This window comes from Colius striatus, chromosome 1 (genome assembly GCF_028858725.1).
Source record: "Colius striatus isolate bColStr4 chromosome 1, bColStr4.1.hap1, whole genome shotgun sequence".
Classification (NCBI taxonomy): Eukaryota; Metazoa; Chordata; class Aves; order Coliiformes; family Coliidae; genus Colius; species Colius striatus.
The window spans coordinates 174,470,500-174,614,678 of NC_084759.1; the positions used below are offsets into that span (position 1 = coordinate 174,470,500).

The 144,179-nt window shown below is 39.0% G+C and overlaps 1 protein-coding gene across 1 annotated transcript; it reads left to right on the top strand.

The window, feature by feature from the left end:
- The first annotated feature begins 24,958 nt into the window (after positions 1-24,958).
- Positions 24,959-26,544, top strand: AMIGO2 (adhesion molecule with Ig like domain 2). Its single transcript, XM_010195344.2, has one exon. The coding sequence runs from the start codon at positions 24,978-24,980 to the stop codon at positions 26,541-26,543; it is 1,566 nt and encodes a 521-aa protein (XP_010193646.2). The 5' UTR covers positions 24,959-24,977; the 3' UTR covers position 26,544.
- The last annotated feature ends 117,635 nt before the right edge of the window (positions 26,545-144,179 follow it).

Genomic DNA, 144,179 nt, shown 5'->3' on the forward strand with positions numbered 1-144,179 from the left:
CCCCTTACAGAGCACATGCCAACAGATGAACACTACAAAACCCTGATGCATCTTGCAGAATGCATCAGTCTTGCGTTACTTAAAAAAAGTATGCCTGGCCCAAGTTGCTTGACCATTATTTTGTTAGACTCCTAACAAATATAAATTGTCAGTTTACTAACAGACTGTATCCACAAAATCACAGAACAGTAGTAGTTGGAAGGGACCTTTAGAGATCAGAGCCCAACACCCCTCCTGAAGCAGATCCAATGATCCTCTACTTTCTCTGTAATATTTTTAGTTTTAGTTTCTATTTCATAAGTATATTTAAAATTAATTTGAAATTATGAAGATATTTATTAAGATGCAATAACAACTAGAATTCATTAATTAATGAATAGCCATGTTTATAGCATCAAAGAGACTTTCCCTTTTTCCTGGATGGAGGGTGAATTTTGAACTTGGTGCAGAATCAGTGGCAAGATACCTTTAATCTTTTACGTCAACTCTAGCTTCATAGAAATTATACAGTTCCATGTAACTGACAAAGGAGTTGAATCACAGTAATGGACAGCACACTAATATTTTTTGTTTTTTCCAACCAACATTAATTTCCTTTTCTCTGCTTAACACGTTCACATTTGATTTCCAGTTTTTGTTTTTCAGTCTTCTGTTGTTCTTCAGAAGAGATTTCTATAGCACAGACTAATGACCAAAAAGATCCTTTATGGAGAATTCTGAAGCAGTTCCAGTGTAAATATGTTTAAAATAGTGAAATGACAAATGCAAATGCAAGAAAGATGCAATTACATCAGAAATACTATTCTTTTCAAAGTGATGGTTAGGAAACAATGTTGTCATAGGTCAATGAATCAAATCATTTGCTTACTATTCTTTGTTTGGAAGCACATTCCTAGCTTTACTCTCAGCTTTTATCATAAAACAAAGTACTAATTGAAAAAATAATTATCATGAATCTATCATTGTGTTGTTAATATGTATAATGGAAAGACTATTAATTGCATTATTTGGAAGATCCTCGCTAGCTATTCTTTATCACTGTTCTCATGTTGTATTTACTTTAGGTAACAAACTTTAGGTGATGACTGGATTCATTCTACTGAGAAAGCTGCTGAAATGTGAAAAGACCTCAAGAAAAATTTCACAAAAGGAACTGCCAAAGTTTGAAGTTATATAGAGGTAGCTCAAGAAAGTGCTTGTTATTATTCCAAATGTAAAACACTGTGACAACTTTAAAGCTTTCTAATAAGACAAATGTTTCTGAAAAATCTTTTGTGATGAAATTATAACCTATTGTTCTAAATATAAAGCACTAAATTAAAGGCCTAAGAGCAGAAGAAGAAACACTACTATGCCTCTAGGTATTACTCATCAGTCATGTCAGCCATAACAAACTTTTAGTCACTGAAGCGGTACAAGTTTGCAGGAATTATAAAGAAAGATGGCATATATTGGTTAATTTTCTAGAACAAAAACTGACTACAATGTTAAATCATTTTTTTAAGGACATTGGGTTTTTTTGCCTATGAATCAGATTATTTTGTTGAAAAATGAAAAGTCAAGATAGTGATAAATCTTGTATTCCTCTTCCAGTTCAAAAATAAAACTGAGATGGAGAGGATCTATTAATTTGAAATCTTTGAAAGGCTTGGTCATCTCCTGATTCAGTTAAACCATTAAGTACAGCCAATATTTCTTCTGTATGACAGGGCAATAGATGCACCTGATATTTTTATTGCTTTTATTAAAGAAGTGAAGAAGGGTTTCTAATTCAATAGAGAGGAAATCTGGTTTGCTTGTAAGTGGATTCGACTTTCCAATCGAATGCAGCTTGCCACAACTTCCAAGATGTATATTCATTGCTAATTAATTAAGAAATATATTGTTTACCTTTTTTTGTGCTGAAAATACTTAAAAAGAAATTATAAATACATGTAATATTGTAAAAGTTGTGAAGCTTAAAGAGATTTCTTCTTTTCTATGTCAAGGTGAGTCTTCAAGTGTAAAGGTTAAATTTACCTGAAAGTCAGGATTTAAATGAGTTATATTGCCATTATACAGAACCTTAACTGAAATATAAAAATGCAAAAAAGATTAAAAATTAATACATAACTGAAGTTTTCGTGATCACTGATAATTATTTATGGTCAGTTAAATAAATCACTTATATTAGATTAACAGGCACAGAGCAGACAAAGGATGAAGTGCATATTTTGATAACCAAGAATATCTACTAGGCCAGATTGGAAAGTGAAACAAGTAGACCTTTCACTGAGAATTCAAATGTTGAACTGCTGTTGTGTAAATATTAGACATGATCCTCACATCTTTGTACAAAAATATCGGGTTTCCAAAATAGTAATCAAATAAAGTAAATAATTAAGAAGCTGGTTTTTCCTTTACAGTTGCAATGTTATGATAACACCATGAAAAGACAAATTAATTATTCTTGCAATCATGGATTAGTTAAAACATACCCTACAATCTTCTGGGCTTCAATATGAATAGGTTATCAAATGCTTCAGTTTGTTGGAGATTAAACCACTGACATCAACCATAGTCTTTTTCTAATTACACAAAAAATGTAAGCAGTAAAGCCCTGGATTACACTACTTCCTATAAGTAAGCAATCTGCTGTTTTAATTCTGGCTTGCACTAAGCTTGAATTGAATTATAATGCACGGTGAAAATATCCAGGATAAACACACAGTTTCAGAACCAAGAGAATTTCTCACAATTGCGATTTCTGAGAAAGACTCTCTCTCAGGAATGTTTACTATTCTTAAGCAAAGCTAGAGTAATTTTTAATTAATCATAAAACAGAAAAAAAACATTTTTGGTTAATACATGTGTAAGGGCTTTTTATTCCTGCTCAAACATAACCTTGAAGCTAAATTCTTAACCAGAGAAGGCTTACTGGGTCATGTGTTGGCATGATGCAGCAGAAAAACATAATAATGAATTTTGACATAGGTTTTTGTCAGGGTCACGCTGAATTCTTAACATCTTGGAAGGCCTTCATCTTCCACACCTATCTGTACAATGCATATGTCAAAGTCATAAATGGAGCCGACGACTCAAGAAATCATACTAAATCAAGCTGAAAAGTGCAGCAGTTACTATGAGTAGGATGAGTAAATATTGAAACAAACCATCAAAGAAAGTGGTGGATATTCCATTTTTTTATTATTGAATAAATAGTGCCTGAATACATTGCTGGAAAATGCATCTTTGTAGTGCAAGTTAAGTGTAAGTGCAAATCTTACAAGTTAATTTTATTGTAGGGGTACCCATGTAAATCTCTCTCCCTGTTTGCATAGACAACACAAGGTATTTCAATCTCTTTTTTCTTTGAAGTGTATGGAGTAAAGAAATAGTTAAGTTCTGACTGTTACAAAAATGACCCCACCGCTGGTTCTGTCCCTTTTAAGTCAAATAGTTTTCATTTGTGTCAACATTTTTTATCAGGCATTATGTGCATGACTATGTTCTTGGAAATTTAGTATTGATTGATGATAATTTTGAAGATGGTAAATATTAGTCTTAAACTTGGAAAATTAACATTTGGTTAGCAGATATTTAAAAGGAAATCAAGTCTTTAAACGAAAATATTTACCTCGCATTAAACAGGAGGTCTGTTGTTTTCATTTCTGTGCAAATCTCATTTAAGACATTTAGTTAAACAGTCATTTCACTCCAGAACATAAACACCAAAGCAAAACATACTCAAGAAGGACATGGTACTAGGGGTTTTTTTCTGTATTCAGGCTTCATTTTCTGGAATCTTCAACTCTCAATACACAAAAAATGAATTAGATCACTTTACTAACCTTCAAGGAAAGAATTGACATTGAAACATAACATATCTGGTTCAAAAAGTCCTTTAGAAGTTACAGTTCTCACCTCAAAATACAAGCAACTATTACAGAAATCTGGGAGGGAGATGGTGAAAAAGACGTATATTCTTCCAACTTTTCCGTTAACCTGAGATCATTTAGAAGGTTTGTCATTATCTATCTCTGTTTCTCAAACTTTTAATCTGTGAAATTACAATAGTCATAGGATCCATTTTCATGAAGCTCTTGAAAATCCATGCATTGATATTGATATATGAGTTGAATATGATTATCATACTGCTCTTCAATGAACTCCTGGAAAGAACAGATGTTGAGTTATGCAAATCAAACAGTATTTAGGAAAAAATAAATAATAAATTCTTTTCTCATCCTTCCATCTCAAAATGTAAGAAAAGTTCCAAAACTACCCTGAATGGTCCCAAGGTGTCTGGCACAGAACAAAGTACTTGCAAAGCACTTTGTCCTCCCCAGTTGCCCATGAGAAAGTAATCCAAGTTTGTGACAAAAACAACTCCTTTACAGTACTTTCTTTATGAAAACTAAAAAGTTGAGGGTTCTTCCCCATGTTGTTTTCCTTTCTCAGGGGTCATTGGCTCCAAAAGTGGTATTATCTAAAAGTGTACCTTTTGACTGAAGAACACTCATGCCTGACTTGAACCTTACAGGACTCCAAAGGAACTTTCCCGGCTTCATATAACTCTTCTGAAGGTTGGTTGGAGAATCCTTAAAGCTAGAAGAAAAGGACTTGAAACATGAAACAAGACAATCTAACGCCACAACAATTGTAGAGGAAAAAGCTTTTTTACGTTGTAAATCCTTATAAAGCCTATAAATGTCACTACAAATGAAGTGTTTTGGAGCAAAAATTTACTGCCACACAGTGTGCTAAACAGTACAGTCTGGAATGAGTGTACTGATCTCAGGCCAAACACAAATTCCTTAAAAGCAGAACTACGCATTCACACAAACTCCACTAGAGCTTCAGATCAGAGTTCAGAACTGCAAGGACACTGATGGAATTGTATTTAACCATAGTGAGTACCTATTGTGGTTTAAGCCCATCTGTCGACAAAGCACCATGCAGCCACTTACTTACCCTAAACAGAGCCCCCCCACCTCTCATGATAGGATGGTGGAGGCTCCAGTGAAATGGGAGGAGAAAAAGATAACCAAGGGCCTTGTGAATGGAGACAAAGACAGGAAGGGCTCACTTATCAGTTATGGTTCTGGGCAAAACAAACTCAACGGTTCAACCCAAGGGATGATGAACAAGTTAACCAACTGCCAACTAGAAACAGAAGACAGAAAGCAAAACCAGAGCAGGATGGTGAGAAAAATAAAACCAGATCTGTAAGATCTCCTTCCCCCAACCTTTGACTCTTCCCAGGCTCAGCTACCTTGCTCCTGATATCTCTACCTCCTCATTCTCAGCAGTGCAGGGGTCAGGAAATGGGGGATGCAGTCAATCCATCACAAATAGTCTCTTCCTCTCCTTCCTCCTCAAAGGAGCATCCTCTCCTTCCTCCTTACATTCTTCTCCTGCTCCAACAATGGGTCCCTCCCACATGATACAGTCCCTAATAAACCTCTCCAGCATGACTCCTTCCCAAAGGCTGCAGCTGCTCACAAACTCCTCCAGCATGGGCCTCCTCCATAGCAGCAGAACTGCAGGCACATTCTGCTCCAACGCCACCTCCTCACAGAGTCATGGCCCCTCTGGGCACAGCAACTTCTTTTTTGAGCAGCTTCTTACAGGGGAACTACAGTTCCTCCGCCATTACTAGAAATGGTTCCACACAAACCCAACATAGTAGCTTACTATAAAACATTACCATGGTGTCAATTTGAGATATCACTTCTAAGTGACTAAGTATCAAGTATTTTCACAGAAAGAATTCCTGCAGCATTGTTTCTTATAGAATCATAGAATGGCAGGAGCTGGAAGGGAGATTATCTAGTCCAACTCTCCTGCTAAAGAAGGTTCATTTTGGTCAGGTCACACAGGAATGTGTCCAGGTGGGTTTTGAAAATCTCCAGAGAAGAAGACTCCACAACCTCCCTGGGCAGCCTGTCCCAGGGCTCCCTCACCCTCAACAGTAAAGAAGTTTTTTCTTATGTTTAAGTGGAACTTTTTGTATTCCAGCTTATGTCCATTACCCCTTGTCCTGTCAACAGAGACAACAGAAAAAGTGCCATTCCATTCTCTTGACATACACCTTTTAAATATTTGTGTTAAAATCCCGCTTAGTCTTCTCTAGGCTATGGATCTTGTAATGCTGTATTTCCTCCTATTGTATTAACTCCAGCTTCTTTCCTTGTGATAAGCATCCTTCTGCCACAGTGCTACCCATGTGCCCCCATAACTCCTCAAACCTAGTGCTCGAGCTGGTTCCCAGCTTTTCTCCACTGAATTGCTGAGCAGCATTCTTCTGGTGACCAGCCAGCAACAGGCCAAACAGAGCAGGCAAATTGTAGATTTTCTCCAAGGGACAGTTTCTCTTACCCAACTGCAATATACATTAAATTTTAGTAAATATCAAAAGGTCTGTTTATCTGAGAAAAATGGTTGGACAGTTGAGTAAAAGCTTGTTCTGATGGAACAGAGATAGGTACACAGTCATCATGGTTGCATGGCTGTTACTGGCTTAGACAATCTGCTTAAAGATTCTGTGTCAATGAAACCCATACAAGGAAATCTGTACTCATCACCTTACACTGTCAAAGAGAAACTTAGCAATAGTTTGTGGGTTTTTTTTCCTGATTTGCTTTTTGTCCGTTTATCCTGTATGTAGATGCATGGGAAAATAGGCAAAAGTCACAAATACAAATGAAGGTTGCTATTTTGCATAATATCTGACAAATGACTGTGCTGCTGGTCCTACACACCAGATGGTATACTGCCATAACCAAAATTGGATGCAAGACACATACACATTCTTTTTTATCTAGAATGCTTTGCCATGCAACTTTGAAACAAGCAAATACTGCTAATCAAAACATTGCTCTGTATTTTAAAACATTCTTAATTAGTTTGCATAACTGGGATAGGGACAACAGTACAAAACTAGCTTTTGGGTATTTGGGGATTTTTTTTCTTTTTCCAGTGTGGAGGGATATCTTTGATAATTTGCTGTGTTTTGTAATGTACTTGGATAAATGTGAGGATAAATTGTAAATCTGATTTCCCTGGGAACCTTGAGTTCTGCCAAATTAAATCCTTGGGCTGAGTGGGGTGGCTACTGGGAGCAGGTGGTGGCTCTTTTACCAGGGGGTGAACTGCAGAGCTGAATAAAAGCTTAGTTTCTAGTTAAGATCTCTTTCTTATTAGGTTACAAGCACATACACTGGGGGAAATAAGGAAAAATAAAGGAAAAATAAATTTCTGGCTGTGACAAAAATGAGAATAGAGCTCTGTAACTCCAGGTAGATGCTGTAAGCTACCTGTACACTTCATTTTACTCAAGTGACAGCCTCACTTGCATAAAACGCTGTCAGAAAACTCATGAAAAGCTGCCATCCACTATCTGTATCTACTCTGAAATTAACTATTTTATCCAGTGGTACTAAGCTGCATTGAGTGATTCAGAGGTTTTCTGCTCAGGAGAAAACTTGTCAGTCATATCTGCCTGGGAAAGGGGATCTAGGTTTTCTCAACTTGGACAAGGTGAAGCGGGACAATTAGGCAAGACCCCAGAAAAACCCAACCTGAATTCAAAGTTGGTTCTCCTATGAGCAGAGAGGGTGGACCAGATGACCTCTAAAAGTTTCTTTCTAACTAAAATATTTCATGATTACTAAAGTATTTCATGATTACCTGATTTTCTGATAAAAAATGTTTATAATAACCATGAGTTACATTGTTGCCTCCTACTTTTTTGATTGTCATTGTCACAACCCCCTCTAAGCACTCATTTTTTCTGCTGTCACAGAAGGATGTCCCATCTCCCAGCTGTTTTGGCCCCAGGGGTGGTCACTATAAAAACAGAAGAGATGGTCTTTCAGTTCAGATGACAAGTTAAAGACCCAGCACAATCCCTAGCTGTATTTTCCCCTTGCTGTATCCTAGATTACAGCATTCACTGTACAGGTAGAACCTTCAGGTTATTTGGTTGGAAAAAAGTATTTGGTCAAAAAGTAAATGGTCTGTTTGTCATTGTGGAAAACTTAATTATTCAAAGATTTCTAAATTGGCTACTTCCTCACAAATTCCTGCAAAACAAGGCGATGCTAGAGCACTTCCAAGAAAATCTCATCAGAAATGTTAACATAGGCAATACAAGTTATTCACTTTTCCTTTTTTTCTAGATGTATTTCAGAAGGTTTCAGAAATGTCTGACACTTCCTAATCAAATATCAGCTGAAGCAGACAGACAGTGTGGGATAGTTTTGCTCCAATTGTGAAATTTTCATGAGAATATAAGGACATAAAGTACTCAGTGACTGTTATCAGCCCTTCCAGAATTAATCCCTTGGTCACCACTTAAGAATTGATATGACAAACCAATAATCTAGAGTATAAGTTTATACGAGAACACACTTGATCACTAACATCAAGAACCCATCAGCCATGTACTATAAGCCCAAACTAAACTGAAAGGCAAGCCTGCTTAAGATAAAATTTTAATATGTCTTCATCTAAATAAATGCTCTGAATGGGAAAGTATGTATCTCATAAGCACTGGCTTGGTTCAGGTGATGTTAACTACTACAGGAGCTTTGCCAAACATATCATACATATTTTTGTCTAACACACCAAATTATTTTTCATTGAAAAGCAACAAAATCATTCCTCTATGCTTATGATAGTGTTCAGAAGAACGTAAGAGAATACATGACCACTGGAAACTCACCACCAGAAGTGAATAGGCAAGGTTTGAAAATAGAGTGAGTGCTAACTGTTTCTTCCCAGTTTCCCACCCAAAAGATCTGTAGAAATGCAAAGATGAAGTTATCCTGCAGCCACTGATGGCATTAGCTGAACTAAGGAATAAAGAATCCAGATGACCCAATAGACTCAGTAAAACTATTTATATGTACTACCTGAGGACATACTTTGATGTCTGGCTAGGTGCAAGCTGTGGGTGACATCATAAAACTTGTAAGCAACAAAAGGATAAATGAAAATGTGCTGGCATCAACTGTTCAAGATGAAAAAGGTAGCAATGGCCAAGAGGAAGAAGACAAAGCTGTTGCAATATAAAAACACAATTGACTTTCAAAATTCAGTTCTATGAGTTAGAAAAATTCCCTTCTGCTTTTCAACTGCCGAAAAGGGAACTACTATTAAAAACAGACTCAGATTCTTATTTGGATCTTAATCTTACTATTGTCTCCACTCACACCAGACTTCATGACATACTATTGAATACAAATATGAATATAGAAATCAGCAGTAACAAATCCAGAGAGGTATTAATGGATTTATACGTGGCCAAGAATAACCAGAGAAGATGCTCCAATTGTCATTTCCTTTCAGCTTCTCCCAATGTGTATGATCATTGTAACTGTAAAAATGCCAGAAAAAAACAGGGAGCTATATTTAAACTCCAAAAAAGGTATCTGGAGTTCAAAATGCTAATCTTATTTATGTGGAAAGGGAAGGAAACCTCATAATAACATACATATGAATTTTATTGGCTTATTTGTGTTCATTAAAAGCAGATGCTCTCTAGCCAAAATAACAGGAGCTTACAGCAAGAGAAAGCAGACTTGGCTGTTTAAAGCACAGCAGTTATTTTGCCTCACCATGTGTTGTGTTTCAAGCTTCTAGCAGTCAGATGTCTGCTGGAAAAACATGGTCATCTGTGAGAGCATTGGGAGTTGATCAAATAATAAAGGCTTTGTCTGATAAAACCACATATAGTTCTAGGCAAAACTCCTTCCATGGGTCAAAATGGCATTTTATTTCCACTGCTCAGAAGATAGGCTTCCTATTTAAAGTCTTACTTACTAATACAAATAGAACTTTGCATCTTTTTTTGTTTGTGTTTCCTTGAAGACTGTAGTTCATACAATAGTAAACTTCTAAAAAGTCATCTGAAGGCAGATCTGACATTCTTCCAACATCAAACTTCCCTGCTTTATAAATCTCTTCCCTTTGGTTACTTATTGACATGAATGATAGAGATGCGTGTGTCCTGGAGGGGAAAAAAAAGTAACCTAGATACCATCATGATCTTAGGAAGCCTCAGATTTTGCATTTGAAATCTGTGGTAAAACCAAAAAGCCTTATAGACAAAAATATAGTACAAGGAAGTAAAAAATATGATTAGTTCAGGGCACAGTGATAATGATGGAATGAGTTCACCTGAATGAATAATGGATGGAGGGACATCCATTCTACCCTGCGTTTTTAAAGCTTTTTGAATCGAGCAGGTTGAAAGACTCTAAAGTGTCACTTACTAGAATTATACAGCACTTTTAGCTCCTGAAATACCTACCAATGTAACTCTTCTTAGTCTCTTATCAATTATATCAGACATAAATGAGGCTATACTGGCTCCTAAGTGAGAGTATCTGCTAAAATCAGTTATACCATATGTACTGCTGACTACGGCCCTTCATGCTTAAAGGCACAAATGGCAGAGACAATGCACAGGGTCTCCCACTTTTCCTTCTTCAGGGACTGGGCACTGTAATCCGACACTCAGAAGTTCGGTTTCTGAGTGATGTCTCAAGTAAATGAGGCAGAGACAGGCTGTCTGTCTCTGTAGTTGCCTCCCCAGGGACTCCCCAGCCAAATTGACAGAGGGGTGGAGGTCTCAGACATAATGGTAGACCTACAAGCTTCATAAAAATAATCACCTTGGTAACTGAGATGTAACAAGGAAATGCTCTGACTGTAAGAAGAAGTACTGAGCAAGTGAACTTGAGCTTTTTAGCTTTACTAGAGATTCCATCTGAACAGGACACCTAGCAAATGCTCCAGTCATATGAAAATCTTCAATTGGAGCTTGTAATCAAGTATAAAACACAAAGATAATTAAAAAAAAAAAAAATCTTGTTTCAGGATTTGAAAGAACTAATTTATTTTTCCGGACATTGAAATGAGACTAGAAATGAAATAGGAGGCACAGAGGGTCAGCCTCTGCCATATGCTCTTCCACACTCCCAAATGTTTTTGCTTTACTTAATGTTACTGCAGGTGGTGACTAAAGGAAAGGAAGCTTCCAATTGCAGCAGGTTTGGGGTTTTGTTTTTGCACAAGATCAAAAGATGCTTCTCTCCTTTATCTGGTGGATAATCATTTTTCAAAATACTCTTTTCCTTCACTTTTAAATTGGTCTTAAATTCTAGACTTGTCAAGGGTTTTCCAGCTACTTTTGAAGTTCAAAGGAGTCGCTATTCTTAAATATTTTGAGATTATTCTGAATATTTTAACTTTTCTCAGTTTTCTAATGCACTCAGACTCCATCAGCCATCCAGATATATACTGGAAATGAATTATTGTTATTGTTGTTAATTATTACTATCATAACACCATAACCTCAATTGATGAGGATATATAATTGATAAGAATATATAATATATTCTTGAAATTTACTTTTAATAAAAATATATTCATTTCTATACAGACATTAACCACCATATTGAAACAGAGAGACTATCGAGTCTAAAGTTTAGTCTCATAACTCTTGCCATATTATATGTCTTGAAACATAGTCAAATGTTCAATGACATAGTCATATTTCAATGACTCTTGCCCTTTGTGCCAGTAACAGCACTTAAAAGGGATTTTCAGGCATTTCTTACAATGAAACTTAGCCCAGAAGAGATGCTAATACTGATTTTTAGATCAGTTCAAGACAGAAGCCAGTTGAAGAGAGCAAGACAGGGAAATCCAGTTTCTGAAAACAGAAATAAACTTCACAGTAAACTGTAGTGAACAATGTTGCAATGATTTCTGTCCTGAAATCTAAGGATCGGAATGAAGAAATAAAGGTTGTCTGCAAAACCTGCAAGGGGTCAGAGGCACGCTCAGTGTGAGACCAGCAGGCACTCTGGCAGGTGCTGCAAATGAGAAGGCAGTACATGGTCATTATGGAGATCTGTTGCTGTATTGGATCGTGCTGGTTTATGGCTACAACAGAACGAATGAGCAGCTTACTGAACATGATTCTGCATGTAAATGAAATTCTAGCTTTATGGGAACCCTTGTTGATTTCAAGATGTTTGGTTGTAACTAATGGGCAATGTGTCCTTTGATTTCCAGCTCATATATTACCAAAAGAAAAAGACAAGAAAGCTGCATTCATGTCCATGATCACAGTTTCAGTTCCCAACAGATTTTTTTCCCTATACCTCTTTTTTATCTTTTCCCCCAGATGTGACTAATGATAATGGATGGTTGTGCTCCTCCCTGTTATTTGTTGAAGTAAAATCAGAGCAGTTTCAGCCTGGATTAATATGGATCATACAAGCCTTTGTGAAGCAAGCGTTGTTCACCAAAGAAATATACAATTTTCTTTCTTCATATATAGTTTTCCTATGTTATTTGGCAACTGCTTGCTAAATGTTAGTGTAAAATATTTGCTTTAAAAAGGACACCAGCTCCAGTGAAGGTATCATAGCAATTGTTTCAGCTTGTTGTTTTATAAAAATATAATATTATTTCACATCTCCCAGAGTATTTCTAGTGGCTTGCATCCAGAATGCATTATTGTGAGGAATTATAAATCTGTAACCAAAAATTTGCAAACATTTGGGTGCAGAAAACTATCCTTTGCAGCTGTGTAACTAGAGCCACACCACCCCCACTCCCCCACCTCCCCCCATCCCAAAGCAAACTCCCTGCACTGCTGTGCCAGACCAAAAATCTTTGCATAAGACTTCCGGGTTCCTGAAGCACCATGCTCCAGGGTTCCACATGCTGGTCACAGAATGAGGACCCACGGCTGATGCCTTGAGTCATATGAGGAGAAAGAAGTGCAAAAGAAGGTTGCAGATGGGGACTGATCTTCTAGACAGGTTTTTTGTTACTTTCTTCTTTTCTGTACAATGCACCACCTCCTGTGCTCTCTCTCACTTCATGAGTGTGGGTATCAGGCGCACTCACCTAGCAGATCATGTTTAAGACTGACCATTCATGATATGCCATATCCAGCATGAGGGGTCTTGGAGTGCAACAGAAAATGTGCAGAAGCTCCCTGAAAAATTAGAGAAGAAGCGGAAGTTAAGAGACAATTAAATGAGTCACACACACAATATGAGACACCACACAGAATTTCCTCAATCTCTTATCAATGCTGCATACCCACAAAAGGGGTTTGCACTATACCTCCTGAGAAATATAGTCACTCTCACGATGAATCCATGAACTCAATAGGCTGAGATTGCCCATCTTCCTTTTCCTTATGCCTGATATTGCAAATCTAGAGATTATTCACAAATACTTCTTACATTGCCACAGGGTAATATTCAAGTTTAAATAGAAAATCTACTTGCATATTCTCTCTTTAGATGTTATTTCAGAGTTACTGCAGTAATTCACTACAGCCCATTATACTGCAACATGAATCCGGTGTTCTAAAAATCATTCCTGCTTTTATTTGGTCTATTTGAGAGACATATTGTGAGAGACATATTGTGTCTTAAAAAATAATTTATGCCAAACTGCATTCAAAATCACCTTTTTAAGTCTATCAGGGAGGTTTATTTGAATGAAAAACTGCATTTTAAAGGTTAGGTTACCTACCTGTTTTCATAGAAAAGCTATCGTATTGCTTCAAAAGAGACTGCTCAAGGCCATGACAAATTACTCTCCCAAATGTTCTTACTATTAAAGGCTAAATTCACTGAACCAATAACTTTCTGTTAATTTGTAACATTTTCTCAAGTGCTGCCTTTGGAATAGAAAATGAAAATAAATTATCCTCCAGTGCTTAACAATGCCTTCCTTGCATATAAATGTGCTCCAAAGACTTGAAGACTTCTCAACAATATCTCTGGCTGTATTTGAGATCTGTAGACTCTGACTTAAGGACCCTAAAAATCCACAAATTCACATAAGCCCTGACACCTGCCTCCATTGTTTCCAAAATGTTAGCTTTCAGCAGCTGATCTACATTAAAATAAGAATACATCTCAGAATGTTCATTTACTTTTCATAATGTATATGAAAAAGATCTGTGGATTGTGAATACCTTGGTTCAAGCTCTTTTAGAAATCACCCAGAACTGCATGTTCTGTAAGTTATACACAAACTTGATGGCACCAGCTCAAAGTAAGGGAGCCCTTAAAGTAAATCAATTTGATAAACAGAGACACTTAAGATGTATCTGTTGGTCTTTTTCCCATCTTTGGTCTTATGAAATCATTAAAATAGCAAAGGCATCAGAGAGGACTGCAAGAGACAGCAAATCTGACAAACTAAGGAATTGACATTTTGGATAATAAAGAAGCATTTGAATGGAGAAAGGGCAAGCATCAACAAATATAAGTAGTAAAAAGCTTTTATGTGGAAGTATACTCACCCCTAATAAGAACCTCAACTTAAACATTAACCACCCTGGCTCTCTATTCAATAGTACTTTCCAGTTGTTGGCAGTTCTGAGGACAGAATGAGAAAAGATGGTTCTGGCAGACTGGTGATATCCAGGTCTTTTTGAACATCCCCTCTTGACCCGCATACCTACAAAACTGAAAAGAAGGTGCAATAGAATATGCTTCAGTGACAGAGAGGACAAAAAGGCAGTTCTGAATGTCTAAGGACAGGGAACAAGGAACCACTCATCCAGGTAGAAAGTGAGTACAGCTCTCCCAGATCCCACACCCCACATATTGGGTTGAAGAGTCACTCTCTTATTTTCTTTACCCTTAGTCTAATGAACAGTATTCATTCCCATGTGAGGATGAAAAAGGAGTTTTTCAACAGGAAAGAAAAAAAAAACAAAAACAAAGAAGAAAATAATCTAAGCCCTCTGAGACAGAGCATCCTGCTGAGCACTGTCCTGGCAAAATGGAAGAGCTGTGCTCAGGCCCTGGCTTCAAACTAGTTGGAAAATAGGCCTGAAAAGAGCTCTGTTTTACAACTCTGAGGTGACAGGCCTGTTCATCATTTGATATACACCAAGAGATTTAAAACTCACGTCTACCATGACACCTCTGACAGACCTGGTTTGGTTTTCTTTATCCATAGCTTCTAGACAAGGTCCATGGACCCAGTGTTCTCTTCTAAGGAAATTGGCCCACTGGGTGTTGTCAAGCTGTTGGATGTAGACTTTATTAAAAATATAATGTCAGCTATCACTATCTCCTAAAACATGACTTGGGGAAGAGGAGATAACTCTTCCCTCCTGTTACTCACAAATCAAAGTTTAAGTCCTTAGGCGACTTTTTCCTTCTTCTAGGGGTTCAGAGTTTGTGCAGTTGAGAATGCAGCCCACGGCTCCCAACTCACTGAAGTACCCTAACCACCAGGCTGGGCTTACACTGAAACGGAATTAATTTAGCACCAAGAGAGAAATCATAGAAAGGAAGATGACCCTCTAACCCCTTTTACAGTGTGCTATCAAATGGCTATAATGCATATAACCAGGCCTTACAATGGTGACTGGAAATCTTTCCTTCTGCATGAGCACTGTGGCAGAAAACCCATCCCCTTGTTACAGGCAGAGTGTAAGAGAAGAGGTGGAAGATGTCTTATGCTTTCAGTACCCCGCTCCTAATCAGACCTTAACCCAACAGGCTCATTGTCCGTTGCTTGTTCATGAATGACTGTAAACTCCCTGAACACAAAGCCAGTAAGGATTCTGCTTTTGAAAAGAAGTCCTTTTAATGATCAATTTAATAATATAACTGTAATAAAATCAATGGTTTACTAAAAAGATTTCTTTTTTAAGATACTAGAGGTATTTCTGCATTTGTGTGAGATTTCAAGAGCACATGGGAAATACTGTTATTAAAAGCTCCATCAGTCTGTCTGACATGGCACAGGACATGAAAACAAGAATTACAAAGCTTTCACTGTAATAGATAGTTTGGTATAGGGGCAGGGAAACACAGGCAGAGTCCTGGTGGTTTTGGAAGAAGGAGACAGCTATCAGCAATTTTCTGCAATAAAAATCTCTACTGGTGATGCCAGAAACTTTACATTTGTACAGATTATCAAGAGAAAGGTTTCACATCCTAATTAATGTAACATCAGCTTCACACAGCTTGTGTTGTGTATGATCAGCAAAGATTTCTGGATGGATACTGCTTTCACATCAGTAGTACTTGGTAGAAGAAAGCTAATTACCAATTGTTCCCATCCAAATTAGATTTTAAAAAAACAATATCCCTTGTAATTTAGTATTTAACAAGTGACAAAAGCACCTTTATGTTCTGAATAGCACAAAGAATTAGATAGCATCGTGCCATGAGCAAACTTGTCAACGTTTAGTGGGAATAAAAAATTGCTGGGCTTACAAGCAGATTTACAAGAACCCTGTTGTTCTGACCTCCTTTCAGATCATTCAGTCCATCCCTTGATCATGATTTCTCTGCAAAGTCTGCTTATTGGTAGATGGCCTCTATCTTTAAGCTGAACAGCTCATATAAGGATCATCACAAGTCCCATAATTTTTTTTAGTATCTGGACTCTGAGATTTCCAACATAAAAAGCAAATCCCAGTTAGCATTCACAAGAAAAATAAAACTGAAAAACAAAATTAAGTGTTAGACACTTTCACTGTGATTTGGTCCTGCCTTCCCTGAAGTAATTAATTGCTATGTACAAATCTCATGCCTAGAATCTAAACAACTTGGCTACAAGCAGTACTGTCACTGTGCACCTATCAGTGCACTTAGCAAGGTCTGAACAAACTGCAATTAAAGTTGTTTATACTTTAGTTTAGTTGAAAGAAGGCATGTAAAATATTCACAAATGGACAGCTTCTCCATATGCTACTACTGGTAGAATTTTCATTCATATGTAAGTCTTTAAAAAAAATCAGGCTCAACGTGTTCAGATTTGATAGCAGGGGAACGAAACTAAAGAAGTTATTATTGTCTTCCTCAGAATGTATTGGCACTATGATCAACTTAAATTTCACCCAATATTTGAATACATAGAGGCAAGTAGAAAAATTTAATGGTTTGGTCTAAATGAAGACAACAAGTTTCTTTAAACAAATTAATATTCCAATGGAGAGTCTGAACTTGATCAACATTGAATCGACAACCTGGAGATTAAAATTACATCACTGTTGAATCATCCAAATGCACAGAAATGTAAAAATTCAACACAAAATAAGAATGATGAATAAAAAGTTGAATTTTACAATATGGTAGGGCTCAAAAAGCCTTTAAAATCAATAGCAGTATCACTCACAGATCTCCAGGCTTCACTCTGTATTGAAACACATCTTAGATACTTTGTACTATACTACAAAATTTCAGTTTGCCCATAGCATGAATTTTATGACAAGAAGGAACCCTTGAGCATTATACTTAGCTACGAATTCTCATATTAAAACCCACTTTGCTATGTGTCTTTTGAAGAAAAGTGTGATTTAGAGTAGCTTTAATACACAATCCCAGTTGCTGAGAATTTTTCCATAGACTGCATGCCTGAATGACAGTAAATCCACAATTTGCTAAACTATCCCGTTAGTTTCAGTCTCTAAATGCAGTGAGAAACTTTGCTGGGCTAGGTTAAAATCAGTGTGTGACAGATGAAAGGGTGTTTCTAGACTTTCAGCTGCAGCTTTGCCTCTTCCTGACTTGGTCATGCTTCCCCACTTGCAGCAGCTCTCCCACAGATACCACGGTCAATTCAAGGCAGATAGAGGGCAATTCATTTTAGATAATCCCTTGTGTCATTCGATTGATTATTTTGTTCTCATCTAAACTCATCTTCTTACGGAACCTTGGTGTGTTTTGAGCATTTAATTAGCTGAAGAATTATTTTCTAGACCTAACACAGTACCTTTGATGTTTATCTACCCCTTATGAACACCCTGCGTTTCGACCGCCGCGCACAGGGAGTTTTGGAGGCACTTAACGGGGACTGGAGGCTCTGCTCCACCTTTCCGAAACCGCTGCCTGCCCGGTGACGGTTGCAGAGAGCAGCCCGGCCGGTCTCGGGGCGCGTGTCAGCCCCTCTAGGCAGGAGAGCTTTTCCCTCCTCGGCGGGGAGCAGAGGAGCGGAGCCTGAGGGGAGCGGGGCGGAGCCGCGGCCCCCGGGGAGGCGAGGGGCGGAGCGGGGGCAGACGGTGCATTCCTCCCCCGGGACACCGACTACTCCGTCCCGCTGCCGCGGATGCCCCGTTGAGCGCCTCGAGGGGAGGAGGGGGAAAACGGCATTAGGTCCGGCTCTGCGCGGCAGGGCGGACCGGGAGGGCGGAGGCAGGAGGGAATAAAAACCCTCGGCGCTGCTGTGACCGGGAGTCTCCTGCCTTCGTTCCTCGCTCGGTCTTCGCTGCCTCCCGGGGACACAGGGCCAGCACTGCCTGCGCCCGCAGGGGAGCGCCGCGGAGCCGCTGCCGAGCTCCCGGCGGCCCCAACTTCGCTCGGCAGCGGAGCGGAGCGGAGCATGCGGGGCCGGGGTTGGCGGCGGCGGCGGAGCTGGCATCGCGCTGCCCGGACATGAAGCGGTCGCCGGGAGCTCCAGGTAACAGACGTTCCCCGCTCCGCCCACCCCGTAGCCGAGGTATGGCGGGCGGGCAGGGGCCGGAGGGGCAGGAGCCAGACGTGCCGGAGCCGAGGGAGAGCGCAGTCGGTGGGGATACCCGGTACTTACCTCCGCCGCAGAAGGAAGCGGCTGTGGCCGAGCCTGCCGAGGGAAGGAGGTCAGAGGCCGCTCGGAGGGATGGGTGGGCGAGGCAGAGGACAGCAAGGTGCCTGTGGTTGTCTCCGGACCGATGCCGGGTTAGTCCGCCCGCCCCTGGGCTCGCCGAAACTTTACCCTCCGCAGTCCCCACCCGTAGGAGCCCCGCGTAAGCAAGGGGGTTTCTCTGAAGTTTAGCCCGTCAGAGAAGCCTTTGGAGGCGGTGAGGATCCTACGCTGGGCAACTAAACTTTCGTAAGATGTGGCATTGCTTGGACACTGGTTACTGATACTGTAACAGGCACTGCCGCTTATCGTTGCATTTTTTCTTAATTATTTGCTGATCTCCTTAGCAACAGAAGTCATTTGCAAGATTTGAGCTAGAGTGCAGCTTAATTTACAAAGTAATGTGGCAAAAAGAATGTATTGTTTTTTTCACTGGTGCATATTTCCCATGTATTCTTTTAAGAGCTGCAAAGTATTGACTTCCATATAGCTAGTACTGCCATAGACAGACTGCTGATGATTAGTCCAACTCTGGCTCTGTGGTACGTCACCCACTTGCTGATCCGTGTCTCAGTTCTGTTTAAGCCAAATGAGTGATCATGGGTGCAAAATGGTAAAAAAAAAAAAAATCCATCTTTAGAGAAATTCAGTCTTTAGTGAGGAATGGATGGGAGAAGATACTTTTACCTGGCTAAGGTTACTAGAACAAATTCATCTCTAACTCAACACTATTGAGGTCTGGTCAGGTGAGAGAGAACACTCCATTTGCCAGAGCTTAGCCCAGTTCAGGGATTCAGTCCAGTGTACCAAGACATCACCCAGATGTAGCTCACCAATAGTCTCTGCTGTCTGATCTATCATGTTACTAAATCTCATGGATTGCGATGGCTGGATAACCTAGATCTGCTCGGTCAGAAATCCTGAGCACAGCTGTCAGGCGGGTTTGATGCAAAGAGTGCCTTTCCCACTCAGGAGTGGTAAAAGCAAGAGTAGAGGCTGGAGACTGGAGTGAAGTGGCTGCTGCAGGGATACTTCCTCTGAAAGCATCTCATATACACACAGAGGAGTGAAAGTTTATGCAGACCTTCCTCTTAAATGAAACATTTCAAACCATTAATTATGTAGGATGTCACTAGTCTGTCTGTAATTAATGACTATGTCGTGTACTCAAGCAAGATTCATAAAGTTAGGATTAAAAGCATGAAGAATTGTACAATATTGTTGTTATAAATTAATAAAACCCCATTTTTAACAGTCACATTTTTCCAAGTTCATGAGGAAAGCTTTGGCAAATGCCATGCTAACAAAAAAGTCCATGAGGAAACATTGTTAACACCTGAGCCATCACTGTTTCATTTAATGTGTTGTTATATTTATCTAATACAGCCCTGATTCATCTGGTAAAAGGGGGAGAAAATCATGGGGATGTTGGAAGTCAATGGGAAGGTGCAAAGGTATGTGAGTGACTTGTGGACTGGTTAGGCTGGGGGACAGAGGAGACAGTCGCAGAAGGCATGGCACAAGGGAAAGATCTAGGAGATGTAGAAATGATGTGGAGAGTGGACTGAGATCTTCAGTATTTTCTGGTGTGTGAGCTCTGCAGAGGTTCAACAGTATCCCTGTAGTAGTAGGAGTGGGGTTGTGGGCAAATATTTGCATTTCAACAGCACACGAAGTGGTAGCCAGATGTGGGACTATTTGCATCACCGATGCACAGGAAGATGCTGTTCCTACTGAAAAGCACTTCTCAGTCTGGTTTGGTTTATACTGAAAAGACTAATGGTAGTTTGAGAAAGCATTCGGGTGACTTGCCATCTTCAGTCTAATTCACTGTGTAAGTTAAATGTGCCATGTAGGATATTTTAGAAAGTCTCAAGATGAATTGGGAGAGGTAGCTTAGTGTACAGCTTTCCCTGGAAGAAACAACAATAAGCCTGAAGGTACCTACAGGAAAAGAGAAGGCTCATGTAGCGATCATCAATATAGCATTAATGGGATAGAGAACCTAGAGAAAGTGGAAATGAGTGTTTAGGACAGTAGGTGATCTTACAGTGAGAACTGATGGTGGAGATGTTTAAAGGTGCCTGGCATTCCCCTTTTCCATAAACAGCTCTAGATGCTCATTATTTAAAACCAAAACTCAACACATACATTAAAAAAATTAAAACCAAGAGCCAAATCCTCAACTTCTCTAGGAGTTATCTGTTGTAGTCAATTCAGCTGTTCCTGACAACAGAGTATATTCCCTATGATATGTGGATAAGTCATACATTTCTTCTCAAACAGCTAAGAAACATGTTCACCGGTACTGCACAGATGATTCATTTCAGGGAGTACAGTGTTTTTGGCAGCAAACTTAAAATATCACAATTTAACACCCCAAAGAAATAATTTCTTTGAAAAGAATTCAAGTACAAAACTCCCAACTGTGCCCTTCACTTTACTATAAATAAAAAAAAATATATTTACCCAGCTCATTCTGAAGTAATGGTGAAGTACTTAGCCAGAGTTGGTTGGTACATGTTAGTTTATAGTATTTAATAGCAATATGTCCCTTGAGAAAACACACAGTATTGAAGTTTGTAAAATAATGCATTTCTGAGACCTGAAGTAATGTTGTTAGGATAAAATAAAATGCCCCACTGTTTAAAATAAGGCTGATTTGTTCTTCCTTACCATCTAACATGTACACATTACAAACCCAGAGATGTTTATGCAGTCGTTTTGAAGAAGTTCAAATGATCACATAGGTTATACATTTGTGTGTTGAGCTTGCTTGGCTTTGCAGACCACTCTATGATTTATGCAGAAGCTTTGGGGAACACAGGTTGATGAGCAAGTTAAAACTCAGCAGTCCTGCTCTCAAAAGGCAAAGAAATGTAGGCACTGCATTGTGAGTTGGGCATGGCAAGGAAGATTTGTGCTTGTAGGGATATGCTCCAAGTACTCTTGTGTGTCCTGTGGTATGTTTATAATGTCTATAATTTGCAATTTCCTCACCAGGCAAGGCAAGTTATCTGAAACAGTTTTCATTTGGCAGCTTCATTGAGCTTTAAAAATGCACAATCCACTTTTTAGCCTTTGCAAAGTGTTTTTCCTGCTTGGAACCCAAAGGTATTATGCTGATTTCCACCAGCCACTCACCAGCCATTGGGTTTTGATTGAAAACTATCTGCAGAGTTTCTGGCAAGATAATTTTAGGTATGGACAGAAACAAACATGCAAGGCTATTTAGTGTATTTAACTTGATAATCCTTCCAAAACTAAGCATTGACTTAGTATGTCCCTTCTAGAGTATCTCTAGGATTGCAGTTATATTCAACATATTCACTTTGAAAGTGTTATTCATCCTTTTGCAACAGCAATTACATTAAAAATTAGACTGCATGGGTTACAGAACCAGGCATTCAAATATTAGTGGGAAAGGCAAGCTATGCAGCAGCAGTTGGTCTCCCATTTTGTGTATGCTTTATAATTCAGTCTTCCTGCACATGGTCTTACAGTATGTGGTTTTCAGATGCTTTGCCTCATGCAATATACTAACTAGATGAGCAATTATTAAATTGGCTTTTATCTCAATGTCTTTCTATTGTATTTTATGTACTGTATGCCACACAAATCCATACTGAGGTATAGAATTATTTCCTGATGCCACTTCTGCAACACTTCATGGGTTTCACCCCCTAGAAGAACGTGTATCTATGCATTGTTGTCATAAACTAGCTAGCTAGCAAAAACAGCAAGATTAGTTGATTAGGACTGGTTTTTAAAAAGTACTGCTGTAGATTCCTAACTTCCCACTGAAAACCTCATGCAGCTCAATGGCCATTAGTATCTAAAAGCCTAGAAAAGTTAATGAATTCAGTCAATCCATTTATTCTTACAATGTTTCTATAGTTAAGATCATGTTGCTATATGCCCTTAAGGTCATGAAGCCCTTCCTGTCAGACGTGCCCACTAGAGTCAGAGCATTTTGACTCTTATCTTGGCACTTGTTCAGATCAATCTTTGCCAAACTTAAGACACAGAGGTTCCTTATTTTTCTAAGTGTCAAGATAGTGACTGTAATATGTTCATTATTTTCTGACAGTCAGCAGTTCCCATAATTTGCCTGATCTCACAGGAATTCCATGTCTAGGATATGCTCCAGTTCTCAGGTTTGGCATTTACGGAGCTCTTGATTTTATCAGGCTTTCTTTTCCCTGTTGCTCCTCAGAAACCATGTACAATGTGAGGAAAGGTTTTGAGGAGGAAGAATTAAGCCATCATGTAACTAAGGACTGAATATAAAACCTAAAATGGCACAGAAAACCTTAATGCTGAGACTTTAATTTTTCAGCACTTAACAGTCTTGCTATTCTCTTAATACAAGTTTTGGGAATGCAAGCATTGAAAGCCAATATATATAAAAAATTTTGTGAAAGGTGAATTCTCCCATCCTGCCACCTTCATATTTCTTCTTTTAATGGGTCATTAGAAGATTCAGCTCTCTAAATTCATAGCCTATCCTCTGCCACTTGATTCAAGAGTCATTACGTCAGCAGAAAACAACAGCCTGCCAGACTGGCAGAAGGTTAGAGAAGAGGGAAATAAAGAAGTGAGAGGGAGTGAAAATTAGTGCATTTTGCATATATTAATTAATTGCATAGATAATCTTAGACTCATAAGTAGCAGATGCATTTTCTCCAGAGAAGTGTGTCCTGAGGTTCAACTCCTGAAAGTCTTGGTGTGCTTCTGCTTCAGCTTCTTAACCATTTACATTCTCCCCATCTCCTTTTTCGGTCTCGTATGCCTCAACTGACTTCCACATCTCTAAACTACCTTCTCCTTAGTGGCTTCATTAGCAATGGTGATGATGCTTGATCCTCCCCTGCTTTTGCTTTCTTTCCCTATGCATCTCTTCTCATTTTCCCTCTCATTCTTTAACTGCTTCTCTGCCCTGCTGCCCTCCACCCCTTAGGTCATCATTTTAATGATTTTTTTACTCAAAACCCATCCTTTCTTCATCCACCTTGCCTCATTGGAGAATACAACTTCTTTTATTCTGCTTCTTTCCATCTGAAGTTGCTTCTTTTTCCTCTTCCCCACTGCCCACAGGCAGTCCCCAGCTCCCTGCCGTAGCTGCTGTTGGCAGCACAGAGCAGATGTTTCAGGACTTGTGCCACTTCAGATACTGTACCAATGGGTGGGTCAGATTGGAGAAATTAAGTATGAGGTTAATATGTGGGAGCTGAATACTGCCTTTGAGCTGTGAAGGGGTGGGGATAATCAGTGCAGATGGATTCACCTGGGAATTTGCTGACAAACTCATGACAGGTATCCAGGGAGAACAAGAGTGAACAGAAATGTTCGTTACCCTGCTAAGGATGTGTATATTTTGTTAGAACATGGCAAAAAGTATATCCCTTGGCACAGATCACCAGCCTGCCAAATGTTATGTCTTCACTTCAAACAATAGTGACACTAAAGTGTTCTCAAAACCCAGAATATTTTGTAGGTTTTATTCTTACTATTTAAGTATGAGCATTTTTTTTTTCCTTTACTAAGTTTTGAGAAATGGCTGACTCATTCTTACTGAAAGTTCCCCAATCTTGTGCCTGAGGTAGGCACCAAGCATAGAAAATTTCCTCCTTAACTGCTTTTTTGGAAAAAAAAAAATTGGCAGAATATAAAATGTTCCAATTGGACCTTCTTGAATAACTTTAAAAATAGGTTGTTGTTACCTGAACTATCAGATACTAAATTTAAAAAAAAAAAAGAGAAGACATGTAAAGCTGAGTAGTCTAAGAAAATTCTGTGCTTGAAGTATGTGACATTTTCTGATTGGGAGGAAACACATGTTGTAACTGCTCCCCACTAGATGAGAAAATGGCCTTTTTTTAATGAGGCTTTCTCTTTCCTGTACCAGGAGCTTTCTGTCTGGGTAGATTTGGAAACAGGTCGGAGATGCCATTGCCCAGTCATGTTCCACAGCAGAACGTTTCTGGTATTTTCTTTCTTTTATGAACTGTCAGAAATTGCATTCCTTGGTCCAGAATTGAAGAATGGTTGCATTGCTTTTGAAGAGAAAAAGTGTATCTGTAGTGTGAATATTAACAGATAAGTGCAATATTTCATGTTTTTGTAAAACCAATGTTAAGCTTATATCACCTAAAAGCAACCAGATTTTATAATTAACTGTATGAAATAAAGATTAATTGGCTATATTTTTCAAGCGGCATGAATAAGAAATCAGGCAGGGTATGAATTGTAAATGTTAACGTACTGTACCTCTGTATCCCTCTTTTGACAGCAATTAGTGCAAAGCCAACTGCACATATAATTTGTGGCAAGAAGCACTGGGAGACAGCTAAGAGGCAGCGACAATGTCTTTAATCTGGCGGGCAATTCCTACTCATGTCGGAGTTTTTAAAGTGAACTGCAAAGGCCTGGCATGCCTCTTGGTCTTCACGGTGAGCGTTTGTGGCAGTGCCCTGGGGATGTGTCCAACAGCCTGCATTTGTGCCAGTGATATCGTAAGCTGCACCAATAAGAACCTCTCTCGAGTGCCAGGAAATCTTTATAAATGTATGAAAAGGCTGGATCTGAGTTATAACAGAATTGGATTTTTGGAGCCTGAATGGGTCCCAGTGCTGTTTGAGAAACTGAACACTTTAATAATCAATCATAATAGCATTAGCAGCATTATCACTGGAAGCTTTTCCACAACCCCGAATCTGAAGTACCTAGACTTGTCATCCAACAGCTTGAAGACGCTGAGCAGCCCTGTGTTCCAGGAGCTAAGGGTGCTGGAGGTTCTCCTGCTGTACAACAATCAGATAACACAGATAGAGTCTTCAGCCTTTGGAGGATTGTACAAATTGCAGAAACTGTACTTAAGCTATAACTTGCTTTCACACTTCCCGCTGGATTTGTACACTGGAAAACATAAACTGACAGACCTTGTGTTGCTGGACGTTTCCTTTAATCATATCCAGTCAATGCCAATTCAGCGCCTGAGTTCAGTGCCAGCCAAACATCTTAGTGGAATTTATCTTCATGGCAATCCATTTCATTGTGACTGTATGCTGTACTCCATGCTGATTTTCTGGTATCAAAGGCACTTCAGCTCGGTGATGGACTTCAAAAATGAGTACACCTGTTTGATGCGGTCAGAGCCAAAAGGTTACAATAAACTGCCTTTACTGCACGACAACTTTCTGAATTGCTCTGAAAGCACCATCAACAGCTCATTCCAGGCCTTTGGGTTTATTCATGATGCCCAGGTTGGTGACAGGCTGATTGTACACTGTGACAGCAGAATCAGCGATGCGGGCACGTACTTTGTTTGGGTTAGTCCGAACAATAGATTGCTGGAGCCAGACAGGGAGACAGACAACTTCAAAGTGTTTCATAATGGGAGCCTGGAGATAACAGATGCCCAGCTAGAGGACTCGGGGCTGTATTCCTGCATTGCAATAAATAAGAAAAGACTATTAAATGAAACCATAGAGGTTAGAATAAATGTTAGCAATTTCACAGTGAACAGGTCCCATGCTCACGAAGCCTTTAATACAGCTTTTACCACTCTTGCTGCCTGCGTAGCCAGTATTGTTTTAGTACTGCTGTATCTTTATCTGACCCCTTGTCCATGCCAATGTAAGGCGAAAAGGAGGAAGAGAAAGCTGAACCAAACCACTGCTCACTCGTCCATACTGAATTCCACGTCGCCACAAGAGCTGACAGCTGATGAGAAGAAGGCTAGCACCGGTAAACGAGTGGTTTTCCTGGAACCTGTGCACGAACCAAAACACAGTCAGAATGGGAAAGTAAAACTGTTTCCTAATGACAATATCATTGCTGAGAGTATCTTAAAAACTACTCGAACAAAATCTGACTCAGATTCAGTCAACTCTGTGTTCTCAGATACACCTTTCATGCCATCGACTTAGTTTGCTGCCTGTGTTTGTGTCGTGCAGTTACATTCCTGAATACCTCCTTGGCTTGTAGCAATCATCAGGAAAAACGAATAAAAGGAGAGAAAATGTTTTAAAAAACATCTCTTGTCAGTCCTTGAACTGCGTCTCCTTTCTCTGTGAGTGCAGGGCTGTGCAACAGTGATCTCTTCTTTGGGAAAAACAAACAGTATGGCATTAATATGAATGCCTTCAGTGCAAGCTTAGCCTTGGCTTTTACTCTCTGGTCCATACATAGCAATTTCTCATGCATGTTTAGAGGCACTCTCAGTGCATACTGCTGACTCTTCAGAGGCAGAGGCTGACCCTATAAAACACTCTCAGTCATGCTGATAACTCAGTTCGTCTGCAGTGAGCACAGAAGCAAACTCAAGTCGACTACTGAGAAAAATGCTCAGACTTTCTGCAATTCCTTTCACAGGCTCATAAAAGCTTTTCAGTAAAATCACAAGGGCAAAAAAAATTATTCGTTTTCTTGGACTGATCAGAACAAAAAGATTAGAATTGCCACCAGGATGCCTAGCAGCAGAGGATAAGTTTTTATGGCCTTCAACTGCTAACTTGTTTGACACTAATTGTGTGAAAACTTTAAATGGGTGGCATTGTACTCATTTTATTCAGAACTTAGTCATGGGATTACTCACGAGAAGTAAAGTTATTGTATTTGTTTATAAATATTAACACATAATGAAAATAGGTAAAGGTTGACATGTTATCTTTGCACTTGCCTTAGACACTGAGTGAAAGTTGTCAGTCATGAGGGCTGAAGCTAATTGGCAGCAACTTGTTAAGCTGCAATAACTGGATTGATTGTAATCAGTTGTCTTAATCTCCACCTGCTTGCTGTCACATGTGGTAAACAAGCCTGACACCATCATGGGGGTTTGGGCTTCATCTTAAGGGTGGGTGGCTTCCCTTCAGAGGTAGCTTCATGAAATAAGGTAAATATTTCATTTAATCCTTTCAGTGGCACATAGAATCATAGAATGGTAGGGGACCTTTAGACATCATCTAGTCCAACCCCCTCAGGGTTCCAGCAGTCTTATAAAATTTGCTTCTGAAAGATTTTTCCTTTAAAAAAATGGAAAATTGTAAACACTGGGAAAAATAAAGAAAAATACAGAAGACTTTACATACTGTGAATTAAGCAAGCACAGATTTTCTCCATATTGACTTGGTCCTTGTCTTGTATATTGTGCTGCTTCATTCCTTGCCCAAATCTATTGTTGTCAGAGTTTTTGAATCTGTGAAGACTGACCTGAAGTGGTTATGCAACACAGAAGGGATGATGTGTGTCATTCTTTTTCTGTTATATTTGTTTGACTTTTTGGTTTTTTTTTTTTAGCTTACTTACATTGGGACTGGGCTGGACTTCATCAGTCTTCCTCATATTGATTAGTATCAACTTCACAGCAGTCTTGCAAACTGTGTCCAGTACTGGGCTCCTCAGCTCAAGAGGGACAGGGAACTTCCAGAGAGAGTCCAGCGCAGGGCCATCAAGATGATCAGGGGAATGGAACATCTTTCCTTACGAGAAAAGGCTGTGGGAACTGGGGCTGTTTAGTCTAGAGGAGACTGAGGGGAAATCTTATTAACATTTACAAATATCTAAATGGTGGATATCAGGAGGTTGAGCATCCCTTTTTTCTATAGTAGCTAGCAACAGGACAAGGGGTAATGGGATGAAGCTGGAACACAAAAAGTTCCATTTAAACATAAGAAAAAAATATTCTATTGTAGGATGACGGAGCAGTGGCACAGGCTGCCCAGGGAGGCTGTGGAGTCTCCTTCCTTGGAGGTGTTCAAGACATGCCTGGATGTGTTCCTGTGAGACCTGATCTAGGTGAACCTGCTTCTGCAGGGTGGTTGGACTAGATGATCCCTAAAGGTCTCTTCCAAACGCTACCATTCTGTGATTCTATGAATTACAGTTTATTGAAGAGGAGTAATTGGAGTATGCTTCTCTCATTCTGTCTTTGGGGAATATACTGAAAGTGTAAAGCATAAACAAAATCAGAATCAAAGGACTACATGGTGTGGCAACTGTAATTTATGTTTGAAAGGCTTACTGTAACAGGCACTTTCTATTTTTTGTGATTTCTTTTGAGAGGTCTGTCATCATGCTAAAACTTTTATCCGGCTGAGCCAAAGCTATCAACAATTGATTTGCTACAGAGAAATCCTGATGTAAATAATTGTTGAAAGCAATCTATGTGTGAAACAGACAGGATCAGGAAACTGTGTTGCTGTGCTGTGCACAAAATATGTGAAATTAGAAAACTGCTGGAGATTTTAATTCAGATATTCAGGGAAATGAAAGATGGAAGTTCTTTTTCTAGGCAGAGAATAATAAATCTTTAGGAGAGAAAGGTGACCAAGGGTTTGGGTCCTTTATTGTACGTTTCTGTCTGTAAATTTTAAAATTACTTCAGCTATCAAGAAGGTTAGTCCCCTTTCATAAAGCTCTTTCATTATCTGCATTCACATATTAAATCAAAACCCATATGTTTACATATAAGGTATGATGGGGAAAACAGTGATTGTCTGCTAAAATCCCTGATGTAGTCCAGTCATCTGTCTGTGTGGCAAAGACTTGACACTCCCTCCTTCTCAAAGATTTTTTTTATGGAAAAGATTCAGATAAGCTGTGTGATCTGCTGCTGTGCCAAGAGCATGGTGGTTAAATATCCTCCATCTCGTACAAGGAGACAATCTATAACCCAGGGCCAAAGGGGTTGAAACAATGGCAAGGCAGAGTGGGAAACAGAGCAGTTGTACAGATCAGTTACAGCTCAGGGCAGATATCACACTCTGTTGTCATACATGAGGTTAATCAACCCAGACTTCCATGTTTATACAAGAGCACTGTTGGCAAGTTCTAAATTGGGCCAAGAAACAAAGCAGGCAGTTGTCATTGTGACTGGAAGGCAGATTTACACATCTCCCTAGCAGCTAGGGCTGAGCAGGTGGAGCCTGCTGCTCTTCACAGTGCCAGGCACAGACACTGCCTGCCTACTGAACTTGCCCTGCATTTTAAATCTGCATTGTACTCCTAAATAAAGGTAAAGATCCTGCAGGCTTCTTTCCACAGGGTTCCTGTCGTACAGCAAGAGTGTGGGGATTTGTGGGATCAGAGTAATCCTGCCAGATCACTAAAGGAGCTGAGCATTGATAAACAGCAGATATTTACTGTGACTATTACCTGGCTGTATTTTACTGATTGCCTCAAAGTGCTCACAGTTGTAACTGATTACAAACAAGCTGGTAAAATCAAAGCCCTTGAAAGAGCCATTGGCTTATTTTCTGCTTCTTTATTTTATCATGGCCTTGTAATTTCCATAGGTGCAGCCTTAATAAAGATTTTTAGTCTTTACTGAATATTTGTCAGATAGTGGGACACACTACAGTCCCAGTCCTCTCCATGGAAGGCTGTAGAAAGGCAACGTGGCTCAGCCATTTGTCCCTTTCCACAGCAATGGAAGGACTCGGAGGGCTGCAAGCAGGGAGCCAGCACTGCAGTCCAGCTCCACAACCATGCAGCATCCTGGGTGGTCACTTGTATGGACAGGAGGGTTGGCCCAGATACCAGCAGCTCTGGTGTGGTCCGCCCTCCTAGTGAGTCTTCGTCATCAGGCCTGGCCTACCTCCGTATCATCTCTGTTAACCGGTGTCTTGAATTTCCTGTTGCAGTTTCCATCAACTACCAAAGAGCTGAATGATATTTTTAATACAGAACAAGCTCAGTTCTGCTAGGTATTGAGTGCTCTGGTACCTGTCCAGCCACACTCTTGAAATGTGTTTCCAGTAAGGCAGACATACGAAGCCACTGGCAAGAAGTCTCTGGTTGGGAATGAGATCTCTCACTGCCTCTGCAAGATGGTTGGAATGGGACAAACCCCACACAGTTCAGGAACCCTGAGTCAATTTTGCCCTCCCTTATCTTTGTTCCAGTGTCTCAGACTATGCCACACAAGATCACAGGCAGGGCTCTAAGCTATAGCTAAATACTGTGTCCTTTTGTGAAGCTCCTTTGGAGCTAGCTCCTCCAGCACTTTAACTGTAGTGTCTTTTCTCTTATTCTGGGGACTATTTCATCAGTTCTAGCTGTCTCACATATCAAAAATAAGGGTAAGGGCCTCAGACAGCTCTGGAAAGTCCTGTCCTTGCGTCTGTGTGTTTCTAGTACTGCACACGCCTACAAGGCATAAGCTCTTGTGGAGCAAAGTGCATTGGAAACTGATCACATGAGGCCAGCATGAAACCTTTCAGGCCAGTCCTGAGTGTAGCAACAGCAACTGCACAACCTCACAGTTCTGTATTACCCACCTGTAGTGGCCAGTGTGAGGCAAGGCTGCTGGTCGTCTCTCCTGACCTTGATAAGATTAAGTATCTGACTGCAACCACTCCACAAATGATGAACACGTACAATGGCTGACTGCATCTCAAATACACTGAGTAGCTACTGATCAAGCTAGGAGCTGAGGCTGAACCAAAGGGCTTTCCTGATACCAGCCCTTAATCTGCAGTTGGTTATGACAGCCAGCACCATGTCCTTTTAGCCTAGATGTTCAGCTCCCACTTGTTAGCCAAATAGTGTTCAGGATTAGTCATGTATCCATCTCCTTAGCATTGTTTGAAAAAATCAGATTTCTGAGGACTGATAATGACAGTGTCAAAGGAGTTATATAGCTCATTCTTATGAACAAGGAAAGCCCTGGGGTCAAGCTGTGATAAAACCATAAACTTTCATTTAGGATAGCACGAGACTATTTCTTCCTACTAGAGTAAACCAACCTCCTTCAGAGAACTTTTATACCTTGACTGTAGCATATTCCTAATTCCTAATGACTGTAGCATATTCTCCTGTCTCTGAACTAGGTGAGAATTAACCAGCCTTTATGGGCCAAAGTATGCTATTGTGACTGTCTCTAAAGTAATGCAGAAGGGACAATCCCCCATGGGCTATAGCCATGGGCCATCCCACACAGCACATGCTTCTGCTCTCTTTATCGAGACTGAGCTGTCACCATTTGGCTGTGGCAGGTGCAGGGACCATTTTCAGCCTCTGCTCTCTGTCAAGACCAGCTTCCTGAAGAATGTTTCTGGATGTACTGGAAAGTTGCTGGAAGGAACCATTTTAATTGATTAATTAAAATAGCTACTTCCAAATGGTTTCTAAATGATGAGAACAAGCATTAGTAAGTAGTAGCTTTTGAGAAGACAGGATGCATGGTTCATTTACAGGTTAAGCATTTTAGATTTTACTGATTTTATTTTTGTTCTCTCAGGTAAACAATACTTGAGTAATTAGAAACAGAGAGAAGGAGAGGATTTTTCATGTGTTTCTTCAACGTCTTTCCTTTTGTCCTCTAGGGCTCAGATGTGGATAAGAGTAAGGCTAATATCTGAGCTCTTGCCTTCAGTGGATATGTGATAAAAATTTAAAAAGAGAAAGTATTTCTTCTGAATTAATGGTTTATGCTCTGATTATTTTAGCTGGATTTTTTCCCTTATGTAAATCTGTTTTCCTTTCCTTTGCAGAATAACTTAATTATCTGGAATAATAGTTTCTCATTTAGTTCTCCTAATAAAGTCTACATATGCTAGGGAGAAGAGGTTCAATACAATCAGTTTGCTAACACCTAAATATCAGAAATAGTGACTTGTTTATTCAAGTGTTTTCTTTGATCAAACATGAGATTATCCACGCATAGGATAAACCTGTAGGTTGTTTTAGTGTAACTGAAGTTTTCCATCTCATTTGGATAATTCAAGATAGCCTATTTTAAACTTTGAATATTTTAAGGAGAAAAGCTATTCATGCAACTTCTTGCATCAACTTAACTAAATTGATTTAGAAACCATCACAAATGTGAAACAACTCTGTTAGCATAAAGCAACAGAGAGGCTATCCCATTCTGATGACAGTCCAAGATCAACTGTATTACCTTGGCAAGCTAGAGCTGAATTGCATCATGCAGACCTTTCCTAGACATGTGGGAAAATCATCAGATTTTCTCAATCAACAAACTCAATTGGAATCCTCATTTAGCCCGTACCACAGATACATTTTGAATTCAGTGCCCTTATTTCCGCTTTTGAACTATATGTGGAGCATTGCAGGCTGCTGAAGCGTGTATCCCTGACAGGGATACCAGGAGAGGGGAACAGCAGTGGGGAGAGAGTTAATATATTTGCCTGTGAGCCACCTAGTAGGGTAGACTGCCATTTTCTCTCTTCAAGGGTTGATGGCCCTAAAACAAAAATGCTCACCGGGACCAAATAAACCTTAGACACCTGCTCTAGAGGTGATGGAGGCTCTGATATCTGCTCCTTCTGCAGAGCACAGAGCCTCAGCAAGTGCAAACACTGGCCTTTACATAAGACAAAATGTCCTTTCATGGAAACCAAAGGATTTCTAGCACTTTCCCCGGTAGCTGAGGTGCTGTCAGCAATAATCTACCACAAAATAAATTAGCTCTGATAAGCACTGCTGTTGCCTGGAGCAGCTCAATTAGCCTTTTGCACTCAGAGCAGAGGGTTTTATAGCACTAGATAGAGCCTCAGACCAGGCTGCCACTGACTTTTGTCCTCTTTGCTCTTTTCACCTGGCACCAGAGTCACTGAAAACCAATGTTTTTGTTATCTTTTTAATCTGAAAATTTATAACAAATGAAATCTTGAGCCTTTCCCCAGGCAGTCCACTGTTGCCTAAACATTGACAGAAAGGAAACAAAGCTTTTCTCCTTAGTTTTCACACCAGAATCAAGATTCTTTCTGATTTAAGCCATGAAGGGAACAGAGTTGGTATAGTGTTGCTACTAACACATTCAGATATGTCAGTCGAGGCTGGATGCTGCTGAAGGAGATGTTTTGCAAAAGAGCAGAGGGTATATTTGCTTCTGTGACCTTATTTTTTAGAGCAGAAATTAGCATAATAGAGCTATTGCCTGAAATAATTGAAAACTTTATTTTTTAAACTAACATTCATGAGGGCAAATGAATGACATTTGTGATTGCAATCCAATTAGTAGTATTTTGAGGGTGAGAGAACTTTCCTTTGATTTCGTTTCCTCTCCTTCCCTTTTTGTCCATATACTAAAAAGATAGTGGATCTTGCACGTTGTCTCCACCCCCCTGTTTATTTTCAAGCATGGATAGTCACTGTGTACAATATAAGTGAAGCGATGACGTTGTAGGAAATAATCTCTCTGATCCATATGTTCTGTAGAGATAAGCTAATTTGTTGACTATGCTGTCCATGTGTGTTCCATTTCACATTAGAAAAATCTATTTAGACATGCTGCTATTATTGTCGTTACGTTTGTCACATTTCTTAAAATTACCTCTCCATTACAGAAAAAATATAGAGTAAAATGTCAGAAATCACTGCATTTACTAAAACAGTCATTTTCGTCTTTTAAAGCTGTAATGTTTTTGGTGTTTAGCTGTCCCACCTATTAATGCATGCCTAACACAGTCAGTCCAGCTTTCAACAGCAACTGCTTCGTATCAGTTGTGAAAACAGGGTTTTTCCTTTCAGATAGCAAAGAAACCACTTTTTTTTATGAACAATACTTTCCTCAACATCCAAAAAAAAATGATCTTGGATGGAATTTGTGTCTGGTTTAAGGTGTGTAGAATCTATTTTCTCCTAATTTATTCCCCAAGAAGGGTTAGCAAATGTGGTTGTTATCATTATCATTTTGTATTAAAGAAAATGAGTTCTCATTGATTCTCCATTTGCAAAACTGCCATTGCAAGGTGCTGTTTGCTGTGTTCAGACTGCCTATGATGAATTTTCATCTCAATCATGTGTCTGTTGTCTTCTGTAAGTCCCTCAGACTGATAAGAATGTGCATGGTCAGCTCTCCAGCATGACCAGACCCTGCTCCTTTTATGCTCAGTGGGGAGAATTTGTTGGCAAGCACGCCAGAAGAATCAATGTGTTGTGTACTTGGCATATTCATGGTGTTTTATGAGTGCTTCATAATAATGTGATAGAAGGACATTTTAAAGTCCTCATCACTGCAACACATGAAAAGGTTATAAAGCTACCCTGTCATTACTGTGCCATCTACAGATTCTTCAAAGGTATATGCAGATCTCTCTCTATCTAATGTGTACAGCAGTATCAAATTAGGCCCATATGAAATGCCACACTCTTTGGAATAATTCAGAGTCATGGATATATTTCCTGTAGCAATCCTACAGGTCTTGCCCACTAAGGCATAATTTGCAAAATATATGTTCATCTACTAAAATGAATCATGGACTATGCTAGTTTTCATTGTCAGTGCAGATATGTCTTCTACTGTCTAATGCAGAGTACATTTCATAGTGATGACGTCTGAGAGGAGGCCCTTTTTCTTATCAAAACAATGTTCACAAGGCAGAGGAAGGTCTGATGTGCAGGGGAAGTGCTGTTTTCTTGCTGTCCAGAAGGAATGAGCTTCTCTTGTGAAAAGCACAGGCAGCAATTTGTTAAAAATAGAAGCATACAGAGGGAAATTTTTGTCAAGAGAAGGTTACTATCCTTTGAGTTAAAGGTGAGAAAATCATGTACAGGGATAATAAAATTAAAAATTGAAAAACAAGAGCAATATCTGAACCTTGGTTAGGGCTCAGGCTTTTGAAAATATATTAAATCTTCATACTGTCTTAATGATTTCCAAAAACTGTTGTCTCAATTATGCAGTTGCAGATTGTTTATCCCAGAAATGAGAAGATCTTACCACAGATGTAAAAGTACTTTCTGATTATCTTTAATTGTCATCATACTATGAGTTCAGAATGAGTATGATGTAGCTGTAAGCTACAATTTAGGACTATTGATAACCATTGTGGAAATACCGTGTAATGGTATTTTGGTAAAGCCAACTTTAAGATCTGACTCTAAGCATCTTTGTAGAGTTTGATTTATCAACACCTGCAAAATATTTTGACTTCTAGGTATGGGAAACATTGCAGTATCCCATATTATATTAGGATCATTCCATACCATAGATGCTACCAGAATGTCCTTCTGCAGCACAGTAAGTAATGCATTGTACTTCAAACAGAAAATACTTTAACAGGTAGGTACTTGTCAAATATATAATGTCTGTGTTTTCAAATATATCATGACATTGCTTGCTATGACCATAACATTTTCACACAAGTACTTCCAGACTGTAGCCTGCTGCCATCTACTTAGGTTGAAGAGAAATATTTTTCCTCCAGAGGATGGTTTAGAGCTTCAAAAAGTCTTTCTCTCTACACTGACCACAAAGGAAAACTAGAGAGACTAATGTCATTGAATGTACATTAGCCTGTGGGAACGCTGCCATAATGGACCGTGTGAGTCTAACTCTTTTAATCCTTTCGAAAGAACGTGCTCTCACAGTGGCAAGTGCTTTCGGTAAACATCCCCACTGAAACACTCTTCAAAACCTGACATGTGAAGCCAGTCCTTGAAGTCGAGTTGTGTACTGTAGTAGCCATAAAGAAGCCTTGCTGATCAGTAAAGATTCGACACAGGGTGATTTTTCAGGCTACCAGTAAGAACTCAAAGCCACTTGTTGCTCTGAAAGAGTTGTCATCACTGACTGCTCCATGGACTAGCACTGGCATATTAGTGATAATTACCTGCTGACATAATTCAAATTCAGACTTTGCTTTCTTCCAGCTCCACTTTCATCTGTGAATAATAGCAGAATCTGGAAGTTTTTGTGGGTTAGTTTGGTTGGAATTTTTTTTTACATCCTCTTTTTATTTGATTTCTACATGAATTCATGAGCATAGGGCAAACTTAACTGCCCCTGTGCCACCTCTTTTTCCTGTTTTTCTCTGTCTCTGGTGTGTATTGCTCATGGACAGGTTGAGGTTGTGATGTGCACTTGGCAAGAGTTCCAAGGAGGATCCAAGAGGTCCAAGGAGGCCTGCTTTTTTTACCCCTGAGGAGTCCCTGCAAAAGTGAATAGTTTGGGAATATACAGGTAAGGGCTGTCATCACTCTCTAAAGTCTAAAATTGTCTTTTGATATTCAAAGCGGGGTTTCTTGAATGTTTCAAAAATCCTCTGAGACTGTCAGTAATCTTTACATAAATGATATATATAAATTGTAATTTTGGCATACGAAGCACAAAGTCACTGAAGCTTCCTATCATTGTTTCCAATTTAAGAATATCAGTAACAAAACCCTCCAATTTAGTCACCCACAAACCAGCAATCATAACATCAGTGAAGCTGTTAAAGCTAGAAGAGAATTGAGCTAAATTTTAGAAGGAGAGATAATAAGAGAAACCTCGAGATCAGAAAAAAGAAGTATGATTTGAGTCTCTAAAATATGTAATCTATGGGATAGTGCACATCAGGAAGGGTAGGAATAGGTTATAGGAGCTACATCAAATGCACAATGATAAACTTACAGGAGAGAACTTAAAAAACCTAGAAGCCAAGTACACTACAACTGTACCAAGACCTTCCTAAGAACCTGAAATCAAAAAGTGATACAAAAAGTATAAATACGGAACATGCTTAGAGATGAGTTTAAAAGGAATTGAGAAAGTTCAGATGGTTAAGGTGTAACGTTATTTTGGAACATAAAGGCAGCAAAAATATGCAAGATATGATAAGTATATAAGAAGCAAAAGAAGGGCAAAGTAAAGGTCCATTGCTTAACAGGCAATGCAGAGAGGACTGGAGTGTTCACTGCCTTCACACAAAAAGATTAATTTCTGAGCAGTTACTTAACCACATTAAATTTAGTGCAGAAATAAGAGCATAGCCAGAATAAGGAGAAATTAAGATTAAAAATATCTGGGTAAACTAAGTGTAACTGAAGCCATCGGGGCCTGATGACAGACAGCTTCATTTCTTTAAAGGAATAGAAAGAAGTCTCTGAAATATTCACTGTTATCTTTTAAAACTCAGAGAACTTGAGCAGGTCCCAAATAATGCAAAAAAAAGAAATATGGTACCTACCTCTTAAAATATAATGAGGGAATTATAGATTATTCAATGAAACACCAATTCCTGGAAATATTCTGGAACAAGTGGTTAGATAACCAATTTATAAGTGCCCGGAGCACACTAAAATGACAAGAACAATTTGTATTGACCTTGTTCACTGCTGACAAGTTAACTGGTCTTGGCTGGATAATAGGAACAGCTTTTTGGACATCTGAACAGTGAAACAATGGGAGAAACTATTGACTGATAGTGTTACATCTTTTTCTTTGCTAGAGGATTTATAAAAACAAGTTAGGCACATACCTTCTGGGAATGGTAGAGACATCTTTGATCATTCTTCAGTATAGGTTGTTGGACTACACGAGCTGCAAGATCTTTTCCAGCCCTATAGTTTTATGCAGGTAATGTTTGTTTAGGTCTCCCTAGCCTTGCTCATGATTACGATACACATTTCCTGCCCTAGGTGCAGGTTAGTGAAGATTGTCTGAGATTACATAGAAACTCTTTTACTCAAAAGTGACCTGAGATTGAAATGGTTCATGTGTGCTTCATTTTCCATTGGAAATTTTAGCAGAAAGCAAGCAGCCTTTTTTTTCCCTAGAAGTTTGGGTTGGTTTTGCTCCTTAGATTCATATAAGTGATTCTTCTGTGATCTGTCCTGTCCCAATGGTACCTCTGAAAAACATGCCATACATAGGATGATGAGTGAATTAACTGGGGAGAAATGTGGTCATGCTATTGTAGAAGTTAATACAAATTTGTCCTACAGCCATGTCACACTGAACACTAGGATGCTGGGAAAATCTTGGGCCGTGCTTTTAATCCTGAAGCAGCTCCATGGTGTCATTTTGGTTCAATTTTCAAATATTTCCAAGTCACTGGACTAAGATATTGCCTTAGCTGTGAATAATCATTCGAGATGACTCTTCCTCTGTTTTATAGTTTCTGTCAAGGCAGGCAGGTTGAACTTGGCCTTGGGGTAGAGAAATGGTAAAACTTCTCAAATGCTCTTGAGACCTCTAGTAAGGCTGAAGTTTGTTATGTAGTGAAGACACACCAACATGAAAGAGTGTGAGGTATGACCAGTGAAATTACAAGCATAATTTAGTATTGCTCAGCAGGAGGAAATTGTGCTCTCTGGGCTGGACTTTCAAAAATGAGAGAGGTCTCTCTCCTCACTCAAAACATACCTGTCACCACAGTGTCCGCCAAAATGGAATTGAATTATTCCTTTTCCTCACCACCAAATTTGCGTGATTGTAACAAATTTCCAAAGACAATATTGTCTTTTAAGGGCAGCATTGCCTTCACTGTGCATAATAGATCTCATTTGACTATCTGCTTTTTAACAGTGAAACTAGTGGGTATTTTTTTAGGTACTAAAATACTTCATCCCCAAATGTTAGGCAATTCTTCAAGATTTCCGATAGTACTTCCACTAAAAGAAGACATTAATTGCTGAGAGAGCAAGGCAGAGTCATCTCATTATAATTATCTTCTATTTTTTCTGCCTGGCCTATTTTGGAATCCAGCCCTTTTATGAAAAATGGAAGATACTAAGATATCCTTAGTAAGCAGCATATATAAGCATGCAGACCGACTGAAAGTGTCTTTTTTCTGGTTATCACTTTACAAAACAGGAATTATAGTCTAAACAAGCTTGTGGTGTTAAAGACATTTTAAAACTCAAGCTGTCTGTAGTATTTTATTAAAATAATGAGACCTTACCAAAAGCTAATTGCCACATTTCATTTTAAAGTGGGCACTCTTAAAGAATACAAGATATATATTAGTCTCATACAGATTTAAGGCTTGATTGTTCTCTTGGAGATAGTTGCATCAGAAGAAACCATTAAACATAATTAAATGACAGTAAACTAGATTGAGAGCAGAATTAGGAACCGCAGTGCAACCAGTATTGTTTGAGATTCTGACAGCAAAGCAACAATGAGATAGAGCTTTGCAAAACCAGTAATATACATCTTAATTTTTACCTGAGCTATGAACTCAGTCTGAGAAATTTTGGATTTCCCACATTATTTATATGATTGGTCTGGTTTTGTCTGAGATAGAGTTAATTTTCTTCCCAGTGGCTGGTACAGAGCTCTGTTTTGGATTTGTGCTGAAAACAACATTGATAACACAGGGAGATGCTTTGATTATTCCTGAACAGTGCTTGCACAGCATCAAGGCCTTTTCTGCTTCTTTCTCTCCACTGCCAGTGAGGAGACTGGGCGTGCACAAGAAGTTGGTAGGGAGCGTGGCCAGGACAGCTGACCTGAACTAACCAAAGGGTTGTTCCATACCACAGAATGTCATGCCCAGTATGTAAACTGGGGGCAGTTGGCAGAGAGGCACAGGTTGCTACTTGGGCATTGGTCAGCGAGTGGTGAGCAATTGCACTGGGCAGCACTGGGGGTTCTTTTCCCTTTTTTTTCCCCCACAGTTTTATTATTTATCTCTCTTTTTTTTAATGGCCTTTTCCATTCCTATTATTGTTGTTATTGTTATAATTTAATTCATTTTAGTTAGCAAACTGCTTTCAACCCACGAGATTTACTCTTTTTTTCCTGATTCTCCTCCTCATCTCACTGAGGGAAAGAGAGTGAGTGAGCAGCTGCATGGAGCTTATTTGCTGACTGAGGTTAAACCACAACAATTGTAGTATACTGAAATGTTGAAGACACGTTCAGTCATCAGAAACATGAGACTGGGCTCCTAAATAATTTCTTTTATGTACTTGATGGAATAAAGAAAAAGGACACAGAATTAGCAAGATTCCACTGAACTATGTATTTTTATGTAACATGATGTTTTCTGTTCTTTACATTATGGACACTTGGCATTTCTGACACTGAAATACTTCTACAGAAAGCAGTATGGGAGAATGATAGATGATAAGGTCTAGGCTTTTTTTTTTTTTTCCCCATACTAGAATTGCAGCTGTATTTGAAGCAAGGAATGAGCCTTTATCGTGAGGCTATCCTGTATCTTGATATTATCTCTATGTCTTCAGGCAAAGTTACAGAATTATCTGTGCCTTGATTTCCCACAGATAAGAATAATATAGATGAACTGATTCACAGTGGCACTGCAGGTATAAAAAAATTGCTTAGGACTGTCACAAACCTGAGAACTGTGGCTGGTCTGGGATCACCAGATTTGAAAGTATGCCCTCAGCTTGAACCATTGTGAATCATCCAGGGCTAAAGTGGGGCCCATCCTCAGTGTTTTCTGCCAGCCCCTGGAAGTGTTTAGTCCCTGCTGCTTGTCTTCCTAATCCAAATGCAAAACCAAGAAAAGCTGTATCTTAGTGTCAGGTAGATGACTGGAAATTTTTGCTATGGACAGTTTGGAGGTGGGGGGTGTACATTTTTAAAAGAAATACAGTTAATTTTAAAATACTCAGTTTTACAAATTTCTCATGAGAACACGACACTGTTTCAGAAAAGGACAACAGTTTCCTCAGGTTAAATATGATGCCATACTCAGATCTCATTTACATCAGTAAAGTCAAATAAATTCATTTCAGGGCATGCAGGTGTAACTAAGATCAGACTCCAGTCTTTTGTAAGTAATCCACGTTCCTGTGGCTGACTGTCACCTGCGTTCATGCACATTGGATGCATCTTTCAAGCAGAGAACTTATCCTTTGAGAGATGTGTCGGTTCACTGAGCAACATTTCACAAAACAACTGCCTCTTGTATTTTGCAGTTACAGTTTCCTTTCTATTATCTTTTCTCCTACACATTATTCTGAAATAGTTATATAAGGAGAAAAATCTCATCGGTAGCCTACCACAATGAAAAACTATTTACAATCAATGCAATGTGTGCATTGATTAAGTTCCCTGTGGAATTCTCAGCTCCATGTCATCTTTCTGAACACTAGATTTTGCCTTTACATCTCTGATATAGCCAAGATGTGTAAAAATTAATGTGAGCTGACATCTTCTTATTAGTTGCACATATGAAGAGTCTCAAGTAGACAAGCCACTCCTCCCCAAGTTATTTGTGAGTTATACTTGCTTATGGACTCAAATATGCCTGGTTTATCTACTAGCATATTAATAACCAAGGGCAAGAGGTGGCTAGAGCTAGGGCTTTGAGTCATATCATACCAAAACAATTTTCATTAAAGCCACCTGCTATCATTTTATTTCCTCAAACCAAAATCATTATGTAATAAGAAAATGTGTTTCAGAGTCAGTCCCAATTCTCTGCTCTGTCAAGTGATTGTCTGAGCTTTTGCTGTGAGCTGGAAGATGGGATTGGTGGCTTCCCGTTTGAAAAAGGAGGCAGCCCACAGCTTTTCAGTGCCTGCTTACCAAGCACATCACTGTACTGACAGCCTTAGGAGCAGACAAGGAGGAGAGACCAAGAGGAGGGGGAGAGAAACGCATTGGGAAAAAGAATTGAGAATCGGAAAAGCAATGAGAGCAACACACAAAGAAACCAAGAATAAAGCTACCATGAAACAAGGAGAGGAAATGTATAAACACAGGTCTGTGAAGCCAGAGAAGGTGCTCAGCTAGGACACTGCTTAGGTCCGAGCTAGTCTGTCTCCAGACTATGGGAAAATTCCAGAGACACTGAAATACTTGAAAATCTGCTGAAGTTTGGATCTTGGATACATTATTATACACAAGTTTTGAACATACAGTAAATTGAAATAGACAAACATCAAAATCTGTATTTTCTTATAGCCAACAGAAACCATTTTGACACTATCACAGCAATTTTGAGGTTGGAGAGTTTTTTTCCTATTTACTATTTATTCACCTTTTCCTATATTCTTGGAAAACAGCTGTTCTTTGGAGCATTTCCAAAAGAAATTAGTCTCTAGAAAATTCTTCAGTCACCTTTATGAAAGTTAGCCTTCTGTAACTTCTGCCAAAACGTAACAGCCAAAATTAAATACATTTTCAAAGGGGAAACTCTGAAGCTGTGAAGCATATGGAGTAGAAATGAAATGCTTAATAATGACTTCATCTCAAACTGAGCTGTTTCCATGATGAGAAGAAAAGCTGAATAAAAGACCTATGTATAGGCTTCTAGAGAGAGTCCAGCACAGAGCTGTCAAGATGATCAGGGGACTGGAGCATCTTTCTTCTGAGGAAAGGCTGCAGGAACTGGGGCTGTTTAGTCTAGAGAAGAGGAGACTGAGAGAGGATCTCATTAATATCTTCAAATATCTAAATGGTGGTTGTCAGGAGGCTGTGACATCCCTTTTTTTCTGTTGTATCCAGTGACAAGACAATAAGTAATGGAAAAAAGATGGAACACAAACTGTTCCATTTAAACATAAGGAAATACAATTTCACTGTGAGGGTGATGGAGCCTTGGTACAGGCTGCCCAGGAAGGATGAGGAGTCTCTTTCTCTAGAGGTTCTCAAAACCCACCTGGACCTGCTCTTGTGTGACTTGATCTAATTGGATCTGCTTTAGCAGGGGGGTTGAACTAGATGACCTCTAAAGGTCCCTTCCAACCCCTACCGCTCTGTGATTCTGTGATTCTGTATAAAAAGAAGGGAAGGCAAATAAATAAATCCCAAGAAAATTTTTAGTACAATTATTTTGTATAAAGCAAATGTATTAATTACCATCTTGAACTATGGGAACATTTCTGTTGTTCATAGTCAGAAAGCTTTAGTGAATGTGACAGAAACAGAACATAAAAAGAAAAGATCTCCAAGAGCACTAATATGGAAGATTATTTTCTCTCTCTGCAAATAAATTTCCAGTAAACAATACACTCCATTTATGAAGATGCAGACTGACTGACATTCCAAGATGGGCTAAGTTGCAAGTGTGCAAACCTAGAGTAAGAGCCACATGGTCAGTGATGTTGCTTTAGATTCAGGCTGGGTCAGCTGAGGTCAGATTCCAGACAAATTGATGTCTATGCAAACAGAAAATGTAGATCTCCTTCCAGAAAGCTACCATTGCACACATGAGGAATGTGTGAACACGGGGCTAATTCTGCAGGATTGCTCAGTGGCACAGAGTGTCAGGCATTCAAACAGTTAATTTATTACTGTTATCTGTGTCTGCATTGCGATTCTTAAGGCAAAAATCAATCATTTTCTTTGAAAATCCAGAGGGAAAGAAACACACGTGAAATATGAGAGGAGGTTATATGGTTTACAAAATACTGTCTTCACTCTGATTTCAGCTAAGGTCAAATTTTATAGATGAAGTATTACCCTTCTGAAAACTGTCTGCCTTATGTGTCTCAAGAGGTGGAATTTAAAAAGAAATCGGCTTAACTTAGTCTCTCAAAAGATTTATCTTTTCAAAGAATGTAGGCCGTGTGCACAGGATGGAGAACCATGCTGTGGGATGTGGTTATTTGGAAAGGATTTGAGGGTTAGGAGAGAAAATTACTCATGCTGAGGTCCAAAAGCAATATACTAACACAATCCTTACATTTTTTAATGGGAATCATGAGTAGGAGCAAGAGAGTATGTTATGTGGAGGGAACAGTGTCTACTTTTGGTGTCCACTCGTTGAAAGGTGTTAAGAAACTCAGAGGAGTTTAATGCAGAATAACAGACTAGGGAACAGGGGGAAGGAATGGAAAATGTCTTGAAAGACTGATCCAGCAGCTTAATATGTTTAATATAATGAAACAAAGGAATGTCATGGTCACATCTCAGAGAAGACTTTATTCTACCTGATCGTAGATGATCTCATGTCATCTAGTGCAAACTACCTCTTCCAAGCTCACTCTGTAACTGATGGAAAGAGAAAGTATCACCACCCCAAGATGCTTTTCTTCCGAGAGAAAATAAATGTCCCAAACAGCTTGGACAAATCCTTATCCGTCTCCATGGACTACCAGAGGAAACTAAAGGATTCATTCAATCTAGACACCTGTCATGGTTTGGCCCAGCAGCTGCGGCTTCTGCCGATACAGGGTCCCTGGCTCGGGGCTTTAATGAAGTGAATCTCTTCCCCTGGTCTGAGGCCAGCTTTAGCAAAATGAGTCTCTGCCCCTGATACGGGGTCATTGTCAAAATGAGTCTCTACCACTGATGTGGGGTCTTTAAAGAAATGAAAATAAATCTCAACTTCACCAGTTCTCTCTAGAATGCAGCACACCTCCTCCTCTCTTTCATCACTGACCTTGGAGTCCTCTTGGTTGTTTCTCTCACTGTTCCTACTCCTTGCACCACCACCAGCCAGAAGAAGAAGGGGCAGAAGAGGAAGAAACAGGAGAAGCCTCCTCTTCCAGCTTCTTCTTAAAAAGTGATCATGGAGGCGTCTAGTTGGCTCAGCCACAGAAGTGGGTCTGGCCCAGAGCCATCTTTACAGCCTCTTCCCCCTTACCAGAAAAGGCTGTCATGTCAAACCATGACAGCACCTGATTCTGAGACACATAAATTAAGAGATAAATCTCCACATGTACTGCATAGGAGCAAAGTTACACAATAGCCCACTGAAGCAGACCAGGGTTTGACGAGATGTATCAGCTAGAAGTTGAAGCTAGACTAACTCAGGTTATAAATAAAGTAAAAAGCTTTTTAAAAAGTATAAATAAAATTAACAGCTGGATTTATTTACTAGAAAATGTAGAAAATCTTTCATGATTGATTGTTTTAAAATCAAGATTTGTGGGTTTTTCCCATAAAATGCTTCAGCTGAAAAAACTAATTTTTGTTAAGTCCTATATTTCATGTTAGTTTAGTAGTGGGATTCAACTGTCCTAAGTTAGGGATCTAAAAATATATAATTTACAACTAAAGTCAGCACCTCAAGCTTTTCTTACAAAGAATAAGCACCTCCAAAGGGTGATACATTTAATGCTAAAAACAGGGCAGGGAAGTTATTTACCAGAGGTTTCTTTTTCTTCCCATTGTTTCTAAAGGGTGCACTGGGCAATTCACATTGACACTGGAAATTTAACTTCTGTCCAAGAGAGATGACTCGTGCTATGTGGTTTTTCCTGGCCTGACAACTCATGAAGCTTTGACCAAAGTGATGACCAGTGCTTCCACATCCAGTCAAAGTCTATACATATTTCTTCTCATTAATACAGAACTTGACATAAGCCACCAAATAATTTCCTTAATTTCCCCTGAGCATATCATTGTCTTCTGCTGCTTTTACATTTCTATACTGACTATTAAAATACAGTTCTATTCAGTTACACAACCATGTAGGAACTGCAACCTTTTATTCATTGTTCTGATTCGAGTGCCCATTCTAAGCAACATTAAATTATTTCCACTTATTTTTACGGAAAATAGAAAAACTAAGCTATTCCTAGCTTTCTATGCTAGAAAGTCCAGTAAAGCAGGATAAGCAGAACATTTGTATTAATGTATTCTCAGCTGAGAGCATTCATCTGAAGAATCACTAAACCTTAGTCATAATAGCACAAGGACAAAATAATGGTTATATATTCCCAATACACCATTAGAAAAGCATTTGTTCTACTTCTGTTCTGAATAATTTGAGAAGAAAGACACTTAGAGACAATGCTGTCCCTAACCAAGGCTTTGTTCTCTGTTCTTTAGGCCTTTTTTTCAGAGGGAATCTGAAATGCCATTTCTCGGTTATATTTCATATTCACATATTCGGACGAAATTTCCTTTCCCCCCATTCTCCATGTGTTTAAAGGTATGTTTCATATGCATGTTTTTAAAGGCACTAAACAACCTCAAAATGCTGTCTTGTACAAAAAAAGGCACTGACAGCAGATGTTTCTTCCAACTCTTGAAATAACAATATGACTCTTTCTGAAGTCTCCAAATAACCCTCCGTCTTCATCAAATGCAAAAGTGGTTTTAGAGTTCTTCTCACAGGCTTTAGGCTCATGCAATGAATTAATCTCAAAAGTGAATATGAAAAGCTACAAATTCCACCACCATCACCAGCAATAATCCTCTGTCTTTCCTACAGAGATTCTCAGAGAGAAGGATTGTTTTGCCGAGAGAAACAGCACAGTGTGTGCAAAAGAACCATATTTATCCCTCTGCCAAAGTGCTTTATACATCTGCAATGCTGGGGCCAGATTTGCCTCTGCATGCTAATTCTTTAAAAAAAAACCTCTCATCTTTCCAGATTAGTGGTGGAATATGTTTCAGTAAATCAGACAGACAAGCAGATTAGATACACTTCCATCTGTACATAAACCTTAAAAAAATCCCACTTCACAAAACTATTTACCATGAGACAAGATACCCTAAATATGGGGAGAATTGTGTAACAGTCACGCTGTTATGAGCGCTGTCAGAGTGCTACTGACACATACAATTCTTTACAGAGAAAATTTCATTGTAAGTACATAATCAAATGTACCCTGAGCAAATCATGAGAGAAGTTAGTCTGTGAGCTGGTCAACACAAGAGCCAAAGGCAGCATATCTTCAGAGCTTGCACTCTGTGAGACAACCAAGAGCAATAGGCCACGGAAAGGGACCCTGACAGATGCTGTTCCTGGCAGGGGCATGTAGCAGGTTCCAAAATGCAGAAACCAAGTAGCAGAGAAGCAGGGAAGTACACCCACAGTGAAATTCAGCAGATAAATATAGTTATCTCTTTGGTTGATGTCCACATCCAGGCTGGTTATCTAGAATCCCTTTACAGCTGGTGAATAGAAGCACTTGTCTGATACAGGTCATAAGTTACGTGCCTCACGTGGCTCTGGGGACTGCAAAGTGCATCCCTGTGACTAGCTGGGACGTAGACATTGGCTCTACAGAGATCTACCCTTCAGTGAAACTTGTCCCAGAGAAAATGTCTGACAGTGCAAAGACACCAGAGAACAGAATTACCCATGGGAAAAGTATCAGCCTCCCCATCTATTCTGTGCATGGGATCATGGTTAAAATGGGCTATGTGACCTCTTTGCAGGTAAAAGAGCAGGTTTAATCCTGCTGCAACAGACATAGCTCTTGGAATTGAGGCTTGTTTATGGGATCAGGCTTGTAATTTTATAATACTAGAAGACGGTGTTCACACTTAAAACCACAGACATTCATCAGAAAACATCTTTAGATTGCCATAGAGCCCCAGTTTATCAGAGCTGCTGAAGGGCAGTTTTCATAGTGGAGGATCTTCCAAACTGTTGAGTCTTGGAAGCCTTAGTTGTTGACTAAACTTGACATTTCTACCACCTCTCTTTGCATGCTTTTGCTCAAAGCAGGCAGCTGACAAAAATGTCAGTTCCTTTTCATTTCTGCCAGAGTCTGGGGAAATATATGCTGTGTAGAAATAAATGCTTTACTGCTCTCTAAATTAAAACAATAACTTTTTCTTTCTTTGTGAAAAAAAGTTCAGAGGAAAACCTATTTTATTCCATACCCATCAAGAGAAAGATCTGAATGGGCTAAACTTCATATAAACAAGAAATCCCAACCTTGGGTTATCTCCAAGCTGAATCTAACTGAAACAATTCTCCAGAAGAACAGAAGGAAATAATGAGGAATAAAGATTTATTGTTGCAAGAAGCCATTTCCATAAGCAATGTGTAACTTGCTTTTAAACAAGTTCTATAAAATTTGTGGTGTCTGTCTTTCAAGAGAACAAACAGAAAACTGCTTTGAAGTGAAATTCATATGTTAGGCAATTTATTTCATCCTAATGGACCACAATCTTGATTTTTATTTTGTTTCTATCCTTTATCCTATCTTCAAATAATAACACTCTTCAGTTTTCCACTTTACTGATATTGGCTACATTACCACAATATGTATGATAGCTCTGGCTAACCTTTTTGTAAAATGTCACACATTAATTCACTGCCAGCACTGGATTTGGCAAAGAAGCAGAATAGGCAAAGAATGCAGTGGGCAGGTACTGGAATTCTGCCACTGTCAATTTTCCCAAGTCACATCCACTTGCATAGGTAAACCTCTTAGGCTGTTATCCATTTTTAGAAGCACATAGTTTCTGGCACCAAGCTTGTGGGTATTCTATTAATTTAAGGGAGAAAAAGTGAATTGAAAACAGAGAAGTTCACAAAGTTGACCAGGAATCTCTACAGGTAGAGATAAACAGAAGCAGAAAGGTAAGAAAAATAGCAAGTATCTTACCTGCAACACCACACAGGGGATCGAGCAAAGGAGTATGGAGGGCCCAGCACACCTACTGAAGAAAGCCAGTGTACCTTCCTTTCTGAGATACTGCAGATCCTAATTTCTGGAGGGAAGTAGTCAATCCTTCTTTCTTTATCTACTGCTCTGGAATAAATAGCAGTTGCATATCCCTTAAAAACTGGCAGAGATGCTTAACTAGCAGTATGGCCCATGACATGCTGAGCTACTCAGCAGCCTTCTCACATGCTGGGTAGCCATCTAGATGGACTCCAAGTCTAGGTTTAATAATGGCCATGAGTTAGCACTTGGGAGGAAACACCGTCTTCTACTCTGTGTGAATTCTAACAATAAGATTTTTTTTTCTAGTTATTTCTGCATCTCACACTTCTCATGGCCTCTACAAAATATTTTCCCGCTATGCAATACCATCAGCAGGCAGGGTTACCCTACTCATTATCCTTGCTTTATCAGTTAGTTCTAGCACAGATGGAAAAGCAGTAATGTCATAGGATTTGCATACAGCTTGCTCTTTGAGCTTAGCCTCTAATAGAATAACAAAATGATTGACATGTAAAATCTGATTAGAGGGAACATGAAAATACAGCCACCAAATGCACAGGCGTGCACTGCAATATGATAGAGGCCAAAAGTTGCAGTGCAGTGCAGTGCTAAGTTCATGTGATTCACATGTAATTCAATGTATCTCTTATCCATAGGCAAGTTAGAATTGTGCCACTAGAATTTCTTGTCATTTCTTTCTTTTCCCCTCAATAATCCCCCAAATCTGTTTAATACTCCAACTATGTTGGGAATCGTACTTTTAAACAGCTTTTAAATAGCCTCCTTATTCGCAAAGCAAAGATTTTCAGCCTTCCCATGCTGTGACCTGAAGTCATAGAAAGGCATGACCTTTCTCATAGTCTCAGCACCTGATGCTTGTCCAGCTACAAACACAGGAAGTCTTATCATGGACTCATTAATTCTCTTTCCAACTCTTAACCCAAAAAGCAATCACTAAGCAAAAGTAACCAGCAACGTAACTTCTTGATGCATATTGTTGATCTAGTGCTGGTGAAATGTTGTTTCCTAGGAGCCAAGCAACTCTTTTAATAGTTCTAGAGTAACTCATCATAAATATTCACTCAAACAAGCTATTAGACTAACATGCCTCATTTGCAGCAACTCAATATTCAAATCTTCAAGAAAAAGCAGAAAGAGATAAAACATTTGAAAGCCTTCTTGGGTTCCAAATCAGCATTTTCATGTTTCCTCTGCACACTGCTAATTGACCATTTCTTAGTTCTTAAGAACTCTCTTTTCACCTACATCAATCCACCATTTTCACATTAATTTTGCTTCAGTTATAACTATCAATTTAGACACTATGGTCAAAGTCAAACATCTTAAATTCAACTCTGTGTCTACTATATTCTACTGACCAGGTAAGAAGGGCAGCGGGATAGGAGAGACCTTTGAGATTTGTGAAAGTGAACCCCAGTGTAAAAATTGATGCAGGATGAGATACTCTAAACACCTAAGTTAGTGACATACTTATGCTGATTCCTCAGTGTTGGTTCCTTTATTATTTAATATTATTCTTATCTGAATGATTCAAACGTCATTACTGCCAGCAGCAGTTGTTACTAACTTGCCGTTGTTTTACTGCTTGATCTACTTTGCTACTGTACTGAGACAAACATTTGCCACAACTTAAATGTTCATTATCCAATCTAAGCTACTCAGGTAGGCTTTTCCACAACTAGTGAAGTATCTGTAAAATAGATATCTAAGTATCTTTGAAAAAATTGTTCTGTGAGGCTGTCTATTTCTCTTGCCTTATATGAAAGAAGCTGAATTACTATTTTTGTTAGTTTATTTCCCCTGTGTGTCCATAATTTAGCTTTGACAGCTAGTGTTAGACAAGACAGATTACATAACAAAATATTAAATTGCCTTTTAGCCTCATGTTCAGTGACCTGTTAGAATTACCCCATATAAGTTCTTCCCAATTTTCTTCTAAAACTAATTATTCTAAGCCATGAGTTGCTTGCGTAATTCATACCTTGGCATTGGTCTTTCAGAGCTGTGCCATCGTAGTGAAGCCATCTAAATGAAGAATTGTGTCAGGTTCAGAATCACAGAATTGCAGAATCTTAAGGGTTGGAAGAGACTTCAAAATATCATCTAGTCCTAGGTTGTTCCTCCCCAGATGCAGGACTCTGCATTTGCCCTTGTTAAACTTCATGAGGTTCCTCTTTTCCCAACTCTCAAGCCGGTCGAGATCCCGCGGAATGGCAGCACAGTCTTCTGGGGAATCAGCCAGTCCTCCCAGTTTGGTGTCATCAACGAACTTGCTGAGGGTACACTTTGTTCTCTCATCCAAGTCATTGATGAAGATGTTGAATAAGACCCCAGAACCGATCCCTATGGAACTCCACTGGCCACAGGCCTCCAACTCAATTCTGTGCCATTGATCACCACCCTCTAGGTTCTGTTATTCAGCCACTTTTTGATTCACCTCACCATCCACTCATCCAAGCCACATTGCTTGAGCTTTCTGATGAGGATGTTATGTGAGACAGTGTCAAAAGCCTTGCTGAAGTCAAAAGTAGGCAATATCCACTGCTCTCCCCTCGTCTGGACAGCCAGTTATGCCCTCATAGAAGTCTGTCAGGTTAAGGAAACAAGATTTCCCCATGGTGAATTCATGTTGATTCCCCCTAATAACCATCTTTTCCTTTATATGTTTATTAACAGCATGGAAGATGAGTTGTTTCATCGCCTTTCTAGAGATGGAGGTGAGGCTGAAGGATGTGTAGTTTCCTAGGTCCTCCTTCTTGCCCTTTTTGGAGATTGGAATGACACTGGCCTTTGTCCAGTCCTCAGGCATCTCACCTGCCCTCCACAAATCACTACCATCCCTCTAACAGCCGAAATGCATTCTGTCCTGTGCCCAGAGGCTTCTGTGTCAGGAGGGTCTATATCATGTTGGGGACAACTAGGATGAAGATGGAGACACATCAATAACACAAGAAAGAGTCCAATGGGAAGGGCTCCCCTAGATACTACATCGTCATTGTTAAGCACAGCTAATACTTTCCCATAGTAATTAATAAATGTTAATTAGTAATATATAAAACATGATCTTTTCATTATAATAATCAACTGTATTTATCAATAACTAAGCTTTATTGGAATTCCTAATTAATATAAGTAGTACAGAAAGGATTATTTAGTTGAGATTTTATCATGCCAGAATTTTCTACCCAGGACAAATTTACAACTATATTGTCTCAAACTGGTCATAAATGCAACTATTTTAGAAAAATAATCATTGTGTTACTTGAAAGAACATAGGTATAAAAACAGATTAAGGCAATCCTGTGTCTAGAACCCATGGAGTAACTCATTCTTCCAGTTTTTTGTACAAGACTTTAAACTGAATTATTAATACACAACTCCTGTTGCAAACAACAGAGTTAAACAAGTTCTTTGCAAACTCTGCAGCAGCTGGACTGTGGAAAGGTCAAGCATGTGTGCAGTGGCTCTTACTGAAAGGTCACAAGAGATGCAAATATGAATCACCTTTAGTGTGGTCTTTTCCATTGCTCCCTTTGGAAAATGAGCACTAAGTCCCCTAAACCTCTTCTCCTCCACCTTGAGTGTTGACAGAGCAGGAAGAGCAGCCAGTGCAGTTCACTGTCCCTGTAGGACAGTAATCCAAGAGGTGTCTCCTGCCAGGACAGGCTGTAAGGAAAGATAGCACAACACAGCCTGGTCATACTGAGTCCACAAATACATTACAGGAGTAGCCACTGAATATTCCTTTATCTTTTTCTGCCTTTTCTTTAGATATTTCTGCTTTTTACTTTGTTATTCAAAATGTACATGCTACCTACATACCCTGAACTCTGAAAGACAAATAGCTTCATACATATTAATATGGAAAGACAGGAGGTTTATAGATACAGTACTTTACCTCATCCTCTGCAATTAATCGTGTCTCAGATTAAACACTCTCAACTCTAACACATGGGTTTAAAAGTCAAAATAATAAGCACATAAGTAACTACTTCAGGACTGAGACTCAGCTCATTGCTGTTCATTGACCGTACTCTTTCAAGCATATTTCCAAGCACTGCACATCACTATATAAATAATAAAAAGGATAAAATCAAGATAAATTAAAAAAAGCATCAAACATTTTTCCAAATATCATTTCAGTTGATGATTTCCATGAACTTTCATTTTGCTGTTAGAGATCAGTATCATACATTTTAAATTTGTGTATTGTTTTTAAGAACTGAGCGCTTAAGAATGGGAGCTGTTGGATTCCCTGTTCAACATGCTACTGCAATCGGATCTTTTGCTCTATTTATAAGCAAAAGTACTTGGAATTAATGACAAATTATTTGAGGACCATCAGGCCAGTTTATATGGCGTAAACATCTGCTGAACCAAAGCTGAGCCTAAATGTCTGTTTGGTTAGGTGACTCATGGACCCCCCACCACAATCCCAGGTGGAACCTGGGCATGACTCGGAACACTGTTTAGCATATCCAGGGACGTCATCTTGGCATAGCAATGGCTTGGGGCTGCTCTCCCTTGGATAGTCTCCCAGCAAAGACATTAAAACCCTTCAGTCATCTGGACATGGATTTACATTTCATTACACTAGATGGAAGCCCAGGCTATTTCTATGAGGTCTTTTCAGCAGCAGACAGTCACTCTACATGCAATCACAGGCAGACATTTTTTTACTGAATAAGAACCTCAAAGATAAATAACTTTGCTATTAGTGCAGTGCAACAACAAAAAAAAATTGATGACAGATGGCTGCCAGTGTGTCTTGTTCAGTCACTTAAGATAAACACAGGGAACGGTAGAGAGTCACAACAAGTATAAAACAAAAATTGGTGTAAATGAATGTGGATTAACAACTCTTTTATAGACACCTTTAACCATGGGAAATCTGAGGTAGTTAGTGATTTACTCCTTTCTGCTTTCTCCACTCTATGAAATATCTTTAAATGTCTATAGCAAACTTTACATAGAAAATAAAACCTTTGAATAGAAGTCTAGAAACATTAAATAGAAGTATAACATAATATGCCTCTTTCACAGAAGAGGAAATAATAGAGAAAAGTCTATTGTTATTGTAAGAGATTATTATTGTCATCCAAAACACTGAGGATGTGGTTTTGAGTCATATACAACTGTTTGGACATATATTTTAAGCAACAAGCATGGAATTAGAGCAGAACGGAAAAATAAGTATTTTTTTGCAATAATCTTACACAAAGAGTAACTCTATTGAAAGGCGGCATCTTTTACTGATTTATTTTCTATTTAATTGCAAGCAAAATCAACTTACTTTTGGTACTAAACAGATCGTAAAAGACAAAAATATATGATTTAATTTTTGTGTATGTGTGCTGATTCACAGTTAAGTGCTGATATTATTTCAGCGTTTTACCATCAGCTGTCTCAGTATTCCAGTGAGCCATGGGCAGCCCAGCCCAAAGTTGCCTGTGATAGGAATTGTGAAGAGTTCAGGCTAAGAGCATGCTGTATGACAAGACATTTTCTTTTCTCAGTTTTAAAATGGCATTTAACAGTAAGTTACCTTGCTCTTTTACTATAGAACTGAAGTGCTAGTGCAATTCTTGTACCACGTCTTACATAATTTTGTCAAATCTCTTCTTTAAACTGGATTGGGCCTACTCATTTCAGAATCTACCACCTTAGTTTTCAGTTTTAGCTGAATCTATCAAACAAGTTTCTAGAAATTGATCAAAGGTCTCTTAAGAGCAGCTTTTCTTCCTCTAACTTTTTCCTTCCTTCCTTCCAGCTTCCAGCACTGAGGAAAGAAAAAGTACATGAGGAGATATAGGAGTACTGCTCTTTAATTTTCCTTTTCATCACCCTTCCTAGCTTTGGGGTAGGAGGGAGACCCATCAAATACCCTAGTTCTTCATTGCCCTATATTTTTTATGATAACTGAACAAAACTTAGAGGGACTCTCCTTGCACCACTGCTGTCTGACATCTGTGCAGGGCCATTTGCAGAGGTGGGAATTCTCTCAGCCTTAGGCTGATCCACTTCTAGCTTCAGACCCTACCCCACCACAGAAAAGGTTAGGCCAAGACAAGAATTTATAGTTAAGAGATGAGCCAGAAAATTGTGGCAAGTGATGTGTTTGATTGTATGTCAATGATACAAAATCAACGAGAATGATAAAGCAATGAAGGAATGAGAATGCAAGGCAGACAATTAGGTGTACAAAAAAGACTAAACCCATGGTGAAAAGTGAAAAAATACCACCAAAATTAGACAAATACTCATTTCTCACAACGTACTGTGCATTCTTACCATTAGTCTTTTCTTAAAAACTATTCAGGTGATATAAGTGGCCAAACCTCCTGCAAACTATATGCCATGCCTTGCAGCTACCTCTTGTCTTGAGGACTCAACTTGAGGAACATTGGAGCACTGTCAATACCGCTATTTACTGAAACAGGATCTCTGCTGGTCGAGTTTCTACTCCATAGTTGAACAAAGGACTGGAGTGTCTGCTGGTCCCCACTGCACCAAAAGAGACTAGTACAATTCTCAAAACCAGGATGACACTCTAGATAGAGGAAGACTGTTGGAATATATGTGTATATATATATATATATATCTCTTTCAGGAAGAGTTTTCATAAAATTAAGGTTTTTTCCATACAGTTTGGGATTTTTTTTCCTCCCTCTGCTACTCCTGCAAAAGCTAAGGGGATGACTGACTATCCTTCCTCTCATGGTATTTTTCTTATCTCAGGGGAGTTGTTTTAATTCTTTTTTTATCACTACTAAAACAAATTAATCCAATTAAGCTATGACTTGAAGATAAAATTAAAAACTACCCTGTTAGGGAAAGTTAGCAACTCATAGTAAAAAGAAACCTCTTTTTTTTTTCCCCTCAAAGAACATGGGACTGCTTATATTACAGCTGTATTGGTGAATCATTACTACTATTATTAGTCTGAGTGTAGCCTGTTTTATTCTTCATGATGATCTGAAGTGGTACCAACTAAAATAAGCAGCTGAAAAAATAGCATATTATACTTTTTTAGTTCATTAGAAACTACCAAATTAAGTATTTTCTATATAGATTAAAAACTGAAACTTTGGAAGCTGTTGCAGAATCAAGGGGTTGGATTATTTCTAGCTGAACAGAATATATAATTTTTTTTTTCAGAAACATCATAAATCACTGTGCTTTCAGTGTCATCCATTTAAAACAATGCAGTGTTTTTAATGAAAACAAAGGAGTGAAAAATCATTTCTGTTAGGAAAGCGAAGCATTTTACTTTGAAAAATGTTGAAATGAACCATTGAGACAATTGTTTTGGATTGTTGTTTAAAATCTGGGGGAAAAAAGCTTAAGAAATATCTCAGTATATCTTTGGTTTCACTTTTTTTCCCCAAGCCATTTTTTCACACTTTTTTCACTCAAAACATGCCATGTTATTCTCTCTATATATTCGTACCCTTACAAATGCTTATTTTTCCAGACATACTCTTTACTGATCTCTTTTAGTTCCTGGCCGTTGAGAGAACCAAAGGGTAGATATAGATGCTAAATAAAAAGCATGGGCTCAAAAACCTGATCAAAAAGAAAATTGTTTTTTAACCTTCACTCAGCACTGGTTTTGGCGTGTTATGTTTTTATGCTACAGCACTGATATCGTCAGTTCCTGAAAGTGAGTTGAAAAGTCCATGGTCTGTGATAGAAATTTCTTGTATTTTTTGTTCCAGGAGAAACTACCAAAAAAAATATATTATGCTTGTTTTCTCAAGTTACATTTGACATTCTGCCAGGGAGAGCTTTAAACCTCATACATCTTAAATATAGCTCAAACACTTTACTTCTCCCAAATAATTTTCACTCTGTTGGACCAACAAATCTATTTGTCTCTTTCTTTTTCTTGCACCTGTATTGTCAGATCTCATAATGAGAGGTAATATCTGTCACTAAGAAATTTTGTTCAAAGCTTAGACTTTCTGCCATGAAGCTTGTTTTCCTCTCATACCCACAAACATAGAATCATAGAATCATTACGGTTGGAAAAGACCTTTATTGAGTCCAACCAATCACCTCACACTGCCAAGCCCATCACTAAACCATATCCCTCAGTACTTCACCTATGCTTCAGGTGCAAACTATCTGCTTGCTGTCCTGAAAAATGTAAGCTTGGCAAGCTGCTGTAGGAGCCTGTTTGAAGAACATCCCAGAAATAGCTTTTTCTAAGGAGCCTGGGAGCAACCCTGAACACTCCACAGGGCAGACTTGGAAGGTCATTTCAAAGATCAAAGCAAAGCATAATCAAAGATGCCTCAAAAAAAATGGTCTATAAAAGCAAATGTCTGCATTAGAACCTAATTCTACACCTGGTTACAAGAGCAATATCTTATTAAAATAAAGTGAGTTTAACAAAAAAGAAAAACAAACTAGAGGATTTTGAATAAAATAATATATACTTCAGTAGTATGTGAGATTGAAAACATCAACACTTTTCTGAACACATAAATGTGTGCTCTACTTTTAAAAGACCACATTTTGCATTTAAATTATTCCATCCACTTCAGTACTTTGAGCCTGATTCATCTTTTGTCTGTTTTTGTTCAATAAGATCACTTGAATAAAAATACAGATACAGTGACACTGGGAAGTATTATGAATTTCTATTCATTTTGCAAATTTTTGTGTCAGAACATAGCTTTTTCCTCAAGGTGTTTTCAAAGTGAAGCAACTGAGAAAAAACCCTTGCAAAGAATTTAATAAGAGCAGATTCTCATTCACTTTTACTCCCTATGGCAGCAAGTTTTTTTGTGATTGCAAATTCTTACCACTTTTATTGTTTATTGTCTATAGCCCTATTATCTTTACAGAAGCTACAGATTTTATTAACTCAGCACATAAGACTTATCTGCTCTTATTTTTTTAAGATGTCTGTGTGTAAATATTACTGTCCCTGGGGGAGAGTGGAATTGCTTGTATTGAATTTAGTGCATCCATAACTTCCTCAGCTTTGTATTGGAACAAATACAGAGGAAAAATTAATCTTTCAAGGCCTTTCTGCTTGATCAGGCTGGGAGGAGAGATCATAGGGCAGGGGAAATCCTCCTCATATAATTTTTCCTCTGCTTTTTTTTTTTTTCTCATTTTATCCATTTGCTTTCTCCAGCTCTCTTCAGGCAGCTAAATGTTGTTGGAAACAAAGGTTCACCTAGTGCTCTAAGGTAACAAAGAAAATGCCTCAAGTGCCTGGTTAGTGTAGTTTCTTCTCCCATCAGGGCTGAGAAAGGCATGACTTTGCAGCTTTACAGTGCTCCATGGCCTTGGTTCACGTCCTTGTGTCCTCTGAGAGAGTGTATTTCAGCCATGCTGAAGGGGCAGATGCTGACCCCAGGGAGCAGAATTCCCCTGAGCCCCAGGAACATGACTGGATGCCTGGAGCAGGAGACAGCTTTCCCCACACTCCCAGTGTAACTATGGGAGGAAGACAGGCTTCTCCGCACAGAAAAATATTAAAGCATCTCAGCTGGGATCCTGCAGTGAACTGCTGTCCTAAGGTTCAGGTACTGCCTGAGGAGGCAAGTTGCCCAGGGCTGTCAGACTGGACTCTCACTGGCAGTCTTCCTTTGTGGGGAACATTGCTTCCAGTACATACATTTGTACCTAACCACTGATTTAGTCTGATATGACATCCCAAAAGCCTCTAAGTGGGTTTGCTAAACCATTTGCTTCAGTACATGCCACACATAACACCAGGGGTTGTTTTTAGGGGTCAGTCAGAGAGCTCTGGATAGTACATTTGGTAGCACTTTAGACTGGGCAGACAGCCTACAGTCATGTTGCAGTCTTTGGATGCAAAGTCCCCAGTGATATTTTTTAAATATGTCTTTAGTGAGAAAAAGTTGAAGGAATTGGAAGGTTTGCTCAGCCTTGAGAAGATAAGACTAAAGGAGGGAACAGTAGCAGTCTTGCAAAATATGAAAGACCTGAATAAAGAAACTGAATAAACTCTGCTCAGTGACCACTGAAACAAGAAGACACACAAATGGGATTCTAGGGCCAATTGTTGCTGAAATTTCACTTAGATATCAAGAAATTCTTTCTAATAGTAACAATCATTAGCCACTGAAAATAGTGCCAGGAATGTTTTAGGTACAGTTAATTCTGCCTAGGGACAGAAACACAGACTACGCCACCTCGGAAGATCTTATTTTCCTATTAATCCATTTGGGCTAGGCATTATGACTTTTAATGTTCAAACCTCTCTGCTCTGGTCTTTGGCTCTATTTAACTGTGGAAATGAAGCAATCTGTTTCTCAGTCTGTAATTCAACATGTAATCTATTTCAAAAACTTCTGCCTGCACATAAACTATGGCAGCACCAAGGCTGCTCAGTCAAAGCCTGTCCTGGCTCTTGTTGGATTGCAGAAACAGCAGCAGAAACACAGATGGGCTGAGGTTCAAGATGGTTTAGTGCAACCCAGTTGCAAGCAGGGTCACCCAGAGCAGGCTGTCCAGGACAGTGTCCTGATGTCTTTTTAATATCTTCTAGGATAGAGACTCTACAGCCTCTCTGGGCAGCCTGTGCTAGTGCTCAGTATCACAGTGAAAAGATGTTTCTTGATGTTCAGAGGGGATCTCCCATGATTCAGTTTGTGCCTCTGGTCCTGTCACTACACATCTCTGAGATTAGGCTGGCTCTTCACTCTTGCTCATCACATATTTATACATTGTACACATTGACAGAATCCCCTTGGAGCCATATTGTCTTTAGGCTTAACAGTCTCATCTCTCTCTTTCTGTGTTTCCATCCACTCATACTCCTCTGCTGGACTTGGGTCCAGTATGTCCCTTGTACTTGAGAGCCCAGCTCTGGACCCAGTACTCCAGCAGGACTGGAGATAGTAGCAATCAGAGAAATAATCAAAATAAATGGGAAGTGAATCTGAAGTTCAAGGAGACACTAATTTGTATGAGGCTGCCACAAGTGTCCTGCTTACTGCATGGGATCAATCAACAAGATTTAGTTGTGATGATATCATGTTTCTAAAGATATCTTTCTCCAGCTGAATACGTTATCATTCATTAGCCTGAAGGAGAGTGAGATAAACTCAACTGCTATTTCAGAAAACTTTGCCTTTCCTGAGAATGCAATTTATTATTATTATTATTATTATTATTATTATTGTTATTAAAGGAGCTTTCTATTTTTTTCTGAACTTCCCAGGGGCTTTATTAAAAATTACATGAAAGGAAATCTTGCTCCTCATCCAATATTAAATTAACCATATAATCAGCTACTAAACTGCAGTATCTTGCCCAGGGATATTTTATATTGTATATAATATCTCACTGCAAGAGCACCTTCCTCTTCCTCACCTTATTAACATACTGGATGTCCACAGCAATTTTTTAGATGTTTGTAACAACTGAAATGACAAAATGAGTTCCTAAATGATGAGAGCAGGTTGCAAAAGAATATATAACAGTTTCTAAAGAACAGGAAAAGGATCCCCAAAGTATATAGAAGCTTACTGCCAGCAAGTTCTTTAGACAATTCCTTTTTTAAATTAGACAGGAATGTTTAATTTTCTCACAAGAATAAAGCATTTTTCATGCTGTCAACTCAACATATGAGCTATAAAAATAATAGATATTCTGTCATCCTATCTGGCTATGCCCCAAAAGACAAAGGTTTTAAGAAGAAAGGTACTTGGATCTAAGCCACATGTTTGGCATGAACATGCCTCAAGATCCAAAATAGGCTTATGAAAGTAATCAAGAAGGAATTAAAACACTATAACAGAGCATTTTACAATTCCATTTATGTTCTATTAAAACGAACAAACAAAGAAAAGTTCTGAATTGCTCTTAACTCAAATCACTCCTTAACAGGAAAGCTTTATTATTTTGAGAAAAGAACATTCACCCATAAAACAAATAAAACATCTACAGTAAAAGACTAAGCAAGGAAGCAACCAGTGGATTAATGCACTCCCTGAAGAGTGACAGTGTATTTTAAATTATTTACCAGAGCTCTCTTTCTCCATCCTTCTCTTCTAGTCTTGTGTCACCCTCCTCATATGCCTTGTGTCCCAGCTCAGGCAGCTCAGCAGAGCACACTCAGCACTCCTGGGGGAATGTTTGTGAGTGGGATTGAGAAAGGCCCCAAGAGAGGCTCAAGACATGGAAGTGTGTTACTATTGACTCAAAGCCCTCTAGATAGTCTTTCCTCAGGCAGCAGCTTGGTTACACCTGCCCATAAAGTTTCTCCAGAGATCCCATAGCTGCAGAAGGTTAATGTGTTCCTGCGTCTCCAAAGGGTCCCAGGTTGGGAAAGACACCTTTGGAATAATCAGACTCTACTTGATCATTCCTGGGAGCAGTTTCTCTCAAGCCTCTGCTTGCGTTGGCAGTTGCTTGCTGTGTGCATTTTTCTCTTGCAAGTGCTACAGCTACCACATACAGAGCACAGAGACTGGGCTTGGCAATGTAGCACAAATGAATGGGAGATTAGCATGACCACAGTGACAGGGCAGGTGAGATTCATCTTGACAAAAGCTAGATATATGTAATATACAACTCAGGGAGTCATCTAGATTTCTTTTATAATTAAAGGAGAGGAAAGTGCACATCTCAGATATAAGCTATATAGTGTATTTTGTTCATATACATTAAGATGAAGAGAATAATTTCTTTGCCTTTTTTTTCCCTGTACTTAATGAAGAAGGAGCCCAGGTGACTAACTTTGACGGTAAAAAGTTGTTTGAGAATAATCTCATCCATTCTAGCTTGCTGGAGAATTAACAGCTCCTTGTATATAATAAAAGTGGTGGCTATTCACATATGCATTAATATCTTCCATGTCACTCCTAATGAGGGAAAGATTTGCTTTAAAAGAACAGGAGGGGACATTCATTCTTTAGCATTCATTCATCCATTATCACTAATCACAATCACTAGCCTGGCAACCATACATTTGTCTGAAATGTTATTTCTTACACAAACATGTAATTCATTTCTGGAAATGCAAAATTAACCCTGAGGGAAAACGCATAGCTTGTACCTCACTTGTACCCAGTGACAGCCTTCTAAAAGACAAGACTGTGTAAGCACAGTATGTGAAGTGCATAACAGAAGTCACTTTAACAGCTACTTTTTACTCTGGGATGAGAAAGCCACTGGTATTTTGTAGGTTGGTTCAAGCAAATGTCAGTAGAGTCAGTCTACACTGCAGTGTGTTTCCTTATATGTCACAGGAAAGTATTTTAGGAAGGTTTCTGGCAATTTTAGCACTTTATTTTTGGAACACATTTTGCCCTCTTTGGATTGTGGAGTCAGCTGCTCTTGCTATCATCCATCAAATTACACAGGTTTCAGCAAAAGCTATAAAAATCAGTGACATTTTTGTATTTCAGTGCCCAACGCTTCAGTCTCTTCCAGGACAGGAGTGAGTGGATGGTTGGTCCCAAGGACATACTCTATTCATATGTTCCAGCTTTCCGTTTCAGTCCTGAAAATTAATACCATTTTACACCTTTCTGTCCAAACGACTCAGACTGAGACTACATCATGTGAGATGTCAGGGCGATTTAATAAGGGGTTTGGGAAAAGAAAGTGGAGAGAGGACCCAAATGGAAAATTTTCTTGAGTTACTTTTTAAACTTTGCATGTTTCTCAACACTTTCAAAGATCTGAGTATTACTCTGGACTGCAAGGAGATAGAGCACAAAAAAGGACTCTTCTGGCAGAATGACCAAAGGCACAGAAGATCTCTGTTCAGATACATCCACAAATGCAAGAGTAGAACAGTGTGCACACCCACCACATTCAACTCTGCAAGCAGACAAGAACATTAAAGCAGCCTTTTCTTGTTTCTTGAAGTACTCAACCTGCCCATACCTCACACTCAACAGCAAGGAGAATCAAGTTACTTCACTCCTCCACAGCCAAAAGACAAGTTATGGAGATAAGGCTTGAGGGAAGGCTTAACGTAAGGCAAACATCTTCACAGGGAGTGGTGTGAAATCACAAGACTCTTGTGCACATACAGGAATCTACTACGTATATGTCTAACTCATAAAATGGAACGGAAATGGGTGAAATCCAGGTGCTGCTGAGAAGATATCAACCCCACCAAACTCCAGAAATCCTTGCTCTTCTCTAACGGGTAGAAGTCACTTGGTGATGTTACTCTTCAAGGTATCTTCTTCCCCACATCTTTATTTTCTTGTGATTATAGTCATCCTATATATTTCATTCATAACAGCAAACCCAGAAAACGCAAGAATTCTGGGGAAAAAAAGACATGCACTTACAGTCTTTTTCAAAAATGCCAACTTGCCAATCCAATCTGTTAAGGTGGACTTCAGGGCCCTCTAGTGGCGTAGGAGAGGGGACATTATGAAAGGCAAATCTTTCAAATCCTCAGCGACATTTCCTACTGCTTTCAATCCAAAACACAAAGCATAAGCCGAGTTCCTCCATCACTTCCAGTAAAAGGAGAAGCTTTCATTAGCCTATATCCTTACTTTTACAGAGTTACAGAACGCTAGGGGTTGGAAGGGACCTCTAAAGATCATCTAGTCTAACCCTTCTGTTAAAATAGATTCACCTAGATCAGGTCATGCAGGAATGCATACAAGTGGGTTTTTAAAACCTCCAGAAAAGGAGATTGAACAACCACTATGGCCAACCTGTGCCAAGGTTCTCTCATCCTTACAGTAAAGAAGTTTTTCCTTAAGTGGAAATGTTTGTGTTGCAGCTTTTTCCCTTTACCCCTTGTCTTATCACTGGACACTACAGGGAAAAGAAAAAAAAAAAAAAAAGAAAGAAAAAAAAGTATTGCCTCATCCTCTCTTGATATGCACCTTTTAAACATTTGTAAATATTAATGAGGTCCCACCACAGTTTCCTCTTCTCCAGGCTGAACAGCTCCGGTTCTCTCAGCCTTTCCTTATTAGAAAGGTGCTCCAGTGCCCTGATCATCTTGGTGGCCCTGTGCTGGACTCTCTCCAGAAGTTCTCTGTCCCTCTTGAGCTGGGGAGCCCAGAACTAGACACAGAAATCCAGATGAGGCCTCACCAGGGCAGAGTAGAGGGGGAAGAGAACCTCCCTCGACCTGCTGGCCACACTCTTCTTGGTGCATCCCAGGATGCCATTGGCCTTCTTGGCCAAGAGGGCACATTGCTGGCTCACATTTAGTTTATTGCCAACCAGGACTCCCAGGTCTCTCTCTGCAGAGCTGCTCTCCAGCCTGTACTTGTAGATAGGGTTGTTCCTCCAGAGATGCAGTACTCTGGTCTTGCTTAAGTGCAAGGACTGTTTTGCAGGATACTCATTTACAGCATAGATTTTCTAGTTGCTATCTTATTCTATAACTCCAATATCTGAGAAATACATCGGTGGGCACTTTGAACCTCTTACTACTGTCCCAGCGTGTGAATGGAGCCATAAGGCTGCACTGTAGCCAAGGAAAGCAACACTCTATCACCTCAGCCCTGCATGGGTGTTGCATCGGGTCAGCATCATGTCTCCTCTGTGTCATACAGCCTGAAGGCTGTCTCAGGCTTTGCAAAAAAACGCTGCAGCTGAACCACAAAATCATGTTCAGCAGCAAAGTCAGAGGTCACTCGAGTGCATTGCTCTTAGAAATGCCATGCTGTTCTGTGAGAAATTTGGATAGCTGACTGTTCATCAAAAACTTTTGGAAGCCAGATTAAAGATTTCTGAAATTTCTTTAAATACCTGAACAGCAGGGAGAAGATTTAAAAATACTCGGTGAGCCTGAGGTAGTTCCCATAGAGGTAATTTCAATATTGGTAACCCAGAATGTTTGAAATTTTAGTTAAAGGTCTCCTGTTTCACCTTCTGTGTATCATCTTCTGAAAAAAAAATCTTTAGATCCCAGCAAGAAACTTATGTAAAACTGGAGATTTTATAGACCTCTTAGAGCCCCAGAGAAAAGCAGCTTCGAGTCAAGACCTCACAATAAAATCACAGTTGTCAGCAGAACAATTTACTGCAGCTGTCTTATAAACATCTACTGTGGATAATGTCAGGTCTTTTTTTAATCAAAGAAAAATTCAAGCCATATTTTGTCCAGTTTCAGAAGAGACTTTAGAGCACACAAAGGCTAACGGATAAAAGAAAGGTTATGTTTGTGCTGCAGCTTAGTTTATGAGCTGTATCCAGGCTGCGTTCAGTAAGTATGTCAGGACCTAAGGGCCAGGTACTTGCAGAGCCCAATAGTGGTCACTGCAAAGAGGAAGGGTAGAGGAGGTCACTGATAACACCTTTTCTGAGTACTGAATCATGCTGGTTCTCACATCTGAAGTGTGAATCAGTAGCTCAGGTGTCCACTGGAATAAAACAACTGTTTCTTTAAATATATCTGCTGTTCAAATCCTAGTTTCTTTTTTTGGTCTTGGATTTGTTGGGTTTTGTTTCTTTTACTTCTCTCTGCTCTTTTCACACCAATTATCATCTGTATATAGATCATAATAACAATAAGGACTAGTCCAGACTTGGACACAGATTTATGCTGACTTTGAATTTGCACCACTGCAATAGGTATTTCTGAATAATCTCCTGTATAGACAGGCCCAGTGCTATTACAGAGTACAGGAAGCGATTCCCCAATCCCTCTTTAGCACCACCTCAGACCACAGTTAAACCAACTCAGTCTCTCCCTTGTGATCACTCAGGGAGTGACTCTCTACATGCCCCAGCCTACTTTCTTGAATGAAACATGGCTGAGAAAAAAAAGGGCAGTGGCCAGATCGCTGAAAATACCTGAAATATTGACTGGCAGTCTCAGGGCTGTGATTTCCCAGTGCCTTCAGCACCAATGGTGGCAACTATTCTCCACCTCTTACCACACTCCTCTACTCTTCTCAGCAAAACTTGAACAAAGCAGAAGATGTAATCTTATGTATCTTATATTTGGCCTGCAATATGAGCATACTGTTATACTGCATTAACAGTTAATCTGTAAGTTCATCTTCCTTTGTACTCCAGTAGAACATTGTTCCTAAATGACCAAATGGAATAAAATATACCACGAAGAGCCCAAAAGGATCAAATTAGTGGAGAGTGGATTAAATGTGCAATATTTTCTATTTCTCTAATACTCACAGGGGAAGAAATGAATCTGTGGGATATTAGGAAACGCTGCACTAATTGACATTTCAACCTGCCTGTGACATTTCTTTTAAGTCATCCATTAAATCATAATGTGCCTGGTCAGTACATGCAGCAATGTATTGTTATTGTCACAGTGCTTCATGTATTTAATTCAGAGTATGCTACAAGTAATATTACTCCATTTGTTTACATTCTTATTCTGTACTGTTCTATATTTTTTCTAAGACCTTAGTTTCCTTAGATTCACCAAAAAAAGGGCTGCAGTAACTCTAATTGGAGACCTACAAATGCTACAGTTTTATTTTGCACTTCTCAAAGCTGATCATAACATTTAAAACTAGAACTATTCAAGAGCTAATTCAAAGTAAAGGGGAAACTTAGTAAGCAGGCTAAATGATTATTAGATAATTGGTGCCTTTTTAATACTGTTCATTCTTCTGTTTGAATTTCTGGTTCATAGCCTATTAAAGTAAGCAGAAATTCTCACTTTGAGTTCTCTTCAAGAGTCCTTGTCCAAAATATTTACCAATATTCATTGTCAGAAAGAACATATCTTGTCTATAATCCGTGTTTTTAAAGATTCCTTTGTTTTTAAAAGTAAAATCATTTGTATTCTGCTAAGCTCACTACATAGCTTCTTCGGACCTGGTTTCCTAGTAGTTTCCAAGCTTCAGCATATCTGCAACATTTTGATGGCAACAGCCCAAAGTGCAGTTGCAATGGAAACACAAGAATGTTAAGGGAATAAAATGGAAAGTAAATAAAAAATATGTCCATGTGCCAGATTGCCTTCATTGGACTGAGGTATCTGCAACATTGGGTGAATGCCTGTCAACTTCACCTCAGTAAGAAGGTAATGATTATGTAGGAAGTGTGCAGAGGGACTATAAGTGGAAGCAAAGGTAAAGGAGAGTAAAACGAAGAAACTGTGGGAGGTTTGTTTAGACAGAATTTAAGAGAGGCATTAAAAATAATCCAGGGTCAGACAAAAAATGAACCAGACTTGCTGCTTCTTCTTATCTATAATACAAGGACTTTGGGAACTCCAGTTGAAGGCTACAATTTACAATAGACAAAGATAAATATTTTTATTTATTTATGCATTATTAGTGCTATAATTCTTTGTCACAAGACCATAGGTGCCTTAGCAGATTGGGGTGGGGTACAGGGAAAGGATTACCAATAGTTCTGATAACAAAAAAAATTCCAAGATGCTTATGAAAGATTGTTTACAAAGGGGCTTATGTCTCAGGACATTAAGCATAGAATCATAGATTTTTAAGGGTTGGAAGGGACCTTGAAAGATCATTTAGTCCAACACCTCTGCCAGAGCAGGCCACCTATACTAGGTCACACAGGATCTCATACAGGTGGGTTTTGAATGTCTCCAGAGAAGGAGCAACTGCTCATTTAGGTCGAAAGAATAGCTACCTTAAAGGGAGGCTTTTTCTTTGTTAGCCAGTGTCATGCTCCTGTCTATAAAGGGTGTGGCATGAACCAGAACCAGGGACAAAATTCTGGTGATGGGCACACTGGAGTCTCCTAATAAAGACCGATGACACCTGCACCTTAAGGGACCGAGATTCTCACAAAAGTGCAAGGTAAGATATGTACCTTCAACTTGTCTAAAACCACCAAAATACCTTTTGTAGAGCGTTGAAAGGCTGTGTTACCACTCAGCTCCTCAGAGCCCAGTCTCCTGGTTTATATGTGCCCACTGCACTGAACAGAGTCAGTAGCTGCAGCTATTCTGAAGTTGAGCATGCTCCACAGGAAGCTTTAGACTCCCCTAATCATCCAGACTGGGGACCTCTGTATCACTTCTTTGTCCACGCATCCATCATTCCTTTCTGCACTGCCAGGTAAGCTCAGCAAGCATATCTGCACCCAAGAACTGGGAAGCACAGTCACATCCCCCGAGAAACAGATCTGTACCACTTGCACACAGACTTCTGCACACATACAATACAGCTGCTACACCAGATTTACATTGTGAATTTGGAATACAGGAAAATGGAACTTGTATCATCTTTAAAGTGGTCCTGGAGCAGGAATCTGGCCTGGGCTTCTCAACTGCCATGTTACTTATCTCTGTTGTTGGAATAAGTGTTTCCCATTGTTTCTTGGTGATTTTTCTCATTATACAAATAGCTTCACCAAAATGAGCACAGAGCAATGAAAACACTGAAGGACTGTAAATGCAAGCTGTGTTTCTCCTGTCGTTACATTTTCTTTACTCAGTGAAAACATTTGTTTTCTTTCACACCATGTCTGGTTATCTCGTTTGGTTTACTGTTCTCTTATTCTGCATTGCTTCCTCAAAAACACTACTAAGAACCTCACCTAGGATAGTTTTTGTTCCCTATGGTCACTTGTCAATCATACTAAGATTTAGGCTTGTCCTCCAAATCCTCATAAATAAGTCAAATGGTAAGGTGAAAAAAATAAAACAACTTGGTCTGTGTTTTTATTAAAAAGTACTTAAATAATATGCCTTGCCCAGTGGTGTTTCAGGTCAGATTTCTCTTTCCTCTCATTCCTCCATCTTATGATGTTTTCCTGACAGTTATCTAGAAACTATGTGGCTTGCAATACAAGAATAGAAACTTACGAAGATTTAAGAGAAACAGTAAATGTCTTATTTCAGACACGGATTTTAAATCGTCACCCCAGAGTTAAGAACTTGAAATACAGACACATTCACACACAAGCATAACTTTCAAATTTTGGACAAACAGAGAGTTTTATGTTTTGTGCCAGGAATGTAGACTGGAGTAGAGAGATTACAAACTTGAATGTATGACTAAAAATATACATACAGATGGGAGGGCATTAGAATCTACATTGCTTTCTTCAGAACAGATGGAGACTGCACTGTGTTACAACCAAAATTTTGGGAAAATACTAAGCTGTGCAACTCCCAAATCAAAGTGTAAGTACAACAAAGCAGGCAGTATTTTTTGGGTCAATAATCAGATGTTTTTAGAGGCAATAAAAAAAAAAAAGGAAGGAATTGGAGCAGCTGAACCAGGTGCAAACTTTGCCAAAACAAGGACCTCAATCATCAGTTCAGACAGTCTAATCAATTTTTTTCTTTCGAAGTTACTGTTCTTTAAATCAGAGCAATACAAGTTGATTTTATGGCACTCAGACTGATAAGTTTACATTAAGATGGAAAAAAATAACAAATACTTATTTGGCTGAATGTCAGGGAAAACTTCCTGGTAATGAACTCCTTGTTGATCATTAAATAATTCCTCATTGGAAGAAGTGGGAACAGCCTGTCTCGGGACTAATTTGTCATGAGGTTAAGAAATAAGCCATGTAATAGGTTACTGCCTCTTCTAATTTCTGTGACTCAGCAGTTGCAATTTCAAACTGAGCTTCAGTGTAGAGTGCTGTAAAAGTATTTGTACTCTGTAAAAAATGTATAAAGTACTCTGAAATAAACCAAGCCATGGCAGAATGAATAGCACAAATTTGGTTTGGTTTAAATCAATGGAAAAGCCTCTTTGAGCTAAGGCCAACAATTTAAGATGGGTGAGTTCCAGAGCTTGTCACTCAGGGTTAAAAGGATCTCCTGGAGGCACTGAGAAGTAGCTCAAGTAGCTTGTCTACCTGTCCTCTTGGGAAGTGTAACTCAGATTTCCAAACTACCTAAACCAACCAAATAAAAAAATAGTCCTTCAGGGACAGACTGCTCCAGCCTGAGTCCCTCACAAGATCACAAGTCCTGACAGCAAACCTGCTCTGGCATGGGCTCCTCTCTTTCCACAGGCTGCCAGGTCCTGCCAGGAACTTGCTCCGATGTGGGCTTCCCACAGAGTCACAGCCTCCATCCATCTGCTCCGGCGTGGGGTCCTCCACAGGCTATGAGTGGATCTCTGCTCCCCGGTGGCCTCCATGGACTGCAGGGGCACAGCTGCCTCACCATTGTCCTCACCACGGTCCTCACCACAGGTCACAAGGAAGTCTTTCTTCAAGGGCCTAAGCACCTCCTCCCCCTCCTTCTCTACTGACCTTGGTGTCCCTGGAGATGTTTTCACTTTCTCGCTCCCTGTTGCTGCTGCAGTTTAGCAACTGTGTAGCAACTTCTTCCCCTTCTCAAATACATTAATCACAGAGGCATTACCTCAATCACTAATTGGTCAAGCCTGGGTCAGCTGCAGGGTCCATCTTAGAATTGACTGGCACTAGCCCTATGAGCTACAGGGGAAGCTTCTGGCAGCTCTTTGTTTAAAGAAGCCACCCCTGTAGCCCCCCACTACCAAAACCTGTCCCAGGCAAAACCACTACACCATGGCCATAGATGCTTCAGGGTATCTTGTTCCCATGTGGATTTATTCATGGGTCATAGTGCCTTTGACTCAAATTCAGTCTGGAATTCCAGCCTGCCCAGTATGGCAGCACAGAAATGCCAGTGATGCCCTGGCCATCTGCCAACTCAGGCACAGGGCCCTTCCTGTTATCAAAATGTTCCCAGGCACAGCAGAGTAAGATGATAAGCAGTGCAGCATACAGCAAGCAGAGAAAGGAAAAAGCAGCAACTAACTACAAGATAAAACAAGTGTTTCTACCCAGTTTTCCTTTCCCTGAGGAGTTTCACCTCTGAGACTTTTCTCAAAGACATTTTTTTCCAAAACAAGGTTCTTTCTTTTGCCTCATCATTTTTTCCCCTCTTTATTTAAATCACAAGTGACTGGCTGATCAAAATTGCTTGAAGTCCTTAGTGACATGTGTGGCTGAGCATGCTGCCAGCATAGCTATTAAAACTCTGGGGAATTTAAATTAACTGATGACAAAGGCTTCGGATAGTGACTGGCTGGTTTCACTGGGACTCTGGGCTCCATGTGATAGCAGTTGGTCTGTTCCCAATAACCAGTAAATAAAACCCAAGTGACTACTCTCTGTAGCCCATATACCTATCATATTTAAAGGAATAAAGGGCATGGGAGTTATTATAGAAGGGAAAATTATTCTTAGCCATACTCATGCTGGAGTGAAATAAAACCCAGACATTATGTACCAGTGTAACCCACACCCTGAAGTGCTTTTCTCCACTTTCTCAGCTCCTATGATTGCTGGTTATGTCCCAAGCCAGCCTTTCTCCCTGAGCTTTTTAACCTTCTTCAGACTGAACAGCTGAAGCCTTTGACTGGGATGAGGTTCCTGACACACAGCAGCACAGTGGAGAGGTGTTGAGCTGTCCCTCAGCAGCACTCCTGGGCTTTGCAGGGAAGTGGTGTTTTCCCTTTCCAATATTTCTTCCAGTAGTCTATAGACCAGTGCACTACAAGGTGACTGCCATTACCCTGGCAGCTCACCTGTGCTGCCTAAAATGCTTTGTGAAATCATAAAAACCAGAAAGTTTCATGGAACAGACTGAACAAAAATCTGCCAGGAGCTCTTGAGAATTCACTGATCCTTCTTTCGCGTGCTTGCTCGCTGAAGGCCCTTTGTCATACAGACAATACCCTCTGAAGTCCCATTCAGGTTTCACTTTCCGAGATTCCCTGGTGCTTGTATAAAAATAGATAGTTTTGTTCTCATAGCCTCATGAAAGACCAGATTAACACTGAAAGCCATAAAGCCTAAGGAGACAAGCAGGAACTGTGTCTATAAAGCAGTTCTGTGGAGTCTAAGACTCTAAGAATGAGAGTCTAAGTCTAAGACATTCTCAGACTTGCTCCTGGGGACTCAAGTGCAAAGTGATCATTGAGCAGAGGGCAATGAACTTTCTTCTGCTAACAGATTACTAAAATCAACTAGCAGAAAAATTAGCATGTGTTTATGTTCTGGAGGCATCTTCCTACTGAAATCATGAAATATGATGCTAAATTAGGTTTTTTGGTATGCCACTAGATGGCAAACTAGCAGTGTGATACACATCAGACTTCCTATCAGAGATCTCTGATTAGGCATATCATAAAAAATGCAGGCTATCTGTGTGCAAACAGAGGCTTGATGTGGTGTGCACTGATCGAGAACAAAGAATACTTCAACTGTCATGCTTCAATTTAATTTATTTTAAGGCTAGACAATATGGATCTTGTTGGAATCATGAAAGATTTCTAGGGCAAAACTTTCACATGACCTTCGCTTTCTGTTTTGATTGCCCACAGCCACGCACCTATGACTCCTTTGCCTGAGGCTGAGAAGAGATGAATGTCAATGTCATATGGCTTTTTCTGGACATAGGTGGAGCAATTTGAACAAGACTATCACAAGCCCTTGAAGAGGAGTTGTAACACCAGACTGGCGTGAGCAGAAGTGCCAGAAGAGTACAGTTAGGCTTCTTCATAGGGGATCTCATCATTAATATAAGAACAAAGATCTTCTAGCAGCCACCACAACACTTGATCAGAATAAACTTGCAGATGAGAATGCATCTTTTAGATAACATTAGGAACATTTATTTCAAATCTAACCGCCTTGGGAGCAGTAAAATTGTGAGGAAGCTGGAATGGAAAAGCCATTATTTAACATTTCATTTCCTCTCCAATCATTTGTAATCAAAGCTGCTGGGGAGTCGTTTAAACTGGCCTCTTTATCCCTGCAGAGGATTTTTTACAATAAATCCAGGATGATGTCTTCACTGTACCACTGCCCAGTATCGTGGCATGGCAAGGACAGAGAGGTAGCTTCCCCTAATGCCTTTGGGAGCAGGGGCAGATACGGGGACAAGTATGACAGGTTTCATGGGCTGTTGTCATTAAAACTGCTGCTTCTGCTGCAGCCACTTTCTTGGAAAAGACTCCAGGGATAGAACAATTTTAAAAATTCCAATGAAGAGAGGAGAAAGGCACAAAAAAAGTATCCCAATAGCTCACAGCCATTTCCCTCATTTCTTCAATGAAGTCAGCTAAAAGTATAATTCCTAATAGTTGGGTCTCCAATTCAGAAACTCTTTAAGTTCCAGAGTAAGCTCTGGAAATGCAGAATGTTACATAATCCTATTAAAATGTATGGAAAATTGGGAAGGGAGAATGTGCTCACTCAGGCAAAATGCAACCATGTAGTGATTCAAGGATCAAATGAAAACTGTATGCTGAAAGAGATGCAAGTCACTTGTTCATATATATTTAGTCCCTTCCATGTAGTTTATTCAGAAGATGATAGAGTCAAGTAGTTCCTTGGACGCAAGTAAGGATCTGCAAACTGTGGACAGAGAAGCTTTCCTCTGCAACAGAGAAACAAAACTCAGAGAGCACTCCTATTGTGCCAGCTTGCAACCTGCTTTTTCCATAAACAGCAGGCCCAAAGGTTTCCTGAGCTCTCTCGGGGCCATGGCTATGAACCTTTGGCCCTCTGCCTGACATCAGTTCACAGGCACAGCAGTTAGTCTCCAATTCTTATTTTAGTTACAAGCTCCTGCAGGAACCCCAGTGTTCGCATCTCCGCATCTGTCTAGGCTTTTGTACCATGCTGGTTTTAGGGACCAATTTTCATTATTCCAGTTGTCACCAAACATATATTGAATCAAGACTTCCTTTTGCAGGACCAGGTTTGAGCAGACTCCTTATTTGTCTTGAACAAAAGATCTTACCCTCAGAATTCAGAAACTGCCCTATGGCTCTCTACATAATAGCAAAATATTATAACATTATTGTTGATATTATTATTAGTCTTGGATGTATTAATGTCTGAGTTATTTTATTCGCATGTGAAAAATCAAGGGAAAAGCAGTAGACATGTATACAAGTTTTGGGATATGCATTTTTTACTGTATTGCAGTGTTTGGACTACAAGAAAACTGCTCAGAATTAAGCTACAGAATTTGCTTGTGATGTATTTGTTACACTTAGCCTGTATGTTTAAGTTTTAATTCATCTCACACTGCAGAATAAGTGTTTTTTATGAACTAGCCCCTCTATTGTGTTTAATCAGTACCTAAATAGTTGCATTAGGTAGCTATTGGAGGCTGTAGGAGGCAGCTTCTCCTGTTTATTTTACCCAAGCCTGAGCTCTGGAAAGCTGAAAGGGCCAGAAGTACATGAGGTGATGGGCTGAGGTGAGGGACACGATGCCATGTTCCATCCCGACCTGCAGCCAGCAGAAGCAGTGGCTGTAGCAATCTTAACGCTTTCCATTTTGCACCTGTTCTCAGGCCTTTTTTTTTTGCTCCTGTCCCTTTTTTTTCAGTACCTTATAGAAATACCTTAGGCCTTGCCAGACTCCCATCCCTCACCTTTGAGGGAGTGAAATCATTATTTTACAAATTTTTCAGAAATCACTTGAGCTGACCCAAGTTGTAACACACAGAGAAACAGCAGACGGCATTAACTGAGCTTCAGCTGCACTTCTGAAAGCAATATGATTATAACAGCTTTAAAAGACAGGACAGTCTGTAACTTGCAGAGGTTTTTTTCCTGGTAATTACATTAACCTTTAGCTGAATGTTTCTCCACCCATCGCAATGGTATTTGTATGATCCCCTACCAAGTATGCCTCTGTAGGATTGCAAACCTGTCTTGGTCAGTGGAAAATTCCACATCCTTGCATAAATCCCATAAGTGAGTTGCTTTGCTCAAGTGCCACCCTGTACTGTGCCTGGTAAGGTTTTGCAAACAATGGCCTCTCTGGCTGGAGGGAATCCAGCCTCACTAGCAGCATTTTCAATCATTCTTTCCCAGTGCAATGAATGAAGAATGAAAAATGCAGCTATTCACACAAGCGGTTTTGTCAGACAGTAATGACCCAAGTACTAATGTAACACAGTTTGTAACATGATATGTTCTGTACACTGTTGTTTTCCATAGGGTTTGTTTGTGTCCATGTTTTCCAAGCATATAGCTATATGTAATGTTCCACAGAGCTCTAGACACATGTAGAGAAAACAGAGGCCATGATTATAGCAGAAAACAATTCAACTGGATAAATATGCAAACATTCCTCATAAAAATACAATGAAGATATTAGCTGCACAAATACATAAAAGTTTGTGAGAAGTGGTCTGGCACTATATATTCTCGCTTTGCTAATTTAATCTTATTAAGTTTATTCCATATAACTCTAGTCTACAATGCAGTATAAGTACCACTGTAACTTAGCTTAGTTCAAAGTACTAATAAAAAATTCATGAGTGAAGTTATGACAACAGAATAAAATCTCATAACAATTTCAGTTGGTAAGTGATGAGAAGAGTTATTTTTTATTAAAAATAAAATTGTAATAAGTAGAACTTTGTACAGTTTTACCTAATTTTCTTTCAGAATTCTTAAAATCATGATCCTGATGCAGATCTGTGAGTAAGAGAAAGAAATAACTGAAACAGTCCTGTAAGTTCCTGAGAACAGAAGTAACCCTTGGTGGCTCAGGTCCCTACATTTTGGAGACATTCTCTGATTTATCTTAGCTTCAGTCCCCTACAAGCTGAATGGACATACATCTTCCTTTCCTTCGGCCTCCCTTTGTGCTCAAACCAAATATTCTTGGGGCAGCAGGTTAGCCTACTGTAGACTTCTGGGTTGGTGTCTTGGCAGGACTTCCAGTTGTCTCCATACCCCTGTGATAGCTATATCAAAGAAAAATAAGTTTCTCCTTGATGTTCATACTAATATCATTCTGATGCTGTTTTGTCTTTCTTTTACAAATGCATAGATTTATGAAATCTCCCACTCTAGGAATATAATGCAGTCTGGCTTCAAGACCAAGTATCATAGTCCAGGCACTCAGAGCTGAATACACAGGTTCAAATGCTGCCAAGGGAAGAAGGATGGGTAGCTGCTTATCAAATAGGGATTTCCTCTTAAAACTAGGATACAGGGATTGTGCAAAGCAATGCACCTCATCACTTACCTGCTTAATTTCTCAGCACAACCTAATGACTTTTGTCACACAGTCATATGGTCCATGAACAGAAACACCACTTTCAATGAATGAATTTCAGTAGTGATAGTGATTCCTCTTCTACTAATTTTCCTTTCTCCACTGATTCATTCTTAGGCATGCTATCAACTTTTTCTTCAACTGAGCAGATCTTTAAATTATATTTCCCCCTTCAGGAATATTCTTCATCTATTTTTTACCCTGAAATGTGAAAGCTTCCTGCATGATTTTGCATTATAAATCATTCCTGTTTTCTCCATCCTTTCAAACTTATAGAAATATGGTAATGAAGGGTGTAGTATAGCCATCTCCCATAGCAAAGTATGCTAAAGTTAAAAGAGAATCTGATAACTTCTGAGGGGAATTTATATCACCTAATATCAGATCTTGAAGTTAGGTGTCTAAATTCATGCTATAACTAACAGAGGGAACTAGACAGTTCTTGAGGACAGCTTGACTCTCCTAAATTGAAACCTCTCCATTAAGTTTAGATGAACTGAATATTAGAAGTAGAATCATAAAATCATAGGATGGTAGGGGTTGGAAGACACCTTAGAGATCATCTGCCTATTCTTGCATCGTGGGAAGACTTACAATCCAATACAGATATCTCAGGGTATTCAGCAGCTTTGCAAAATACTCATATGATTTTTTTTTCTGCTTCAAATTTCTGACGAGATCAGCGTTTGAAAGCTGCATTATGGCAGCTCTCATTCCTTTTGTGTAGTCACAGTCCTTGAGATGGAAAGAACCTCATACAACCTCACTTTCTGACACCAAAAAATAGGCTGTTATGTTTTGCAATGGCTACATTGCCGAGGGGTGGATAGCTGTGGGGATTTCCCATGTCATGGGATAACAGCTTCCATCCGGAACATTTCTTGTATCCTACTTTTCTGCAAACTGACTGTTTTCTCCACCAAACTGGATACATACAAGAATGTTCTCTGAGGGTAACCTTAGCTCCGGAAGAAATTCCTCCCAGATCCAATAGAGGATGGTAGACTTCTACAGAGACCAAGCCAAAATGTCTAAATTACAGTCCCTCCTGATGCGCTAAATTGGGCTTGATCAGACAATGGAAGGAGAGATTGATGGTTGTTTCTTACCTCTGTGGAAAAAGGTCTTTGAAATAGCAATAGTTTTTGTTCAATTTTTCAGCATTCTGTCTCCAAATCAAAGCCTCAGACCTCTGTAGCCTTGAACTCAACCGTTGGCTAGGAAAAAAGAGCAGCAGAGTAAGCTGTCATCAAAAACTGTGAGCAGAAAAGTATGAGCACTAACTTCTTCCCTAAATCTTTCCTTGATAAAGTAAATGGTATCCACTATGGTGATGAACCATAGGGGATCTCTTCTTTCATTTCCATAAGGCTGAACCATTTTGGAAAGGATTTGGTGAACATTGTGTATTTCTCACTGCTGTCCTTAATCAGATCCTTTTAAAAAGTTAAAAGGACCCCAAAAATGTTAGATAGATAGTCAAGTAAAGTACCTTCATTTCTCATTAATGTTTTCTCAGAAAAACAACAAGCCTGAATTCACAGCACTTAGATTACATTATGGAAACTTCCAAAACAAATATAAATTAGTCTGTGGCACCACTGAGCTTCCACAGGACCTCTAGCTGCCCGACATTATCTATGTAATGTTCTTACAGAATTCGGTAGACCGGTTTATCTTTATTTTCCATCTTTATATGAAAGTGATAAATCTTTATCCAAAGCTACATCACAGAAAGTCTTCAAAAGATCATGATGTTTCTATACAACATATGCTGTTAAATTAGCATTCATTTTAAGGCTGGGGACATGGTGTTATGGTATCCTTTATTTTCTATCTCTATAAAACTTTTGTTATGACTATAAAAGGTATTGGACTTCATGGTTTCTATATAACACCATGCATAAACAACATCAAGGGTAGAAAAGGGCAGTTGTGGGATAAATTTGGGCTTAACAGGGCAACAGAAAATCTCATTTCAGGTAAGCCAGACTAATAATAATAAATCTTCACGTAAGGTCGATATGAGACTTTTCTTTCCCTTTCATCTTTTCTAGAAGCAAGAGAACATCTCACTCTAACTCTCCTAACACTTCCTGGGATAAGGCTTCCTGTGTAACACAAATGCCTAGCTCTTTTTCATGCTCAGTCTTTTTCATTACACTTCAAAATATTTTGGAAGTAGTCCCACAGCACCATAACTTCACCTGGAGCTGCTTTAGAAAGTTAATCACTCAGGAAATTTGCATCAAGATCATAAAATAAATGCCATTATTCCATTTAACTACCACAAGGATACACTTCATCTTCTCTGATTATGTGTTTTACTTCTGGCCAAAAACATTAAAAACTTTTTCCTATAGGTCCTAGTTGTTCAAGTAATACCTGGGAGCACTAAAACTTTACAGTCTTATTTAAAATACAGTAGCACGACTTTGTCTGATTAATTTCCAAAATCTAATCATCAACTGATATGACTACAGAAGACATAGTAAAAGTACTTTTCAAAATTTTTCCAAACCTTCTAACAGATCAGCATTAGATGTTAGATTTCCTTGTGTTGCCAAAATACTGAACTTCACTGCTAAAACAGATGTTTTGAAATAAATCGTGAGATCTCTTAACTGCCTGTGAAAATAAATGCCATTTGATTATCAGTAGACTTTTAAACATAGTCGCTGGCATCCTGTTTAACACATCACACAAACCTCATGTACCTGTGATGGTTCTTCACCTTTTTGTTTGGTGCTGAGTTTTCTGTGTGCAAACCACCTGACTCTTTCATTTGAGCAAGAGCCTGCTCAAATGGTTCTATGTCATCTTGTTTTCGGCCTCCAAAGTCAGAGCCCTCAGCTTAGTCCTGCAGCTCACTGCAGTTTCAGTGCCAAAGCTGCTTGGCTGCCTTGGATCATGAGAAAGCCAAAACCACAACTGTCTCTGCTCACACCAACATAGCCTCATCTGTAGCAGGGCTTCCAAAGATAAATTAAAATGCAAAACAAATATCCAAAACTATCTGTAAAAAGCAAAACTTTAATGCTTTTTTTTTTCTTACACAGTGTTATTATCTTCAACATTTACTATTACACCTGTCTATTTAGATATTTAATGCTAGTAACATTCTCAACAGTTTCATAACGAACCTTATATACAGTCCCATCCTGGTTATCAAAATTCTATATCAAAATTCTCCCAGTTTTTTCCACTCTTGCATATGTTTATGTGTGTGGCCATTATTGACACACCACATTGCAGGGATTGCACACTTCCTGATGGATCACAGAAGTAGAAAGGAATCATTGGGACCAAAAGTCAGCAGAGCAAGAAATGTGGCCATGGGAAGGACTGCAGAGCTTCTGTGTAGACTCCCTATGCTGGAACATCAACAGTGCAGTTGCCAAGATACAGCTGCCCACACAAGCACATGCTAAATGGATCCTTATCTCTCCATTCTACCATGAACAATTACTTATTTTCTCTCTATCTGTATTTTTATCTCCACCCTAGGACTCATTCAGCAATTTTGCAAAGACAATCCTTGGACAGGATTCAGAGTCAAGCTTCTCTTTTATTTTCTCTAGACAAAGCCTTTTTATAATTGGACAGGCATTACACAAGGTTTCTTTTTTCTAAATTTTCGCTCAAGTCTCTTTGTATTGTATAATTAGGCAGCATCTGCAGTTCAGACAATTTCTGACAGTATAACCCCCTAGCACCCAAAAGTGAGAGCAGGATGTTAATCACTTAGGGAGAATTGGGCCACAGTTATACCTTAGGTCTTAAATGTTTATGACAGCTGAATTAGAGGAATAATTTTGAATATATAACGTTGGCCTGGATCTACTGAGTAAGATGTACAGTCTCAGGTAAAGAAAGGTAAGGAGAGATTAACCATTTCTAGTTTAGATCATCCAAAGTTTGCATGCTTTCACTGCCCACCTCTGTACAGTGGCAAACTGAGTTCAGTTCATGTCAATATATTCCTGGTTTGAGGTTTAGTATAGAATGGACTAGAAAACATCTGCATCAAATTTACTTGATCTCCCCTCATTTTCCCTTTCAAGATGCAACTCCTTAGCAACCTGTGGATAATAAGGGATACACAAAGGCCAAAAATGTTTCATTATAGAAATTATAATCTCTTTTTTTTTCTTTTCAGACAGGAAACCAGATATTTTACTTCCACATAGAAGACAACTGTCTGCTGAGATTTTGGGTTTGTTTTTTTATAAAGCAACAGGTTTTATAATGGCTTTGCACAAGTATAAAATAGGTTGTTCACATGCTTCTGAGAATATTCCTGTTCTTTTCTAAGTCACTTGTTTATTAAATGTTACAGGAATATCTTAGAAGCATTGATCTTCAAAAGACATAGAGAGTAGAAAAAGCAACAGTTCCTCAAACGAAGTTTTCAGTTCATGTATAATTTTAGCAATTTAAATTAAAAGACATTTTGAAAAAGTAATAATCCCTTTATTGTCAAAAGCATCTCATTCAGCTCCTCCAACTAAATGATAGCTGGTCTCTTCATGTAATTGTTAAGGTCACAAGGAACTGTTGAATATACAAGAAATAACAACTTATCTTTGATAAAAGCCACATTGTGCAGAAAACTATGCAGTCATGACCATTAAAAATAGGTAAGGAATCTACCACTTCCTATGACAGATTGATCCCAATAGTTATCAACAATATAAACATGTGTCTGACATTTAAGGTTTTTACTGGATATAGGGAGAAATTTTTTCCCTACAAGGACAGAATCAGAGCAGATTCTCTGGGACAGTTATGCTCTCCATCCTTGAAAGTTTTCAAGACTTGTCTGAATAAAGCCCTAAGAAGCTTGATCTGAGCTTGAAGGTGATGTTGCTTTGAGTACAAGGTTGAACTAGTGACCTCTTGAGGACCCTTCTAGTCTGAATTATCATGTGATCTTACGACACTATAATCCTAACATTAATTTGCCTGTCTCCAGTTTCCAGACACTACTCTTAATTAAGCCTTTGTGGGCTACCAGGCTTAGCTCTACTGAATTAAATCTCCTTGGAGAGCTCAACCCCTGGCCACTAAAGAACCAGAAGGCAAGATGTGACAGAGCACTTAGTCTATCTGCTGTGAGACTGAGGCATGAGGCTCTGGCAAATTCGGCATCCAAGGAATTTCCCACTCTTGACTATGCAGCACATCATCAGGCTCCCAAGCTGCCAGTTGGTAGGCCTTGGGAAAAGCTCTTATTTGCATCACAGAGTGGCCCAGAGCCACAGACCTTGGATTTTTTTTTTTTGTTCCCCATCAGGCAGACTAGCAGAAATACTTCTATCTGAAAAAAACACACCACAGTTTCCAGGTTGCCCCTATGCCTAACTGCAAGCAACTAATTGCAAAAAATTGTATTGTTTTATTATTAAACAAGATAGGACATCAAAGCTAAGTCAGATACAGAGTTATGAATACGAGACTCTTCAAGACATGATAGACAATCATACTAGTTCATGATGTGCTTTCCTATTATAATAGAAATGGTAAGCATGTTTTGAAATTGGGATGGTAGAGTGGTTTCCCACATAGAATTACATAGTATATATTTCAAGTCCTTTTGGTGAGAATTACAACAAAATTCAAAATGAGGGATATTTTTTTCACTTAGGAAACTAAAAAAAAATCATAGTAGGAAAAGGGGAAAGAAACTATGAGAATAGGTGATAAGTTCTCTTTTATCTGTAACGATTTTGTTTTACTCTTGGAGACAGTAATCAGTAGAAGTAAATTAAATTGAGCATTTAATATGTTTTATAAAAAACTGTGATGGCTGGAAAGAGACAAATAAGTCTACACAATAAGTCTATCCCTGTTTAATGTAGTTACTCATGCCAGCTATGAAGGATGTGACTTGAAGTAACCAATCTCTGTAATCATTTTAGCAGGATACAAAGAACAGTCATTTGAACTCTGAGGGTGTATTTGAGGGTGTATAATAGTCCCTCTCATAGTGGAAGTGTGTTTAGTGTGCTGAAATTAGTTTGAAGACAGAAATTGACTAAGTTCTCATTTTTTTATGCAGATTCTTTTTAGGCCAGAATGTTCTCCCAAGATGTTCAGAAAGCTCCGCTTAGGAAACAGGAGAAAAATCTGATTACATGTAAAAAACATATTGTATCCAGGGCTTCAAACTACTTTGCTTATTGGCATGTTAAGTTCTGTGTTTCCTGCTAGTTATTCAGTAGAGCATTCTGTAGTGGTTTTGCCTGGACCAGGTTTTTCGGTAGCAGGGAGGCTACAGGGGTGGCTTCTTTAAACAAAAATTGTTGCCAGAAGCTTTCTCTATAGCTGACCAGGTTAGGGCCAGTCAATTTTAAGCTGGAACCTGCACCTGACCCAGGCCTGGTCAATTACTGATGGAGGTAACGCCTCTGTGAATAACATATTTGAGAAGGAGAAGAAGTTGTTGCGCAGTTGAAAAACAGTAGCAGCAACGGGGAGGGAGAATGTGAAAACATCTCCGCAGACATCAAGGTCAGTGGTGAAGGAGTAGGGAGAGGGTGTTTAGACACTGAAAATGCTCCCCTGTGATATGTGGTGAGGACCATGGTGAAGCAGGTTGGCCCCCTGCAGTCCATGGAGAACCACCAGGAAGCAGAGACCCACTTGCAGCCCACGGAGGAGACCATGCCGGAGCAGGTAGATGCCTGAAGGAAGCCATGACTCTGTAAGAGGTTCATCCTGGAGCAAGTTCCTGGGAGGACCTGAAAGGGTGGGAGGTGCCCACACCGGAGCAGGTTTGCTATCAGGACCTGTGATTCCATGAGGGACCCAGGCTGGAGCAATCTGTCCCTGAAGGACTGTTGTCCCAGTGGATGACCCACGCTGGCGCAGTGTGGGAGGAGCTGCCCCGTGGGAGGCACCGTGCCAGAGCAGTTCATGAAGAACTGTAGCCCATGGGAAGAATCCACATTGGAGAGGTTCATGAGGGACCTCCTCTCTCCATGGGGAGAGACCCCCACACTGTAGCAGTGGGAAGTGTGATGAGGCCTCCCCCTGAGAAGAAGCAGCAGCAAAGTCCATCTGTAATGAACTGATTGCAACCCCCATCCCCTGCGCCACTGAGGGGGAAGGAAAGGGAGTCCTGGGAAGAGGATGGGTGGGGGAAGGTGTTTTTAAGATGGTTTTATTTCTCATCTCCCTGTTCTTATTGTTTCTTTAATAAATCAAACCTTTTTCTCCCTGAATTGAGTCTGTTTTGCCCATGACACTAATTGCCAAGTGATCTCCACTTCCTTATCTCAACTCACAAGCCGTTTGTTTTATTTCTTTCTCTCTCCTGTCTAGTTTAGGAGGGGCAGTGATTTTATGACTGAGTGGACATCAGGCTAAACAACCACACATTCCATGCAGCTATTACAAGACACAGATTATCAATATAGAGTTTTACATTTCAGTCTTGGAGAAACAAGAAGTAGAAGCTACTGTACATCATCCAGGATGAGATCAGAAGTGCCATACAAACAGAAACCTGATATATCTAAGACAGAAGATACGGATCAAAATCTAATTGGAAAGAAACTTGAGTAAATATAAATGTATAGTTATTCATCTACTTGTTTCTACCATGTTTCTGTGGTTTGATTCATTATTTAAAAAGAAGTACTGTCATTATTTTGGAAATTCTGTGGCCCCCTCAGTGACATTTGAGGCTCAAAATTATAGTCCCAGATGACAACACAGTGCTCATCTGACTGGATCTTGAAAATTACAGTAAGCATGACAATTCTTCCCCTTCTTCACTTGTAAGTTTACAAGCTACATCTCACAATTTGATCTCACAGGATCTCACAATCATCCTGATTTGCGGGTGAAGAGCTGGAATATGGCTATCATATGGGAACAGGGTTCTGCTCTCAGTCTTTCATCACCTCTTCAAACATTTTGCATGATACAAGCAGGCAAACCAGATTTCGTCTAGAAAATGCTGATTCATCACAAATCAGACAGAATACATCCACTTTTGCTTTCAGTCAGTGAGTTACCATGGGTCTCTACAAAGAGCTTTGTGCTTCATACAATGTTACAGTTCCACACCTCTGACACCACAATGCAAATACCAAATGATAACAAAAAAAAAAAAAAAAAGAGTAGGTACTGGGGACATGCCAACTAGCCATCAAACCATACCAAACCCTACCCACTCAAAAAACCCCAAACAACCCTAAGATCAATAGTTTGCCCCTAAATGGTAAATTAAAAGATTGCTATTAAAAACAGGAAAATAATCACCATGTAGTGAATCAGAGCACATTTTGACCACATGCTAATTCCTAAAGGGCTGGTTTTCTAGAGAAAATGAGAAACATAAAAACTCCTTATAACAAAAGCAAGAATGGTATGTCTCATGTCTTCTCCTTTTATGTTTCAAATTGGAGACTTAAGCATTTCCTTGTTTTCTTGAACTAAAGGCTATAACACCATGAATTTTTTTCTGACTTTCTCCTGGGGCATGAATAACACTTTTTCATTGCTCAACTTGCTTATCAAAGAGTTTTCACTGTGGTTATTTAAAATCTTACTTCTTCAGCCTATCTCATCAGTATTGTCAGGACAGGAGAGATTGCTTTGACAGTAAAGAGTCATCACAAAAAGGTTTATATGCAGGCATTTGTCATTAATCAATCTCCTTTTAAAAGCCAGTGAATGTTGCCTTGTAGCAGATTTACTCTTGAGACTTGCAAAGCACCACACGTTTCAAAGTACATACCATAAGTAAGGAAGCAATACCTGATCTGGAGTATATGGAGCCTCGATCTGGAGTATATGGAGCCTCGCCATGACATATAGATTTTATAACTTTTGCAAAGTGTATGTGTTAAGTGCTGATCTTTAACAAATTTACTTTTATTCAAACATGACTGCTTCATCTAAGAATCTGTACAAAGCTCCACAGTTATGGCCACAAGAACCACCAAAGACTCAAAACCCAACTTTGACCTCCATTACCTTCCACCAGTATCACAAAGGGATAGACAAATTTTACAGGTCACAGAGAAATGAAACCAGGAGCTCATCAAAAGTCCAGGAACGCTGTTAAATAATTTACAGTTTCAGCATCGGTTTCAACACTGTACCATGGCCAATGTTTTCTGGTTCAGACCACAGGATTCCAAGGTGCTAAGCAAAAAGCCAGGAACTGAGAACTCAACTGCAAAGGTGATTACATAAAGTAATCAAGACTTCAAGAGAGATTTTCTGGCTGATATATTATGAGATCCTCTGGATGAAACAAAGGAGCATTCACAGAACATTGAAGGTACAAAGGATATTCCAGCAAACCATGGCATCTTTTTTTCTTTTTGTTTTTTTTTTCTTTGGTTTGGTTTGGTTTGGTTTTACACAAAGTCTGTAGCTTTTCACAAGGGAAAGTCAATGCTGTACAGAGCAAACAGATAAAAGGTTTTTAATTTTAAATTCAGTATGGGGTTTGTTGGGTAAAAGAAAGAATATCATACATATCAGGGAATTAAGACAGCAGAGATCACCATTTCTCAGACCAACGACTCAGCACACTAGAACCAGCCTTAAGCAAAGTCTGCTCTTCCTAGTGACTCCAAGTGCTCTCCAAGTGTTCATCAGTGCAAAGGCTGCATGAGTACTATCCTCTTATGCAATCTGCAGCCTTACCCTCCTCCAAACTGGAAACCATGTAGAGGACAAGGCAAGGCCAAGATGATCTTTTCATTGATTCAGGAGTGTCTGAAGGAGGATAGCAGAGCAATGGCTCTTGGTGAGCTTCTGTAGCCATTTCCTCCTCAAAATGTTGTACGATGAGCCTTCCAGGAAGTAAGTCAGGAAGACTAAAAATGAAAAGCAACGCTGCTGTCACAAGCCATGTCTGCCAAAAAGGACAAAGAAAATCCAGAGCACCAACACAATCGGAAAGAGAAATAAACCATAGATTGTCAGAAAATCACAGTGTAAATCTTCATTTTGTGTTGTGCAACTTCTGGTCCACTCTTCACTTCCTATCAACATGACAGTTTCTGCTTTACATCCTTCATATATAATCTTTATTAACAATTTCTTTTTAAGGTAGTCATTACTTGGTGATTATTCATGTTCGCATAAGATGTTTTGAATTAAACTCTTGTTAATTTCTCGTTCCTTGCAATTGCCATGACTTACAAAGTTTGATTACTTATTTCTTTTTTTGTTTCACACTTCAAAATTCTTCTCAATGCAAAAGTCTGAAATGTAATATGACAATACACCCCACTCTACCTTATGTAACTATGAGAAACAGAAAAATCGGGAGTTTTTAACTTAAAATTACTTATGAATGTGTCTATCTGTGATCTGGAAACTGTTATATCTGTGCAGATTCGGCTGGCAATGCTGCATTATCAGGGGCACCAATCTTTCAACCAAGGCAAAACCAAATTGCAGACTTAGTCTTAATTAAGAGCTAGCTAAAAATTTGCTAAAAATTCTGAACTTGTGAAATGCAGTAAATTAAAATCTCAACACTTGTTCAAATATTTCTATTCCATTTAAGACTTACTTATAAACACACAAAACAAAAACCAATATTAAATGTATAAGATTTTGTTTCTGAAATTAATTTTATTCTTTTCAGATACCTATTTTAAGGATTCAGGGATCTTTTGAACCACTTTGATAGAAAAAAAATGGAAACAGTTTTAATAGTACCTGAGTTAAAAGGATAAAGAAAAAAATCTAATTTATTTTCTGCTATTAGAAAATTTGATTTTATTTAATATTACCTAACTCCAGAAGAGAAATTTTGGTTCATAAAAATACATATTTTAAAGGAATAGTGTGAACAGAATGCAAACACAAGTGCAAAAACATTCTGCAGTCCTAAATAATTCTTGAAGACTTGAAGCAACTGATTTCTTACTCATAATGCCTTGTTGGAATACAAAGCCAGTAAGTCTTCTTCCATGAGTAAATCGGCATTTAAGAAACAAAATTTGATGGCTAAACTTTATAATAGATAACAGCCCAAGTCCTCATTTCCTCAAAGAAAACAATCAAGTTTGTCAACATCCCAATGAGAGTTTTTAAACATTCAAATTCACGAACTTATGGGACAACAAAAAAATAGTCAAAAACCTACATACACCAAAGAAAACCTATCATGAAGCAAATATAAACCAACCTATTGATTCTGTGCCCGGCTTAGAAGAGTGATAAAGTAAATGTCGCAAAAAAAAAGAAAACCAAAACCAAAATAAACCATGACAAGAACTGCTGGTTTAGGATGGAAAATCTGGTAGAACATCATATCTGATTTGGATAAATGCAGACATTTCTGACATCTCCTGACAGTCTGACTTGGTTCACCTTCACCCCATCTGTTTGATTATCTGTTCCACAGGGATATTAAAAAAGGAAATATACAAAACTATATTATAATATTGTGTCATGTTAAATTTTGTAATGGAAATGTATTTAATATTATTATACAGCTTATACCTATTTAAATTCAAAGTGTTTCAAAGGATGAGTTAATATAAGCTTAATATCTAACTTCAAGAAAAAGGAAGTATGTATCCTATTCAAAAGTTATATTCTCAAGAAGGTCCTTTGAAGTGATTTAGGTGCATGCAGTCCTTTAGGAAGCTTTGCCTCAATATCTGCTAAGAGTCTTGAAATTATTTACTGAACATTTGACATGCAGTATTTGAACAACCTTTCTTTATTCACTCTTCCTTAGATCAGCTTTTCTCTGCTTCTTTGCCACTATTGACTGAGCAGATTTCTAGGATGAATGAGATGTGATTGACATTTTAATAGCTGTCTTTCACTATAAAATTTCCTTGGGGAAGTAACAGAAATGATAGTGACTGGTACAAACTACTAAATAACAGAACATAAGCCATTTGTTCAGCTGGGGAAACTGCAAAAAGAGAAGTTTTATTCCAGTACCATTGATGATAAGAGATTAACTTTCTTATGGCATTGTCTAGCAATAGTCTAAAACTTCCTACTCCCAAATTTTACACTAAAGTGTAGAAACCCGACATAGATAGTGGGACTATCTCCTAAACCAAATGTCACACATTAACCTCAATGTTAATTAATGTCAAGGTTTTGCACAGCTAGGCCAACAGAGAGGGAAGTGAAGATTTTCTTTCTAAATTTTCAGTAACTCCATGGTATTGCTGATGGCACACACTCTTCAAAGGCCTATGTCTTCCAAGTTTTTTATCGTTTTATCCTCCAAGATTGAAATCACACTCAATTCCAAATCTGGTAAATGTTTGTGAAAGAGTCTGGAGGGCATAAGTACAGCCTCCAAGATTTTCAGGTCTCCTTAATTCCAGTAATGAATTTATCCTACTTAAGGGGACTTATGGCTTTTTTAATGTTTGAACTCTTTTACAGGATACAAAGAAAAGTTTTCCTTCATTTTGCTTTATTTTATCATATCTTTGATTCTTGTATTTCTTTTAATTAAACAAGTCAATTGCAACAGCCATAGTACTTGATGAATCTTCTCAGGACTTTGTCATTTTTGCAATATATTGATTTTTATGAATTACTGTCCTCAAGACATCTCCCTCCAGATTCTTAACTGTTCAGATAATAGGAAAGATTAAACAAGGTGATTTCTTGAAAATATGTAAGATTCACCTCACTTTACAATAATCTTGCAGAAGTAATCCAGTGACAGAGTTCTGTAAATACTTCTTGTGTTTAAATTCCTTCTTTCCTTTCCTAATATATTTTATGTTTATTATATTTAAGATCTTTTCTGAAACTACGAGTATATTGTTTACAATTTTTACACTAAGTATGTGGAAAAATCCCTTAAGTCATGCTGGAAGTATTCTCAATGCCTTTCTGTGCAAACATAGAGTTGTACCATGGGGATTTATGATGTGACCAACAGAGCTTGACTGCTTCAGGTGATATAGTAGAATAAAAATCTTTCAAGAAAAAAAAAAAAACCAATAAATCAAACCTACCCCCACCTTTCAAGAGAGAACATTATTTTAATATTCTTGGAGGTAATGAAACTCCTCAAAGATCAAGTCTCTAAAATCTTCTTAACATACTCCACATTTTTCCTCAGTGATTAATTTCTTGAAGTAACAGAATGGAGCAGTGAAAATGTTGGCACTGTCCAAAATCATTAGTGTGGTAATTTGCTTTGGCCCAGCTACAGTTCATAGGCAGAGAGAAGTGAAAATACATAAAAGCAGGGGAGGCCACGCTGCAGCAACATCAGCAGCAGCTCCAGCATCCCCCAGCCCTCTGGGGATGCACCAGGAGGTTGCAGCAGTGGTGAAGAGGTGATTCCACTGTGCTTTATGGGAATGCGGTGGCAGAAGGGAGAGGGAGAAGCTATGTTTCCTGCAAGAGAACAAAGCATTTACGTAGTAAAATTCAAACACAAAAAGACATTGAAACCAGAGTTTGGGAATGCTCCAAGGTGAAAGAGCTAACTCTACCATTTGGATGGTGACTAAGTCCCAGCAATAAAATCCTCAGGCTCTAAAAAAATAATATCTGGACTTGTCAAAAATTTTTTATTTGCCAACCAAGAGAATAGAAAAAAAAGATCCAAGGCAAAACAAGCAAACAAAAACCAAACCAAAACAAAACAAAAATCTCAATTTCAAAATCACAGTCCTCAAAAGCAGATGTTCCACAACAAATTCTGCAAGTCAAGACAAAGAGATGTTGGAAGATGATGCAAGAATTGGAACAAATTATCAGCTTTGCAAGACATTGCAGATATCATTTCAAAATTCAGAGCATGGAAACAAAGATGGGAATAATAAGACCAGTGAAGTCTCCTCGTGAGCTGAGCCTAACAAACAAGAGTTGAAAGTAGAAAGAGCAGAGAAATGTGTGAATGCACTGAAAGCAAATGAAGCGTGTATTCATTTAAAATGTCCAAGGCAACATAGCACATGGCATGGTCATTGCAAGACCGAAAGATCAGTGAACAGTTCAGATCTTAAAAAGTATGATTCAACGGAATGTCATACAAAATGAAAACACTCTGTATTTGGCTTAGAAAGGATGAGGAAGTCTAATTTCACCAAAGGCAAGAGCTAGAGAAGAGAAGGGGACTAACCAGGCTAAGAGTTAGTAATGTCTCATAGAGGGCAGCAGAGCTGTCACTACCTTGGGTAGCCAAAAAAGTCGAATGCCTGCAGTATTTCCCTCCAGCTTCCATGGATATCCAAGGTAATTAGATGGCATGGCAAAGGCAGCTTCATCATTGTTTTAGAAGACATCGACAACTTCATGGAGCATTGAGCCCATTTGTGGCAAAATTTTTATTTTGAGAACTGCAGCAGGACAGAGCATGTCAGAAACAGAGCAGAGGAGTGCCTAATTTATGGCTTCTGATTAAGCTCAGATTTGACTTAGGTGTTAAACTGTTCAGCCCATTCAGGAAGATGACTCAGAAATGTGCAAAGATATTATTCTAGGCTGTCCAGACAAACTGGAAGATGTTCTCAGAAATTACTGACCCCAAGAAGTCAGGCAGAGGCTGCACAGTGTCATCACACTTTTTGAACAAAAAACACCTAAATTCTGCCTAGCCAACTACTGGAATTAGGCCTGATCTAATGCACAAAAAGGGAACATTTTTGGCCTTTAACAAAGACAGAAATGCAGGACTGATGATCAACATCCATGGTTTTTCCATGCCTGATGAATGGGCCTGGGTTTGATGGATGGGTTAAGAAAACATTAGATCATACCTGTTTTCAGCACCTCCTTTGAGAGACATTGTCTGCATCTCAAATAGCAAGTTTGGTCTGTGGAAATTTCAGAACCCTATATCTATTTCCCTGCTGTTAAGAGTGTAGACCTGTGAGAAATGTTCTAGAAGGTGGAGAGAAAAATGCTGACCTTTATATCCTCAATTTTATAAGAGGTCAGAACAAAGCTGTAAAGTGCACTGAGATCGAAGGTCTTTGAAGATCCCCCACATCCAAGTGTTTGAACATAGTCACTGTCTGCCTCTCAGAGTTATTTCAGCTCCAAGTATTTCACCAAAACCCACAAGATTTCTGTACTTATGTTTTCATCATTATGGTTGGAAAAGACCTTTAAGATTTTCGAGTCTGACCACTAACCTCCCACTGCCAAGCCCATCACTGAACTAAACCAGTTCCTCAGCAACTCATCTATGTGTCTTTTAAACTGTTTAAACAGCTCAATGTCCTGAAGATTACATGGATGCCATTTTGATCTATATATCTATATAGATAAAAATCTGACAAATGTCTCAGAACAACTTGGGGGAAAGTCCAGCCTGATGGGTTAAAGTTAAATAAAAATGACAAAAAGCTATGTTTAGCCAGATGAAGAAGGGGAGGAAAAGTTAGTACAGAAAGATAGGCAGAGGCGTTGCCTGTCACAGGAGCACCAGAAAGAAGGAAGTTTCCTTGCTATGGTAAAGTGCCCTAGGAAAATACAACTGTGCTGCCTTAGTCAACATCTTGTAAGCGTTATAGGACAACAATGTCCAAAGAGCAGGAGATGAAAGTTATGGATAAACTCCTGAAACACGTTACAGACACTTACAAGACCTAATTACCAACGTATTCCCACAGAAAAGATATGCCTGCTTGAGTCAGACTTATAGGGGCCTTGTGTATTTATTATGGGAAGTATTATCACAAGATGAGCTCAGGATGGCGGTAGGAAGTCATACAGCTTTTAGGCTGGATCTGGATCATGTCCTGATGGTCCAGAACTTGAGCACACTGTGTTGGCAGCATCCTGCAACAGCAATGCCAGTATTTCTCTCTAAGCAGAACAGACATAAAGTGCAGAGCAATATGACATTGGTAAAATATCCTCATTTTAAACATGGACTGTAGGTGTCACTGTGCTATAGGAAGACATGCATTAGCAGTAATCATCCAATGCAGTAATATTAGGACAGCAGTTTATACAGCCCATCTATCTGAATTTCCAGGCTAGATTTTCTAATCTAGCTTGCAGAGGGTCTCTCTCCTTTCATCCTGTGGAACCTGGGCCACTGCCCAGCCAGGATGGCCAAAACACCAAAGGCAATAGGAACCAGAGAGTAGTTGACTTCAGATGCGCTGCAGGGGCTGAGAGACCAGCCTCCCCTTTGGCAGCTGTTTAGGGATGCTGCTGTTTTGTATCTAAAGCTCTCAACTAAAAGAGGTTGCTGCTGCTGTGTACATAATGAGTAGATATACTATAAACACTGTACTCTTCTGAGTACCTCAGAGAATTTACTGTCCAAGCAGCCTGATTTATCCTGATTCTGACACTGAAAAAAAAAAAAAAAAGATGCATTTGTGATCTGGAGCACAGGCAGATTTTAGGGTAAGTCTCCACTGCAGTGAGATTGATATGTGACTGCAGCATAAACAGACTTTCCCCTCATTCATTCCAGTGCCAGTAGCAATGCCACTACTAGCCAGGCTTGGGATGCTGTTCATGCATACAGCATCCTGCAAGATTTCCAATCTGGTCTGGGGCTTATGGTCCAGCACTTCAATGGCTTTCAGTACCAAAATGAAATCTACTCCATGTCTACCTACAAGCCCTGCATCATCATTTTCCAAGTGGAGACAAGTCCTGCTGATTCATTTGAAGTTGCATATTGAGTCTTATTTTGAATATTTAACATGAGCAGGCTTGAGCAATGGAAAGATAGCATGTTCAGCAGTATGTGTGCTACCAACAGGGATTGTCTATCTTTATCAAAAACTGTTAACTTTATCCCTGCACTGTCATCCCAAAGCCCTCTGAACAGTTATTTGTCTTGGCTGAAATCCACTTCCTTGGCATTATGAGCATGTGGACACAGCATTGGTGTTGGGCAGTATATCCATATAACTGATGGAAACCATCCTGGTAGAAATCACTTGGAACAAGGAAGCCAACAAATGATGCAAGTATAAATATGATGTCCTGTGGCCTTGGGCAGCAAGTGAGAAATTAAACGTGGGTTGTCACAGAGAGGGAATACAGGAACTCTTCAGGTCATCATCACTGTGATCTCCACGTGGTTATAGGTCTGTTATTGCTAACAGCTGTGGGACAATTCTCAGTGTCTTGACACCTGTATTCATGATTGACACATTTTGTTGCTGTACTATTGTTCTGGAGGGAATATTTGGGAAACTCAGAGTGAGCAGTCCTTGCTTGACTAATTTAGTATGTATTTTTTGCCCTACGCTGGCACATGGACCCCACTCTCATTTTTCTCCAGAGTCATGCTGTGTTGGGAAAACACAATGCAGTGGAACTTTTCTCATCATAGATCTTTTTAATGTCCTTTGTTTGCGGACTAGAGATGCTTTATTTTCTGATGTCTTCAGTGTCATGCAGTACATCCAATGTAACATCTATAACAGCTGGACAACTTAGGTTGCTTTCCAGTTCCCAGTAACAGTGGAGATTGGCTGAGTCTGGTTGTAACTCATGACAGGAAAGCACACATATCAGGATGGAGAGTGGACCTTAACTTAACTGGACACAGTGAGTATTGGAGCTGTGTCAGAAGTACCTTGCAGCTGCAGTCGGAGAGAAAGTTCCAGGGCTGAGCTATGAAGAGGGGAAAGGATAGAACAGAGAAATAGTAGTTGAGGCTGAACTCGATTTCCACTGGAAACTGATTCAACTGTGTGACAAACTCTTGTTCAAGAGTAAAATATGATGAGATTTGCACATTGTGAATCCAATTCTTCTCTTGTGAGTGCTAATTTGGAAAAACATATCATCATTTCCATTTGTACCAGTGTGACACAACAGTGAGACTTAGAGGTCAGAATCTCACTCGTGCCAAATCAGCATCAAATCTTGACTCACATTGGCTTTACCTACCTAGCTCCTGGTGATTGTACCAGCCCAACAGCAGCAGACCAAAACTCAAAAGAAAACATCACAAGATAAGCTGACTAAACATGCCTTGCTTACCTGCTACTGCTACTCAGCCCGTTTCAAACTAGCATTATAGTTATGCTAGGTCATTGCACTCATTCCTTTGGCATATGTATTGGTAGTACAATCTAAAGGCATTCATATGTCAGGCTTGGTATCAGCCTCCTTTTATGGTCATTCTGTTTGATGTTGGAGTTGAATATGGAGACATCCAGACATATGTAGCATAGATTTTGCTGGGGACATGGGGGAGAAGAAGGGAAAAGGAACATTTCTATGGAAATAAAGCCTATGGAAAAATTTTTTTAAACAATTCTGCATCTCTATTTTTAATAACACTGCATTGACTAGTGGTAATCTTGAATCATTCATTAATCACAATTTTATGTCTTGCTATTGACCTGCTGCAGTGTAATTGCAGCAGTGCATGTGTGGTCTCCAGAGAGTCCCTCTGTGGGGGGAAAAAAGTAAAATCACAGAAGTGTCTCCCATCCATCTTGATTCTAATTGTGAGCAGAAGGCTGCACAAAGTCACACAGTCTGGGTTTGTTTCCATTCACTCAATGGCTGCCTCTGGGAACCCTGAGTAAATGCAGCTGCTGAGCAGTCTTTAAAGCTGCTTGGTTGCAGGTTGATCATAATTGCTATCAGAGAGTCAAGGGACACGGAGCTTTTATGCAGAGTTCATATACAATATGTCTAGTAGCCCAAGGGGAAGATTTCTGCCCAGTGATTTTTCTCGACACATATGTTCTCATCTCTCCTTTTTTTTTTGCATAACTATTGCTACCACCAAGTCATATTTCCATTGAAAGAAGAAATGAGGGAATCTCAGCAGTGCTGCAGAACCAGATCACTCTTTTACACTCTGTTGTGCAAGAAGGAAAAAAAAAAAAAAAAGAAAGAATCAAACCCATAATTCCCCTCTTTGGTTTGTTGGTTGGTTTTTTAGTACCCATAAGAATCAAAGGCAGAGCAATTGCTGATCCCAGATTCAGCAGTGATATGGAAACAGGTAGCTCCAAGCTGATAATGCTGTTAGATAAGTTAGTGCTGTTACCTTTCTTCTGAAGCTTTGCATGTAGTAAGACACTCCTCCATCCTTCTGGGACAGAACACAGAACTAAGGAGTTATTCCTCTAATACAATATCTGTGCTTTCACACTGGTAAGATAGTTGCTATGGAATACCAAGGTAAATGAAAACACAAAGGGATGTGAGGATGCAGAACCTTCAGTGTCATTTTTGTTTCTTGTATTATTACAAAGTTAATTCCATTTTTTAATTTTTACTGATTTTGTCTTAAATGTTATGGATATAAAAGATGAACATGGGTTACTCACGCTATTCTAATCTTGGCTTCATTTTAAAAAAAACCCTTCTCTTTGTGACTCTGTAAAATTTAATTGACACAACTAAAATACTTCCTCATGGTCATGTATTCTCATTATACAACAGCCCTTATCTCTACTACGGTTATACTTTGACTACATTTACTAATCCAGAGACATTACAAACTAAAATCCAAAATTTCAAAGCACTTCATGCAAGAAGTATGAAGTAGGAAGGGCATAAAGAATGATGCTCTTAGTCCCATAAGTATTACAAATCCTTTTTCATTTTAGAGGGACAGGAAAATTCTAATCTAGAAAACCTCACCACAGAGGAATAGATTTTCATACTCATAAATAAAGGATGTGGCCTCAGCAGTCTTAGCTGCACATACAGACAGATACCAGAGCATAGCACACAGCAAAAGCAGTGTTTCCACTCAGGGTACATTAACTAGCATATGAACATTAACCTGTTTTCAACAATTCACCGTGGAGCACCTTGGCTCACAACCAGACAAAAAGAGATGGGATTTCCAGTATGTTTTCTGGTTTCAGTCATTGATAGGAAGGGGATCCAAGGAGTTTTGAGCTTCCCACTCCACCATGGCAAAAATAAATCTAAGACATAAAGAGGACTTGGATCATACCCAAAACATCACCTTGAGTTTGCTTAAAGAGCAGGACAGAGCTTTACAAAATCATTGAGGAAAGGGGCAGACCACTTGTTTGCCAGATCAGACCCCAGATTCCTCCAGTTCTATGATGTTTCAGCTTGCCGAGTAAAATGAGACAAAAAACTATGACATGATATCTAAAGTATAAGGAAAAACTGGAATAAATTAACTTAGAAAAAAAAATAAGGCATTGTTCAGATGTTAGTCTTCTAGGACACAGAGTGAAGTATTGTGTTATACATTCCCGTGAGCTGATGGACACCAGCTTGTGAGACAGCCACAAGTGGCTGAACTGCACTGCCACAGAAGGTTGCATACATCCGACTACCATTATAAATGGCTAAGCAATTTGAATGCATCCCTTGTCTTTAACAAAACAGACAGTTTTAGAGTCGCTAGAATAAACTTGACCACTTTTTTTCACACACTAGTAGCTAAAGAGATGATGTCCAGAGGTCTCCTTCCTAGCACTTGTCTTTTTAAACCCCATCACACATAAGAGTTTGTTATAGGCATAAAGAAATCAAAATGCAATGTATGTTGTCTTCCACCAGTCCCCAGTAGTATTGCCAAGAAACTTGAGAATTATTTTCTCAATCTGGAGCCTGAACAATAAAAAGCTCTAAATTTCCATACTGGTCTGCACTGTAAGTGCTTAATATTAGAAAAAGAGTGTATAAAAGTGGAATCCAGCTGCCAGTCCTTTACATTTTCCTTCAGAAACTCTTATTTTTCAAAGTCATATTTAGTGACAATCTTGTTACTTAAATATAGATTTGGAATGAAAGTCTTATCAGCTGCATCCTCTCATGTACCGATCAAGATGACTTAGACTATGAAACACATGAAATTTAAGCAATGTAGATAATGCACAAAGCTTCAACACAGGGTGCAGCAACATTACAAGATCATTCACCTTCAATTCAGATTTTGTAAAAATACATTATAATATGAAACTAATGGCTGAGGTGAGAACATCTCATCTCTGAAGATTTCTCTGCTTGTGCATGGTCACCCTTTCCTCACAGTCCAAGTACTCCAGCCCTCAGCAGACTTGGGGAACCCCCACTAAACTCACTACAGCATATTGATGTCTTCTACTGGATCATAGCAGGGGAAAACTGGATCCAGTATTCTGGATGTGGTCTAGCAACTCATGTTCCTTGAATTACTGGCTGCACCCCTATGCTCAATTGCCCATCAAGACCTGGATTGTTGCTCTCCAGCCAGTTCACTCCAGCCTGGGTTTCTGCAGGAGAATTTCCTTCCCAGGGGCAGTGCTGGCCATTTCTCCTTTGGTATACTGTCCATTGTAACTGTCCACTAGATAAATGACTGAACCATACAACCATGAATGACAGGAGTGGATTGAAAGTTTTGTCTGAATGACTTTACAGTGACAGCCTTTTCCCCCTACATTATTTAGGAATAACAATATAAACTTGCATAAAAATTCCAGGTTTATTAGAAATAAGTAGGAGAAATCTATTTCTATATTTATAAGCGGTGATTAGTTTGTCTGTACATACATAAAACTTCATAAGAGACTTCAACTTCATTGAAGTAGCATATAAGCAATGCAACTGACATTCCAGAGTATGTCACTTTCTATTCTTGTTACACTTACAAATGTATCAGTAGCAGAGTCCCTCAGCTTTCCAAAGGTGATGCAGGAAGAGTCCTTCTCCAAGACTTTGTCATTGCAGTCTTATTTTCCACATAAAAACATAATACAAATTTAGAGAAATTAAAGTCCACTTTCCACTGTCTTTTACTAACCCCTGCAAGATCTTCTCAAATCTCAGCCATGCTTTTCTAGAGCTAGGTGATATGGACTTTATATCTCTTCATAGCACATCAAGATCTCAGACACCACTTTCTGAATTGTAGTGATCTCGACTGGCATGAGTTCAATCTTTTTCCTGGAAAAATTAGTAAAAAAGTCAGTGATCAAACTTTTGAAAGACACTAGAGATACCTCACATTGAAAATGCGACATGGACAAAGGCGTCTTTAGCAAATCCTGATTGGAATCACCTGGAAGCACATACTGAACTTTACTAACAAGTATGTTTTATATAACATTTGAAAGAGATTAATTTATTATCACCAAACTGGGAGGACTGGCTGATTCCCCAGAAGGCTGTGCTGCCATTCAGCAGGATCTCGACTGGCTTGAGAGTTGAGCAGAGAGGAAGCTCATGAGGTTCAACAAGGACAAGTGCAGAGTCCTGCATCTGGGAAGGAACAACCCCATGCACCAGTACAGGCTGGGGGTCGAACTGCTGAAGAGCAGCTCTGCAAAGAGAGACCTGGGAGTCCTGATTGATAATAAGGTAAATATGAGCCAGCAATGTGCCCTCGTGGCCAAGAAGGCCAACGGCATCCTAGGATGCAGCAAGAGTGTGGCCAGCAGGTCAAGGGAGGTTCTTCTCCCCTTCTACTCTGCCCTGGTGAGGCCTCATCTGGAGTCCTGTGTCTAGTTCTGGGCTCCTCAGCTCAAGAGGGACAGGGAAGTGCTGGAGAGAGTCCAGCGCAGGGCCACCAAGATGATCAGGGGACTGGAGCATCCTTCATACGAGGAAAGGCTATGGGAACTGGGGCTGTTTATTCTGGAGAAGAGGAGACTGAGGGGAGATCTTATTAACATTCATAACTATCTAAAGAGTGGGTGTCATGAGGTTAGGACATCCCTTTTTTCTCTTGTAGCTAGCAACAAGACAAGGGGTAATGGGATGAAGCTGGAACACAAAAAGTTCCAGTTAAACATAAGAAAAAACTATTTCACTGTGAGAGTGATGGAGCAGTGGCACAGGCTGCCCAGAGGGGTTGTGGAGGCTCCTTCCTTGGAGGTCTCGAAGACCTGTCTGGACATGTTCCTATGCGACCTGATCTAGATGAACCTGCTTCTGCAGGGGGATTGGACTAGATAATCTCTAAAGGTCCCTTCCAACCCTAGCATTCTATGATTCTACTATTATGTAAGAGGAAGGTCGAGTATTTAAAATTCCATTCAGTCATAGTGAGTCTCCATCTAGTCTGGTATCTGGTATCAGAGATAGCAACTTAAGACAACCTAGTTAAAAGCAAAGCAATTACACAATGTTTCTTTTCAAGACCATCTCGCTTTCTAGTAGTTTTAAGTTTAGGAACATGTGTAGTTGGACTCTACATGGGCATTGATAAGTTTCACAGCCATGAATTTATCATTATTGTAATTTCTATTTGTAGTTTATGTAATTTCCTGTTGGAATGAGTTCCATGATTTAACTATGCTTTAGGTAGGGTGAAAAAACTTTCACCTCTAGCATTAATAACCTGCTGTACACAGCAAAATTAAAGGAAAAATTCTCCTTAAAAGAGAAGCGTACACTTATGCTGCAATAACATGAGTAATATTTTACTCATTTTTATGATGTGGATAACTGTTTTATAATGCCAAAAATTGAAAATATAGCAGTGAATGTGTGATTTCTATAGGGTAGCTCTCTCTTATGCTTGATAGAGCACACAAGCATTTCTGTATCTTTCTAGTTGGAAAACACCCATTACAAGAGGCATCCAGATGGAAAAGGACCTTGTAGTCAACTCACCTGCAGCTGCTGGCAGCTGATGGCCAAGCAGAGGAGTAATCTGATGTAAAAGCAGCAGAGACCCTGGCAACTCATCACCCACTGCAGATATAGCCCCAAGTTGAAGCTGCTGAATTGCTCCTATAAATGCCACACTGAGCAATAGCATCTGACTAGTTTCCCTATCTAACTTAGATCTGGAAACAATTTGGCTGCTTTTATGTGCCACAGACTGACAAACATCCTGCAGAATCTCAGCCAGATTCCACTTCCCCACCTCACAGGTTTATCAGTGAACTCTCACTAGTTCCTTATCTTTTCCACTCCAAACAGCTGACCGGACTCACAGGAATACTCAGGGCTGGGACACTCCAGCTCCAGGTTATCAGCACAGGATAGGCAGATCCTGCATGATCCTATCCAGGTGACTGCTGGCACAAAGGGCTGCCCACAGCAGTGACCCCTTGCCACTTATGGCATGAGGCACCACCATGAAGGGATACCCCACAACTCCAGCCAAGCTGCTGTGCCCATCGTTCTGGCAGTTTTTGCAGTAAATACTCCAGATTGTATCATTTCACATATTTCTATGTTGTGATAGTGAAAAAGTCATCTTTAGAAGACCTATAATTTGCTTGGAATAAGCAAAATACCAATTTATGAGAAAAATTGATGGAACAGAACAGACAATTTTTAGTTTAGCAACTGACTCAAGCACAGTCTGTGAATATTTCTTGATTTCACTCAACCCAGACTGCAGGCAGAACTTCTAGATTGCTGAACCCTGCTCTTTTCTGATTTTGCAGCATGTGTGGTTTGTTGTTATAAACCACATATATAAACATATTGTTCATATGTTTTTTGTTAAATATTGAGAATATTGACACAGAATTTTCTTCTCACTGGTACATAACACATTAAATCTTCTAAAAGGAATGTGTACATACTGTGAGCAATCTAAATGAGGTCACCGATGGAAGTATGAGAGATTGGGAAAAATACATGCATTTAATAAAAAAAATCACAATTATGCTAATTAAACCACTGCACTAATTAGAATGAAAACCAAGAACTGGTAAGTGCTTGGTTACATTGTTATTGTCTATAGTCCTTCTGGTAAACATTCACATGAAAAGACTGTGAGCATAAATTCAGCATTCATTCATGTATGAGATCACAAACTCCTGTGTCAATCAAGGAAAACAAGTTTATTTTTCTCAGGGACGTACTAAAAGAACCAAGTGCACCAAGGGTCTGGGCATATTCCTATGGTCATCAATCCGTGTGTACTTCTCATTGTTCCATGCACACAAAAGTGTTTCATTGCCTGGCACAGATCTGGAAGATGGCTCAGCACTTCATCTGGGGACTCAGCAGAACTAGGCATAGGAGTTTGGTACTTAAACCAGCTCACTGTCAGCATTGTACACCCTGGGAACACCCTGAAGTTTTGTGGTCTTTAATTGATAAAAGCTTCAGAGCTTATCCTGGACACAGATGAATATTACCATTTCAGGAGAAAGGCATAGAGACAAGTGATGAGCTTTGTTTGAGAGGAAGCTGGTGACTGAGATAAGGTGAGAACAAGGATTCTCTGGGGGAGTGGTGCACTTTTTCAGTGCTTCAGAAACATTTTTAGCTCTGAGAACATCTCTGGGATTGGCTTACCAGGCTGTCCTTTCTACACTGCTTGAGCCTTGTAAACATCTCTGCTTAAGCCTGACAGACAAATTGCAGTGCCAGAAGAAAATTTTTTTAAAATAATCTTCTGGGTTTTCATATTCTTTAAGTCTTTGGATGAGAGGAAAGATAATGAAAGTACCAGACATAGATGCATCATCCAGCAAAGTGACTACTACGTCAGAGACCCATGCAAGGGCTTGTGAAACACAGTGGAAATAAGTAAATGTAGATCCACTTAGGCTGTATTTCCTCGGCATGCTTGATCACACTCCCAGCCCTTTACCATTCCATAGGAGGTGGCATTGATACTTGTCCTACAAATCTACCTCTCTGTACATAATAGAAGTTTTCATTTTAAGGATTGCAGGACTGATTAAATGGAAATCACATTGGTTTCTCTCATGAGTAAGGCTAGAGAGCAGGAAGAAACTGAAGATATCTCAGTAGAAAACAAGTCCAGCTTATCTTTGCAAGCGTAACTGTCTCTAAGATGAGATAGGGTTACCTCATGAGATCACTGGGAGATTGCAAAAAGTCTAGTAACAAATGTGGGCACTTTTTGCTAACCCTTGTACGAAAAAGTAAATAGGGCAGAAACATCACTAGCTGTCTCGTGAAATAATAACATTCATTCTTTTGTAGCAAATAGCATCAAATCTCAGAGCTAGTTTTATCATTGTAATTTCCTCTGCATTCAGTGCACCGATTTACTGCATCCTTTTACAACAGGAGTCCCTTAGTCATGACTCATGTGCAGTACATTTTGGTTTTAAGAAGTGTTTAGGTAAACAGATCTGGAATACTCCATATATATAGTATTAACAGCACATCTTCACCTTTTGCGAATAAGGATTGTGAGAATGTTTGTGCTCAACTTGTAACAGCCATATCCCATTCTGAAGAAGTCAGTCAACCAACAGTTTTCAACTAGCTGATCCTAACAGTCACTTCCTGGATTTTGAAAAGTACACAGGAGCGCTATTACCTCCACACAAGTAATCAGAGTGTTCTTCACACCTCTATGTATGGTAACAATATTTTTGGTCTAAACAGGTTCCTGGAAAACAGATAAATACAAACAGTATCTGTATCTTTGCTCTGAACTCAGGTCATTAGGACGTTACCAGCACAACAGTTTACAGCTGTTACACCTCTCAATGTGGCCAAAGCAACTCTATAAGAAGCTGTGCTGAGAATAGCAGTGACTTGCAATAGATAGGCAAGTTATTTTTAGTTTGGTGCTAAATATTAAAGTAATAACTCATTTGATGTTCCAGACTGAGCAGTCAAAGTGGTTAAATGTTTATTATCCCAAACAGCAATTAAGATATTTCCATTTAGCACCATTTATTTTTTACATTTTAATGTGAAAACAAAACAATTGTGATTTCCAATACAGTGTAATGAGTTTGGTTTCTTCATTTTCTATGTGTCATGTAGATTTTAATCTATCATAGCATCAATATAGATGTCTAATGTCCTTTTCTCTGGTTTATAAGACTAATTACCTCTTTAGGCTTCAATGTAGTCAACCGTATCTTCTTTGGTCTTTTTGCTTATTAATTCATTACATACGATTAAGCTTTGTAAAGAAATACTTTATAATTGAATTGGCATAACAGAAACAGAGTATAAAAAATCTTGGCAAAGTGCCCATTTTAGTATATTAATTCTGCCAAGTGAGTTGATAATAAGATTGAACTGGATTTGAAAGATTAGAGAGACTTTGCTTAGAAGGACATAGAGGTTAGTTCCATACAGATTTTCACATGCTTAAAGGGAGCCAGTATTTGAATTTTTGTCTGTACTTTTGTGATGAACTCTTTCTACATCTTCTTCTGTGGAGAAAAAGGTGCCAAAAAAAAAGTAGCTGAAGATTCCTTTCCATCATCTTTAGATCCTGAAACTGATCTTCACAGTCCCAAGGCTTATTAACTCAGAAGCGTACATGTCAGCCTGTCAGATAGCTGACTGGGTGACCTACACAGTGTGAGAGCATCCTCGGACTGCTCAACTTTAAAAGTTTTTTTCTTATACTGCAGATTGTAGGCAGAGGAACAGGGCACAACTAAATCCAAGGGGTCAGTGAGAGTAGCCTTGTTGCTTCTTTCACCAGTTTTGCTGAAACTGTTTCTGCCTGATTTAACTGCAAGATAGACTGCACGAAGGGTGAAAACAGAAACGACTGCCCACAGAAAGAAGTAACTAGGAAAAGCGGGCAAACTCAGCCCTGACGAAATCACCAGCCTTCTCAGGCCTTCAGGTTTGTCTGTTTGATAGGTAATCAAGCTCTGCTTGCAGCCTCCAATGCCTATTGTATATTTATCATACATAAATAAAAAAGCCTTGGCAAATTCAAATATATCTGACATTTTATTAATACAGATGAAGCAAATCACTTTTTTACATTTGCTTGTTTGGAGACACACTATTATAAGGCATTGTCTTGCTGTTATTCCATGATTGCATCTTTATATGCCTGCAGGTTTTTTCTTCACTTGTGGCACCCAGTTTAAATATTTCTATATAAAACGCTCAAAGCAATGCATGAAAGCAAAGAACCAGAGTTATTACTCCCATACATCCAGAAATACAACTGAGATCAATCAGACCTTTTCAATCAAATGTTTAGTGACATAATTGTGGAAAGCCATTTTGTCATGGCATTTGCTGTTCAAATCCTTCCTAAAGTGAAGATGTTGTTTGACTTTCTAACAACATGGACCAGTTAAACAAGCCTGGAAATTCATGCTTGTTAGGAAGCGTTCTGAGGGCAAGTGGCTGGAAGAAGACCTCCAGCAGAGATTGGATGCTATTTCATGAAAGTTTCATGCTCTGCACTGTGCAAAAGAAAACTGATACTTCCTTTTAACAATCAAAATCCTCTTAGGATGACAAGAATCAACTGTCTTGAAACTAGGAGTAAGTTACTGTAATTGCTATGTAAGACATGGTTATCTTGGAGAAAGAGGACTAAGTTCTCTGCCTTTCACTTCCTCCTGCCCTTCCACAGCTTTAATTAGAACAATGCTTTAAGTAAGTGTAACACAGCAGAAACATCTCCATGGCTGGAAATTCAGTAAATTTGGATGTCAAGGGTGGGAGAAGAAAAGAGTCAGGAGTTCTGGAAGCTGTTGAATAATCAGCCTCTCTCATTTCCCTGCCAGAAGATGAGCCAGGTGTGCAGAGGAAGAAGAAACCTGAACTACAGCAGCCAACCGCTTGAGGTGCAGAAGTGTGGAAAGGAGCCCCACACAGAAGCTGTGGTTTTCCTCCAGAAGCCTTGAAGACCCCTGGCCCTTTCCACTAGCCCCATGTCCTGACATGACCCAACCTAGGGCTCACAGATATCACCAAGCAAAGCAGGGCAAGCCTGACACATTAGTTTTCATTTCTCTGCCCAGCTGGCTGGAACCAAAGCCAAGCAGGCTGGAGGTAACACATATCTGTACACCCTGATGTGAGTTGGAGTGGGTGATATGAATTAGATGTTCCCCTCTCTCAGTTATGACAAAGAGGCTGTAAACTCCCACAAGACAGAAAAAATCTGGCCAATGGGGCAATAACATTGCAAACCTCTTTTGCCAGATCTGCCAGAGACATCAATATATTTTTATAACTAGCTTTCTCGTCTCCAGAAAACATATTCGATAACCAAGGGTTGTGGCTATATTCCAGCTGGGGTCTTGATCATAAGTGTCAACTCTAAACAGATCTCCTTGAGGTTTCCTTTGGTGAGGCACAACTAAATTTCTGGATGGGACAAATTACGCACCTACTGCAGGGAAAAGGGTGAGACAAGGGCAAAGGACAGAACAGAAGGTCTGTTTCCTTCAGGCTTCCAGCACAGAGAAGGTGCAAGGTCAATGTATTTTACCACCTTCCTCTAATGTGTACTAAATTCACAAAAGAAAAGCTGCTAAAAGGTAACTTACAAACAGATTCTATCAGCCCACTTTTTGGTCATGGAGAAATTTCGCCATCATAATGAATCTTAAAACAGATTCATATATCTGCTGTTGAAGACGGAGTATAGTTTTATAGAAACGTACAAAATATTTTATTCATAAGTCTAGCAAGACTAGGAACTCAATCCTATTGACAGCACTGACCTACTTTTCTTGAATACCTGATCTCACACAGCCATGCTGGTTGTCTCAAAGTGATAGTACAACAGGTGAACATTCCTTCCTGGCCACTTCAGAGTAGTGAGCTAAAGCATCATTTTTAGTTCCACATTTTCTTTGTGTTTTATTTTAAATCATTGCAGTGATAAAATGAGTTTGCCTGTATTTTTAGCATCCAGTTTGGGTCATAGCTGATGTCTTAGTATTCACTGAATGGGAAAATCTTTAGCATGAGGCATTAAAATAATGTTGCTATCTTTCTCACAGCCTGGAATTGTAGCTAGGTTAGCATCACTACAAATAATTTACAAAATATACATGCTCGTTCACTGTGTCATAAAACCACACCCTGACCATGATGTACTCTTTCTGTGGTAAGTTTCATCCATTGTAATTCAATATCCTGAAGTGGAAATTTCCAATCAATTAAGTATTTTTAATATTAATTTATGGATGCTCAAATTACTGACACTTATCTGAAGGCTCTTACCGAATGGACTTTGATATTATACAGATCTTTGTGTAAAAGATGCAACTGATTTTGGCATTCATCTCCATTTTTCTTTTCCTTCTTCTAAGTAACATTTTTTTTCCTGTATGTTTATTTCTCACTGAAACATAGCACTCTTTTTTTTTTTTAAGAGCAGCATGCTACGTGTTATATGTGCTAATGAATTGGCATTTATAAAGTAGAATGTATACCGTATCTAAGACAACTGCTGTGAAAATGCCTGAGTTGCTGCACTCTCTAAATAGAGCACAATTATGGCATACGGTTGGAGTGCTTTTATCTGTACTGCCACTGCTGGAAATTTAACTGTGTATGTGACCTGAATATTTAGAGCCTCATGGAAAATTCCATAAATGTAGTGTAGCTTCAGAGCACCTAACAGCTGTTACAAATATTATGCCCATTATACACCACTGCCAAATGATACACATGAAGCCCCTCTCCCATCCTAGATGTATTCCATCATTTGTGTTAATGTAGTATTTTAAAAGTCCCTCTGAAAAATGCAATTACTCTGGGTGCTAAGTATCTTGCATAATAATTTGGTGGTAGTCTGTCCTGTCTGTATATTCATACTTCATCCTGGCTGTGTGCAGTTAGTGCTCAAACCTGAAAAGGCAGGAAGAAGCTGTATCATGCATAGATCATACTTCCTGGGTGCTTTCGTTTGCTTAGTTCAATATATATGCTAAAAGCCACTACCTACCTGAGCAAACACAAAAAGAGAGGGAGCTGCTCTTCACACTCCTAGAAGGTTTCTTGCTGTAGTGTGATGAAACAGAGTAACATATCCATAGATGATCTCTTTTAATCAATTTTCTACAGGAGTACACTAACATACCCAATCATAGCTATCATAGGAACTGCAAAAGCAACAAAGAGAGTTTTTAACACCAAAAGAGAATGTTTGCAAAGCATTATATACAACCAAGATTGCACAAGCTGCAGGCTGAATTCCTAACTAATGATCTTCCTGCCTCTTACTTATAGCTTGGTTTCTCCTGCTTTTATGCTGTTGGAACATGGTAAAAGGCTCTTTGCTCTTTAGAGGTGCACACAGAAGCTGCTGCCAACCCATTGTTGTAGCACTTTACATTGATTGTGTAAAGGCTGAGGGAAGGAGAGGAAGTGTCCACCTGGATGTTCTTGTGTGCATGGCCCAATCTCAGAAACACAGAAGTATCAGTACTGGCAATTTACCTACCCAAAACCAATCTCTGTGTGGCAAAGTAATTTCTCTGTGGAGAGGATCTGAAAAGGTTACAAATTCCAACCATTTGCCTACAGCTGGTCAAGACCAACACTGTCCATGTCTTGGTTTCATGGTCTTCCATAGGCCTCACTGTCTCTCAAGGCCATCTCATTGCCCTTGTAAAGTGGGACTTTTTTACATCTAATGATTAACTTGAATATTTCTTACTGCAGCACATGCCCACCACTGCTTGTCAGAAAACAGTAGAAACAGAGAACAGATTGTTCCTTTCTTCAGTGCAATACTACCTCTACACATTGCTCCTCACTGTAACCCCTCATTAGTATTAATAAGAATCATCTTCACAATCTATGCAATGGCAAGGAGATTTTGTGAGGCTCTATCAGTAAAAATGGAAGACAAAGAGGGAAGAGCTAACTGCTTGTCTAAATCATGGTAATGGCAATCTGCCCCTGACAAATTACACAGCAGTCAGCATACTGTGACATGTAGAAGTAGAGCTAAGATTAATTGCTGCTCCTGTGAGGATGCTACAATTCACGAGGATTCCCACAACGAAACAGTTTTTGAGCACTCCTTAGCATGAGAAACATGATTATAGCAGATCTCTCTGAGGCTCAGTCTTTGGGAAAGCATTTATGCAGGCCAGATTTCTTACAAGCACTTGAAAATGAACACTTTTGGGAAGATATGTTCCAATCAAATCCTGTTAAACTAATAGATGTTTAAGGCAAACTAATTTTTTAAATGGGTAATTAAAATTATTTTATTTTTTGGTTCATAATTTAGCACTGTGGCTGCCTCAAATTACAATGCAATTGCATCAGATAATCACACCATTGAAGCCACCACTCAACTTTCCCTCTCCTTGGATTGCTTTGAATAACACAGAGGCATCAGAGCAGGTTAATGACATTGACTGTCTCTGCTCTTGTAATGCTTTGCATCTTCTCTAGGTCTCCACCAAACTCTCTGACCACAAATTTCAAGTCACTTTTCAAGGATCGGAGAGATGGAAAACGGTAGCACTTAGAGAGTGCCACGACTCATAGCCATATCAAAATAACATAGTCACATCCAAGCACCTTGCTGAAAACTGTTAATTCAGTCAAAGGTGAATTTGACCTCAAAAATGTTAACTGGCAGAAGATACAAATTTTCTGAGTGCTGAAAGAGAAAAATGTTTGGTGATATAGCAGGGTATGTTTAACCAAAAGGATTTTAAAACCCCCAAAATCACCATTTTTTAATATAGCTACGACTCCCTAGCACTGAAGATCCAAAATATCCCTGACCCTCTAGGTATGATTTTTAATTACCCTTATGCTCTGCATAGCTTTTTCTCAGTTCTGCACATTGAGTTACAGAATGTCATTACAACTAAAGAAATTTATGCAATTTGCTGAAGCTGTGTGTAATTAAAGTGCAACTGAAATGCCTTTATGCAGTAATTTACTTTTTGTCTTCCTCTCTTCAGGAGAGAACAGTATATTCAGGTACTGACAGAAACAATCACCTCCACACAGGAAGTACTGCTGGCAGAGTGGGGACTGGGAGCCTGGTGAGGATCTGCTTCTTCCCTCTACTCACACCACTCCTGGGGTGCCATTGAAAAGGAGCCCAAGTGTACCACAGTCATGTGCGTCAAGAGCAACTCTCAGTTGCATCAGTAAAACTGGTGACTCCATGCCCAGCAGCTTATTGGGTACATACACACATCTCAAGGAGGCTAATATGCAGCTGGAAGTCTGTCCAACCTTTCTGTGGTCTCAGGGTTGTAGAGAGCCTGAGACACATCCCAGTATAGGCCTAGGAAGTAGATGTTGTGCCAGCCACAGCCTTGGGTCAATGAAAACCTCTTTGACTTCTGAGAAATTGTTTTTACTCACTGGGACAGTAATTTAAAGGCCTAGATCTCTTCTGTTTCAAAACAATTTCACATCAGTTGTCGCCTACTTCTTTCTAATTCACAGTAGAAAAGTCACCTCTCATAGGACCCAAGTGAGTTCTCTAAATTTCACTATTACTACTTTTGTATAATAACAATTTTGAGACTGGCTGTACTTGTTAGCTTAATTTACATGCAAAAAAAGTTAAATATTTTTAGTGTCAGATACATTATTGGGATTTTATCACACTAAGTTAATGGCTATATTCACTTAAGAAATTGACTACAAATGCCACTCTTACAGTGCAAAGCATGTAAGAAACCACAAGATTTCCTGGGGTTAGTTCTTTGGCTTTACCTTTCATTTATGACTTATTTTTTTTTCAATATTGCACTCAAGATGTCATCCATTCTCTTGAGGGAATTGCGCTGACTTCAGCCAGAATTACAGGAAGTCACTGAAGAATCATAGAATTGTGGAATGATTTGGGTTGGAAAGTACCTTTAAAAGTCATCTGGTCCAGCTCCCTTGCAAGGGATCTAGATCACTAGACCAGTTTGATCAAAGTCCCATCCAGCCTGAACCTTGAACACTTTCAGGGATGGGACATTCACAGTTTCTCTGGGCAACCTGTTCCAGTGTCTCATCGCATTCATAGTAAATAATTCCTTCCTTATTTCTAATATAAATCTACTATCTTTTAGTTTAAAACCGTTAATATAATCAAAGCCAGAGACTCCAGAAACCTGACCCTTAGCAATGATATCATTAGTTAAGATTGTCCTTCAGGCAGAGTAGAACACTATTTTGCCAATGCTCACAAATTTGTCAATTGCAAGTCTCTTAAAAGCACAGATCCTGGATTGATGGAACTGGGAATGAAGCATATTACAAAAAACAAACCAACAAAAAAGGCTACAGGTTTAATTGTTGTGGAAAGAAGTTTCAAAAAGACAAACTACAGTGGAGTGAAATACCACAACATGGATCAAAATTAATCAAATGTTTAAACAAATGTTATATTAAAGCCTTTCTGGTTATAAAACCAACCTGAAACTTGACACAAGTAACAAATCCTAAAACTGAGAATATTTGTGTCCTTAATTCCACTGCCTCATAAAGGTAATGGAATTGACAGCTGCCACAATTGTATTTGGATGAGTATATGTAGTCACTTAATTTAAGTGAAGGATTTGCTTTCATTTGAGAGCAGAAACATAAAGCGCTGCACTAATGGGATAAATCTGGGATTTCCTCAGAACCTTTTGGGCTTATCATCTCCCTAATGTCTCTTATAATGATGACTTCATCACAAAGAAAATCTTGTTATCTAAAACAGTTTTGTCCTTGCGCAGTTGTTTGGGCTGAGGTTAGGAGGGAGGATGACTGTTAAGGGCAGGAAGAGTCAAGACACTTTAGCAATTCAAAGCACATTACATACTGTTGATTCAGCTCAGCCCAGCAATGATTACATAGCCATGACAGATGTTTAATAACCTATATGAAAAGAGACAGTGTCTTCCACCAGTTCTTTCTTACAGGTCCCAGTGACATTGAGTGATGACACCTGCCCAGGTGACTCAGAGTGATATCCATACTTGCGGTCTGACTGGCAGCTGACATTCTTTGGACTAGTGCTGCTGGGTCCAACTCAGAGCAGGTAAGGAGAATGAGGACACAATGCTCTTGCACTGTTGTCATAACCCCTTCATCCTGCAGCACTAGTCAACTGTACCTTCTGTGGATTACAAACCCAACATTTTAGGGGCTTCTGTAAGAAATAAAATTCCTGCACTAAAGAGCTTCCAGGGTAAATATCCACTCTGTACATAGAGAGCTTCATTCCTTAGTTCACCTATCTCAAGCTCTTTCCCTATTTAAAAGGACCAACAGTAATTTATAAGGATAAAAATTCAGTTTCATCTTTATTGTCAGCTCCTTACTTCATGTCTCAAAACCCTGTAGGAATAGTTATTGACCCGTGGAGGTTTTAATGTATCTTGTGATTTTTATTAATGCTTCCTTGTGTGAAACAAAACATGGAATTGAGACAGTAAAAAGAAGACAGGCAGCAATTCTCTGCCCTGTTCTCATGTATATGATTGCAACCAACAGCAGATGTCAGCACTAATCCAGAACTTGAAATGTACAAGTGGAATTTAATCAGACCTTACTGTCCTCAAAATGCATATGCTCAGACCGTGAGGAAACTCATCAAAGTCTTTGTTTAGAGACAAAAACATATTTCTATTAAAAAAAAAAAAAACACAGCAAATTTTAAGTATCACTTTTACATGAGTACTCCTAGCTAGCAAGGGAGCACATCTGTATGGATATTTTTTCCTTATCCTTGCTCTAAAAGAATACCAGATCCATGCACTTCACTGAATTTGAAAATTATTTTCAAAAAGTGGCTTCAGAAGAGAAAGTAGTTTGGAAAAGGGCAATTGCAAAGGTTCAAGAGAGACCTGATGAGCAACAAGTAGACCTAAAACTGAAGAAAAGAGTAGAACAAGAGTGCTCTTGGTGTAGTCGGGAGCTGGTGGCTGCAGCTCAGCCTTGCTTTGGGATAGAACAGGATGAGGCAGTGAAACCCGTGTGAGAACATGGCTTTGGTGGCCAGAGGTAGAAGCAGAGTCCAAATCTCCTGAGCAAGATCTACAAACCACCAAAGATTTTCCTGGAATTAAAACATAATTTATCAGTACAAGAGTATAGAATGTATAATTTATCTGCATGCTGAACTAGATGTGTGAATAGCAGATGAGCATTGTCCCTGCCTGGTCACCACCTCTTTGAGGTCAATGGATGCTGGATTCATTCTGGAAGACACACAGCATACACTAGCACAAGTCCTGGACACATTTTAGCTCTTGAAAAAAGAAAGCAAAAAATAAAATCTTTAAATGTGCCAGAGATTGCACAGACATTTCCTGCTAGCATAAAGCACAGTGAAATTCCTCAGGGTTTTGACCATTGCAACGGCTACTAGAGATACAAGAACATACTACCTATAACAGAGCCCAAGATTGTTCTTTCCAGCATCAATGGTAGAATCTCTCAAATCCTCCAGCAATCAGATATCTGCACGGTGTTATCCCTGACAAGACTACTCTAAACAAGAATCTTTGAGATAAGATTTTTCCCACAGTATGAGCAATTTTTATACCAATACATAAGAATACCTGGTTTTATTCTGTTGGGGCTTTTTTAATTTCTAGTTTTCTGAAGCATTTTCCATCAAAACCAGAAAATGTCAGGATTAATGATTTTATTATCTACAGCTATAGCTTGGTCTCCCACATGTTCCTTAATTGACATTGAATGCAAAAGGACAAGTATACCCAGAGTCAATTATAAAAGTAAAAATAGCTTGTCTATTTAAAATCATGTTAGTTTTGGCTACAAAACGAAACCAACATCCGTTTACATTATCAACTTAAAAGACTTAGTTCCTCCTGAGCTGAGAACTAAGTCTTAGTCTGAAAAAACTGGTAAGTTGCCTAGGGGCACCTTTATTCAGTTTTTAGCAAACATCACTAGCAGATTACATCCAACTGCCTCCTCTGTCATTCCATGATCTTTTCTCCCTGAACTCCCTTGCTTTATGTTATTTTTTTGCAAAAAAATAAGCAGGTCATTTTTATTAACTAGTAAAACAATTTAATTTGATTCAGCTTATTTGACCAGAGGAATATAAAAGGTTATCAATCTTAACTTCTCTGTCAGCACAGAGGTGTCAAACCAGAATTACATGGTGGAAAAATTGTTGAGGGAGAAGGTGGAAAAAAACAAGACAAACAGAATGAAAGAGAGTGAATCCCCTTTCTCAAAAGTGGGGAAACAAAATACTGCTGATCTGCCTTGCTGCTACTAGTTGACACTCTGTCAGATTAGAAACTTCATTTTTCACTCAGAATCACACATTATGATACCTGAGAAGAGCTGCATTTCATGAACTCAGAGAAGAATTTAAAAAGTAAACAAATTTTTCTGTAAATTGGCAGTTCTTTTCAATCAGCCAGTTGCAGGGGGGTGGGGAAGGCTTAAAATTAAAAACAAGTAGAGCTTTTTGTTTTCAAAGTAGTGATGGTTTTGGGTCCTTCCAGTCATTTCACATAAGGAAAAGCAGCAGCCAGAAGCTAAATGCTGCGGCGTACTTGATGTCCCTTCCTCCAAATCCTCCCAGGGACAAGGGGGCAGATGTTTCTGGGCAACCACTGCCCTGCTCACAGGGACCTTCCAATGAAAGGACCCCAAAGTCTATCAGATGTTACTGATAGTCCTCAAAGAAGTACTATAAATAAATATAAATATGCCAATAAAAATATTATCCTAAGGGAATCACATAATTTATCGAATGAAAACTTTCACTGCATTTCACTTTACTGCTTGTTCACTGCTTGTTTTCAGGTTGCTAAAAAGTACTTACTGTTATATAGTAAATACAGATATACACAAGTCTTCTGGGTAATATCTAAAGACAACTTTCAAAAACCAGCGAGATGATGAAGGTAGACTTGTAACTTTTATGCCAACAAGTGAGACTAGTCAAAAACTTTCAAGCATTTCTACAAACAAGGACATTCATGAAATGAATTGGAAATGGGTGATTCTCTCATCAGTGCTGTCTATCCTTTCTTAAAACAGCTTCTGACCATTCAGTAACTTCTTTGTTTATCTCTTATTCTTATCTGTGATCCCATCTGTCACAAGATCCTCCGCATCCTTAAATATGGCCTCTTATCTGACCACTCTAATCTAAAAGAAGATAAAATATTTATGTGTCAGATAAATATATGCCACATGGCAGAGTGAGAGTGAATATGAGAATGCAGACACGTGCAGTCACACAAACACATGACTTCATGCTGAAAAACATGCAACTTCCATCCACTTGCAGGGATACCATAATTTATTGCTTTACATGGATCACTTTGTATGAGTGGTTTATCAGAACACATTGACAAGACTCTACCAATCAACCTTTTTGTATATGAACATAGGCACATTTTTAGATTTCCAGGACATTCATCTGCTTTTAAATGTACTCTGACAAAGGATTCCTTAAGCAGCCCTCTCAGAAAAGCAGGATTTAGCTTATTCATCCTTTAAGCAACATAAAGTGCTAAAGAGAATAGTGTTTTCTACTTAACAAGGACTTTTATTATATAGCACTCTTTTACATGGTATTATCACTTCTTATTAATAACCAATTGCTGCAAAGCCATCAGCAGTCTTCAGTGTTTTGTTTTATCCTTGCTAGCTGCCTGCTTTGTCAATGCATTATCTAAAGATTAATTAATTCATTTCCTCCCAATTATTGCTATAGAAAAATTCAGAGTAGTACCTGAGTGCTTCATGAACACTGAAGAATTTATTTTCACATCCTCTCTGTGAGAAGGGAACTATTATTGTCCCTATCTTTGTACTTGGAGAATTAATTCACTGGACTGAAATCAGATTTACTTCATGTGCTTATTTAACTGTCTGATTTAAGAAAATCATAGAATTATAGAATCATAGAATGGTAGGGGTTGGAAGGGACCTTTAGAGATCATCTAGTCCAACTGTCCTGCAGAAGCAGGTTCACCTAGGAACGTGTTGCATAGGAACATGTCCAGGTGGGTCTTCAAGACCTCCAAGGAAGGAGACTCCACAACCCTTCTGGGCAGCCTGTGCCACTGCTCCCTCACTCTCACAGTGAAATAGTTTTTAAGTGGAACTTTTTGTGTTCCAGCTTCATCCCATTACCCCTTGTCTTGTTGCTAGCTACAAGAGAAAAAAGGGATGCCCCAACCTCCTGACATACACCATTTAGATATTTGTAAATGTTAATAAGATCACCCCTCAGTCTCCTCTTCTCCAGACTAAACAGCCCCAGTTCCTGCAGCCTTTCCTCATATGAAAGATGTTCCAGTCCCCTGATCATCTTGATGGCCCTGTGCTGGACTCTCTCCAGCACTTCCCTGTCCCTCTTGAGCTGAGGAGCCCAGAACTGGACACAGGACTCCAGATGAGGCCTCACCAGGTGTCATGGTTTGACATGACAGCCTTTTCTGGTATGGGGGAAGGGGCTGCAAAGATGGCTCCTGCAAGAAGTTGCTCACAACTCTCCCCAGCTCAGAAAAGGCTCACTTCTGGGGCTGAGCCAATTAGACGCCTCCACGATCACTTTTTAAGAAGAAGCCGGAAGGGGAGGTGTTTTCCTCCATCTTCTTTCTTGCTTCTGCCCCTTCTTCTCTTCTTCTGGCTGGTGGTGGTGCAAGGAGTAGGAACAGTGAGAGAAACAACCATGCGGACTCCAAGGTCAGTGATGAAAGGGAGGAGGTGTACTGTAGCAGAGACTCCCCTGCATTCTATGGAGAGAACTGGTGAAGCTGAGATTTATTTTCATTTCTTTAAAGACCCCACATCAGCGGGAGAGACTCATTTTGATAATGAGCCCGCATCAGGGGCAGAGACTCATTTTGCTAAAGCTGACCCCGGACCAGGGGCAGTGATTCACTTCATTAAAGGCCCCGAGCCAGGGACAGTGATTTTGGCCGGAGGAGGCCTTGTCCCGAGGAAGGGACCCTTTATCACTGTGGCCGGAGCAGGCCCTGTCCCGAGGAAGGGACCCAATATCCACAGCTGCAACTGTGGGGAGGAACCCACGACAAAGCAGCTCATTAAACTTATGCCCAGAAGAGGCCTTGTCCCGAGAGAGGGACCTTGCAAGTGCAGAAACTGCAGCCGCGGTGAAGAATCCACGTCAGAGATATTCACCAAGGACTGTGTCCCGAGGAAGGGAACCTGTATCGGCAGAAGCCACAGCTGCTGGGAACAACCCACACCAGAGAAGTTTGTTAAGGACTGTGTTCCGGGGGAGGAACCCCGTGTTGGAGCAGGGGAAGAATGCCAGGAGTCATCCTCATCTGAGAAGACAGAAGCGGCAAAGCCCATCTGTGAGAGACTGACCACATCCCCCACTCCCTGCCCCCCTGAGCTGTTGTGGGGGGAGGAGGTAGAGATATCGGGAGCAGTGAGCTGGGCCCGGGAAGAAAGGAGGGATGGGGGAGGGAGATCTTAAAGTACTGGTTGTAATTTTCTCATCATCCTACTCCCTTTTTGCTTTTATTCTGTTCTGTTTCTTGTAGAATAAACTTTCCTACTTTCCTCTCTAAGTCGAGTACTGGAGTCTGTTTTGCCCAGAACCGTAATTGGCAGTGAGCCCTCCCTGCCCTTGTCTCAATCCACAACAATCTTGCTTATCTTTTTACTCCCATTTCGCTGGGTCCTCCGCCATCTTAACGAGGGTAGGGGTGAATGGGGGCATCGAGCGAGAAACTGTCGTGGTGCTGTTGTGCTAGCTGGGCCAAACCACGACACCAGGGCAGAGTAGAGGGGGAGAAGAACCTCCCTTGACCTGCTGGCCACACTCTTCTTGATGCATCCCAGGATGCCATTGGCCTTCTTGGCCATGAGAGCGCATTGCTGAAAATGAAGGTATAAATGTTTTAGCTCCAGCTGTAAACACTATAAACACTGTTCTGAATGTGTAATGTTCTCAGCCCAACCCAGATTGCATTAGGCACCTACCCTGAGCTCCTGCCTCATGAGCAAAGGTGGCCTATGTGTTCTCTCTAACAAGAGGGACCTTAGAGCTGAAACACTCTGTGGAAATATCCACTTTATTGTCCATAGAAGAGTCTCTTGGCCACCAACTTTCACACCTCAGGTGGGTAATGAGTTAGGAGTAGTTAAACAAAGCAAAAGTGGTAGTGAATTTATCACACACTTGATAGCTTGCTAACAATTTCTTATGATCTTAGTTTTACATGCACTAAAATTTTTCACATTTTCCATGCAGAGAAATTGAGGAGGAGGACTCTTGGCAAGCATAATGTAATGTAATAAGTCAGGGTTAGAGCAGAGTTCCTTGCTCCCAAGATTTAACCATCTTCATTTTGTCTAGGTATTTCCAATGATCTTCCTACCCTGTGTATTTTAATGTGTTTATTATTTACATTATTTCCTACTGACTTCTGTGTTCTTTCATCCTTCTACTTCAGTCTTGCTCCAATCCTCTCAGCTGCATCTGCCCTACTGTTGCATATTTCAAGGTCTCTTTTTTTTTTTTAATACTCATCTACTTGGACGTCCTCTTCTCAGTACCTCACAGAGCTCTCTTCCTCCCAGTCCCCTGTTTTCCTCTTCCTTTTGCTCTTCACTATTTTGCTCCATATATTCATGTAAATTCTAGGGTATCTTTGTGTGGGCTGTCTTCCATGACATCTTTTGGATCTTTCTGGCACAGCAAAATTAGCTGAGATGGCCTCTGCAGAGGCATTTGTGATGCCAGGACAAGCTCTGCACATCTCACAAACTGCTTGCTTTGCTCACCCAGAAATAGCAGGAGCTGGTTTATTCCCAGGAGCTGTCATAGGATCCCTCTTTCACACTGAAGTGATGTGTCCCCCTGTAAAGTTCAATCTGAAGCTCTGTCCTGACAACAGATCTCAGAAGCAATCAGCAGGAATAGCTGCAGCCTTGGATGCTTGAGCCCTCCTGAAACATGTTAAAGAGCTTCTCCTTTTTCACCAAGCTCTCTGCAGGGACACTGGTTATGACATCTTCCTACCCTCGCACTGACAGGACCACTTTCCCTGTACTGTTACACATCAACAGCAAAACTAGAATATCATGGCACACTTGACTAGCTTATCAAGTGGACCTACCTCATCCCAGTTATTAATATGTTCAAGTTTTCCTTCCTGTTTCTTACAAATGCATACTTCTGGTTCTTATAAAAATAGAATACTTTCTTTTTAGAAGTTCACTAATCCATATAATGATCCAGGACATCTAAATTCCACTGGAGTTAAGACACAGTGTCAACACTACTGAGAGACTTAGCAGAAAATCCAGCCTGGCTTGGTCAGAAGCCCTGCTCAGCTTTGCCATCTGCTATTTCTGCACCAACACATGCAGTGAGAGACCAATAGCCTGCAAGTCCTTCCCTGTGAGCCCAATGTCCCCATAACAACACACCCTCCCTGTCTTTTCCATGACAGATAGCCAGTGCCACCATTTGTCCAGCAAGTGTGAAGCAAATCACGAAGTCACAAGAGAGCTGTTACCTCCAGGCCTCCTCTTTACTGACCAAGCTAGGGGATAGCCTGTGTCTGAGAGTGGTCCCCTGCTCCTGCCCCACAGCTATCTGAGGCCACAGGTCTATTGACAGTGTCCCAGTGTACCTGAGAGCACTTAGGGGCTATCCCTCAAAAGGGTAGAGGTGGGCTCACTGGTCTCAACTCACTGCCATTACCCTGCCTTGGGATGCGGGGTCAGCCACAATGCCACAACTACACATTAATTTGCTGTTTTCTTATTCTTTTACGCAATGGCCACAGAACTGGTCCATAGCCTCAGAAATGCTACTAGATGTTATAACTTGGCTATTATGTTGCTTTCTGATTCTCCTTCAGATTCTGCTGAAAGAGGCAACACTACTCCCTAGTTACTGCTGCAGCAGAAATCTATTCCACATAATAATGTTGCTAGTACTTTGGTGCTTAGTTATAGAGGAAATTAAATATTATGCAAAAGGAATTATTGTTAAACACTCCAATGTTTAGCACATTTGCTTTCCTAGAAATAACAATAACATGTACATTTTACATATAGTCAGGACATAGGCAAAATCTCAAAGGGATAGTTTTCAGCTGTGCTAATGACTAATGATTTTAATATTTTGATGCCTCTAATTTTTACATCTCTTTCTGTTTGTTTGGGGACGTTCAGAAGGGGAAATTTGTATCTATTTAGAAACACTTTGAAAAACAAGAATACTGAAAAACAAGAATACTGACTGGCCTAGAAATTCTTGGAAATAACTCAGCTGTGCCACGCAGAAAGGAACAGCTTTCATGTATTTAAGGAAGTGGTCCTGCTGAGGTGGCGTTTTACAGTTTCTTTCTGTCCAAACCAAAATGCTAGCACTGATTCATTAGCAAAGGAAACGTCTGTTCTTTACTAGATCACACTTGCCTATGCCAAGCTAGTTCAGCCAGGCACCACCAGTTCCTGGAGGTGGCATATCCATAACCTCTTCAACACAGTCATGTATTAAAGCCAATGGCTCATAAATACTGGGATTGGTTTTATCTTTAAAGAAGATGACTTGAATGCATAGAAATATTCCAGATGAGAGTATGCTAGGGTTGTACCAAATTCCAAAGATTTTCAGCCATGAAAACTGCAGTTTGCATTTTAAATGTGCCAAAACCTATGTTTGATTAAGAAACATAAAAACAAGTATTTCTGCATCAAACATGCAATGTGTGCTTTAGTCAGATGCAAGGCTGTCTTTGTGCTAAATGTTCTAAATGCTTTTTCTGTTGTTTGGCAACATGTCGGACTGTTATCCTCCCTCTTCAGTGGGCACCTGCCCACTGTGTGTAAGAGTTTCTATTCCACTTCAGAGCTTCCACATCTTCTCCTACCTTTGAGGGAAGGAGGGGATGCCTCCAGGGCCATCTAAACACACATGAGATTCTCCTGTTTTGTAAAAGGTTATCCTTGTACTGTAGACCCAAATAATGATAAACACCATCTCAACCTAGCAACTGTGTTTTTTAACTTCAGATTTTACCATCAAGATACATAGTTTCTGCTACCTGTCCTGCTGGCTGCTGCTGCTGTTTCCTTTACTAGAAAACAATAGTTTCTTTTCTAATTGTCTTATCAATTCAATACTTATAGTATTTTTTTAAGAAATATTTATTAAAAGTTAATTGATAAGACAAGTAGTGTGTACCAGTGTTTCTGGGAGGCTGCCCTCTGTAGCAAGAGACTGACTTCCCACTACAATAACTGTTACTGAATATGAATCTATCCTCTTTCTTACTACCTTTGAGATATTTACACTAACACCTTTTATATCACCATTGGAGTGAGACACAACATTTTGGAGGAAAAATATTGCATGCTGAATATTATTTGATAGTTTAAACTAGGAAGGGTTGGGACCTCTTTGGTACAAAAACATGGTAGGAACACTGGACACTCATGTTGACCTACATTATATACAACAAACTCACTTTTGACTTTTTATATGGCTTACCCTCATCAAATTGCTTCAGTTGATACATCTCTTTTTTGCACCTCTGGAATTATAACTGTGAATAAGCAAGCTGGATGAGACTGCACATGGGAGGGCGCAGAAGTTTATGTTCACTTTCTTCTTAGATAAAGGAAGGAAGCTATTGGAATAACCCAGACATATCTGAAATTAATTTTCTACCTGATCTCCCAAGACTAAGGATCTTTTCTTGATCTAGTGTTTGTTTGCAAAATTATGTCAAATTATCCTTGTAAATGTGTGCATAAGATTGATGCATGCTTCAGTATCTTGGTAATACAGGACTGCTTGACGTAGGGGCAAGGTGATATTTAGCCAAGCATTAGAGACATGTGAGAAGCTGATGCCTGCCTCTAAACTTATGATTTACCATGGCAAACAAGGGGGAAAAAAGACACATGACTGTGTAGTTCAGCACTTAGCATGGCAGGAGCAGACTTTTGATTCCTGTTATGGCTCCCAGTACCATTTCTGCGTTCTGCCTTAAACCATCATCAGCTAAAATAAGGACACAAATCATGAGAAGGAAAGCTTGAATCAAAGCAAGTCATCTGTCCCCTAGGGCAAAGAAACTCTCCTGTCCATCTTTTATCTCCCCTCAGCTTTCTGGGAAGACTATGTGCCAAAGCAGGGATACAGTTCTACTCCAGGAAAGAAGAGACCAAGAGAAAGAATAGATGTTAACACTCAGCATATGGTACCCTAAGGACAGATATCCTGACACAGAGTGCTTGAACTCTTCTGCAAAGTTATGGATAACTGAGGTTTTCCAAAAATTGTAATTTTATTTAAACATTTCCAAGTAGACTTCAAGGCAAAGGCGTCTGTCTGTACTTTTCAGGACCGTCCAGGTGTAACTCCTTCACTCCCAGCATCTATGACTAAGGTATTTCAAGACTGTCTGTATGTGGCCACACAGTACTGTACTATTTGTTCAATTAATTACTTAACACAGAGTTAGACTCAAGATAATAGCCTCAGCAATATTTACAAGGTCTTCTGGAGGCAGATTGCAGTTTGCCTTTTTGCATGTTGAATGAAATTAAGTCTGTGTGGGTGCATTTAACAGACATTGCTCAAGCTTGACAGTGTATTAGCTGGGACCACACAGCTCCTGCTGGACTCAGGGCATGAGCAGAACAAGGGAACATCTGCCTACAGAAGACCGTTTAGATGCACACTCACATTTATTGCTCTGGCTCTGAAGTTGTCACTGGCTTCTTCACTTACGTTAACAGAAATCTGAAAAATATATCTTTCATACAAAAGAAGCTCTATTAGCTCATATGGCCAGAAGACTAAACATACTTGTTGAATTATTATCCTCTACATCAGGTTATATGGATTTTCTAAAAATAGGTTTACTGAAAATTCTGGAAGTTTAAAAGCTTATTTGAGATACAAAAGGTAGCTAAAGAAATAAGAAGCATATTTGAAAGATGACTTTGCCAAAAAAGTAAGTTACTGTTTGTGGAATAAAATAAAAAAATGTGAAGTAGGTGATACAACTTTAAAGTAGATAGGACTTGAAATTTTAAAATCATATTTTATTTTTTCTACCTCATGACTCCAAGGTGCTACCAAATTGAATATGTAGATGTCAGCCAAAGTAATAATGGACATTTTTACTTGCTTTTACCTTTTGTATACATATACACACATGTATACGAACAGAAAGATAAATGATCCATGAGAATGGAATTTGAATTTAAAAATTGCTGGGCATTTATTTCCCCATTTTACTCTCTAAGGTCCTCAGATCTTCTAAGGAGCAACTCAGCCCTGTTTTGTTGGTTGACAAGAAATTTTGATTAACTTTAAAGTGAAGAGAAATTTAAGATAAATTATAGGGTTTAATTGATGATTCAATTATACTTGGTCCTTAAACATTAACTGGCTACAAAGTAGTATCTAGATGAGATGTTAAGTAACTTCAAATACTTAAAATGGAAGCAACATAGTTAAACCCCAAATGGCAACATGTATTTTCATTTGCTAAAGCTCTTCCTTTTTTCTCTCCTGTGGGCATCCTGATGACCATTCCATTCACATTGTCACAGGTGTTCAAACAATACAAGAAAACTAATGCTTATCCATGTATTTGGTAATGAACATGCAGGAAGATTTTAAAAGAGCAACAGCCATAACATTTCCTAAACAGAAAACTTTTATGTATTTTTGAAGTTGATATTATTTGTATCAAACCATGTTCCTGATTCAAGAAAGTAGTGATCTGGTAGGTGTTTACACACTTTCCTAAAACATATTTTTGAACTGCAAGCAAAATTCTGAACTCCACATGCAAATTAAATTCAGACTCAGTACCTGAATGGGTTTTTTCAGCTCCAAAATCCCGAAGATTCCTTTTACTTCAATAACTAAGAATAATTATGATTTCACCATGTTTTAAATATGTTAATTTCTTCCCACTCTGAATGTTATTATTTAAATGCCAAAACATTAAATAGAACATTTCATATTTCACAACAAAATAAAGTCTGAATAACTATAGTCACTGCTGCTGATTAATTTAACAGCTTTATCTTTGGATTTTGAAATTCAGTTTCAGTCATCAGTCAACAACAAAACTTTTATGATCCGTTTGGTCAACAACTATGAATTAATGACAACCACAAAGTAGGGCAGGTATTCAAGTCTAACGTCTCATTCTTTTACTTCTGAACTTGTTTGCATTTTACTCTTTAGCAAGTCAAGGTAGATTGATTGCTATGAAGTGTTGTACTAGGCTGAACTCAGAGAAGTATAACTAGCAACAATGTTAAATTATCATTAAATAGATTCCTTTTATTACTTCATTCACAGATGTGAGACTCTAGCTTGTTAGTACTTTCCATACATTCACCCAGTGTAGCCTGTGGCAATTCAGCCAGACTAGATGTCTGAATTGTGTTGTATAATTTCAATCTGATGTAATGTAGCCTTCTTTTAATGGAAAACTGGTCAGTCCCAGTCCCCACTACTATCTGGCTGTCCAATACTTCACACTGTTGACCTATGATGTAAGTACTTTATAACCTCAGTCACTTTTATTTGGGCTAGATTTTTCCATGATGGATAACGATGAATTTTATATGCCTATATATCATTTTCATGCTTCAACTGATAATGAGTGATGAATATAAGGTGAAAATATGGCTTCTGGTAAATTTCTTCAGATTTTGAAACGAAATCTTAAGCTTTGGCAGTGGCCTTCTTGAGGTGGAGGAACTACCTTCCAGAGCTGGCCAAGCAAAAACATTTGAAAAAATCTTGGTGGGCAGAAAAACAGAGAACATGGAAAGATCATTAAAGATTATACCTACTTGTAAAAGGGACATGACCTGAGAATTCACTGGCAGCCTTGATTCTTACATTTCTATATTCTTCAAGCGCTTGAACTCATAGCCTTTAATTTCTGTTAAGGGAGGCCTGTGTGTAAGTTGACATATATATTTCAATATTAATTAGAAAATCATCTTTAAAGAGAGAGCAAGAATATAAGACTTATTTAATTGCCTTAGTTTCAGAAGGATTGTGAAATATGGAAAGTAAGATTTTCTCTTAATTTTGCAACTTTTTAAATAGAAATTAGTATTAAATACATACAAAATAATATAGCTTAAGTTAAATATGGTACATCAAGTCCTTCCCCAGAAAAATAAAAAACCTTCTGCTGAATCCAGCCATTAATTAGCTTACTAATACAGAAAGCATGACATCTAATTTCACCTTTAACCACGAAGTCCTGCAAAGACTCCATTTTACTTCACAAAGAAATCTTTTTAATTTGATATGTTTAGTACTGCATTAACTGTAAATATAATTTAACTCAAATTTACTCCTTGATTAGACTTTTTAATATTTTATTTGAAACAGAGATAGCTTATTAACAGTTAAAATGTGATCTAAAGCAATATTTCTAGTGACATTGAAAATATAGAATAACACTTTTATATATTAATGTTTTTAATATATATGTGGAGAATAATGCTCTCATAATGTTCTGAACTTCCTGTAGTTCATTCTGATTCCCTCTCCAATCACCTCTAGTTCCTGTTAGTGCCAATATGCTAGTGACACAGTGAATATTTGTTTAACCCGAAATGGGAATATTACAGTCTAGATTTTGCTTTGTAATTTCTTTCTGAGTTTCTGTTTTCAAAGTCTAACTTAAATATGTAGATAAATAATAAGGCATTTAGATGGCAAGATAAGTAGCTGAAGTAGATGAGAAAAGTAGACATTTCTTGCTTGTGTCTTTGGTACTCAATTCTTGAAAGAGCATTTGAAATTTATTTGGAAATTCTGCACAACTTTTAGAGGGCTGAGATGAAGGCTGAGTGGTTGAGTTTGGGCTTTTGACCATCACAAAATATTGGCCACCAGAATCTAAGAATTTTTTATGCAATAATATTGCATAACTTTCATTTAATTCATATCCCATATTCATGCATAAAGTTAGAAGTATTTTGTTCTCTTTGGATTATTATGTTCTGGAAGGTTGCTATAATTGCCTCTCTTTGACTTGTAACACAAATAACATTGTTATTTGCCTTATGGTTTTCTACTTTGTATCTCAATCAAATATTAATAATAGTGATTTTAACAGAGATAAAGACTTTAACAGAGGCAGAGTAAACCTTGTTTCCTACACCAGGATCCCTTCAACAACAATTCACTCACTGGCTAGCACATCTCCCATGAACATGTTAGTGCATTACAAAGGTCACAAAGCTTGCCTTTAAGTGATAAGAAACCTTCTTAGACCTCCAGCTCAGGCAACTTTAGATGCTTGACCCAGTCTTCTGATAATACAACAAGGGGAGTGTGATGGCTATGGACTTTTGGTGAGGACTACTTGAAACATTCAGGAGTCTGAATATTGATAGAGAGTGGGTTTTTTGCTACTCTATTAACATGTCTGTTCTTTTGTAACATTTTGTATTCTCAAATTAGTCTCAAGTTCAGGACAGGGCACATCATGCTTAACACACACTGAAACTAAAATTAATACACATACTTTTTATTCTAGACTAAGATTAAGATCTGGTTTTAAAATACAGTCATCAGTGTTTTGCTGTAATATTGTTCCAGATCATTTAGTCTGTATAGTTCCTTCAAAAAACAATATTTCTGAATGCTTAACAAAACATTCCTGGAACAAGAAGTCATTCCACATTTCACCCTTCCAGTTTCAGAAAGCAACTGTGCTTGTTACATGTGTAGTTTATTTTGTTTGGCTCATTGTTTCTCTTAGTTTAGAGATCAAAAAGTGATTCTGTACTGTAAAAATAAGGCTGGTGTGGGTCAAAAGGAAAAATAAGGAGAGGATGGGGAACATTTCAGTGTGCATGGGTTGTATCTAACAGTTTTATTAACAGTGTATTTCAGATGTTTTGCATTAAAATTTAATATAAAGAATGCTGAATGAATGCCAAAATCAACTGCATTGTTGGATAAATGTGCCCCAGTTCTGATTTACTCTGACATACAATTTCATGCCTGGAATTAAATATTTATTATGTTACCCAAAGACACAAATAAACAATGATAATAAGGATTTAAATTATCATAGCAGTTTGTATAAATCCCATGATCAATTTTTATTCTCCTAGTTTTATGCTTCTAACAGCCAATACATAGTCATATAAATATTTATAATTGCTACAGGCATATGTTAAATACTTTACTTTTTCTCTCATCCCATCATCACCCTGAACTTATATACAGCCTGACTGTCTTCCACAATTTGCTCCACCATTTTCTTATTGCATGTGTTTTCTCCTTGTGTCTGCCCATCTCTCTTCCTTTGTCCACTAAGTCATACCGTGCTCTCACATGTCCTGTATCTAACAGAATGACACAATCACAGAATCACAGAATGGTAGGGATTGGAAGAGACCTCTGGAAATCATCTAGGCCAGCCAGTCCTCTGTTTTTGGTTGTTTTTTTTTTTTCTACACAGAAAAACAAGTGAGTTAAAAGAAAGGACTGAGGAAGAAAAGATAGCTAAGAGACTCCTGAAGAAAAGACACACTGATTTTCCAAGTGCAGGGGTGATGACACAGCTGATGGAACATATTAACTCAGAACTCTGCAACAATTTCTAATCTACTTCTGTTGTATTACCACAAATCAGGAACTTCAAAAATTTTTTCTCTTTCTAAAAATTTGCATTTGGGTAGACTCTGACTGAAGGTGAAATGTTCTGTGAGAGCTGAGGAAAAAAAAAGTGATAGCTTTTTATGTAGACTGAGTGTAACAAAGTCATGCTTTCCCAAAAATAAGTTAATTTTCAAGTGGTAAAAAACTTCACTTCTTCCTGTTGACTTCTTTTATGTGATTTTGTACTTTAAAGAGAGAAATAGACACAAAAGTAAACCTGTAAATACTGCTTAATCAAATGAGCAAAGTGTAATAGCTATTTACCCAATTAAGAAATCAAGAGGCAGAGAATGCCAAAGGTTGCAAGCATAACCTTAATTTAATGTATCTTTTTTCTAGCCATAGCTATTGGTTATTGGTCAAAATAAATGATGCTGTTCCCTACCCCATGTTTACTGAGCTAACTGCACAGTTCAGGCAGAAGCCACATGGGACAACTGTTCTGAGATGGTCCTCTTCTACTACATTGCCTGGAGCAATAGCCCAGCTTTGTTCATGGGCCAAGTTAAAAGTCTGTGTATTAACATGGTAGTCTCAATATAAATTTGAATTGAATGTAGAATGCAAGACTTTACCTACTCTATTAACTGTCAACCATTGTCAACATTGGGATTGTTCATACAGACTGACAGAGTGTTCACATTTGCCTATGGATTCCTTGCAAAAAATGTTCTTCAGTGTGGAGAGATCACTCCACAAATCTCAGCATTGATTTGATGCAGTTTTCTATATGCAATATGTATTCATCCTGATTAAAAAACACTTATCTCCTCTAGATTACATATCCATGAAATAAAGAGGGATAATTGAGTGTATATTATCTGTCTTCCCAAAGTGCATTTCATTTGTGTGACGGACATAGTGCTTTAATTGCCATCTCAATACCTAAGAATTCAAAAATGTGCCATAATTGGTTTGTCTATATATTCTTTGATGGTTGTTCTGCATGTTCTCAGGCACATAATAGTATGCATTCTTTAGTTAAATTAACAATTCCTCATTTTTCCTAAGGAAATGTGTATATTTGCAAGTAATGAATACATAAGATATAATTCTTGCAGGAGCCAATTAATTTTTGCATACAATTTGTCTGTATAGTTTGAGATTTTTTTCAAGTTGGCCTAGTTAATGATGGTAATCCAGTAGTACTGCTCTGTCTTCACTCTTATATGAAAAGCAACAAGCTCTTAATGTTAAAAGAAACTTATTTTTCTCCTTGGGACTGTATGTGATTTGTATCAGATCATAACTTAGTTAATTTATCTTGTTGGTGGCCTTTAGGAAAAAAAAAAAATAATCAAATGATTTCATATTATCTAAGCAACAATTAAGTATCCATGTTCATATTATTCTTATGAGCACTTCAGCCAATCCCCGTGAGACTACTCATCTGAATCCAATGTACAGGACTAAGCTTTCTGATGGCTAAATAGTTTGTGTGATGTTAAAATGGATATCCATGTCTGAATATTAAAAATTGAGCTAAGGACAGAATTTTTATTCTGAGGATCATTCTTTTTATTTAAATGACAGACAACTCATAAAATGCAAAGGTTGCTTCTGATAATGTAATCTAGCAGTTCATCTAACTGAAAAAGACATTTGTCTGCTAACTAGTATGTGGATTTTAGCACTTTGACCCAAGGAATGTCCTTCAATTACACTTGTGCAGGGTTGCAATCTCAGAGGGTGGCAACGTCAAGGCACTCAGTGGCAGTAGTTTTGCTATGAATCATAGGAAAAGATAATTTGCAATTGAACCAACTGGAGCAGTAAGACCTCAGACAGAGTAACAGCAGACTTCACTAAACCCCAAAAATTTGAAACTAAACTGAGACTTTGTCCTTTATTCACTAGATATCACAAGTTCTTGCAACAGATCTTACATAACTTGTAGCACATTCTGTAATACATAAACAAATTTTATTGAGCTAAGAGGAAAAAAGAGTTAATATCTTAACTGTGAATGTCTTCACTTCCATACATTTGGCTTTATTCCTAAAAAAGAACTTTTCTTTGGTAGTGGTTAGTGGTAAGGCAGAGCTTTACAGGAGTTCAGTGTCACAGATGTTTACCCTTCAGGCAGAAACAAGTGCACAAGTAGTTTATAAAGCTGCATTTTAAAACAAACAAAATAAAACCCAAAACCAAAACCATCAAAAAGAAACAAACAAACAAAAAATTAAATACATCATACCAGCCAAGACAGGGACAAGACTTTCTTCTTCTGGAGGAAATTCTACATAAATCTCTAATTTAGCAACTGCTTTATTCTGGTTTTGTAATTACCTTCCTTTTCTCTTAGTCTACGTGTCAGTGCATATCCAATGGGCCAAATTACATACAAAATTAAAAATCAAGTTCCATTAAATTTCTGTTTCCTTAAACCCAAAGGGATAGTGCAGAGAATCTCATTTCATGGAGGACGTGTCAGTAGAAAGAATTGTAAATGCCAGCACATATTGCCTGCAGATCAGTGTTTCTTGCTAATTCTGTCCTTTTTTAAAGTGCAAATAATTTTTCAGCTTGGTTTCTTGTTGGGGCCTGGGCTATAATGAATGTTATGGAGTTAGACAAAGATGGAGAAATTTAGCAGTTCATCTTTGAATCACTTCCAGTGGGAGGAAAAGAAAAGAAAAGAAAAGAAAAGAAAAGAAAAGAAAAGAAAAGAAAAGAAAAGAAAAGAAAAGAAAAGAAAAGAAAAGAAAAGAAAAGAAAAGAAAAGAAAAGAAAAGAAAAGAAAAGAAAAGAAAAGAAAAGAAAAGAAAAGAAAAGAAAAGAAAAGAAAAGAAAAGAAAAGAAAAGAAAAGAAAAGAAAAGAAAAGAAAAGAAAAGAAAAGAAGGCCTATGTGACAGCAAGCTTGAGCAAGGAGGAAATCGAAACTACAGAATGTAACAGAGACAAGGTCAAAACAAGAAGACAGGGTAGAGCATTAAATTAAGCATTGTTAGAAGATAGAATAGAGCATTCAATTATACACTGTGTGATCTCATGCACGTGACTAACAAATTGCAATATATGTAACTAACAATAGTATAAAGTTAAGTAAAATGTAAGGTAAGCATAACCATACTCTAGTGTTAGAAAAAACTAACTGAAGGCCAAATAGATGGGGTGATATTTTAAGCACAATAAGATTGATGTTTTAAGTACAATAAGGTTGGTGTTTTAACACAATGAGATTGGTGTCTAAGTTGTTACAAAAACGAAACTTTGAGGCCTTATGCATAGCATGTGATCCTTAGTATTAACTGTCATGAATTGTAGCACGTATGCAGCATTTGTCTGGTCGCTCCTGTCTCGCATAATGAAGAACCCCTGCAGTTTCTCAAGGATCATCAGGCTCTCCAGAGGGATTGCTGCAGCACTGGACAATGAGCTCAGTGCTTTCACAGGGGTTGGTCGCAAGTGGACTAGTAGAGGACAGGCACTGGGAGAGAAGGGCAATGTTGGGCTGCTGACAATCCAGGCATCAGCAGCTCAACATGAACTTTGCATAGTCATGTTCCTGCCTTCTATACATTCCTCTAAGAACTGACAGAAACTTAGCCAAATACTCCCCATGGTTTGAATTTGGGATTTTGTGGTTCACAGCCTGAAAGACCTCCAGAGGAAACAGTCTTTGTTACGCATCGTTAGCTTTTCTCTGTCCTCTTTAATAAATAAGAAATAAACCACAGTGAATTACAGGATTAAGCAGCAAAATGTGGGTTCTGCCAAGAGTGCTCAGAACCCCTGTAGCCCAGGAAGGGGGTTTCTGGTGTGTTTTTGGATATAATCCTGTTTTTACTTCACCTTGCCTGTTGCCATTTTCCTAAGACAGTAACTCACCTATCAAGTGCCCCAGTCTCCTGGTCAGCAGCAGAAAAAATTGCAGCTTCTTCAAACCTCTAAAACAGTCCCTGCTTGCATCTTTTTTGACTACTGTCAGATACTAACCCCTCTCTGCTCTGCCCACATTTCTGTGCTCTGTGTAAATTCCAATCCTTGCAAGAAGGGAACCCTTCTTCCATGGTGGGTTCCATAGTAAGAGAGCTCTAGATCCCTATGTTTGAGTGCATGTGGGTACCTGGGCCCCACAGAGATATTCAGTTTCCAAAGGCAGCTAAACACCCAAGTTCAGTCTTCATGTGTTGTCCCAAAGGGCTGTATGACCAGGACACTCTCGGTGTAAAGATATACTTGCCAACCAGGATATGAAACACTAACTTTCAGAACTACAGACTTTGGAAGGTTTTCTAGCTAAGTGCAAAGAAGTGGTTAAATGCCCAGTTTTGAATAGCATTGGGGTAAAATACTAGATTTCATCTGCATAGGAGTGCAAGCAATTAGAAGAGGACAGAAACACCTGAGTCCAGCACTACTGTCAGGAAAAAAGGCTGGACAACCACAGCCACAAGCACCTCAGCTTAATTGATCTACAAGCTAGGCTGGAAAGACCAAAGGGGAGAAGCTAAGGAAGCTCGTGCAGGAACATTAAGCAACAAGACATCCCACTCCAGCTCTGCAACAAGCATTTGTTTCAAACAACTGTTTTCCATAAAACTGACTTTCAAGTTGGTATCTTCCTACTTCTGAGAGAATTTGTTCACTTCATCTTTTTACTGGCAAAAGTACTGTTATTGCTTTTCATTCCTGTCAGGCCTTCAGAGCCACCTCAGTGCTGGGGAAGTGGAGTCTGTTTTGGCATAAAGCAAAAAGAACACAGCTTGATCTCAGATCTTAGGGTGAATTTGCAGTGCTGGCTGTCAAGAAAAGCATGGTTTTATTTGTAAATGAAAAGAGAGGTCAACAGGAAAGTCATTGGGTGAAAAAAAATAAAATAAATGGAATGCTACCATGCCATTTATAGTCTCTTGATAGATGACAGCACAGTTTATGTAATGTGAGTTATAAATAATATTATTGGTTGTTTCAGCCAAAAAGCTGTAGCTCATTTAACTAAGAGAATGGATGTGTTCATGTTGCGTTACTAGTTACTTTATTGTAAAATATATCTGCAATCATAATCTATGGAAAAGTTACTGCAGTGGCAGAGTAGTAAAAGTAAAGTATTTCTGGTAAGGAAAAAAAAAACCTGAGGATTATCTCTTTGTTCCTTTAAATAAAACAGCTGAAAAAAAACCCTTAACTTTTAAAGAAAAATAAAGGAAGAAATGTGAGTTGACGGATTTTACTTTGGAGTGCAACGTTGAAAAGGGACTATTTGTACCAATGTGTCTGGGGAAGAGGCTTAGTCATTTTCTAAATCTGTCCAACACTCAGGGTGTCCCATTCCTTTGGCTGGTGTGTGGTACATTCTCATAGAATATGAATATGAAGCCATAGAATATTATACCAATCTTTAATGCTCGCTTACTTCAAGCCCCATTGATGAGGATTTGCTATGTGATGTCAAACAGAAATTTTCCCTGTAAATGACAATAAAAACATTCTTTTTCAAATATTGTAAATGAAAATATCATGTAAAAACACAGATGAAGCAAAAAATATGTCACGCTGTCCAGAAATCTGAGATGGTAACAGTGGAAGGTTTGTGATACTTCTCTGAACCACGTAAATGCTGACATTTAATTTTTGCAAAGCTTATGTGAACTCTTTTTTTTCCCAAGAAAGAAAATAAGAAATTAAGTTTTAAGAAAAATAAAACATTAAGCACTATAAAACAATAATTTATTGCATCAAGTTGCAATATGTGGAACAGATCATTTCCATCAAAAGTACATTTCCTTCAAGAAATACATTCTTGTGAGGCAAGGTTAATGAGGCAAGGTGGTGTGCTTTGATTTTAAATGAATGAATCCAGATAGCAAATATCCACAGCAACATGTACAGTAGGATGTCATGAGCTGTTTCCATGTCTTTCTAATGTGGCTACTGTTTTGTCTGGGGAAGAGGCAGGGGGTGTGAGACTGGCAGGACTCTCCCACTCAGACCCAGAGACCAAAGTCCAAGTTCTGGTCATTTTCAATAAATCAAGTTATAAATAGAAACTTGTCTGTTGAAGCCAGGGACTCAAAGGCAGGTGAATACAATACTGGCCACATTACAGACCTGACTGTCACCAGTTACAGAAAATGGCATACTTTGGTCGTGCTTGTCCCACAAAGGCAGACTTTTGGCTTATTTAATACAGATTGTGGACAGTTTAGTGACCTGGATTTAAATTCACAGGGACAATTGATGTTACTGATATATCTCTGTGACAGTTAATCACAAGAGCCTCAAGCTAATAAGGGTCTTTAGGCTATTTCCATTGTTTAGACTAAAGTAAATGTATAAACCTAAGTCTTGAAAAATTATTAAGGTTGTTATTGTTTTATAATAAATTTGGTCCATATTATTATTATTTCAGTCATCTGAGAACCACAACCAAGAATTCCTAGCTTTGAGAGCTGAAAATCTTGTGGTGGATGTACGCTGAATCATTCAGAGAGGCAAAAACCAAACCTGAAAAAAAAACAAAGAGTTTTTCACTTTAAAAAAAAAAAAAAAAGCCCCTAAAACTACAGAGATGGCTTTGTTTGGGAAGAAGGGCTAGAGATTAAAGGAAGGCCACATGACAGCTCATGTACCCTACAACAAACTGCCACCATGGAATCACTATTTTTATCATCCTTGCACAGAGTACAGAGGTAGTAAAAACTGAGCACAGTAAGCAGTTTAAAGAAACTTTTGAATGCTAACGAGGGTGTAAATTGTCACATAACTTTTGAGACAGTCACTCTTTGGTGAAGTTTCACCAGTGCTGGCTGAACTGTCTCTTTTTCCTGGAGCAACAGCACATTTTGCACCAATGGGCAGTCACAGCAAGAGAATAAAAATTACAGATTAAATCCAGCTCCTGATGCAGCATATTTGGGAAGGAGGGATCTGGGTTGAGCTCCTCCAGTCCCTGGGACTCTTGGCCTTGGCTACCACTGGGGAGAAGTCATCCATCCTGGAGGACACAGAACTTCGGTGGGGGCTTCAACCAGCAGCAGTGGGGGCTTCACCCAGCAGCACTCAGACCCCAAGGCAAGGGAAAGGTGTGCCTATGAACCCCATCACAGAGAGCAGAGGGGCCAGCACATGTCACTAATGCACGGCAATGCCGGCAATCATCCCTTCTGTCACTGTGCATCACCCCTTATCCCAGATATAAATAACCCCCAGTGAAACCAGGAAAATGGAAAATCAGTGAGGAAACAGTGCTGTTACAGGAACAAGTAAAATTTGAAGTAGATACACTTCAATAGTAGATTTTTACATTAGATTTTTAAATATCTTCACTGAAGAGACACATTAGTTCATAAGAAAAATGCACTTCCTTCTGATGAAATGGAGACATGCTAATTGCCAATGAGGTTTTAGGGCTTATAAAAATACTTCAAAGCTTTAACTGAATTTCTGCCTCTACTACCAAAAATATTCATGATATATTTGAGAGTTTTGCTTTTCTCTACCACTATGAGAAGATTTTCTTGAACCATCTAATTTTGGAATGTCGTGAATTCTTGTGACTGATGAAAGGAGTATGTAAAAGTAATAAATTGTTCATTGCTTAGAGAAGAGGAATTTGGGGACCCCGGCATGGCAGCAGAGACTTTATAGGATATAGCAGGAGTTTTAGTCTTTTAATCTGACTGATTTTTTAACTTTAACTTGATTTTTAATTTTAGCTTGATTTTTTATGTTTATAGTATTAAAAATATACTTTGAAAGGTTTATACCCAAATCCTGTTGGTTGACTGAAGCTGCTCTAACAGACAGGGAAGACAGTAGACATGTCATTTGTGGCCTGAAAGAGTGCAGCAGAACAGATAGCACTCTTTGCAGGTCAAAAAAAGAAGAAGAAAATTATTGCAACAGGGGAGTTTTGTACTTAAATAATAACATTTCATTAAACTTCACATATTTCATACTGTTTTATTGTATTTCCCTCTGTCTTTTGTTATTGACTGCAGACTACATAACACATATTTATCCAAAAACTGAAGGGGATTAGTAACACAACAGTAAGTGGGACAAGTTTGGGGAGAGAGGGAAAAGTGAAAGGAATCCGATCAGGGCTTTGGTACATTGGCATTGACTATCAACAGAGTCAAAGCAAATATTAGCCACACAAAAGTTAGACAAGCTATATTTCTTACATTATGCTTTTTACTGTCCAGTTTCAGCCATGTAGGACTGAAAATTCACACAATTCTGTGAGTTTTCAGGGTTGACAGGACATCACTTTTTGTGTATCAAAGCAGAAATGGCATTATTTGAGCACAAAAGACAATATATGTTCTGAGAGAGAAGTTTCAGCAATTTGATGACAGCTCTACTTTAATCCTGATCTGTGTCTGTTTGCTTGTATTTCTCAGTAAAGGTGAGGACTATAACCAGGGAAATACTGCCAGGCTTATTCTTGCTAATTCACTCCACCTCATCTCTGAGAAACCAGAAGACTTACAAATTAATTTGTCTAAGCCCATTCCAAACAAATATTTTCACATCTTCTGTATTTAGGAACATCATGATTTCTTTAGACCACATCCATACGTTTTGAAGATATTACAAAAATATATTTGTTTAAAAAGTTAGACTGCTTACTAGAATTCATTCTAATAATTATTATAAACATTTTAATACTTGCAATATTTTAAGAGCTATACTAAATCTACTCATATTTTTTGTTTAGATGTATGCTATTGAAACTATTTCTGAGCACTACAATAATTTCTTAATTTCATATTGTTTTTCTGGAAAAAACACAGGCATTTTCATAGTTCTCAGTTGACATTTTAGCATATTACTTTATTATAGCTCAGTATTTTTCACTGTTTGTACCTGAGATAAGTATAAAATTTCTAAGACATAATTCAGAATACTGAATGGAAGAATATCAATCTAGAATATATCTGAACAGTAACTGTTGGATCTTATAATTTCTTCTCCTCTGCTGGATTTCTGGACTTCACAGAAATCTCATATATTAAAGATACCCAAATATTTTGCAGTAACATCTTCTTTTCTCTCATTATTTTTCTCAAGAGCGTGAATTTCATTCATTTCAATACAGGTGGCTGCATTCTTTACATAAGTCATTCTTCTGAAGTCTCGAAGGCTTGAAATATGATTAAAATGCAAATTAAAGTGGTAGGTGAACCTCTATAGCTCTCCTAAGATTAAAAATAATGCTTGCATTATTTTAGAAAAACAGCAATATTAAATTGTGTAGTTTAAACATGATTGTGGACATAGGTTTCTTTAGCTAGCCCAAGATTCAGTGGCTATTCTTTCGTGAGAACAGATAGGTGACAGAGAGTAGCAAAGCCTTCTTAAGAGAAACACTACTGTAGCTGTTGCAGAAGAGGTGCTGCTGAGGTATAAAATGACTATCGAGTGTTGCTCATGTTTCCTGCAAAGGTTTCCTCTCTGAAGTATAAAAAGCAATTGCCATTGATGATAAAACTGAATGACACTTCAGAGATTTACCAGGCAGCTGATTCTGTGGTGATCAAATAATAATGTTATCTTGTGATATTCTGTTTAAGAAATCTGTAGGTGTAAAGCCCCACTGTTTCAATACACAGTGAGCATACAGACACATTATAGTTCATCTTAATATACTAACTCTAGACAATCATGAATATATCAGTCTGGATCTGAGTCAGTCACTATTTTCAACAACACCTAGTGTAATCTCTTCATTATTTTAGAAGACAGTGGAGATCGTAAAATATCCAGTTCACTGACAAACCAGGTAGTTGCTCAAACCAAGTAGGTTAAAGTAGACTTGGGAGAAGGAACAAGAAAAGACAATCACACTGCATATTAGTTACTTAGTAGAACTAGTAGCCTTGTCTCCATCTCTTCTTCCTCTAGGTGATCCCTGTGGATTAGATATGGAGAGAAGTTTGTACCTCTGGAGCTGTGCACAGTTCTTGAGTTGCTCATATGATGCTCCTGTGCTCAAGATACACTATATATACCATAAGATTAAAAACTTTGGCATGTATCTCCCAAGAAAGCAGCAGGGATAAAAGAACTTGCAGAGATAGTTTTATGTAGCAAAACAGAACACTGGTTGTCTTCTTTATCAGTCTTCTCAGGTAATGTGAGAAAATAGGTGTTTCATAGAATCATAGAATCTTACAAGTTGGAAGAGCCCTCCAGAGATTATCTAGTCCAACTCCCCTACTAAAGCAAGTTCACCTCGATCAGGTCACACAGGAACACATCCAGGAAGCTTTTGAAAACCTCAAGAGAAGGAGATTGCACAACCACCCTGGGCAGCCTGTGCCAGGGCTCTGTCACCCTTATAGTAGTTTTTACCTGTGTTTAAGTGAATTTTTTTGTGTGCATTACCCTTTGTCACTGGAGACAACAGAAAAAAGTACCACCTCATCATCTTGACGTCCACCCTTGCAAGGTACTTGCAAGTGTTGAACAGATTCCCCCTCAGTCTTCTCTTCTCCAGGCTAAACAGCCCCAGGTGTTACAGCCTTTCCTCGTAAGGAAGCTGCTCCAGTCCCCTGATCATCTTGGTGGCCCTCCACTGGACTTTCTCCAGTTATTTGTCCCTCTTGAGCTGGGGAGCCCAGAACCAGACACAGAACTCCAGATGAGGCCTCACCAGGGCAGAGTAGCGGGGGAGGAGAACTTCCCTCAGCCTGATGAGCACACTCTTCTTGATTCATCCCAGGATGCTGGCACATATTTAGTTTGTTACCAATCAAAACTCCCAGGTCTCTCTCTGCAGAGCTGCTCTCTAGCAGGTCAATCACTAGCCTGTACTGGTGCATGGGGTTGTTCCTTCCCAAATGCAGGACTCTGCACTTGTCCTTGTTGAACCTCATGAGGTTCCTCTCTACCCAACTCTCAAGCTGGTTGAGATCCCGCTGAATGACAGCACAGCCTTCTGGGGAATTAGCCAGTCCTTCCAGTTTGGTGTCATAAGCAAACTTGCTGAGGGTACACTCTGTCCCTTCATCCGTGTTATGGATAAAGATATTGAATAAGACTGGCCCCAGAACGATTCTCTGTGGAATCCCACAGGCCTCCAACTTGACTTGGCTCTGTTGATCATCATGCTCCAGTTTCTGTCATTCAACCAATTCTCAATCCACCTCACCATCCATTCATCCAGCCCACACTGCCTGAGCTTTCCTGAGGAAAGTTCCTCCTCTACAAGTGAGATCTGGAAAGAGGCAATACAGTTACTTAATATCAGGAAAAGACCAATGCAGATGTGATTATTTACTTCTCCTTCCAGGAGTAAACTTTGTCATCAGTTATTAGGTAAAGTGTAAGAAACATCCAGCAGAAAAAGTCTGATTGCAAGAGGCATAGCAATCCAGTGGATTTCATCAAGGGCTTGCTTTAAGCACTGCAAAAGTGAGTTAAAGTTGATGCACACAGATAGGCAGCCCGCCAAGAATTTTGGTTAAATTGGAACCAATGCTGAATCAATTCAAAAGCTTTTTATTAATATATAAATAATACTGATTATTTTAAGGATCAAGACTACAAAGGAAAAATGCTAAAATTAAAGTCAATACAAAAAATGCTTGTATTCAACACCCATCTGGATGTGTTCCTGTGAAACCTGATCTAGGTGGATCTACTTTAGGAGGGAGGTTGGACTAGATGATCTCTAGAGGGTTTTTTTGTCATTTGCAATGAATATCTTACGGTCAACAGTAGTATTTTTGCAAGATCTCAAGTCACCAGCAGGGGGAAGGCACAAAAAAGACACATGAGTCTTCTGGATTAGTAGGGAGTATAACTGTTCACTGACATTTTGGAGAAGTTCAATAGTGTGTTTATTACTATTTTGTCATAGTGAGTTGTGGAGTTACCTAAACTTACATTTTTGAGTAAATAATTATGAGACAATGAAAATAGATTGTAGTAAATTAATCATTTACATAACATCAAGTTAGACTATTTTTTGTTCTACTGTACGGCAAACTATTTTTGAAACAGAATTTGGAAATGATAGATGTTTATCTAATATTCATGTGTATTCCTTCAGAAACATTTGCCTTATCTTAGAAGCAGCATATCTGCAATGTGATGCAAGGGTTGCTATGGTGAGTTCACATCTCTTATTTAATGCTGTACCAGAGTAAATAGACATTGCAACAATCTCTGTTAGAGGTGCTATTAGTGAAGATATGTCAGCATTTCTATCAAAAATACTTGTTTTCCTGTTGCAACTCAGCCAAAAGACAAAGAAAACTATTCCTAGACTGAATCCCAAGAAGTCTTCACACTCGTCTAGTGTTTACGGATTTTTTCAATCACTTTCTAAAGCTCTCTGTCATAAAACTCAAATAAAAAATCAGTAGTTCTGTTTCATTTCTCCAGTAGCTAAGATTTTGATATGAGTTATGACACTTTTAATTTGGAAAAATCTTTAGAAAAATTGGAAGTTAGTTTTCATTTCACATTTCACAGTGAACATTCAGTCAGCCATTAATTGCATTACCTGTTTCACAGCCTTTCTACACTGTCAGAGTGATATAAAGACACTTTTGTGTAAAAGAGAACCAAATCCTTAGTTCTAGTGACTCAGTTTAGCTAAATGGCATCAGAAATTTAACTTACAGACCCCAGTGCATTATTTTTTATCAATTATTTGAGTCACTCTCTAGGATAATACACAAGAAAGGAGTGCACTGCTGGAAATGATCAAATATGTTTATCTTTTTGGCACTTATTTATTTTTCTAATAATTTCTTTTGAAAAAGGGTAAGTAACTTTCTGAGATTATTTTTCTCTATGAGATCCCCCTTGTATGTCAGGATAACTCTTTCTGCATTCTGCATTTGTGTAAAGTTTTAGGTTGACCTGCTTTAACACTTTCCTTTTGTGACTTGTTTTGTTTTAACTGCAATAATTTTCATAGGAAAATACATTCCTCATATTCCTCATATATTCCTCATACCAGAAAATAGTATTTTTCTGCTACAACTGCTAAAAAAGTAATTTTTACTCAAAATTGTGGGGTTTAAGGACTTGGGTGAAAAAGTAAAAATTTACAGAAAAAGGTAATCAACTTTTTCCAACTTGCCCATAAGGTCTGATTATTATACTGCATATATGCTTGCATGTTGCCCTTAAGAAGATTATACTTTTAACTGGAACAGTTTCGTCTGTGCTTCATGTCAGCCAGTAAGAGTGGATACTCATTACTGAATTGGCTGAACAGTGGGGCTGAACAAACACATATTTCCCATAAGTCTGGATGCACACGGTTGGATGGATAAACTCAAACAGATCATAAATGTGCATCATTAGCTGGTAATGAGAAGGGAAGGCTATTTTTTGAGAATTTACACCCATAGTCAGAGAGATGCGATGTGTTTCAGATGTCACCCTGATATAAAGTATAGAAACTGGGGTTTTACACAGGAGGCTCTTAGTGTTAAATGGAGTCATAGAGATCCTTGAAATAGTTTTAACGTTGCTTTGGGGAGTGACTCCAATTTTTAAGTGCTACACTGTTTGGATGTTACTGCCTAAGTTGTTGCTCAGTTTCTGCAGTATCATATGACAAAATAGATCTCAAGCTCCACAAAATCAAGTACTACAGTACTAAATATTTAGAAATATATAACGTACTTTCAACTTCCTGCTGTAAAGCCTTCTTTCCAAATACAAGCCAGTATCTGTCACTGGGTCAAAAGCTGCTACACTAAATATTTTAGAAATACTGTTCAATCACATAAACAAAGGAATAATAGAACATAATGAATTCTGCATGTCTTCTGATACATACCTATGAGTAGAATATCACTAAAACATCAGCTTGTCCACTTTTCACTACAAATTCTCACCATAAAGCCCTTGTAATTAATCTCTTTTTCCCATTAAGTTCCTATATTCATATTTTCCATACCAGTGTTCTTCAGTCATATTCAAAGAAATCCTGTAAGATGGGAGATCAATGTATTCTTTCTTCTTCTATTTCTTTCTTTCACTTGCACATCAAAATATAGAGTAAGGAGGACTGGGAAGAGAGAGCTAAGTTATGTATTCAAGGGTCTTCATTGGAAAACAGTTTTCAAATCCCAAAAGTGAATACCTATGCAATATCAGCAAGATAAAGCACAGTAAGACACAAACGAGTTTTTCAAATAAGTGGATCCCAGGAAGTTGCATTTGAGGTCTCTTGAAAAAAGTAGTAGAAAATAGGATGAGAGACCAGGGTGCAATGTGCTAAGAGCAACCTCTCACAATTCCTTAGAACATTGGCATCTATATTTTGAAACAGTTAACACTTCTCTGGTTTCCTTATGGATAATACCAATCGGAATGCATCCAAAGTATAATTTGAGATGAAAATGTATGGTTTAAAAGACCTACAAGAAATGTAAAAAAATCTTGGTCCATGCTTAAAAAGATATACCTGTGTGATACTATTTTTTGTATGTACCACTTTTCTGAGGGACAAGGGATTGTTCTGAAGTTAACTATAGATTTTCATTGCTTTTGTTTTGTGATAAATCTAGTACTTCTTAGTGTAACTCACTGATGGCTAAGATTTCTTGTTGTTATGATAGAAAATGTATCAGGTAAATCTGGAAACGCAATCTTGTGTTTTATATCTTTACCAAAAATCTTATGGACCACCAAGGAGTCACAGATTTCCAGGTCTTGAAAGCCATGCAGCAGATAACCTTGGTACATAGTCTGACATGATTTTAGTCCGGTACTGTAAACTATTAGCACCAGAAGGCAAAAATTTAGAACCACAGTATGATAATATTCATTACTAAAAAAATCAAGAGTATTATCCAAGTATGTAAAGTTCAGAGAAAAAGAAGATTCATCATCTTGTCAATATTTGGAATTTGACTGTCAAATCACAGTCTTATGTAAAATAACAGATGCTACACCATATCATAGCTAAAGAGTTCAGAGTTTAATAAATGTTTTAAAAATTAATTTTAATAATAATTTAAATGTTTGATAATAAAAATAGTGATGATGTTATTAAGAAGCTATGTCCTCATCAACAAGGAGGGGCTGGTGGGGATGTGAAGCTCAATAGCAGTCATGGTTGCAGTAACCATGAAATGGTGGAGTTCCAGATCTTTAGGGTAGCAAGAGGAGCACACACCAAGCTCATTATCCTGTGCTTCAAGAGAGTAGAATTTAGCCTCTTCAGGGTATGAGTTGGTAGAGAATCATGGGATAAAGCCCTGGAGGAAAGAGAGGACCAAGAAAGCTGATTAATATTCAAGAACTGCATCAATGGAGGCTGGCAGTGCACAAGAAGCTGGGACAGGATACAGTAAGGACAGCTGATTCAAATGAGCTGAAGGAGTATTCCATACCATATGACATCATACCTAGTAAATAAACTGAGGGGAGTTGACTGGGGGACACCACAGCTTCGGGATCAGATAGACATCAGTCAGTAGGTGGTGAGCAGTTGTATTGTGCGTCAATGGTTTGTATGTTCTGTGATTGTCTTTGTTGTTATTATTACTGTTGTTATTATTCCTTCCTTTTCTGTCCTAATAAACTATCTTTATCTTAACCCATCAGTTTTACTTCCTTTTTCCCCATTCTCTCCCACCCTACTGGGGTGGGGGGAGTGAGTCAGTAGCCATGTAGTATTTAACTGATAGCTAGGCTTAAATCGTGACAGAAAGCATAGTTTTACTCCTCTGCTTTTAAACCAGATTAGTGAGTAATGTTCTGATTATTGAGACTGAGAAGCAAAATTGCTAGATGTTGCAAGAATATGATTTTTTAGTATTTTTCTTCTTTACTGTCGTGGTTTAGGCCCATCAGGGAACAAAGACCATGATTAGCCTCAAGTACCGAAGAGGCTGAGAATTGCTCGAGGGCAGGCAGAGCTTAATTGCCGCTTAAGGTCCAGGACAAAACAGACCAGGCCACTCGGTTTGGGGAAGAAAACAAGAAATAATTTAATGCAACATCAACTAAAACATACCCCCAAAAAAAACCCAAAACATAACCAAAACGAAACAACACAGAGTAATATATCAATGGAAAGTCCAACCAGCCTTTTTAAGAACACCTTCCCGCCACACCTCCCCTCTTCCCGGGCTCAGAGCCCTGATCTCGGGGTTTTTACCTTGCCCCCCCCGAACGGTTGAGGGGGGCAGGCAGTGGAGGTCTCAGTCAGTCTGCTCCCAATAGCTTCTGCCGTCTGTCCCTCCTCAGGACGGGTGAACTCCACACCAGTCCTCCCTGCGAGTCCGTGGGGTAACTCACACACACAGCAGCCCTGCACGGGCTGCTCTGACGCGCACCCATTCCAAAGGCTGCAGCTCCTCTCTGCCTCTCGTGTGGGGCTGCTCTGCGACGTGCAGGCTCTCCAACACAGCCTGGGCCATGGCCGTCTCCCCACACAGTCCCTCGCCCGTCCAGGCTCACTCACATGGAGCTGCTGGTGGCTCTCAGTCCTGCCACGGATCTCCACAGGTTTCAGGGGCACAGCTTGCATTCTCGCCACGGCTTGCAGAAGGGTCTCCGGTCTACTGCTCCTCCTTCCTTCCTCCTCTGGCTGAAGGGTCCGCGTGGTCGCCTCCATCTTGTATCACCCATACACCTCCTGCCTCACATTTCAAATTCCCGTCCCCTAAATAGTGATGGCAGAGGCGCCAGATTGGCCCAGCCGGGCCGGAGGTGGGTCTGAACCCAGGAGGCGGGGGAGGGTCCGCAAACTCTTTACCGGGTCTTCACTGCAACCCGCTCCCCCTGTTACTAAGCCAAAAGCTGCTCCTTGCTAAACCAGAACATTTACATTGAAAAAATGAGGGGATGACAAGGTCAGTATGACAGATCTTTCGCCAGAAATAAGAGTTTAGCCTTATGAGTATCAGGATTCAGTCCCTGTTTCTACTTTAAGATTTATTGCTTACAGACACCAATGCAAATGAAGATACAAAGCAAACAAAAGAGTGACTGACAGACATTTTTAGTTTTGTTTGAAATAGATGTCAAAGAACTCTCATACATCTTAAAGTGAGACTTTTTTGGGGGTTTACTTTTTTGTTTTATTTTACTATGGGAAACATCATTTCTTCTCTAAGAAAATTTGTTCTTGTGGCACTTAACATTAAATTTACTCAGATCTTCGTCCATGCAAGAGTGAAGGTGATCATGCACATCAATGCTGCCCACAGGAGTATAAGGGACATTGGCTCAAGTCCTTCCTGACAATTTACATCACTGGTCAATGGTGAAGAAGTGTCACCATCTCGGCCATGATCCATTGATGACCTACTTTTTGTCAATCCTGATTCCTCTTTTTTTTGATATAGAATGGTTGCAGAAAGAGCTCCAAGAGAGGAGTAATGTTTTAAGAAAATTCTTTAGCTAATTAAAGTTATATGTTGACAGATTTAAGGGATTCCCACTTGCAGATTAGAACAAGAAAGTCTAAAAAAGACCCTAGAAAGGAAGTGTAAAGTGTGACTGACTCAAGAAACACAAACTTTGCCCTGTAGGTCAAAGTATCAAGCTTAGCCCAGAATGTGAGCATCTGAAAAATCTCTTTTATCACTGTTGCTTTTCAAGGTGCTGTGTGAAATTTAGTGATATTTAGTCCAGCTGCACACATCATAAAACTCTTGGTACCATTTTGGTTGTTTATAGGTTAATGTAAATCAGAATCAGATCTGAAACAGGTTGTACATCTTGAATTGATACTCCATGTCTTCAAAGAGGGCAAGAAGGAAGACACAGGTAACTACAGGCCGGTCAGCCTCATCTTCATAAAATCATAGAAACAAAGAATCAAAGAATCATAGAATCATAGAATGGTAGAGGTTGGAAGAGATCTGTAGAGATCATCTAGTCCAACTGCCTGCACAAGCAGATTCATCCCTGGAAAGGTGATGGAACACCTCATCCTTGATGTCATCTCTAAACATATGAAGGAACAGATGGTTGTCAGGGGGAGTCAACATGGATTCACCAAGGTTGACCAACCTGTCAGCCTTCTGTGAGAGTATATCTGGCTGGTTAGATGAGGGGAGAGAGGCAGATATCATATACTTTGACTTCAGCAAGGCTTTTGATACCATCTCCTATTACATCCTCATATTAAAGCTGAGGCAGTGTGGGTTAGATGAGTGGACGGTGAGGTAGTTCAAGAACTGGTTGAATGACAGAGCCCAGAGGGTCGTGATCAACAGTTGAGTCAAGTTGGAGGCCTGTGGCCAGTGGAGTTCCACAGGGAACAGTTCTGGGGCCAGTCTTGTTCAACATCTTCATCAATGACCTGGATGAGGGGACAGAGTGTACCCTCAGCAACTTTGCTGATGACACCAAACTGGGAGGACTGGCTGATGCCCCAGAAGGCTGTGCTGCCATTCAGCGGGATCTCAACCAGCTTGAGAGTTGGGTAGAGAGGAACCTCATGAG

What these genes read in the sequence shown, in the direction of transcription:
- AMIGO2 (XM_010195344.2), top strand. Translation starts at nt 24,978, where the DNA reads ATGTCTTTAATCTGGCGGGCAATTCCTACTCATGTCGGAGTTTTTAAA.